This window comes from Lithobates pipiens, unplaced genomic scaffold (assembly GCF_037356315.1).
Source record: "Lithobates pipiens isolate NorthernLeopardFrog02 unplaced genomic scaffold, aLitPip1_a1.2 Scaffold_18, whole genome shotgun sequence".
NCBI lineage: Eukaryota > Metazoa > Chordata > Amphibia > Anura > Ranidae > Lithobates > Lithobates pipiens.
Genome location: NW_027507758.1, coordinates 594,872,820 through 595,016,998, shown reverse-complemented (window position 1 = coordinate 595,016,998; position 144,179 = coordinate 594,872,820). Strand labels below are relative to the sequence as shown.

Below are 144,179 nucleotides of genomic sequence, written 5' to 3'. Positions count from 1 at the left end.
CCCAAAGACCAGAGCACTTTTTGCGATTAGGCACTGCGTCGCTTTAACTGACAATTGCGCGGTCGTGCAACGTGGCTCCCAAACAGAATTGATGTCCTTTTTTTCCCACCAATAGAGCGTTCTTTTGGTGGTATTTGATCCCCTCTGCGTTTTTTATTTTTTGCGTTATAAACACAAAAACAGCGACAAATTTGAAAATAAAGCAATTTTTTTTACTTTTTGCTATAATAAATATCCCCCAAAAATAATTAAAAAAACGATTTTTTTCCTCAGTTCAGGCCAATATGTATTCTTCTACATATTTTTGGTTAAAAAAAAACGCAATAAGCGTATATTGATTGGTTTGCGCAAAAGTTATATCATCTACAAAATAGTGGATAGTGTTAAGGCTTTTTTATTATTTTTATTTTTTTTACTAGTAATGGCGGCAATCTGCGATTTTTATTGGGACTACGCCATTATGGCGGACACGTCAGACAATTTTGTCACCTTTTTGGGACCATTGTCATTTTTACAGCGATCAGTGCTATAAAATTGCATTGGATTATTGTAAAAATGTCACTGGCAGTGAAGGGGATAATCACTAGGGGGCAGTTAAGGGGTTAAGTATGTCCTATTGTGTGTTCTAACTGAAGGGGGTGGGGACTGTGCAAGGGAAATGACAGATCGCTGTTCATACTCTGTATGAACAGACGATCTGTCTGTTCTTCCCTCAGAGAACCGGAAACTGATCTGATCCCGCTTCTCCGTGTGCTCACGAGTGATCTCGGGAGCCTGGCGGTCGAAGAACGTGGAGAAGCTAATATAAACAAGCTTCTCCCTGTTCTGCCTAGTGACAGTGTCACTGATCTCTGCTCCCTGTGATTGGAAGCGGTGATCAGTGACGTGTCACGCGTAGCCACGCCGCCCCCCCACAGTTAGAAACACTCCCCAGGACACAACCGCTAGTGGTTAACCCCTTCACTGCCAGTGTCATTTACACAGGAATCAGTGCATTTGTATAGCATTGACTGCTGTATAAATGGCAATGGTCCCAAAAATGTGTCAAAAATATCCGCCATAATGTCGCAGTCACGATAAAAATCGCTGATCGCCACCATTACTAGTACAAACAAAATTATTAATAAAAATGCCATAAAACCATCCCCTATTTTGTAAACACTATAACTTTTGAGCAAACCAATCAATAAACGCTTATTGCGATTTTTCTTTTACGAAAAAATATGTAGAAGAATACGTATCGGCCTAAACTGAGGAAAAAAATTTTTTTTATATATTTTTGGGGGATATTTATTATAGCAAATTGTAAAAATTAATGTGTTTTTTTTTTTTGACAAAATTGTCACTTTTTTTTTTATAGCGCAAAAAAATTAAAACTGCAGAGGTGATCAAATACCACCAAAAGAAAGCTCTATTTGTGGGAAAAAATATTACATTAATTTTGTTTGGGAGCCACGTCACACGACAATTTTCAATTAAAGTGACACACTGCTGAATCGCAAAAAGTGCTCTGGTCAGGAAGGGGGTAAATTCTTCCGAGGCTGAAGTGGTTAAACGATGCTTGATTAGTACTAAGGAGCCCAAAGTTTGCCAAGAACATATCCCCCGCACCATTACACCACCAGCATACAAAGGAGAACAAGGAAGCGGACCAAATGATATGCGTAAAAGAGTAGGACATTTGTCTCATAATAATTTATATTTGATAAAAAAAAGTAATATACGACACATATAATTAAATATCTGCATAGGGTAAAATATTAAATGAAAAACTTTATTTCATATATAAGTACATAATTCATAAATAATCAAAAAAATGGATAGCACATGATACATATAGAAAAGCCCAAAGTTTGTTAGCACGTGATTGGAATATAATCAATTACATAATGCATGAACAGAATCCACAATGATGTGGAAAGATACAGTATACGATTTGAACACGACATCTGTTTCGTCACTTAATGTCACTCATCAGGAGAAAGCCTGTACACCAGCAGGATAGCTCTGTAATGATATCATATGTATTTCTAGTTGGTCTAATATAGTCACAAGTGTGAAAAATATAAAAATTAATAGGAGTAAAGCGCCCTATATAATACTTACAGGGTATCCATGTGCAATTGATACAGTAATGAGGGTCATGAGTATCCCCACATGGAGGAACATCTTTTCTGGGAGCCGAGACGGTGTGTTAGGCAACAGACAGACAGCCCAACAGGTAACCCTCCAAAGGACGGTCATGCATCAGGCTGTGATATATGAGTAGTGATGTAAGTAACTCAGTTAAAATAAACAGAGTTACTTAACGCAGTTACTTTAGAGGGTAACGAGTAATCTAACTGATTACTCTTCCCCTCATGGTAACGCCGTTCCCATTACTTAGGTGGCGTTACCGCAATTAAATCCTGTCTAGACCGCCCCATCCCATCCCGCCTATCCAGAGAGAGAGAATGTAGAGAGGCGGTGCAGACACTGAAAAATAAAGTCAGCTCGGCAGTCTGGCGGACAATCCGCCCCTCTGTGTGCCAGTCCGCCGGACTTTTGAAATTAACAGACTTGCCCACACACAGAATAAAGTCCATTTGTTTTGAACTTGACTCCAAATAGACGGGACTAGCGAAGGAAGTGAATGTCGCTGCCTCCATCGGCAAGATTGACACCTCGCGAGCCCCATCGCCTGGTATGGATTTAAAGGGGAACCCCTACGACGAAAAAACGGCATGGGAGTCCCCCAAAGTCCATAGCAGGCCCTTATCTGAGCACACAGCCCAGCCGGTCAGGAAAGGGGGTGGGGACAAGCGAGCGCCCCCCCTCCTCCTGAATCGTACCAGGCCGCGTGTCCTCAACATGGGGGGTGCTTTGGGGGTCCCCATGTTGATGAGGATAAGGGCCTCTTCCCGACAACCCTGCCCGTTGGTTGTCGGGGTCTATGGGCGGGGGGCTTATCAGAATGTGGGCTTCTTCTTCTTCTTTCTTCTTCTTCTTCTTCCACGACGCTCTCTCCGGCCGTAATGGCAGGGACACGTTGTGTGGAGACTTATATGGCATAAGGGGTGGGGTCATCCGGGGATGCTGGGACTGTGACATCATAAGGGGCAGGGTCACCACGTGACAACACCTGATGGCCCCGCCCCTTATGCCTATATAAGTCGCCACACAATGCGTCCCTGCCATTACGGCCAGAAAAAGCATTGTGTCAACATCGGAAGGAATAAGAAAAAGAAGAAGGCGGCGGTGGCAGCAACAGCTACAAGACCGGGCCAACGCTAGTAAAAGAGCTGTAAGAAGATAGTGGAGGCCCGGCAGAAGAAGCGAAGAGCGGGACAAGACCCCCGAAGTCGGAAGAAGACCCCGGGATGGTGGCAGCGATGAAAGGGAAAGCCGGGCTCCTCCACTAGTAAAAGAGCTAGCGGTAAAAGAGCAAAAGATAGCGGAGGAGTGCGGCGAGAAGACCTCCAAAGTCGGAAGAAGACCCCTAGAGCTGTCTAATAGTACTTTAACAACCTGTGTTGTGTTTTTTTATTAACACTTTTTTCCCCAGGTGAATGGGTAGGGGTACATCCTACCCCATACTCATTCACATAGGGTAGGGGGCCAGAATCTGGGGGCCCCCTTATGAAAGGGGCCTCTGGGATTCTGTTAAGCCCGCCGCCCACAGACCCCGACAGCCAACAGCCAGGGTTGTAGGGAAGAGGCCCTTGTCCTCATCAACATGGGGACAAGGTGCTTTGGGGTGGGGGGCCGCAGGGCCACCCTTCCGCAAAGCACCCCCCCATGTTGAGGGCACGTGGCCTGGTACGGTTTGGGGGGGGGGGTGCTTGCTTGTCCCCAACCCCTGTTATGACCGGCCGGGCTTACTTTTTGGGAGAAGTAATTTGTAACTTAACTAATTACTTTTTTAAAGTAAGATGACCAACACTGTATATAAGTGAGTGTGTGATCGCAAAAAAACAAATTGGGGCTGTAAAAAGTAAATAAAAATGTAAAAAGTGTGTGATATGTGTATTAAATAACTGTGTGTGAGATCCTTAGTAGGGAAAAAGGGAAAATGGTGCATGAAAGTGTATAAAATAGACCAAATCACATAAAAAGAAAAGGTGAAAAGCCACATGAACATTATTCAATACCCCAAAAGAGTGAAGGAAGACAAGGAGGTGTGCAGTCTGGGTGATAGAGAGGAAATCATAGAGATAGTTTCCTGGTGATATTGCACAGAGACAGGCTCTGAGACATGATGTGCATGTGTGAGGAGAAAGGCCAGAGTGGGGGTATAAGTAGCACCCTTGGGCTCCATCCATATATAATCATGGATAAGAAACCAGCACCCATTGTTGCCTGGAAAAGTAAAGAGTATAGTGGATACAAAGTGAAAGAAAACATACCACAAATGGGTAAGAGAATAGAAGGTAAAAAAATTGGCAGCCTGGACCATTGATAAAAGACATGATGGATCCATGCTTTCATGTTGTTTACGCCAAATTCTGACCCCACCATCTGAATGTCACAGCTGAAATCGAGACCCATCAGACCAGGTAACGTTTTTCCAATCTTCTATTGTCCAATTTTGGTGAGCTGTGCAAATTGTAGCCTCAGTTTCCAGTTCGTAGCTGACAGGAGTGTCACCTGGTGTGGTCTTCTGCTGCTGCTGTAACCCATCTGCTTCAAGGTACGATGTGTTGTGCATTCAAAGATGGTATTCTGCCTACCTTGGTTGTAACGTGTGGTTATTTGAGTTACTGTTGCCTTTCTATTATCTCAAACCAGTCTGCTCATTCTTCTCTGGCATCAACAAGGAGTTATAAACCACACAACTTACACTCACTTGATATTTTCTCTTTTTCAGACCATTCTCTGTAATCCCCAGAGATGGTTGTGAAAATCCCAGCATATCAGCAGTTTTTGAAATACACAGACTAGCCCATCTGACACCAAGAACCATGCCATGTTCAAAATCACTTAAATCCCCTTTCTTCCCCATTCTGATGCTTGGTTTGAACTTCAGTAAGCCGTCTTCACCATATCTAGATGTCTAAATGCATTGAGTTGCTGCCATGTGATTAGCAATTTGTGTTTCTAAGCCTAAGCATTTGAACAGGTGTACCTAATAAAGTGATCGGTGAGTTTATATAAGTCAATGTACTATGGACTGACAGTTGTTTAACTAGTTGCCACCTGCCCAATATCAAATGACGGCTGGGCGGTGAGGCTCTCATTCTGGGAAGCCATCATATGACGGCATCCCAGAATGCCCACTCTTTCACTCCCGCGCGGATGCGCAGCTCAGCGATCACGGTCATGGCGTGTTGCTAGGACATGGCGCGACCCCGATCTCTGTAAAGAGCCACATCCGCGACTCTTTAACCATGTGATCGGATGTGTCCAATCACAGCCAGTCAGATGTAAACACGGAAATACCGGTAATTGGCGCTCCTCGCCTCACACTGAGAGAGCGGCATCTCCTCACATGTTGGCTCCCTCTCTCCTGTCGAACTGCTCTTAACAGATTTTATGAAGGAAGACTGCCTTGACTTCCATGACCTGGAGAATTCACGACCTGGTCTGTAACTACGGGCCTCCCTGGCTCGCTCTTGGTATTGTTTCTTAGGAAAAGACCTTCTCTGGCTTTGTAAACGTCTATCCTGAGGAAGGAACCCAGACTTCCCGCCAGTGTCCCGGGTTATTGCATTATCCAATTTATTGCCGAAGAGGGAAGACCCCTCAAAAGGAATTTCGGCACCACACCTGATTCAAAGCAGGATCAGCTAGCCAGGGATGGAGCCAAAGAGCCCGTTTGGCAGTGACAGCTGAGAGCATGACCCGAGACACCAAGCGGATGATATCAATCGAGGCCTCCCCCAGAAAAGCCGATGCAAGCCGCAACTCCTTGATAGGAGATCTCCTTGCGACTGAGAGTATCATCCACACTGTCCGTCCAGACTTCCATGGCCTTGGACATTGCCGCCAAAGCCAACACTGGCTTATAGGCCATACCAGCTGTAAGGTAACTCTCTAAGTCGGAATCAATCCGCCTATCTAAGGTGTCCTTGAACGAAACTGTATCTTCCAAGGGAAGTGTCACGTGCTTTACTAGTCTCATCACAGCTGCGTCCACCAGCAGATTCGACTCCAAATATTTGACCTCATCTTCCTTAAAGGGATATAGCTTTAGAACTTTTGAAAGCATTGCATTCTTCTTCTCAACCTTGCTCCACTCATCTGTAATGACCTCACCAAGCTCATAAAGGAATGGAAAGTTGAGACGTTCCTTTTTTAGTTGTTTGAAATACTTCCTTTGTTTGGAAGGAGCAACCACAGCATCTTCCCAGTTCAAGGCCTCTCTGATAGCCTTCACCAAGGGAGAGAGTAAGGCAAAATCAAGCCCTACACAGGGATTATCTTCTTCAGATTCACTGTCTGACGCAGCAGCTGAAGGATGGCTTGGTAGAGAAGACTCCCAGGTCTCTTGAATTTGCTTCTCCCTTACTTGCGACTGTGGCGACTCTGACTGAGGGACATGGGCTTGCCTGGACCCGACCCCTTTAAGGGATTCTTTAACAACCCTTTAGACCAGGGATCTTAGTTGCTGGTCCTTATCCCCTCTTTCACTAGAGGCTTTGGAAAAGCAGAGCTCACATAGGGATTTCCCAGTAGGTACTTGCAACCTGCACCCCCAGCAGGTACTAATAGTTGAGCGGCTGGAATGAGCCTTGGAGGAGTGAGACTGGTCCTCGCTATGGTGCCCAGATCTTGAGGGTGAGCCGTGATGTTTGTATTTAGAAGAGGAATGCCGGTGATATGATTTTGAAGAGTCGCGTCCACTGTGAGAGCTGCGTCGTGGTTCTGACCTGGATGGGCTGGTGTAAGAAAGAAATACAGGGAACATTCAGATAAGGAAAGATAACAGGCTGATCAAGACAGCCCCCCCCCCCCCCGAGACAGTACCTATTGTGAGAGGGCTGGCCACATGCAAGCGGTGGGGAGTACATGTCTCTAGAGGCTTCCATCAGTGCTGCAAAGACATATAAATGAGGACAGGAGCAGCCAGGAATTAAAAATAAACAATTTTTATGAATTTCAAAAGATAATTAATTAAAGGGTACATGCTCCTCAGCATCATCTCATAAAGAAACTATTAAACGTGTTTTTTTCAGCTTGGTTCTTGAGATAAAACATTCATGTATCTTTCCAGCATTCAACATGTACCCCTATACCTACTTTTGCCAAGACACACAAGAGAGAAGCCATCATGACGGACAAATAGACATGACTGATGCCATGAAAGTGCTGGCTGGTAACACATGCTTCTTGCCAAAAGTTCCACAGGAGCTGGAGATCTCCTGGTTTGCAAATCTCATTTTTTTCTTCACTTTTCTTAATGTTTATTGAGTTCAAGTGGTGGGTTACAATAATTGTTCATAAATATCATACAACAGTATGTATGGGGCACATATTCTTTGAATATTCCATTCCATTTATAATAACATTTAGGGATTGTTTCGCTAAAACTGGAGACTGCAAAATCTGGTGCAGATTCCATGAAGCTAATCAGCTACTAACTTCAGCTTGTTCAGTTAAGTTTTGACAAAAAAAAATGGAAGTTGATTGGTTTCTATTCAGAGCTATGCCAGATTTTGCCCTCTCCTATTGTATCAACCCCTTATGTGTACACACGACCGTTTTTTCCATCAGAATAAACTTTCTGACAAAGTTTCGCTGAAACAGACTTGCCTACACACAATCACACCAAAGTCCGTTTAGAACGTGATGACGTACGACGGGACTAGAAAAGGGAAGTTCAATAGCTAATAGCCAATAGCTGCTTCGTTTTTCAAACCATCAGAATAGCATACAGATGATACAGGTTTTCAAGATAGGAATTGATTCTGTCGGAAAGATTTAAAACATGTTCTATTTCAAGGTCCATCAGAATTTTTGAAAAAAAAAAGTGAAGCCCACACACGATCGGAATATCCGATGAAATGATTCCGTCTGACTTTTTCAGCTGGAAAGTCCGACCGTGTGTAAACGGCATTAGTGTTTCCAGATTCCCTTGGAACAATTTGGTTTGAAGGACAAAAATGTTAAATAAGAATAATTATGGGGGCATATGCAGCATGAGTAAGAAGTGTTGGGGGGTAGGAAGAAGCCATGGATATTTGGCAAGGGAAGACAGGAGAAAGGAGAAATTAGAATGGCATGGACCATAAAAACATTAGTGGTCTATTAAAGTGGAAGTAAACCTGTCGATTTAAACAGTTTAAAAAAACGGCACGCCGGGAATGCTAGCTGTACATTGGCTGTGCTCTCAACCAAACTGTCAAACCACCCAATGGCTGGTGTCATAACGGATCACATGTGCAGCACCGTGGCAGCTGAAGATTAAACAGAGGTAAAGATGGCAGCTTCCGTGGATGAAAACGATAGGGGATTTTACTTCCACTTTAACCTGTACAACCTGTAAGAGTCACTTTAAAATAAAAAAATAATTCCTCTACCAGTATCCATTTATTTTTTTAACTGATTTATATATTTATTTTTTATTGATTTAAATATTTTGTATACAGTTCACGGTATAATTTTAGAAGTATTGTTATTTGTGGATTTATGGCATATTATTTTTGCTTGCCGTGTGAAAGATCTTCTATAGTACAGTATGGTGTTTGGTGGAGTGAACAATGTGCCAGATGCCATAGGGGGGAAAAAAGAATAACCAATATGTTTCAGGGGCTTAACTGATCCCCCTTCATCAAGGGCTTGTGCTGGTGAAGGATGAAAGAAAGATGGACTGAGAACATGTATGCTTAGGTAGATTTCTACATCACTCTACCAAACTTAGTACTGGCGATCTGGTGGCCACCTTTTCAAACTCATCAGAACATAGAAAAGAGCCTCTTAACTAAAATACCTGCCAAAGTCCTGATCCAGCACACCATTAAGATATCTTATTTTATAATACAGTATTGGTCAACTCTTACAACCATTCCTTCTGTCTAGACATTTCTCTCAAATATTTCGGGACAGGGCAATATTTAGCATAGAGAAGGGAAAGGATAAGGTCAACTTCTGTTCTAAGGTATGGTAAGAATTAGGCCGCGTACACACGGGCGGATTGTCTGGCCAACTAAGTTCGTCAGACAATCCGACAGACAGTCCGTCCTACTTTTGAATGAACTGACTTGACCACACACGATGAACAGACAGTCCGCTGAAAGCTTGCGCGATGACGTGTACAGCACGTACGACGGGACTAGAAATACGACGTCCAATACACTGCAATGCAACCTTCGGCTGTGTAAATCCTTTCTGAGCATGCGCCATACTTAGTCCGTCCAACTAGCCTACTCACGAGCGGACTGTCCGCTGAAACCAAGTTTGGACGGACTGTATTACGGAAATTCCGAAAGACTTAGTCCGCCAGACTGTCCGCTGAAAAAGTCCGCTGAAGCCCACACACGAGCGGATTGTCCGCTGAAACACGTTTCAGCGGACTAAGTTGGACGGACAATCCTCACGTGTGTACGCGGCCTTAGAATCATGTAACCAGCTTGGTGTTAGATGAAATTTAACATTTAGCATAGATAATAGTATTTAGCATAAAGAAAGGAAAGGACAAGGTCAACTTCTGTTCTTAGGTAAGGTATTAGAATCATGTAACCAGCTTGGTGTTAGATGGAATTTATTCACTGTTTTCTTATCTTAAGCATTTATTTAGCAGATATATCTTTTCTACCACTGTTGGGCAAGAAGACGTTTTTCCATCTGATTTTATGAAATACTTTACAATCAAGGAACTAAACAAAGAATAAAAAATAAACAAAAAAAATAAGAGTGAAATAAAAAAAAAATCTACACTGATGCCAATGAGAACGTTCTCTCTTTTGTAGCCCAGATGGCTAACACATTGGGGTTGATTTGCTAATACTGGAGATATGAAAAATCTGGTGCAGCTGTGTATGGTAGCTAATCAACTTTTTAACTTCACCTTGTTCAAATAAGCTTTGACAAAAAAAAAAAAAAAGGAAGTTGATTGGTTTTGTATGTACAGATACACTAAACTTGGCACTTTCCAGTTTTAGTAAATCAATCCCAATGCTGCCATTTTTAATACATGTTCATATTACATGTTGGTTACAAACAACCCACCCAACTATATAATTTCCATAAACTTAAGATCTAAAAAATGTTAAAAATGATACTGCTGATTGTGTACAGTACATCTCAAGAATGTGCTGTTTATTCATTGAACAGTCATTCAACAGTCATGCTTAACTGGTTCCCGACCGGCGTACGCCGATGTACATCGGCAGAATGGCACGGCTGCGCAAATAGGCATACCTTTGAATTTGCCTCCGTGCCATCGCGCGCACGCCAGCCGGGAGCTCTGTGAGTAGTATCGTGGGTCCCGCGGACTCGATGCAGGGATACCCAGCAATCGTCTCGTGGGGGGAAGAGCCTAGTGTCACTGTCACTGATCATAGCTCCCTGTGATCGAAAGCTATGATCAGTGATGTGTCACAGCTAGCCCCCCCCCCCCCCTACAGTTAGAACACATCCCTTGGACACACTTAACCCCTACAGCACCACCTAGTGTTAACCCCTTCACTGCCAGTCACATTTACACAGTAATCAATGCAATTTTAATCGCACTGATCGCTGTATAAATGTGAATGGTCCCAAAATCGTGCCAAAATTGTCTGACGTGTCCACCATAATGTTGCAGTCACAATAAAAATTGCTGATCGCCGCCATTACTAGTAAAAAAAAATATATATATTAATAAAAATGCCATAAAACTATCCCCTATTTTGTAGATGCAAACCAATCAATAAAAGCTTATTGTGATTTTTTTTACCAAAAATATGTAGAAGAATACATATCAGCCTAAACTAAGGAAAAAAATGTTTTTTTTATATATTTTTGTGGGATATTTATTATAACAAAAAACAGAAAATATTGCTTTTTTTAAAAAATTGGCGCTCTTTTTTAGTTAATAGCGCAAAAAAATAAAAACCGCAGAGATGATCAAATACCCTCAAAAGAAAGCTCTATTTGTGGGGGAAAAAAGATGTCAATTTTGTTTGGGAGCCACGTTGCACAATCGCGCAATTGTCAGTTAAAATGACGCAGTGCCAAATCGCAAAAAGTGCACTGGTCTTTGGCCAGCAAAATGGTCTGAGGCTTAAGTGGTTAAAGAGTTCCCTTCACTTGTCAGCAGGAGGGGAAGTCAGGATAATCCTCTAGATGGAGCCCCAGATAGCAGAGAAAAAAAATCAATCAGTTCCATAATGGACAATCTTGAAGAACTGGTTTCTTAGTTTTGTTGCCACATAAATTAACAAAACAAAATGCAGAGCTGGAAAAATGTTAATTAACGAAAACAACCATAAAGGAGCCAACAATAGTGTATATCCTTCAGTTATAATTGTTATAAAATACAAAGCCCAGATCATGAAAGAGACACCTGTAAAGTTTATTGTCCTATAGTAGGAATCTCTACTGTTTGTTACATGTCCACAATTGTTCAGTCTACTCACATGGAAGCCAAAGGTAATTATGAGAAGAGTCGAAGCTAAAAAGACAATTACAAGAGGGAAAATATTCCACAGTAAATTAACCACTTCAGCCCCGGACCAATTAACAGCCTAAGGACCAGAGGTCTTTTTACAATTTCGCACTGCACTGTTTTAACTGGTAATTGCGCGGTCATGCAATGTTGTACCCAAACTAAATTTGCATCCTTTTCTTCCCACAAATAGAGCTTTCTTTTGATGGTATTTGATTGCCTCTGCGATTTTAATTTTTTGCGATATAAATGGAAAAAGACCGAAAATTTTGAGAAAAAATGATATTTTCTAGTTTTTGTTATAAGAAAAATCGAATAAACTCAATTTTAGTCAGTACATTTTCTGGAATTTACACAGCTTTTAATTTACAACTGCCTATCTCATTTCTTGAGGTACTAAAATGGCAGGGCAGTACAAACCCCCCCAAATGACCCCATTTTGGAAAGTAGACACCCCAAGGAAGTTGTGGAGATGCATGTTGAGCCCACAGAATTTTTTTTTTTGTCCCAAGTGATTGAATAATGACACAAAAAAAAAAAGAAAAAGTTTACAAAAAGTTGTCACTAAATGATATATTGCTCACACATGCCATAGTTATATGTGGAATTGCACCCCAAAATATATTCTGGTGCTTCTCCTGAGTACGGGGATACCACATATGTGGGACTTTTTGGGAGTCTAGCCGCGTGCGGGACCCTGAAAACCAAGCACCGCCTTCAGGATTTCTAACGGTGCAAATTTTTGATTTCACTCCTCACTACCTATCACAGTTTCGAAAGCCATAAAATGCCAAAATAACACAAAACCCCCCCAAATGACCCCATTTTGGAAAGTAGACACCCCAAGCTATTTACTGAGAGGCATGTTGATCAGATCAGATATTATAGCGGTACTGGCACTAACCTAGCGCTGCCTGGGGCGACGCAGACCCTGACCCTAAAACCTAATTGATATCACCCGCTGGTTGATCAGGGGGTTAAACCTTTATTGGGTAATAAATGGTGGGTGCCCTGATGCTATAAAAAGCAAACTAACCAGAGTCACCCGTAACACTTATACGGTGATCACTGGTGAAAGGGTTAACTAGGGGCAATCAGGGGGTTCAAATTTTTATTAGGTAGTATATGGGGGTCCCTGGCGCTATATAAAAACCTGACGGGGAACCTAAATAACTAACTGGCTAACCAGCGTCACCAGTGACACTTATACTGTGATCGCTGGTGAAAGGGTTAACTAGGGGCAATCAGGGGGTTAAAACCATTATTGGGTAGTATATCGGGGTACCTAGCGCTATAAAAACCTGGCGGTGAACCTAAAAAAAGCTAGCTACCTAGCGACACTAGCGACACTAATGCAGCGATCAGAAAAATGATCGCTTAGTGACACTGGCAAAAGGGGGTGAAAGGGTTAACTCTAGGGGCAATCAGGGGGTTAAACCTTTATTGGGGGGTGGTAGGGGGCTACCCTGGACCTAACACTAACTGCCCTGACAGTTTTTACTTTTACAACTGACACTGAATGCAGTGATCAGTAAATAAATGATCATTGCAATCAGTGACACTGTGACTGGGGGGGGGAGAGGGGGGGTTGTGTGCCTGTGTGTGCCTACATGTCAGTGTAGTGTTGGTGCACACTTACTTTCTGTCTTCTCCTCGTAGTCCGGTCAAAAATACCGCCCTGAGGAGAATGACATCACTTCCTCCCTTCCTGTGTATACAATACACAGTGGGAGGAAGCTTCTCATTCGCCAGGAGCGATCGAGAGGGGGTGGCCAGAAACCAACGGCCATCCCCTCATCCCGGATCACTCCTGCAGCGAAACGGACCGCCGTATCGGACCCCCCACCCGCTGGAAGGCAGGCACGTACATGTACGTGCTTGTGCCTGCCGGTGCCATTGTAATGAATTACAATGGCAATATGGCGGTCCTTAAGTGGTTAAAATGTGGCATTCTCTTAATTTTTAGTCTATAGTCTGAAATGTAACTTTGTGTGGAATTCCTAATGCCACGTACACATGATCGGAATTCCGGCCAGAAAAAGACCGATGAGAGCTTTTCATCGGAAAATGCGACCGTGTGTATGATCCATCAGAATTTAGCTGTCCGAATTTCCGCTAGCCAAAAATTGATAGCATGTTCTCAATTTTCCAGACGGAAAAACTTTATATCGGTAATTCCGATCGTGTGTATGCAATTCCGACACGCCAAAAATCACGCATTCTCAGATTCAACTACAAGACAGAAGCTATTGGCTACTGGCTATTGAACTTCCTTTTTCTAGTCACGTCATACGTGTTGTACGTCACTCTGTTATAAATGATCGGAATTTTATGTGACCGTGTGTAGGCAAGACAGCTTGAGCCGAATTCCGTCGGAATTCCGTCGGGAAAACCATCAGAGCTTTTCCCAACGAGAATTCCGATCGTGTGTACGTGGCATTAGAAACCTAACAGGAGGATCCATAAAATACATGGATGCATATCCTACAGACAAAAGTGCAGAGGCAATGATCAGGTAGAGTTTCCTCAATACGATTGCCTTCATACGTAAGAAGAACACATTGTGAAAGGTGGCGATCTTGACATAGAAGAAGATGGAAAGCAGGGTCGATAACAAAATGGTAGAAAAGGCTGAGGAGTGCAGAAGCAATGAAAGCAATTTAGAAAAAGGAGTAAGGGACTATGGAAATTGAAATATTGAAGTAAAAAAAATACAGCAGGCAAGAAATATGAAAGAAAACATTTGATATCTCAAGAGAGGTGATAATTGTGTCCGCACCTGTTATTGCTCTTCCCTCCAGCCAGTCAATGATATTAACAAACACAATAATGGGTTCCATCACCAGACTCGCCATTACTGATATTCCAAAACAAGCAAATGGAAACCAATTTTGTATTAAAATGTAATTTGCCATTTTTGCAATCATAGATAGTTAACTAGATAGAGCTGCCTGCATCTGCATAAAAAAATAATAGAAATGTTCTTTATTTATTGATGAAAAATTCCTAGTTTAGGTTCATAATGCGCATGGTAATGCAAATACATTGAATGTGTAGTTCCTCATACAAATAATGAATGTGAGAGTGCATCTGACACTTGTCAACTAATACTAGGTGGTAAGCTAATACTAGGTGGTAAAAATAGAGCTTAACCACTTAAGGACCACCGCATGCCAATGTACGTAATCACAATGACATGTACGTGCTTGCCTTCCAGCGGGTGGGGGGTCCGATCGGACCCCCTCCCGCTGGATGCAGCGGTCCGTTTCGCCGCAGGAGCAATCCGGGATGAGAGGATGACCATTGGTTTCTGGCCATCCCCTCTCGATCGCTCCTGGCGAATGAGAAGCTTCCCCCGCTGTGTATAGTAAACACAGGCAGGGAGGAAGTGATGTCATTCTCCTCAGGGCGGTCTTTTTGACCGGACTGCGAGGAGGAGAGAGAAAGTAAGTGTGCACCAACACTACACTGACATGTAGGCACACATAGGCACACAAACCCCCCCAATCACCCCCCCCCCCCTCGATCACCCCCCTTCCCAGTCACAGTGTCACTGATTGCAGTGATCATTTATTTTCTGATCACTGCATTCAGTGTCAGTTGTAAAAGTAAAAACTGTCAGGGCAGTTAGTGTTAGGTCCAGGGTAGCCCCCTACCACCCCTCAATAAAGGTTTAACCCCCTGATTGCCCCTAGAGTTAACCCTTTCACCCCCTTTTGCCAGTGTCACTAAGCGATCGTTTTTCTGATCGCTGCATTAGTGTCACTGGTGCCGCTAAGTAGCTAGTTATTTTTTTAGGTTCACTGCCAGGTTTTTATAGTGCTAGGTACCCCCATATACTACCCAATAATGGTTTTAACTCCCTGATTGCCCCTAGTTAACCCTTTCACCAGTGATCACCGTATAAGTGCCACTGGTGACGCTGGTTAGCCAGTTAGTTATTTAGGTTCCTCGTCAGGTTTTTATATAGCGCCAGGGACCCCCATATACTACCTAATAAAGATTTGAACCCCCTGATTGCCCCTAGTTAACCCTTTCACCAGTGATCACCGTATAAGTGTTACGGGTTACTCTGGTTAGTTTGCTTTTTATAGCATCAGGGCACCCACCATTTATTACCCAATAAAGGTTTAACCCCCTGATCACCCGGCGGGTGATATCAATTAGGTTTTAGGGTCAGGGTCTGCGTCGCCCCAGGCAGCGCTAGGTTAGTGCCAGTACCACTAACACCCACACGCAAAGCATAAACCTCCCGTAGTGGTATAGAATCTGAACAGATCAATATCTGATCTGATCAGATCTATACTAGTGTCCCCAGCAGTTTAGGGTTCCAAACAAACGCATTGTTAGCAGGATCAGCCCAGATACCTGCTAGCACCTGCGTTTTGCCCCTCCGCCCAGCCCACCCAAGTGCAGTATCGATCGATCACTGTCACTTACAAAACACTAAACACATAACTGCAGCGTTCGCAGAGTCAGACCTGATCCCTGCAATCGCTAACAGCTTTTTTTTTGTAGCGTTTAAATCCTGAAGGCGGTGCTTGGTTTTCGGGGTCCCGTACTTGGCTAGGCTCCCAAAAAGTCCCCCACATGTGGTATCCCCGTACTCAGGAGAAGCAGCATAATTTATTTTGGGGTGTAATTTGACTTATGTCCATAGCATGTGTGAGCAATATATCATTTAGTGACAACTTTGTGCAAAAAAAAAAAATTGTAATATTCCTGCAACTTGTGGCAAAATATAAAATATTTCATGGACTCAACATGCCCCTCAGCAAATAGCTTGGGGTGTCTACTTTCCAAAATGGGGTCATTTGGGGGGGTTTTGTGCTATTTTGGCATTTTATGGCCTTCGAAACTGTGATAGGTAGTGAGGAGTGAAATCAAAAATTTGCACCCTTAGAAATCCTGAAGGCAGTGATTGGTTTTTGGGGTGCCGTACGCGGCTAGACTACCAAAAAGTCCCACATATGTGGTATCCCCGTACTCAGGAGAAGCAGCAGAATATATTTTGGGGTGCAATTCCACATATAACTATGGCATGTGTGAGCAATATATCATTTAGTGACAATATTTTGTAAACTTTTTTTTTTTTTGTTTCATTATTCAATCACTTGGGACAAAAAAAAATATTCAATGGGCTCAACATGCCCCTCAGCAATTTCCTTGGGGTGTCTACTTTCCAAAATGGGGTCATTTGGGGGGGGGGGCTTTGTACTGCCCTGCCATTTTAGCACCTCAAGAAATGAGATAGGCAGTAATAAATTAAAAGCTGTGTAAATTCCAGAAAATGTACTCTAGTTTGTAGACGCTATAACTTTTTGTGCAAACCAATAAATATACGCTTATTGACATTTTTTTTACTAAAGACATGTGGCTGAATACATTTTAAATGTATGACTAAAATTGAGTTTATTCGATTTTTCTTATAACAAAAAGTAGAAAATATATTTTTTTCTCGAAATTTTCGGTCTTTTTCCATTTATATCTCAAAAAGTAAAAATCGCAGAGGCAATTAAATACCACCAAAAGAAAGCTCTATTTGTGGGAAGAAAAGCACGCAAATTTCGTTTGGATACAACATTGCATGCTCGCGCAATTACCAGTTAAAACAGTACAGTGCGAAATTGTAAAAAGACCTCTGGACCTTAGGCTAAAAATTGGTCCGGGGCAGAAGTGGTTAAAGGGAAATTGCAACATATTCTAGAATGTGTGTATGTGTGTGTGTTTTACATATATATATATATATCTATCTTCTTTTTTTTATTATTATTATTTTGGATAATGATCTTTCAAGGAGATTATATTATATATTTGTATGTTTATGACATGAGATGTCATCACAGTTTATCACTTTTTTTTTTATTATTATTTTTTATTATTTTCAATAAATGGTATGGTATACAACATTAAGGACCACCTGCTACAATACGGCAAGCCATCCCAAAAATTCCAGCAAAAAACGAATACATAAAAAGAAGAAGTTGGTTACATTGAAAGTGTACAATGCCTGTGAAACTTGCCAACTGAACCCACACTGTCCCCTCACAAGAGACACAAACCCTCCCCGTACACAACTAACCAAAATATAAGCATCCATATGAAGAAACAACCCACACTCTCCAAGAGGATGTTAGCTAGGATGCCTACTATTATTTCTGCAGAAGACCATTTGCCTGCCCCTTCATAGTCCATGGGGTGCATATTGGGTACACTCATGTAACAGAGAGGATAGCATTGAAGAATGCTAAAACTAGTCTGTTACAGTGAAAGGTGAAGCCATCCATTCTCCCCCAGATCTTATCATACTTAAGTATACTTAAGTAGTGCCCCCTTACTTGAATAATTTTATAAAAGGGTAGGGCCTTGTTCACCGAGGCATTCCAGGACTCTACAGATGGAGGGGTAGAACTCTTCCAAGACAGAACTATGTGTTACTATATTTAACCTAGATACTGGGGGGTCCACGACTGGAGGAGCTGACCATTTTTTAAGAAGGCTCTCCTCAAGGGGTAACGCACCGCCATACTTTTTGGCCTGAAAAGGTCCGTTGCAGTCTTCCCCATTCCTTGTATATGAACTTATTTAAATAAGTCAGATACGGAAACACCTTAGGTGTATGGGCTGGCTTAGGGGACCCAAAAGGGACCACTACTTCAGCAGAGGGACCTGCTGTATCCTGAATTTTCAGGGTATCACACACAGCTGTGATAAGTGCTCCAACTAGTGCTTTGTCTTGTGCGGACCTGGACAGGGACTCATCCTCACTGTCTGATCAGTCCTGGTCTGCGTCATCTGGAGCAACAGAGCAGGGTCCGCCATCGTCAGCTGGGCCCGAGTCTGCGTCAGAGCTCTCCCCGGAGGACAGGGGGCAGGGGCCACTTTTTACCACCTTTGCGCCCGCACATCGCCTCCACCCTGGCAACGATCATTTCAAGGACCGCCGACAAAGTGTCCAAAGGCACTGCACTGTTTGCAGACGAGCCGGTTGCAATTGCAGGGAGTTCTGAGGAAGAAACACCAGTTTCTGAAGCCATGCTGACTCACCCTGTCTGCCACCCTTGGGGACTTAGGACAGGTACACAGTCCCACCCTCCTAGCTGCTGCAGACTGAGGGGCCCCCACCCCAGGACTCACCACCCTGATCGAGTTCTGCGCCATTCAGCTACAAGTGCCTGTGTCCTGTGTCAGCTCCCAGGTGTCCTGAGTGAGAAACCGCACTGTTCTGAGCAGCAGAGACCAGCGCTGAGCATAAAAACCACGCTGGGCTCCAACAAAATGGCCGGCGGGCCACACTGTATAAAGGACACAATCACAGAGAAATGGCCGCCAAGCTACAGTAAAATGACCTCTGACCATGCTTTCCACTTAGGCACACCAAAAAATGGCCGACAAACAACTGTACAAAGTGAAGAGACAGTGAAAATGGCAGCAGAACAGCGCTATGGCGATCAGCACATGCAGACCTCCAGACACCCAGCGGGGAGACCACAGACACCCAGGGACACAGACACCCAGCGCAGCCCCCCATCCAAGGTGAGAGCCCCCCAGGGGACCCCTGGCTACAGGTACACACACAGGTCAGCCGCCCATCATGCAGCATCCCCCATGGGGAGGGGGAGGGAAGATAGGGACAGGGAGAGAAGAGAGGGAAGAGAGGGACCCCCCAAATCGACCTCCCAGGGAATGCCCAGCTGCTCCATCCCACCGAGGCAGGGAGTGCTGTACTTACCATCCGGAGGAGCTGGGGAACATTCCATCACAGAGCCACTCTCCAAGCAGTACGGGGTGGCTGCTGACCATGGCACACTGTGACACAGACATCAGTAGCCCAGTCATATGTGTGCCCTGAAGTGCTGCGCTTACCGGCCGCCCCTGGAGCCTGAGGGGCATGTCGTGGCCGACCCAGCGCGTAGCTATGGTCTGCACACGCACAATGGCCAGGCTGGGGAGATTACAAGGATAAGGATATCCAGCCTGTCACCCAGCCGGCTGTTGATCGTAGATCACAGGATCCAAAAATCTTGCGCAAAAGGCAAACTTCCGCAAAAAATCCGAGGACCGATGAGGCCGCAGGGTTCCTAGGTCCATTTCCTTCACTAGGCAGAAAAAACTGAGCTGCAGAAAGCAGGCTGAGGGGATGTTACTGGAGGGACCACCCCCTGGGCAGAACTGTAAAGTTCTGTTTTTTCACATGTATAACGTGTTTTGCCTAGTCCTCTCCTGAAGGTGGCATAACAACCCTATGGTCAAGATTAATGGGGCTGTGTCAGTCAGTGAACGAAAGAGAAAACACTATCTGCATGAAGTTTGCATGTACTTCCTGTGCTTCCACAGGCTTCCTAGCACAAGCTGGTAGGTTCATCAGCTCCTGTAATCAGGCTCAGGACAAGGGGGTGGGCAGGAGGGATGGGAGCTCTGGACACTATGGTATCATGTGAGGTGGGGGAAGATATGGGGGGGTAAGAATTTTTCTAGGAGGGGAAATGGGTGGGAGTGTTGCTAGGAGTAATGATTTGGGGGGGGGGGGGGTCCGCTAGAAGGGATGATATGATAGAGGGGAGAAGGGGATTTGTGCTAGGTGGATAATTCTTTTTTTGGGGGGGATTTGTGCTAGTGGGGGGATATTTATGCTAGGAGGGGACATTTGGAGTGGGGGGTTGTGCTAGTAGAGTGGATTGGGGGGATATTTATGCTAGGAGTAATTTGGAGTGGGGGGGTTGTGCTAGTAGAGAGGATTGGGGTGATATTTATGCTAGGAGAGGAGATTTGGAGTGGGGGGGGGGGGGATTTGTGATAGTAGAGGGGATTGGGGGGATATTTATGTGAGGAGGGGAGATTTGGAGTGGAGGTGGGATTTTTGCTAGTAGAGGGGATTTGGGGGGGTATTTATGCTAGGAGAGGGGAGTTGGAGTAGAAAGGGAATTTAAGCTAGTAGAGGGGATAGGGGGGGTATTTATGCTAGGAGGGGAGATTTGGAGTGGAGGGGGGATTTGTGCTAGTAGAGGGGATTGGGGGGGTATTTATGCTAGGGGGGCAGAGGATTTGTGCTAGTAGAGGGGATTGGGGGTATTTATGCTATGAGGGGGATGAATTGGTGCTATTAGAGGGGATTGGGGGGATATTTATGCTATGAGGGGGGATGCATTTGTGCTAGTAGAGGGGATTGGGGGGATATTTATGCTAGGAGGGAAGATTTGGAGTGGAGAGGTGTACTCAGAGGATTTGTACTAGGAGTAGTGCTTTTTTTTGTGGGGGGGGCATTTTGTGCCAAGATGATTTTGGGGATGGAGGGGGCACAGACTTGTGCTGGGAGGAGGGAAATCAGGAAGGGGGTGAATTTGTACTGGTAGGAGGGGGAATGTATGCTTAGGCGGTAGGCATGTGGATTAGTGCCCCATTTTTTATTTTTTTGGGGGGGGAATTGGAGTTTTGCTGACACATAATGCTCATAAATTATTTTATTTATTTATTTATTGTTGGGGTGGGCACAGTTTGGCAAATTTACCATGGGCTCTAGGTGACCTTGTCCCGGCACTGCCTGTAGTAAGTTGGCCCTAGAATGTGAGGTAGGGACCTTAGACTGTAAACTCCTTGAGGACAAACACTGATGTAAACGTACAATGTATGTAAAATGTCGACGCTATATAAGAACCTGTAATTAATTCAATTAATAAACTGCTAGTAAAGTGAAGAAACAATCACGGCTATATTGAGCACTTTACTATTTAGTCACTAGGTGGCAGTATTGTAACAGAGTAAGTGTAAGGCTGAGTATAGACAATTTTTGAACGTTGTATCTTTATTGTACATTTGCAGGAAAAATGTTTTGTTTTTGTTTTTTCAGAAAGAAAAAAAAAAAAGAAAAAGCCTTTCTGACAGAAAAAGAGGAAATGTATAAAACGTATGAGATATATGCACATACTGGGACCATTACACATAACCTTGAGTATATGTTTTGGAAGATTCTGCCCTTCGGTATAGGCTGGGCTCCTGCCTCCCTTGGGGTGCTCCAATGATGGAGCAACGGTTGAGAATCAAAGAACAGGGGGGGGGGGGGTAGGTGCCACTGCCCGTCACCTGAAAAGTGAACCCTGAAAAGGTGAGTTACACTTCTCAAGTAAAAGTGCAAGTGGTAAATGAATTTGTCCAGGGAGTGTTATGTAGCGGTGATAGAAATATTAGACCCTCATATGTACATGATGTGTTGTCACCCTAATAAAACTTTAAATAAACTTTAAAACGTGCAAAAATATTGTGATGTGGCGCACTTATCTAGAAAATTGAAGAAAACAGCGGAACGGCCGCACTCCGAATAACACCTTTTATTTGTGGCAAAACAGTGTAGAAAATCCAAAGTCTGTTACAACGTGGTGATGGAAAGTACAGACAGGCTGACGCGTTTCACATCACTATAGCTGCTTAATCACTGAAATACGCATATACAGTATATATCCACAGCACACAAAATGAAAAAAAAGAAAAAAGTTGAATCTGTAAAAATGAAAGATTTGCACTACAAAAAGTGTTCCATAGGAAACCATATTAAATGGACTGTGTCTGCAAAACGCAAAAAGCACTAAAACTGCACAGGTGTGAATCAGGCCTAAGGGATCTATTTAGGCAAATATGTAAATAAGTCCAGTCCTTAGTGTGTAAAGCCATATTCCCAAGTGACTTGTGCATACACAATCCTGAATGCTGTGCAGGAAGTGAAGTGACATTTGTGCTCCCCTTCAGCTCCACACCCACCAGATCCCCTACAGGAGTAAAGCGCATGTAGTCAGGTATAGTTTGCGGTATCCAGAATGGTCACCTCCTCCGTGGTGCACCAAACCGTGGGGTATCCTCGTGTAAATAGAAGAAACGGGCCCTCACAGCTCCCTAACTACAAGTCCCAGCACGCACCTCCCTAACTACAAGTCCCAGCATGCACCCCTTTACCTACAAGTCCCAGCATGCACCCCTTTACCTACAAGTCCCAGCACGCACCCCTCTACCTACAAGTCCCAGCACGCACCCCTCTACCTACAAGTCCCAGCACGCACCTCCCTAACTACAAGTACCAGCACCCGCCTCTCTAACTACAAGTCCCAGCACGCACTTCTATAACTACAAGTCCCAGCACGCACCTCTATAACCAGTGGCAGAATTATAGGAGTCACCAAGATCTCCATGGTGACCGGGCCCCTTGCTGCAGGGGGCCCGAGGGCCCCCTGTACTCTTGGATAGGAGGGAAGGCTGAGAGGAGCTCACGATCATCAGCCGAACTGAAATCGGCAGTGCGGGAGCTCCTCAAATTAGGCTTAGTGAAAGCACTGTGTGCTCTTTGTCTCCCCCTAGAGTACAGTACCCGACAGGAAGAGCCAAGGTAAATGTCTGCTGTTTTTTTTAATAAGACTAGTTACTGTATTTGTGTTTGTATGTGTGTGTGTGTGTGAGCATGCTTGTATGAGTGAACATGCTTGTATGTGTGTGTGTGTGTGTGTGTGTGAGCATGCTTGTATGTACATGTGTGTGAGCATGCTTGTATGTGCATGTGTGTGAGCATGCTTGTATGTGCATGTGTGTGAGCATGCTTGTATGTGCATGTGTGTGAGCATGCTTGTATGTGTGTGTGTGTGTGTGTGTGTGTGTGTGTGTGAACATGCTTCTATTTGTGTGTGTGTGTGAGCATGCTTGTATGTGCATGTGTGTGAGCATGCTTGTATGTGCATGTGTGTGAGCATGCTTGTATGTGTGTGTGTGTGTGTGTGCGAACATGCTTCTGTGTGTGTGTGTGTGTGTGTGTGTGTGTGCATGCTTGTATGTGCATGTGTGTGAGCATGCTTGTGTGTGCGTGTGTGAGCATGCTTGTGTGTGTGTGAGCATGCTTGTATGTGTGTGTGTGTGAGCATGCTTGTATGTGTGTGTGTGTGAGCATGCTTGTATGTGCGTGTGTGAGCATGCTTGTGTGTGCGTGTGTGTGTGAGCATGCTTGTGTGTGCGTGAGCATGCTTGTATGTGTGTGTGTGCGAGCATGTGTGTGTGTGCGCGTGTGTGAGCATGCTTGTATGTGCGTGTGAGCATGCTTGTATGTGTGCGAGTGTGTGTGTGTGTGAGCATGCTTGTATGTGTGTGAGCATGCTTGTATGTGTGTGTGAGAGCGTGTGTGTTCATATATGTATGTGTATGTATGCATGTGTGTGTGCATGTGTTTATCAGTGGCGGTGCATCCAAAAGGGTGCACAGGTTCCGCCCCCTCTGAAAGCAGTGTGTGCTCTTTGTCTCCCCCTAGAGTGCAGTACCCGGCAGGAAGAGCCAAGGTAAATGTCTGCTGTTTTTTTTAATAAGACTAGTTACTGTATTTGTATGTGTGTGTGTGAGCATGCTTGTATGAGTGAACATGCTTGTATGTATGTGTGTGTGTGTGTGTGTGTGTGTGAGCATGCTTGTATGTGCATGTGTGTGAGCATGCTTGTATGTGTGTGTGAGCATGCTTGTATGTGTGTGCGTGTGTGAACATGCTTCTATGTGTGTGTGTGTGTGTGTGTGTGTGTGTGTGTGTGTGTGTGTGTGTGTGTGTGTGTGTGTGTGTGTGTGTGTGTGTGTGTGTGTGTGTGAGCATGCTTGTATGTGCATGTGTGTGAGCATGCTTGTATGTGCATGTGTGTGAGCATGCTTGTATGTGTGTGTGTGTGTGTGTGTGTGTGTGTGAACATGCTTCTATGTGTGTGTGCCTGTGTGAGCATGCTTGTATGTGCATGTGTGTGATCATGCTTGTGTGTGCGTGTGTGAGCATGCTTGTGTGTGTGAGCATGCTTGTGTGTGCGTGTGTGTGAGCATGCTTGTATGTGTGTGTGTGTGTGTGTGTGAGCATGCTTGTATGTGCGTGTGTGTGAGCGTGCTTGTGTGTGCGTGTGTGTGTGAGCATGCTTGTGTGTGCATGAGCATGCTTGTATGTGCATGTGTGTGTGAGCATGCATATATGTGTGTGCGAGTGTGTGTGCGTGTATGAGCATGCTTGTATGTGCGTGTAAGCATGCTTGTATGTGTACGAGCATGCTTGTATGTGCGTGCGTGCGTGTGTGTGTGTGAGCATGCTTGTATGTGCGTGCGTGTGTGTGAGCATGCTTGTATGTGTGTGTGTGTGAGAGCGTGTGTGTTCATATATGTATGTATGCATGTGTGTGTGCATGTGTTTATCAGTGGCGGTGCATCCAAAAGGGTGCACGGGTTCTACTCCCTCTATGACCAATGGATAGATTAATGCATAGCATAGCATGAATCTATCCATGGCCACCGCTGCCACCCCCATATTTAGGTGTCTGGTCCCTTTTGGGGTGCCGGGTTCCTGATTTACAGCGGCGGGGGGTGTTTTTGCAGCACCTGATTAGAGCCATGGGCTCTAATAGGCTTCAAAATAGGTGAACTGCGAGCGCCATGCTTGACGCTCACAGTCTACCCAGGTGTGTTAGAAAAGTGAATTAATATTCACTTTTCTAACACTGAACCGCCTCTCCACCAATCAGGTGTGCGGGTCTTTTACCTATCACCCGACTGGCTGAAACGATAGACACAGCTATTGGACGCCCATCAGGAGGAGAGGACGGGAGATGAGGATGGCAGTAGCTGCATGGAGGACCCCGCTCATGGCCGTTACCCGCTGCCCCACCAAGACAGGGTAAGTGGCGGGCAGACAGTGAGCGGGCGGTGGGGATTCACAGTGGCAGCATTTGATGGGCACACAAACAGCATTTGATGGGCACAGTGGCGGCATTTGATGGGCACAGCGGTGGCATTTGATGGGCACAGCGGCAGAGCTTGATGGGCACAGTAGTGGCATTAGATGGTACAGTGGTGGCGTTTGATGGGCACAGTGGCTGTAATTGATGTTTTTTAAATCGGTTCCTTTATATGCGGCCACCCACTTGGGACTGGGCCCTGGTGTTCCACCATCAGGCTCGGAGAAAAGAGCCCTGTCTGGAGGTCGGGGGAGGCCACCATGGTTTCCTGCATCGGGGCCCTGAAGGTTCTAGTTACGCCACTGTCTATAACTACAAGTCCCAGCCTGCACCTCTCTAACTACAAGTCCTGCATGCACCTCTCTAACTACAAGTCCCAGCACGCACCACTCTAACTACAAGTCCCAGTACGCACCTCTCTAACTACAAGTCCCAGCATGCACTTCTATAACTACAAGTCCCAGCACGCACCTCTATAACTACAAGTCCCAGCATGCACTTCTATAACTACAAGTCCCAGCACGCACCGCTCTAACTACAAGTCCCAGCATGCACTTCTATAACTACAAGTCCCAGCATGCACTTCTATAACTACAAGTCCCAGCACGCACCGCTCTAACTACAAGTCCCAGCACGCACCTCTCTAACTACAAGTCCCAGCATGCACCTCTATAACTACAAGTCCCAGCACGCACCTCTATAACTACAAGTCCCAGCACTCACCTCTATAACTACAAGTCCCAGCACGCACCGCTCTAACTACAAGTCCCAGCACGCACCTCTCTAACTACAAGTCCCAGCACGCACCTCTCTAACTACAAGTCCTGCATGCACATCTCTAACTACAAGTCCCAGCATGCACCTCTCTAACTACAAGTCCTGCATGCACCCCTCTACCTACAAGTCCTGCATGCACCTCTCTAACTACAAGTCCCAGCATGCACTTCTATAACTACAAGTCCCAGCACGCACCTCTCTAACTACAAGTCCCAGCACGCACCTCTCTAACTACAAGTCCTGCATGCACATCTCTAACTACAAGTCCCAGCATGCACCTCTCTAACTACAAGTCCTGCATGCACCCCTCTACCTACAAGTCCTGCATGCACCTCTCTAACTACAAGTCCCAGCATGCACTTCTATAACTACAAGTCCCAGCACGCACCTCTCTAACTACAAGTCCCAGCACGCACCTCTCTAACTACAAGTCCCAGCACGCACCGCTCTAACTACAAGTCCCAGCATGCACCTCTCTAACTACAAGTCCCAGCATGCACCTCTCTAACTACAAGTCCTGCATGCACCCCTCTACCTACAAGTCCTGCATGCACCTCTCTAACTACAAGTCCTGCATGCACCTCTCTAACTACAAGTCCCAGCATGCACTTCTCTAACTACAAGTTCTGCATGCACCCCTCTACCTACAAGTCCTGCATGCACCTCTCTAACTACAAGTCCTGCATGCACCTCTCTAACTACAAGTCCCAGCATGCACTTCTCTAACTACAAGTCCTGCATGCACCCCTCTAACTACAAGTCCCAGCATGCACTTCTCTAACTACAAGTCCCAGCATGCACCCCTCTACCTACAAGTCCTGCATGCACCCCTCTACCTACAAGTCCTGCATGCACCTCTCTACCTACAAGTCCTGCATGCACCTCTCTACCTACAAGTCCTGCATGCACCTCTCTAACTACAAGTCCTGCATGCACCCCTCTACCTACAAGTCCTGCATGCACCTCTCTAACTACAAGTCCTGCATGCACCCCTCTACCTACAAGTCCTGCATGCACCTCTCTAACTACAAGTCCTGCATGCACCCCTCTACCTACAAGTCCTGCATGCACCCCTCTACCTACAAGTCCTGCATGCACCTCTCTACCTACAAGTCCTGCATGCACCTCTCTAACTACAAGTCCTGCATGCACCCCTCTACCTACAAGTCCTGCATGCACCTCTCTAACTACAAGTTCTGCATGCACATCTCTAACTACAAGTCCCAGCATGCACCTCTCTAACTACAAGTCCCAGCATGCACTTCTCTAACTACAAGTCCTACATGCACCTCTCTAACTACAAGTCCCAGCATGCACATCTCTAACTACAAGTCCCAGCATGCACCTCTCTAACTACAAGTCCTACATGCACCTCTCTAACTACAAGTCCCAGCATGCACATCTCTAACTACAAGTCCTGCATGCACCCCTCTACCTACAAGTCCTGCATGCACCCCTCTACCTACAAGTCCTGCATGCACCTCTCTAACTACAAGTCCTGCATGCACCTCTCTAACTACAAGTCCTGCATGCACCCCTCTACCTACAAGTCCTAGCATGCACCTCCCTAACTATAAGTCCTGCATGCACCTCTCTAACTACAAGTCCCAGCATGCACCTCTCTAACTACAAGTCCTGCATGCACCCCTCTACCTACAAGTCCCAGTACGAGTACATAGCCCAGTATGGAGTCCTGTATTATAACTACAAGTCCCAGCATGCACTGTATAGCTCCACAATGAGGACTGTAAACCCCCCATCGTGACCCTACAGCGGACTACATATCCCATCATGCTCTTCGAGCACAGACGCCGAAAGTCCCGCCCCCTCAACGCGTGGTATAAGTTGCGGGTGCAGGCAATGCGCAGGCGCAGAGATCAGGTCGGTACTCGGCGCATGCGTAGTTTTGTCGGCCGGCTTTAAGAGCATGCGCAGTGCGTAAGGAGAGAATCTTTTGTTACATAGATGAATCCAGCGGGTGAGTGTGCCAGGATGTCTATGGTGATGTGATGGAGGAGGATGGAGAGGGGCGGCGTGTGTTTTGTGTGTGTGAGGGGACATCGTACAGAGATCCGACTGTGTACTGTGTGTGAGCGGGGGGAGGGGAGGAGGAAACCGGGAGATGGGGAGGTGATACCTGTCTGATATATACAGGAGGCGGCGTGTCCCCGGGATCCGCTCCGCGTGGGAGGGGCACTTCACCACTGGGGGAGGGGAGTCATGTGCCATGTCCCTGGACTCCACATGGGAGGGACCCTTTCCAGCTAGGGTAAGGAAGCCCAGGCTCCTGCAGAGGGGCGCCACGTCCCCCGGTCTGTTCTCTACAGGGGTGTGGGGAAGCCATGTCCCCGAACTCCTACAGGGGTGGGGGGGGGGCGCCACGTCCCCCGGTCTGTTCTCTACAGGGGAGAGGGTGCCACGTCCCCCGGTCTGTTCTCTACAGGGGAGAGGGTGCCACGTCCCCCGGTCTGTTCTCTACAGGGGTGTGGGGAAGCTATGTCCCCGAACTCCTACAGGGGTGGGGGGGGGGCGCCACGTCCCCCGGTCTGTTCTCTACAGAGAGGGGCCACATCCCTGGATTGGGAGGAAGCAGGGTGATAAGGAGGGACACGCGCGGCACGTGCCTGGGCTGTCCTCCTAAAGAGGAGTGCCACGTCCCTGGACTCCCCGGATTGGGAGGAAGCAGGGAGGTGCGTGCCAGATCCCCAGGCTGTTCTCTACGGGGCGACGTCCCTGGGCTGCTCTCTATAGAGGGGTGCCACATCCCTGGACTCCCCGGATTGGGAGGAAGCAGGCTGATGGGGAGGTGATTCTTGCCTACTGCTGCTGTTTATAGGGGTGCAATGTCCCTGGGCTCTGCTCTGCTGAGGAAGGACACTTCCAGGCTGGGGGAGGAGTCATGGCCCCTTCAGAGGGGTGTCGCTTCCCCAGACTCTTCATTACGGAGGGGTGTCATGTCCCCGGGCGTACGTGAATGTCATCCAGTCTGTCTGTGCGACTGCCCACAGTATTCGTACTGTGGTCTGTCAGCAGGTTGTTAAAATTGGCTTTGTACATGGGGACACAGTCCTACTTAGACGGGACCTTTCCTAAATTGTTATCACAAGATTGGAAGCTCATAATTGTCTATCATGTCTTGGTATGTTGTATCATTAAGTGTAGCCTTCACTGGAGATGCCATCATTTGGAGAGGTGTCCCCATACTTTTGGCCATTGAGTTTATATTATATGTTTACTCATCAGAATTGTGTAGACACTTTTTAGAATTCAAGGACCTCACTGGCTGATTTTCCTAACCTTTACCTTTTTGTTCACAGGACTTCCTAAGGACTTCTAGGAGTTGGTATCAACTGGAGGGCAACGTCTTCTCTTGGTGAGACGGGAGCTGTTGATTGTTTCCGGAGTTTGTTGGCAGGGATCTCTGGCATGGTATTCAGTCCTGATGAGTTGTGTGACCTGCGGCAGCCTGTGAGCCTCCTTACTGCCTCGACAATGGAGTGGAGATAGTAAGACGACGTCTACCATCTTGTAAAACATCTCCAGGGGATACCATGGAGGCCTTTGGGCCGGTCATGCTGTACTTGCTCCAAGTCCAGGAGAACGAAAAGAATGACAAACCCCAACCAAAGCCGAAGAAGAACCTTAGGCCGCTACCTGTAGAAAAACCTCGGCCTAAGCCAAAACGGCCCCCGGCACCCAAGCCTCAGGTGCTTGGAATCAGGCGGCCAAGGATTTTCAGGGAGCGCACAGGGATGGAAGGACTGACGGATGAGGAGGTCTTTGAAAGGTTTAGACTCACAAAAAGCACCATTATAGACTTGTACGAGTTAATAAGGTCCGACATTGACCCGCTGACTCAGAGGAGCCACGCCATTCCTGGGATCGTGAAACTGTTGAACTGTCTACACTTCTTCTCTTCCGGATCATTTCAAACCAAAGCATCGGCCATCGGTGGTGTCTCACAGTCCACCTTCTCTCGGTTCCTGGTGCCGGTTATCCAGGCCTTGAAGAAACACGTGCACACCTTCATCAGCTTTCCCAAAGACAAGGCCGGGTGGCAGAAACTGAAAAGCGACTTCTATGAAGTGGCCGGCGTCCCGCATGTTATGGGAGTTCTGGATTGTATGCCCATTGCGGTATCGGCACCGCACGAGAGAGAGGAAATCTATAGGAATAAAGAGGGTTACCATTCAGTCAACGTGCAGATGATTGTTGACAGCAACTGCAAAATTCTCAGCCTATTCTCTGCCTTTCCTGGGAGTTCCCAGAATTCTTCCATCCTGAGACAGTCCTCGGTGTACGAGGGGTTCGAGAGCGGTCGGCTGAGCGGTGGCTGGCTGTTGGGTAAGTCATCACTGGTCATTTTTTTATTTTGACCAAACCTCACTTTTATACCAACAGTATTTGTGGAGTCCACCCTATCCAGAGGTGGTCCCCTAAAAATTAGCAGTTGCCAGGCTGTCTCTGGCCTCAATGTTTGCCAATTTACCTGAAGCAAGCAGGTGTCAAGTGAAGCCCTAGCAGATTCAAGGCTCCTAATCTGCATTTATGTTCTCAGTCTGTTAATGAGAATATATTGAGGACAAATTCTGTATACCATAGAAATGATCAGGCAGCTTTACAACCTCCCTTATCACTTCTACATATGAAAGCAGAGCCTGAAGATGGCAGCCATGAGCTTGTTTTAGAATCAAGTGCTGTGGCCAAATGGATGAGCTGCCCTCCCCAAATGGATTCCCGATAATGTACCATAACTCATAATTGTATAATCGAACTGTGAGGTGGGAGGGGCAGTGACACAAATTACAAGGGAAATCTCACCATTGTGGGAGGGGCAGATAGAAAGTGCTGCAGGAAACCGTCATTGTGGGAGGGGCAGAGACACTATTGCAGGAAATATTGCCATTGTGGGAGGGGCAGAGACAAACTACTACAGGAACATCTCACCACTGATTAGTATAGCCTCCAATATGTCTTGTGTTTCCAGGTGGTCCTGTGTACGCATGCCGCCCATGGCTGTTGACGCCTGTCCCAGAACCCAGCACCCCAGCCGAGACGGCCTACAACGAGGCCAACGACAGGACTCGAGATATCATAGACGAAACCTTTAAGATACTGAAAAGCCGGTTCAAATGTTTGGACAAGTCGGGGGGCGGCCTGCAGTACGACCCCACCAAAGTGTCCGACATCATCGTGGCCTGCTGCATCCTACACAACATCTCCATCCTTCACAACATTCCACTCAAGACAGAGGAGCCCTCCAACCGCAAGAGGAAGCCAATGCCAGAGCTCCAACCGCCTCCGAAAGGAAACGCTCAGGATGTCCGCGCCAGGGTGATCGAACAATACTTCTCCTGTAAGTGGTATTCCTGGTTAAAGGGGAGTTGTAGTCTTTTTTGAAAGTCCTTGTATAAGCTCCCTTGAGGCCATGGTCTGATTTTAGGAGTGGGTTGCTGGGATTAAGCTTCTCACATTGCGTATTAGAAGCTGCAGCAAGTTGGATAGAGCACTCCTCGTTTCCTGGCTGGAGGACATCCTTGGCCTGCCCCTTTTTTATTCATTGGCTTTCGGTTCATTCCACCATGGATGCTCAATATCACATGTGGCCATTAGAGTATGGTCAGCCTGCCTAAGAACACCCATTCCTCTAGACTGGCAGCTGGTTATCGAGGCATTTTGATATTTGTAGAATTCCTCCCATGAGCCAGCCCACATCTTGAATCAAGACTGAGGGCTCCTCAGGAATACTGAGGCAGGGGCTGTGATGTTTTCAGGAAGTGCCTCCCACCCACCAGCTATGATCTGCCTACATTGCTGGAGACACTGTGATGTCACTGGGGTTTAAACCCTTACAAACCACTTTGACCTACAGGTAAACCTAGATTAAGGCTTACCTGTGGGTCCAAGAAATGTCTCCTAAACCTACACGGTTTAGGAGATATTTACCGAAAGACAGTGCCGCCATAAACAGCGATTATGCAGCACGTGGCGGCTCCCGTGCACATGCGCGAATGACAGCGGCGAGACCCACCGAGAAGATGGATGCACCGGACTACAGGGTACAGCGGTGACTTCGCTGGCTCCTATGTCAGGTAAGTGACACATAATGGACTACTATGGATGCATAGTAGTCCATTATGCTTTACCTTTGCAGGGAATGAAAGAGGAAGTAAACTCATCAGGGTTTACTTCCTCTTTAACCAATTCAGATTTTACCCCCTTCATGACCGGGGCATTTTTTTGATATTCAGCACTGCACTAAATGAACTGGTAAATGCGCGGTCATACAAAGCTGTACCCAAATTACATGTATATTATTTTTTCCTCACACAAATAGAGCTTTCTTTTAGTGGAATTTGATCACCACTGGGTTTTTAATTTTTTGCAATTGTGAAAAAAATGTGAAATTGGCTATATATAAATTTCTACTTTATTTTATCCAATAAAATCAAATATATCATCATACATTTGTTAACCGCTTAAGGATTGCCTCCTGCACATATTTACGTCGGCAGAATGGCACGGCTGGGCACAAGCACGTACCTGTACATTGCTTTTTAAGTGCTCAGCCGTGGGTCTGGAGCGTGCCGCCGACTGTGGCCGCGGGACCAGCGGACCCGATCGCCGCTGGTGTCCCGCGATCGGGTCACAGAGCTGAAGAATAAGGAGAAGTCTGTGTAAACAAACCTCTCCCCGTGCTTCCTACTGAGCCTGTCACTGATAGTCTGTTCCCTGATAAAGGGAAAGACGCTCAGTGACATCAGACACCAAGCCACGCCCCCCTACAGTTAAAAAACAAAACAAACAAGAAACTCCGCTGCCAGTGTCATCAGGAATCAGTGCATTTAAATAGCACTGATTGCTGTATAAATGACAGTGGTCCCAAAAGTGTCTGCTGTGTCTGCCATAATGTCGCAGTCACAATAATCACAAGAAATTTTTTTAATAAAAATGCTATAACTTTTGCGCAAACCAATCAATCGCCAATTGCTTTATATTTGGTTAAAAAAAAAAAAAAAAAAATGTAGAATACGTATCGACCTAACCTGAGGAGAACATTTTTTTTTTTTATATATATATTTTTTTTGGGGGGGGGGGGGGGGGATATTTATAGCAAAAAGTAAAAAATATTGTATTTTTTTTTTTTTTTCAAAATTGTTGTTTATAGCGAAAAAAATAAAAACTGCAGGGGTGATCAAATACCACCAAAAGAGAGCTCTATTGGTGGGGGGAGAAAAAAAGGATGCCAATTTGTTTGGGAGCCACGTCACATGATCGCGCAATCCTCAGTTAACTTTAGGCCGATACATATTTTTGGTAAAAAAAAAAAAAAAAAATCGCAATTGGCAATTATTGATTGGTTTGTGTAAAAGTTATAGCATTTTTATAAAAAAAAATAAAAAATACTACTAATGGCAGCAATCAGCGATATATTATTTTTTTTTTTTTTTTTCTCCCCCTATAAAAGGGAAGAGGCGATCGGGGAGAGGATTGTTTACACAGACCTCTCCTCGTTCCTCAGCTCTGTGACCCAAACGTGGGACACCAGCGGCAATCGGGTCCGCTGGTCCCGCCGCCACGGTCACGGAGCTCAGGACCGCGTTGGGAGCGCGGTGGCGCGCTCCCAACCCACGGCTGGGCACTTTAAAGAGCCATGTACAGGTACGTGATTGTGCCCAGCCATGCCATTCTGCCAACATATATGTGCAGGAGGTGGTCCTTAAGTGGTTAATCGGAGACCAGATGAGGCATTAAAGGTCTAATAGACCCCTAGTGTCTCCAGGAAGAGGATCTGTCACATGGTTGGGGGGGGGGGGGGGGGGTGATTGTCATTGTCAGCCTACTTGCAGGGAAGGTAAGTAGGGAAGAAATGTGAAGAGAGCAATAATATAAATGTAAAATATATTGACCATTTAATAATGAATAATATATTGACTACTGGAGATCATTATCTATGAGATGGGGTTTTTTTTCGTTTTTTTTTTTTTTTTGTGGGGGGGGGGGGGGGGGGCGGTCGACATTCATTTTTCATTCTTCCAGTTAGCGCTCCGTGTGAAGTTATCCACGTGATGATTTCCACTCTTTTTATAGTGACAATTATCTCTAACAATTTTTATTTTTTTTTTCTCCCCAGAAACTCTCCTGAATTTGAAGACGGTCTGCTTGAAATTTTATTTTGAAGATTTTCTGTGGATAATATTTGAGTTCATGCGAGGATGGAGGACACGGGAGGTAACTGTTTCATGACTTTATCAAGGATGTGTTTGATGAGAATTGGCGGGGTGACTTGTCACAGGCTAAATGAGAGAAATCCTATGGATTTCCCCAATCCATGCTAAACAGTACAGATGGACACATTTCTCCTGCCTGCTCTTGTCCTCAGACAGCCAGCAACCATGGATGTCAGAATACCCAAACGCCAGCTGCATCTGGTTGGATGCAGTCATTGTTCAGCTGGCACCATTTTATTTTATTTTTTTTATTTATTTATTTTTCTCAGATAGAAAGATGTCGGGGTAGTGTGGTGCTGACAGAGGTATGTATATCTAGAGACTTCTGCGCTCTATGGGAAATAGAAGCAAGCAACAAATCGCAGAAAAAAAGCAGCAATCACTATATGAGTTGGCTCTCACTAGTGTGGATTTAAAACAAGGTAAAAATGTGATGCGCTAATTTGTAATCGTGCATATAAAACAATAGTAAATGGATAAGCTGAACCTTCAAAATAGGTAAAAAATGGTGGGGTGCAAATATAAAATGAAAAAAAATATAAACAATATTTTTAAAAGTGCAAACGTGCATTAATGCATAAAGTGGTCCAGTGCATAATATTTATAAAGTATATGAAAAATAGTTCAAACAGTGACTAAGTGCATATAATATGCTACAAACACCAAAATGCATACATCATGCTACAAAACATCAAAATGAGGGTATGATGTGCAGGTGATTAATTAAGTGGAAAAAATGTTTATAACAAAAAGTGACAGACAATGATATAAGTACAGAGCCAAATCTACGTGGTTGCAGTGAAGCACATTAGACTGTCCCATGCATAATCAGATAGTGTGACTAAATAAACCCACTCAATTAAAGTGCGACGTGCTGAGCCAGCGATCCTTCTGTGATGGTCCGTGCAAGTGATGCTAATATAGTGCAATTACCTCAGCGCTGTGAGGTAAACAGCGGAATTAGTACAGGGCAACCAGGTAACCAGGGACGATCACGGGGATGGCTATGCAGCAGCTTCTTAGAGACTCCTCCGACTTCCTCGTGTGTATTAAAAGGTATACTCAAAGGGATAGATCAGACAGGACTGCCATAGTGTAGTATTTAAACATATAATATTTATTTAAAAAGGATAAATACTACTCACAAACGAAATTTGAAAATGCACAACAACACAGCATCAGACCGGATATGAACGTCACTTCCGGGTTCCGTTCCTACGCGTTACGTCGTGTAGACTTCAACTGGGATGATCCCAGTTGAAGTCTACACGACGTAACGCGTAGGAAGCATCAGTAGGTAGCATCACTTGCACGGACCATCACAGAAGGATCGCTGGCTCAGCACGTCGCACTTTAATTGAGTGTGTTTATTTAGTCACACTATCTGATTATGCATGGGACAGTCTAATGTGCTTCACTGCAACCACGTAGATTTGGCTCTGTACTTATATCATTGTCTGTCACTTTTTGTTATAAACATTTTTTCCACTTAATTAATCACCTGCACATCATACCCTCATTTTGATGTTTTGTAGCATGATATATGCATTTTGGTGTTTGTAGCATATTATATGCACTTAGTCACTGTTTGAACTATTTTTCATATACTTTATAAATATTATGCACTGGACCACTTTATGCATTAATGCACGTTTGCACTTTTAAAAATATTGTTTATTTTTTTCATTTTATATTTGCACCCCACCATTTTTTACCTATTTTGAAGGTTCAGCTTATCCATTCACTATTGTTTTATATGCACGATTACAAATTAGCGCATCACATTTTTACCTTGTGCTGACAGAGGTGCTTCCTCTGTCCACTTTAAACACGGACGTTACTGGAAAATGGATCACCTGTTTATTTTTTTTATTATTTTTATTTTTTTCAGTCTTTATGGCTTTGCAAACTGAACTTCACTGCTTTAGGGAATTAACCTCATAGAGCAGTGGTCTCTAAAATGCCAGTAACGGGGCACGCTTCCTCCCACTGACACCAGTGACGGCACCATGCCTGAGGCACTACAATAACATACCATGCGTTTTGGTGCCCTGATTTGTCAAAATAGTCATGTGGTTTATTTTCTGTCTGCTGTGGTGTGTTGGCAGGCCACTCCTAATGAATGGGCTGCCTTAAAGCAAAGTTCCATATTCACATACTGTAGCTTCTGACCTTTTAACATGGGAACACCTACCTGTCCTGGAATCCAGCAATATCGTCATCCCAGCCAATGTTTATGTCGGGCGCTGCCGCCACCATTGTTGTCGGGGAGACTGCAGTGAAGCCTTGCGTCTTCACGGCTGGGCTCCTACTGCGCATGTGCTGCGCTCTCTAACTGCCCAAGGAGCAGGAGCTGTGGCTAGGTCCAATGGAAGTAGGGACAGGGTACCTTTCAAAAACCAGATTCCCCCCTGAGAGGTGCCAAATGTAGCACTGAAGGGGGAGGAATCAGATAAGCGGAAGTTCCACTTTTGGGTGCAGTGTATGGTAATGCGTCACACTTAAAGGGGTTGTATGGGTTTGTTAATTAAAAAAAAAAAAAAAAAAAAATGTATACTCCTCTCCACTGTGCAGTTCGTTTTGTCTCGGCTCCTCCCTGCAATAGCTAACCTCCCTCTGAGAAGCTCTATCCCGAGGGGGTTAGCTTGCGGGCGCGCTCCCTGTGTCCATAGACACGGCGTGTATGACCCAGTCTCACCCCCCGGCGGGCTGCGTCATTAAATGTGATTGACAGCAGCACAAGCCAATGGCTGCACTGCTATCAATCTCTCCTATCTATCCAATCAACGCCCAGACTCCGTTGAGAAGGGGACACGCACAGCAGGTGAACGGGTTCAGTTAAGTAAACGGGGGGGTCGTCATTGCCAGGTGTTTTTTTTCACCTTAATGCATAGGATGCATTAAGGTGGTGTAAAAAAAAAAAAAATAAAAAAAAAAACTTTTACAATCCCTTTAAGTGTGCCTAGACCTCCAAAGTTCTATTGGTAACAATCAATCCGGCTGACTTGCAGCTTCAGCGTACAGCTTGTATTGTATTATATACTGACGACGTCTCCTTTGTGTCTTTGTTGTCCAGGTGTCAGTGCCCGGACAGAGTGCTGCACCACCTTGTTGTCTTAATTCTGTGGACCGTCCATCCTGAAACGTTTGAAAAGGACTCAACCCCTTTACTGTTGGAGATGGACCAGTATTGCCACATCAGTTCGGCATTGGATGATCCCCTGACTGCTAACCTATTCAGAAAATGGAGCGATCCTTTGACAACACTACATTATTATAAATGAACTGATCCAAGGACACCTCTGCGGTGCGGATGGTAGACCGGCTTTGGGGAATCCCCTGCAGTGTTATGTAAACTGATGATCCAGTTACATATGTAAGTTCCTCATGGACTGATCCATGAAGGCCCCTGTGGACCAGTTCTGGGGTTATTTGCTAAATGGGTTTTATTTTTTTTTATTTTTTTTTTTTTGGTCCTGAAGTTTGCTGATCCTGAGAGATTCCTTTCAGGACATTCCTACATTACTGGGAAGGGGCTAATCCAGGAACACGCCTGGAATTCTGGAAATGGACTGACCCCTGTCCTCGGAGTGATATCTATGCAGAGTCCTAGATTTATCACGAGAGGGATACATGTCACCTCTAGACTTGCCTTCAGTACAATAAACTCTGGTACCATCACTCCTGTACCCTCCCGTACATGGACTAATCCGCTTGAGGCTCCCTCATCAATCCTGGACTGTACCAAGGCTATTGGAGGGGCTGGTGACATGAACTCGATAAAACGTTAGCACTTATTATTTTGATATCTGCCTTTATATAGAGAAGAGCTGACTAGATGTGTGTAGACACTTGAGTGTGAGTGAGCGACTAAAGTACAGAGAGCTGGCCCAGTCTCGGAGGGCAGGTCACCGATTGGCCTTGGGTTTGTGTATACGGACATCGTCTTCCCGTGTTTGAGGCGCATTCTAAATGCATGGCACGTTAATCATAGGTTAGCAGATTCCCGTTGAGCTCAGTGGTGCAGCAACAAATGGTAATCGCCATGGAGCAACTGCCCATCCCGGCAGCACATGCCAAGTTCATGCTGTTTTATTGTGGTGTATGGGCTTTATTTTTTTTTCTAAATCTCGGTAAGCTTTATTGACACTAAGCAAGCAAGGTCACTCCCTTATTTTTCGCTGCCCAATGTGACACCGCTACAAATGGTTTTTCATCTGGGCTTAAACGTCGGAGTGACTAAGCCCATGGGCAACAAGGTTGGCAGATTCCCATTTAGCTTAATGGTACAGTAATCAATTGTGACCTCACAGTAAGCAAGCTTTATTGACACTAGGCAAGTGAGCAAAAGAGCAAGCAAGGTCACCTAGGCTTATTCTGGCCTGCCGATCGTGAGGCTACCACAGGTGCTTGGCCTTCTGGGATCCACCCTCCCTGCAGTACATGCTATGATAAAAAAAAAAATTATAATTTTTTTTTTTTTTTTTTTTTTATATCGCAGTAAGCTTTGACAACAGGGAAGGGAGCAAAAGAACAAGAAGGGTCACTCAGACTTATTTGTATGGGCTTGGACTTGGAGGTGACTAAGCCCATGTTGGCAAAATGCGTCAAGGCAAAGTCCCTTCAGATGGGGCAGAATATGTCAAACTTTGCTTTCTCTTTTGCTGGCTTGCCTGGTGTCAAAGCTTTTTGGGGTTTAGAAAAAAAGGTGTACGGCCTGTATTTTGCATGTCTGGTGCCCTGTGAGAAACCATTTTACTTCCAGCTTTGTGTTGCTTTTCTCTGGACGCAGCACATCCTATTGAGACGCATGAGCATTTTACAGCAGAGCCCATGAACACAAGCCTATAAAAAAATAAATACATTTATTTATTTTTTTTCCCCTGAATGGTTTGGACCAGAGGTTTCAAACTGGCGACCATCCATCCAGCTGTTGTGGAACTACAGGTCCCGTCATGCTTGTAACTTTCAGTCTTGCAATGCCCCATGGAACTTGCAGTTTTGCAACAGCTGGAGGACCGCCAGTTTGAGCCCCCCCCCCCCCCCCGCTTTAGACGGTTACTGATAATACATGCAGCGTCATGCAATCGATCAGAGATGCAATAATAATGAAAGAATTCTCTACTCAAAAACGAGCGATTGGTGCTTCTAATAAATGATCCATCTGGTTGAATTTCGATCAGATTTTACCACCAGGAGGGATTGTTCCATTTATTGTTTACTTGTCAACTTCATCATTTGGCGCAGGCGACTTCTGTAAGGCGCTTTTTTTTTTTTCTTTCCCCTCTTTAATAAAATTGAACCATCATATTTGTATGCGTAGATCCACCCAGAAGTAACCGTTCTGTTTTTGGTGGATGCTGCAGATGTGGATTGTGCACCTATGTACCATTTTCAACAGACGCCCTTTCTGAGAGCAGACCCCATAAGATGGCAACTGTTATGTGTATTAGCCAGAAAAAGATATTCTCCCCTCCTTATTCTTGAGCTGCGGTTCTAGAGCGTTCTAAAAGCACAATGTTTTTTTTACCTTAATGCATTCTTTGCATCAAGGTACAACACCTTCTGCGTGTAGCCCCCTTTATACTTACTTGATCTCGATCCAGCAATTTGCACACGAGCCGTGGCTCTCTCTCCTCACTGGCTCATTAGCTCCTCCTGCTGTCAATCACAGCCAGTGAGGAAGGGGGTGGGTCTGAGCTCTGCCTTATGGGCTCGGGAGTGAGTATGTATGAGTGCCCCCATAGCATAGTGCCTTGCTATGGTGGGGAGGGGCCCAGAAGCGCCAGCGGGGGGGACTTAAGAAGAGGAGGATTGAGGCTGCTCTGTGCAAAACCATTACACGGAGCAGGTAAGTTATAAAATGTTTGTAAAGGTTTAAAGGGGTTGTAGACACTTGCCATTTTTCACCTTAATGCATTTAGATGAAAAAACTCATCCTGTGCTGCAGCAGAGCCCCCCACCCCTTTACGTACCTGAGTCCCAAAATTCCCATGACTGGAATGAGCATAACCGTTCCGCTCGATGTGTCGTGTCTTGATTGGATAGATTAATAGCAGCGCAGCCATTGGCTCCCACTGCTGTCAATCAAATCCAGTGACGCAAGCGACGGGGTCGACGCGGAGTCCTGTTGTCTGTGCATCTACGGACACAGCAGCAGGACACAGGTGTCATTAGAGCGCTTTAAGCTGCAAAAGCAGAGGATGAGGGGTGTTAATATGCAGCGGATGCGATGCCTTGCGTCTCATTGGTGGGAAAAATGATCCCTTCTAATCACATTCCAGTGAATGGGGAGGCGGTTGTGGGGGGGGTCTTGTGGCAGTCATTGGGTTCAAACAGATGGTGAGAAGGCGCCACGTTGCCTCCTCACTGCCTTTTTTATTTTACTTGGCCCCTGAAATGCGATGTTTGAATCCCATTTCAGAGGAGCGGTAATTCAGACGCAAGTCTAAATTTAGGCTTATTGGGGGAGTTGCTGTCATTGGTGCTTTACACCTTCCCACCAGCTGTACACATATGTGGTAACACGCTTTTGGCCTTTAAAGTGATTCTGCAGTCTTAACGTTTTTTTCCCCCTTAATGCATTAAGGTAAAAAACAAACTTCTGCTGCAAAGGATCCTTCCCACTCAACCCCGCCTTATACCAACCTGAGCCCGATTCTGATCCAGTACTGTGCACGAGAGCAGAAGCTCTCCCCTCCTCTATTGGCTCCCGCTCCTGTCAATCAAATCCTATGATGAGGGGGCGGTGCCAACCCTCCCTATCTGTGTCATAAGACGCAGACTGGATGGCTGGGAAGCAAGTCTGCATGAGTGCCCCCATAGAAAGCAGCTTGCTAAGGGGGCACTGTGGGTAGGAGGAGCCAAGAGTGGCGATGGGGGGGGGGGGGCAAGAAGAGGAGGATCGGGGCTGCTCTGTGCAAAACCACTACACAGAGCAGGTAAGTACCATGTGTTAATTTTCATTTTAAATGAAAGCTTTATTATCACTTTAACAACAAAATACCACATGTGTGTACAGCTGGCGTCCCTGTTTTGTGCTAGGTGCACATGTGTTTGGAAACCAACATCCCCCCCCCCCCCCAGCACTGTGACAAACTGCTACCAATTACTATTTTACAATCAACAACTGATAGCAGCATAGGCTCTCAATCACATGACCACTGTGGTGACAGCCAGTCACATTGATCACATGTTCAAGAGCCCACCTATGGGCATTTTGGGTCCCCTTACTTCTCTGGCTAATAAAGGTGATAGCATCTTGGGGTGTCTGCTCCCCATTTCATCCACGATCTGAAGTGGAAGGGATGGAGGGAAGTGAGCAGACAGGAACGTGGTACAGGGATCTCCCCTCCAGGAGACTCAACGAGATCCGTCCACCAAAAACTGCAGGCGGAAGATGTAGACGACTCCTAACCGCAAGTAAAACACACAAAGGAAGCTCAGACCGGCGCAGTGGGAGACGCATCCCATTGGCCGTTGTGGCCACGGACAAGTAGAAGAATTGATTTTCTTTATCCTCAGCAGAGTTTTCTTTCTGTTCTATTACTGAAGCATCTGCAAATGTTTCTGAACTGCCCTGTGTGTGTGAGCGTGTGTGGGTGAGCGCGCTGTGGGGACATTAGACATGACTGGTTTATGTTCTCTGTAAATGAATGCAGAATATCCCAGCATTATATGAATAAAAGTAGACATTTGTACGCAATAACATTATTTTGTTGTGGTGTCCTTTTTATTTCAGACAGTACTGTACATCTCCAAATCTTACGATCTAAGGTTCCTAGCTCACATACTAGGGCCAATGTAGACCGGAGTCAATTAACCATACAGATAATGTCCTGATTGGGGTTCCAACCAAAGACCCTATTGCAGCCAGAACTAATAAAAGGTGTGGGGTTTTAAGGCCTATTCTGGCACTCCTCTCCCACATGTAAAAATCATTATATATATATATATATGAGAGAGAATTTTGATGACGAACCTTGGCACCCCAGATGTTTTTGAACTATATTTCCCATGATGCTCAACTACACGGCAGAGTGAGCATCATGGGAATTGTAGTTTCAAAACATCTGTATACGGTAGACGTCCCCTCCCGCTGCTCATAAGAATGATCAAGCGGCGGAACAGCCGCTATGATCGTTCTTATGGTCGCCGGCTAAAAATGCCGATATCTGAATGTCTGTACCCTCAGGCATCGTTCAGATATACCCCCAGAAAATTCAAGGATGTACCTTGGGCGCCAAGTGGTTAATATTATGTAGTCCTTTATCTGGCCACAGGATGGAGCTTTTGGCTTCTTGTCACAAGCTGTAGTCCTTTATTTGGCCACAGGGTGGAGCTCTTCGCTTCTTTCTTCTTACAAGCTGTAATCCTTTTATCTGGTCACAAAGTGGAGCTCTCTGCTCCTTTTCAGTTTCTTCTAACCACAGCATTGTAAAATGTGTCTGCAGAGATAAGTGTTTGAAGTTGAATGAGCAATCAGGGCCACAGTTCATCCTGCATCTAAAGCCTAATGTGATGTTTGAATCGCAAAGACCTGGTTGGAAGGAACCCTTTATTTTTTTGCTGGCTTGTCTTACTGGATAACCCACAGTGCTCTGTGGGTCCTGTGCCCTCTATTAAAGTAAGTGGATCTTCTCTCCTCTCCACCCCTCCGCTGCCAGAATAGTGTCATTTTTATTAAATTTTTTTTTTAAACGCAAAGAAAAAAAGGTCACCCCTGCCGCCTTGTCCTCCCTTTGCCTTCTGGGATGTGCAGATCACAGATCCCAGGAGGCATAGCGCTTTATTCAGAAAGGAGGAGGGTGTGCCGCCTGAACCAGGTACAATTTGTCAGCGTGGGACTAAAAATCTCAGCAGGACAACGCTGGATCGCCCACCTACTTAAAGATCCACTTTAATTAGTTTGTAATTGCATTAGTCTAGTGTAAATCAATGTAAAGCTGTCCGTATGTTGATCAGCCAGCGGGTTGATTGAAAAAAAAAAAAAAGGGAACGGGGATCCTCCCCACATGCTATTGTGTTCTGACGACGGGACTCCTCCCCTGTTAGAATACATTGATTAGCAAGAGTTCCGTTCAAGAGGTTTCAGTCATTCAATTGACTCCTCTCAACATGAATGGCCATAGATGGATTGAAAATCCTGCGGAAACGGCCCGAATTTTCCATCCATCTATGGCCAGCTTTAGTTTACATATTCAGTACTGGAAGAGAAAATCATTGTAGTAGCCACTACTACTACAGTGATCATGGCTGTCTTCCGGGTCTCGTGGACTAGATGGGCAGGCGGAAACCGGCATCACAATTTCCACTTAGTCCAATCAGAGAATGCCTTGTATTTATTGTTAATAATGCAAGTCGTTCTCTGAATGATGCAGAGACACAAGAGGGCGCATTTAAGTGCAGCAAATACGTTATTTTATTAATAAAAGGAAAATAAACCGCTCACATGTAGTCAGATAAAGCGGTGCATATCATCTAATCGCAAAGCCGTCATCCATGGAACCCAGGCATTGCAGGGGCAATTCCGAGCAGGAGAAAGCGGAACCGCAACCATCAGATGACACACAGGCATAGGAGCCAATCTGACAGCGTGGGAACCTTTCTGATGACTTCAGATGCTGGGGGCGTGCCTACGCATTTTGAAGCAGTAGTGCCTCTTTCTCAAGCCTGCCTTCCTACAACCAACACATTTCTCCAGGTTGCATCTGCCATGCCTGGGTTCCATGGATGACGGCTTTGTGATTACATGGTATACATGGTTTATCTGACTACATGTGAGAGGCTAATTTTCTTTTTATTAATAAAATAACATATTTGCTGCACTTAGATGTGCCCTCTCTTGTAGTATTAAGACCCCATACACACTATTAGACTTTCTGCAGATTGACCAAAACCATATAATATGAGGTCAAACCATAAGAGTTTCAATTTGTATGCAATCAGGCAGGCCCTTGCACTACATGGTTTTGGTAAATCTGAAGACAAAAATCTGCAGAAAATCTAATAGTGTGTATGGGGCTATCTGCTGAGGATCTGCACTGACGTTGAAGCCAGCTGTTTTATTTGCACTATCCCCCCCCTGTGGTGGACAAATTAACTGTACAGCTAGGTTGTTACCACTCTTGAGGTCACTGGCTTGGTTGGGGGTTGTGCTATAAACAAATGTATTTATTAGCTCTCTGAATAATGACTGTGCAGGGGAACAGGAAGACAATGAGGGACCAGCCAGGTATAGAATATATATACTTACTGTCAGGGCTGGGCTCAGCCCTTCCTTCTCTGAGCTGGCTGCTCAGTTGTCATCTAATTGCTAGCTCCTATCTCTCCACAGTTACTAAGCTGTTGATGATATCCTGCTCGTCAGTCCTGCCTACTTAAGCCGCCCAGCCCAGATGATCTCTCCCTTCGCCTTGGTCAACATCATAGAGACTGTCTCCTGCATTCCTGTTGAAAGACTTGCCTGGCTGACATTCCGTCTGGCTCCAGATCCTGCTTGCTGTTTTACTGCACTCATCTCTGGCTCCCTGACGTTTGGCTTGTCTGACTATCCATTCCGGTTACTGAACTCTGGCTTTTGTTTTGACTACGTTTTGTTCTATTTACTTTTATTATTAAACAAGTGTGATTTAACTGTACTTTCTGTCTCGGTCTGATTTCATGGTTTCTGAAACTTACCAGGAATTCAGCTTTTTAAGCAGAGTAAAATTCCTAATGCTGCAAGCCTTAATAAACAGATGGGAAGGTATATTATATTTTATTGTTTAACCCTTTCATGCCTAAGCCTATTTCTGACATTTATTGCTTACAAGTTAAAATCCATATTTTTTGCTAGAATATTACTTTGAACCCCCAAACACATTATATATATATATATATATATATATATATAATTTATTTTTTATTTATTTTTTGCAGAAAATCTAGAGAATAAAATGGTGATCGTTGCTAAATTTTATGTCGCACTGTTTGCGCAGTGGCCTTTCAAACACACTTTCATGAATTAAAAAAAAAAAAAAACTATCGGTTAAGTCAGCCCAATTTTTTTTTGTATAATGTGAAAGGTGATGTTATGCCACGTAAATAGATACATAACATGTCATGCTTTGAAATTAACATGGATTGTTTGAAGATTTGCATTATTTCGTTTACAGAACATGCCCACAACTGCGAAGATGTTGTTTGTTTTTTTTAATTTATTGTGAAGCAAACAACAAATAGGACAAAATACCAGAAAAAGTCAATGTACATAACTATTCACCCCCCTAAAGTCAATACTTTGTAGAGCCACCCTTTGCAGCTATCACAGCTCCAAGTCGCTTTGGATAAGTCTCTATGAGCTTGCCACATCTTACCACTGGGATATTTGCCCAATTCCTCCTTGCAAAACTGCTCCAGCTCCTTCAAGTTGGATGGTTTGCACTTGTGAACAGCAATCTTTAACTCTGACCACAGATTTTCTATTGGATTGAGGTCTGGGCCTTGACTAGGCCATTCCAACACATTTACATGTTGCCCCTTAAACCACTCAAGTGTTGCTTTAGCAGTGTGTTTAGGGCCATTGTCCTGCTGGAAGGCGAACCTCCGTCCTAGTCTCAAATCACACACAGAGTGGTACAGGTTTTGATCAAGAATATCCCTGTATTTAGCACCATTCATCTTTCCCTCAACTCTGACCAGTTTCCCAGTCCTGACTGCTGAAAAACATCCAGTGACCACATGGTGGTGGCAGCATCATACTGTGGGGATTTTTTTCAGCAGTCAGGACTGGGAAACTGGTCAGAGTTGAGGGAAAGATGAATGGTGCTAAATACAGGGATATTCTTGATCAAAACCTGTACCACTCTGTGTGTGATGGTGTTCTTTGGATGATGTGATGTTTTGGGTTTGCAACAGACATAGCGTTTTCTTTGATGACCAAAAAGTTACATTTTAGCCTCATCAGACCAGAGCACCTTCCTTCACACATTTTAGGAGTGTCCCACGTGCCTTTTCACAAACTCAAAACGTGCCATTTTGTTTTTCGCTGAAAGTAATGGCTTTCTTCTGGCTACTCTGCCATAAAGCCCAACTCTATGGAGCGTACAGCTTATTGTCGTCCTATGTACAGCTCCTCCAGTCTCTGCTGTGGAACTCTGCAGCTCCTCCAGGGTTACCTTAGGTCTCTGTGCTGCCTCTCTGATTAATGCCCACCTTGCCCGGTCCGTGAGTTTTGGTGTGCGGCCGTCTCTTGGCAGGTTTGCTGTTGGGCCATGTTTTTTCCATTTGGTTATGATAGATTTGATGGTGCTCCTAGGGATCATCAAAGATTTGGATATTTTTATACAACCTAACCCTGACTTGTACTTCTCAACAACATTGTCCCTTACTTGTTTGGAGGGTTCTTTGGTCTTCATGGCAGTGTTTGGTTAGTGGTGCCTCTTGCTTCGGTGTTGCAGCCTCTGGGGCCTTTCAAAAAGGTTTGTATATGTAATGACAGATAATGTGACATTTAGATTGCACACAGGTGGACATCATTCCCTTCCCCCCTTTTTTCCTTCCCCCCCCTCTCTTTTTCTCCCCTTCTCTATTTTTCTTCCGCCCTGTGTTCACGTTATCACTGAGTCGTTTTTTTGGCCACCCGGTCACACCTGTGTGTGTGTACTGGTAACTAATTATTCATGACATCATTTTTTATACTAGCTATACATTTTTTAATCAGAGCCTGTTTAATACAATCCCCCCGATGAGTTAATGATTAAATTAACACATAATTCTGCAGTAGACACCAGGACGGCTGAGATGAACTATAAGTGCCTGGCAAGGTGGTATGCAACTCCGGAAAAACTAAGTAAATACCAACCTAATAAATCCCCAGATTGCTGGAGAGTAGGGATGAGCCGAACAACCCCCGGTTCGGTTCGCACCAGAACTTTCGAACGGACCCCAAATTCGTACGAACGTTAGAACCCCATTGAAGTCTATGGGACTCGAACGGTCGAAAATTAAAAGTGCTAATTTTAATGGCTAATATGCAAGATACTATCCTAAAAAGGGTTTGGGGACCTGGCTCCTGCCCCAGGGGATATGGGTCAATGCCTAAAATGTTTTTAAAAATGGCTGTTTTGGCGGGAGCACTGATTTTAATGACGATTAAAGTGAAAAAAAAACAGAAAATTGTACCATACTTACCGTAATTTTCTTTTCCTGGTGCCTATCCATGGCAGCATACCTGTGACAAGCTCCGCCTTGGCTCCTCCCTCAGGACTAGTGAATATTATAAAAGAAAAGGTTAGTACAACCCCCGCATTCTCGTTAATATAGAATACCGAGGGTGGGAATGTATGCTGCCATGGATAGGCACCAGGAAAAGAAAATTACGGTAAGTATGGTACAATTTTCTGTTTTCCTGGTGCTTCCATGGCAGCATACCTGTGACAAATAACTAGCTGAGACGGGTGGGGTAATGCTTAGAGGTTTATTTTAAAGAAATTATTATTTAGAAGAGGCGAAGGCCGAAGTGACTGCCTGTCTGCCAAACTCCACTGAGGAGAGAGCTCCTGGGTCCACCCTGTAATGTTTCAGGAATGTGTGTTGGGACGACCAGGTCGCTGCCCGACAAATAGTTTCGATCGACACATTCGCTCTTGCCGCCCAAGAGGCAGAAACCGCTCTGGTGGAGTGCGCCCTGACCGCCGAAGGGGTCTTTAGTCCCTTTGTCCTGTACACCTTGTGGATGAGTTTGACGATCCATGAGGCGATCGTTCTAGCTGATGCCTCCTTTCCTTTGTTTTTTCCCCAGGGAATTATGAACAGTCTGATGGAGGCCCGGGAATGAAGCTGTGGCTTGCAGATAGCATTTCAGAGTGGAGGCGATGTCTAATTCATGAAGAGCGACAGAGTCCTGTTCAGAAAATGTTGGGAGTGCCCAAGGTTCTGACATGCTCAAGGATGGAGCGACCTTGGGAATGAACCCTCGTACTGTTCTGAGTTCCACTCTATCTGGGTAAAATATAATGTGATCATGATCTGCTCCCAAAGCTTGGAGCTCTGAAACCCGTCTGCCAGAGGTTATGGCTATCAGAAAGGCTAATTTTAAGGTTAGATTCCAGAGCGATACTGAGTTCGAAGGGGCAAAGGGTGGATTGGCTAAGGACTCCAGGATGACCGTAAGGTCCCAAGTGGGAAAAGATTGGTTGGTGGTCGGATCTTCCTGACGGCCTTAAAGAACTGGATTAACAATGGATCCTCCGCCCATCTTTTACTGGTTGCTGCTGAGATCGCTGATACCTGTACCTTCAATGTACCTAACGCAAGACCTAGGTCCAGGCCTGCCTGCAAGAACTCAAGAATTTGAGATGATGAAGGGGAACCTGGATCACAGTTTCTGTCAAGCATAAAGGCCCTGAACTTGTTCCATACTTTATCGTATATGTTGTTCGTGGATGGTTTTCTCGCTTTGAGCAGGGTTGCGATCACTTTGTCGGAGCACCCCAGGGATTGGAACCTTTTCCTTTCAGTTGCAAAATGTGAAGGTCCAGCCTGCGGGGATCTGAGTGGGTGTGACATCCTTGCGACAGGAGGAGGGGTACTATTGGAACCTTGACTGGAGGACTGGTGCTCAGATCCATTGCTGTAGGGAACCAAGGCCTTCTTGGTCAGTATGGTAGAATCGCTATCACCGTCGATGTCTCCCTTACGAGTCTTGACAGGAACCTCGGTATGAGGGGCCGCGGAGGAAAAGCGTAGGCCCGATCGCATGCCCAAGGGGCTGAGAGGGCATCTGTTGCCTCCGCCTGGGGGTGCGGAAACCTTGAGATAAACCTTGGAAGTTTGGTGTTGGATGCTGTCGCAAAGAGGTCTAGCTCGAGGGGCCCCCACTGGATCACTATCCAGTTGAAGATTTCCGGGTGTAAGGACCACTCGTTGGTATCTGCGAACCTGCGGGAAAGGCCGTCTGCCCTTGAGTTGAGATGGCCGGGCAGATAGACTGCCCTCAGGTCCTTCAGATTCCTTTCCGCACAGAGGAATATGAGCTCCACCTCGTTCAGGAGGGATCTGCTGCGTGTTCCCCCTTGTCGGTGCACATAGGATACCGCGGCCCTGTTGTCCATCCTGAGGAGAACTGGTTTGCCCGAAATCTCGAACTCCAGGGCTAGCAGTGCAAGATAGGCCGCTCTGAGCTCCAGGACATTCGACACCATGCCGGCTGCATTGAAGGACCATCTTCCTTGTACTGAGGTCTGTTTGGAATGTGCTCCCCAACCAGCTGCGCTGGCATCGGTAGTAATTATGATCCAGTCGACATGCCCTAGCGGGCGAGACTTTAGAAGCGTCTGTCTCTTCATCCACCAATGTAGACTCCTGAGCATCCGGGTCGTCAGGTGTATGGGTTGGGATAGATATCGTCTGTCCCACAGTCTTAAGAACTCCAGCTGAAAATGTCTCAAATGCCAGTGGGCCCAGGGGACCATAGGGATGCATGATGACATCCGACCTATCAGGCTCAAACAATTTGAGGCTGTCAGGTAGGATCTCGAGCTCACCTTCTTCATTTGTTGGATAATGGAAGATACCTTCTGCGGTGGGAGAGACACCGTTCCGTTCATTGTATTGAACCGGGCTCCCAGATAGACCATCTCTTGAGTCGGAGAGAGGAGACTTTTCTCGTGGTTTATCTTCCATCCAAAATCCACTAGTGTTGTCAACAGGATATTCCTGTGTTCCACTAACTGGGTTGGGTCCCTCGCCAGGAGTAGAAGGTCGTCCAGATAGTGATACACCCGAAGCCCCAATTCTCTCAGAGGTGCTATGATGGCAATCAGGGTCTTTGTAAAGACTCTTGGTGACGTGCAGAGGCCAAATGGAAGGCTCTGAAATTGGAGATGTACTTGCCCCACCGCGAATCTCAGGTATTTCTGGAACGTAGGGAGTATGGGTAAGTGTAAGTAAGCATCTTGCAGGTCTATTGACAACATCCAATCCCCTAGTTGGACTACGCGAATAATCGTCTGTAGAGACTCCATCTTGAATTTTTCCAGAAAGATATAGCGATTTAGCCTTTTTAGGTCTATCACGGGTCTCCACCCTACGTTTCTCTTGGGGACTAGAAACAGGGTGGAATAGAAACCTAAAAATCTCTCGGATGGAGGCACTGGAACTACTGCTCGTTGCTCCTGTAGGGAAAGAAGAAATTGCTTTAGAGCTTCCGCTTTTTGAGGAGATCTTGATACCCTTGTCGGGGAAAAAACGTCCTTGGGAGGTTTGTCTAGGAAAGACCAGAAATGACCGTGTTTGACTGTTGCAACTACCCAAGGATCCCTGCATTTGTGTTCCCAAATCTTTGAGAACTGTTTCAACCTGGCCCCCACAAGGATCACTTGGGCTGGCCTGGCGTCAAAAGGATTTTGATGGATCCTGTGGGGTGGGTACTGGCCTCTGCCTCCTGGACTTGAGAAACGTAGACTGTGTACTTTTCCAGTTGTGCCTGAAGCCTTTCCCTTGTCTGGATTATCGGTAGTCCCTATTTTTGGAGTATTGAAACCTTGGTGCGGATGATCTGAAACGTCTGGATCGCCTGTCTTGGGGAAGTAGGCCTGACTTTCCGCCAGTGACCCGAGAGATGGCCTTGTCAAGTTTTTCCCCGAACAAGGCTTTACCGTCAAAAGGTATCTTGCACCAATTTTGCTTCGAGGCAACGTCCGCTGCCCATGGTTTTAGCCACAGTGCCCTTTTGGCCATTATTGTGTGAAGCATTGCCCTTGCGGAGCAACGAATCGAGTCGATGGCGGCCTCCCCAATGAAGTCAGCTGAGAGCTTCTGCTCTTCCAATGCCTTGATTATATCTTCTTTAGGGATGTCCTGTTGGATTGCCGACTCTATATTATCCGTCCAGACGCGTAATGCGTTGGACACTGATGTCAGGGCTATTGCAGGTTTACAGGCATTTCCTGCCATCTGATAGGCCTTCTTAATGTCGAGGTCCATCCTCCTGTCCAGAGGGTCCTTGAAGGAAGTTGAATCTTCTAGGGGCAAAGTGACATTCTTGGCCAGCCTTACCACTGCGGCATCTACCACCGGAGGGCCCTCCAGCAATGTGGAATCTGCCTCAGAGAGAGGGTATAATTTTCCCAGTCGATTGGTGGAAAGTCTTTTGTCTGTCCTCCCCCATTCTTCCTCGATCACTTCCCTGATTTCCTCCATAAGAGGGAAGAAGGAGATCTGGCGCTTAAGGAAGGGGAAGTATGATTTGGACTTCCTGACCTCCATGTTGGAATCCTCCCAACCGATTGCTTGTTTAACGGCCTGCACATAAGGCTGGACCATGGCGAAGGCAAAGCCAGAGGCATCTGTGTCATCTGAAGAATCCTCTGAAATGGCCATTTCGTCCTGATGCTTAGAGGAGGAGGGAGGGAGCGGGTGACCACTTCCACTCGTGGATGGCCCGGGAATGGAGGCCTCAGCCATCTGTTCCTGAGGAGGGGATGCCGGTTGTTGCATCGGCATTGTGGCGACCAATTCCGCAAGGGAGTCTTTTACTGCCTTTTTAAGGAGATCTGCCACTTGTAGGCCCTCAGACTCTCTGTCCGCTGCATAGTCTCTAAGGCAATCTCGACAAATCAGTTTATCCGGAAGCGGAGTGCCTCCGCAGGCCTGACATCTAGTAGGTCTAGGTCTCGGGGAGCGCGAATGGCGGCGCCTCTTGGCTGAAGCTTTCCTGCCACTTCTGTAATGCCCATGTCTGGGCGACCTGTCCCTGCTGTGACAGGAATCATCATCATCATCTTCGTATCGCCTTGAGGTCTTCTTAGACGTCTTCTGGCGTACAGGACTGAAATACAAAAAGTACCGTCCTTAGTGCACTCTTTTTTTTTTTTTTTAAACTTACCTGGGCGTAGGTCCTTACCTTGGGAGTAGAGTAGGATCTTGAGCGGGCGGCGAAAGGCTCATGTTAGGCGGCTTAGCAGAGGTAACGGCTAGGAAAGAGTCAGAGGAGAGGCGTCAACCGGTCGTGCACAGATTCATGAAAAAAAAAGGGAATTTGCCTACATAAGTAACGACTTTCCCCCCCTTGTTACTGTGTGCTGTGTTTTTTTCCTTTTTTTTTTTTTTTAGAGGCTCCGATTAATTTTTTTAAAAATAATTTAATAAATTAATACATTTTCAATAAATAAATTATTCCTTCATATCTTTTAGAGCTATATATATAAATATATATATATATTCACATGCTCATATGTATAAGAAAAACAAATGCATTAAGCCTTACCTTTAACAGGGGTGGGTATAGCCTGGAACTCTAGAGTGTAATTCTCTTGTTAACCACAGGCATTTCACTTGTGCTGCTGGGGAAATAAATAGGAGGAGGAGGAGTGATGGCACGCTTGAGCTCCTCCCCTGACGCTCTGAGGGCAAAGAGAACCATTCGCCCTCAGTAAAAATGGCCGCTGAATCCTCCGACGCTACCGCGCATGCGCCGAACGACGAGACTGGCCGTCGAAACATACAACCCGCCGGCGCATGCGCAGACGACGGCGGGAACGCTGACCTACAATAAAACAACACAGACTCGCCGCGCGCGGCCCCTAGTGAGTCTGAGGATGACAAATGCAAGGGGGAAGGGAGGGGGGCCTCCGAAATCTATGGGAGCCAGGGGAACCAGAGCGCAAGAGAGAGAGGGAGAGAGAAAAGACAGGTGAGACTGGAGAGGAAAAACAAGTCTCAGGAACAGAGCAAAGCTGCCACCTCTGCTGCCATAGACTGGAGCCTGAACGCCCATACTGCAGGTAAAGCTCTTACTTAAGAGACAAACTGCTTGTCCCAAAAGATCCTACAGAAGGGACTTCCAACCTTATAAGCGCATTTAGCTGCCCAAGAGAAGGTACTGCGTCCGGGAGAGGCTTGAACCCAGACGGACGCTGCCGAATGCAGAAGGTAAGGACGCCGACCAGGATTCACTGCCATGAGGTATGAGGAAAAAAAGGAGAATGCGGGGGTTGTACTAACCTTTTCTTTTATAATATTCACTAGTCCTGAGGGAGGAGCCAAGGCGGAGCTTGTCACAGGTATGCTGCCATGGAGGCACCAGGAAAGTGAATTATTCCTTTAAATATCATGCCTGGGGGGTGTCTGTAGTATGCCTGTGAAGTGCCACGTGTTTCCCGTGTTTAGAACAGTCCCTGCACAAAATGACATTTAACGGAAATAACGTCATTTAAAACTGCTTGCGGTTTTAATGTTATATCTGGTTCCTGCAATATGGTTGAAAATCATTGAGAAAAATGGCATGGGTAGCCCTCCCTGCCCATTACCAGCCCCTTTGGGTCTTGTACGGATATTAAGGGGAACCCCGTACCCATATTAAAAAAAGGAAATATGTGTGGCCCCCAGGCCCTATATACTCAGAACAGCAGTATACAGGCAGTGCAAACAAGACAGGGACTGTGTAGGTTTGTTGTGTTAAGTAGAATCTGTTTGTAATTTTGAACTGGTACATTTTTAAAGTGTAGCTCCAGTCCAAAAATCTATTTTTAAGCTTTTTGGAAAACATGGGGAAGGGTTATCACCCCTGTATAATTTGTTTTGCCGTCCGTCTTTTTTCATCTCACTTCCTGTTATCTCCTTCCGTTTGCAAGTAGGAGACGTTTGTAAGTTGGATGTTTGAAAGTAGGAGCCTGCCCTATATGCTCTGAAGAAATGGCGGTGTTGGTGTTGCCACAACATTGTAAGCCCTCAAGCCCTGGAGCGCCCTGCTGTGAACGATTATATCAAGAATTGTAATTACATGGCATTGTTGAACAGTGGTAGAAAAATTGGGCCTTTGGTGGTTGTGGTGCTGGTGCTGGTGCCACAACACTATAAGTCCTCACAGTTACTCTGGGTGGGCACAGGAACGGGCCCTGCTGTGAAATATTATATCAAGAATTGTAATTACATGCCCCTGTTAAACAGGGGCTGAAAAATTGGGCCTTAGGTGCTGGTGCCACGACACTGCAACCTCTCCCATATACTCTAGTTGTAGTGCAGGAATGAGCCCTGCTACAAAGCATTGCATCAAAAATTGTAATTAAACGCCCCTGTTAAACAGGGGCTGAAAAATTGGGCTGGTGGCACTGGTGCTGGTATAGGTGGATATAATGGTGTATAGTGCGGTCAGGGCACGCAGACAACACGCACAATCTCCTACAACTGACTGCAAGCTCTATTTAAAAAGAGCAAGATAGTTAGCTATATAGGTGGATATAGCGGTGTATACTGGGTTCAGGGCACGCACAATCTCCTTCAACTGACTGTAAGCTCTATTTTAAACGAGCAAGATAGCTAGCTATATAGATGGATATAGCGGTGTATACTGGGTTCAGAGCACGCAGACAGCACGCACAATCTCCTACAACTGACTGCAAGCTCTATTAAAAAAGAGAAATATAGCTAGCTATATAGGTGGATATAGCGGTGTATATTGCGGTCAGGGCACGCAGACAACAACCACTACAGAAGAGCAAGAACGCAAAATCGGCCTATAACGATTGGTGTATACTGTGTTGAAGGTACACAGAACACCCACTAACTCCTACAGACGCCAACACACTACACAAGGCCGCTGCGCTGGCGGCCTTATATAGTGTGGGGCGTGTACTACACAGCCTGAGCTATGATTGGCCACAGGCATCCTGCCTGTGGCCAATCATGGCTCTCCTCACTGCCGGCGCTGTGATTGGCCAAACATGCGGGGATCAAAGTGCATGCTTAACCAATCATGAGCCAGCAATGCACTGCGATGGCGCAGTGCATTGTGGGCCGTGAGCACCACACGAATTTGGCGCGAACGGCCCATAACAGACTAACAGCCGATGTTCGAGTCAAGCGTATGTTCGACTTGAACACAAAGCTCATCCTTACTGGAGAGGTCAAAAAATTGGCCTAGTGCACATGGCACAGCCAATACCTGATATTCTGTTCTTCTGGAATGGTCCAATAGAATTATTACACCAATTTTTAAATTTTTTCAACTCTGAGAACAAATTAAATTTAAAATTCACTATGACGTATAGTACCTCTAGCATTTATTTTTTGGACTTGACCATTGTCAAAGATTATGAGGGTCACTTGCAAAGTACACTATTTCATAAACCTACCGCTGGCAATACTATCCTATCTGCGGACAGCTTCCACCCCAAGCCTCTATTACAATCTATTCCCTATGCACAATACTTACATGCACAACGAAATTGCTCTACTGATGAATTTTTTAACCAAGAAGCTATTTTACTCAGAGAGAGACTTTCTGCCCGTGGTTACTCTAATAAAACTTTAAAAATGGCGTATAAAAAAGTGAAAAATCACCATGATCTTCTTTTTCAAAAACGCACCACATCACGTCCTCCCCCTCGCATTATTCTTTCTTATTGTCAACAGCATCAGCAGATTAAAAACATAGCATCCAGATATTGGCACATCCTAACCGCAGATAATAGTCTCACAACCCTTTGTTCCAGCCCAGCCATTATTCACATATAGGTGGGTCCCCTCTATACGGTACAAACTTGTTCGTAGGGAATACTCCCATACTCCTTCTACAACTACTAAATTACAAGGTACCTATCCCTGTGGCAATTGTAGATATTGTAAATATATCAACACTACTAATAATGTTGTGTTACCTAACCAACAGCTTTTTCAATCCTCATCATTACGTCAATTGTTGCACAGAGGGGGTAATTTATCTTCTATTTTGTGAATGTGGCTGTTTCTATGTGGGCAAGACTAAATTACCATTTTGGAAACGCATTTACTGCCATATTACTACTATTAATACTAAAGACCCTGACCTTCCGATTGGTCGACATTGTATTATGGTCCATCCGGATCATACACCACATGTAAGTTTTTTGGCTCTAGACCACATTCCTCCCAATATTCGGGGAGGTGACTATAACAAACTCCTATTACAAAGTGAACTGAGGTGGATTTTCCACCTCAATGCCACCTCACCCCCCCGGCCTCAACGAAGCCTTCAATTTTAGACCCTTTTTGGAGGGCTTGCATTCTGGGGTCTGTGAGCTTGACCTCTAATATCTTAATTTATCCTATTTTATTTTTCTCATTTTCTTTTATGTTAATTTTCTATTGGCACTACAACAATGCTATACATCTTTGTGGTATGTGATCATCTGCTGATGCTGTTGACATGTATTTTCGATACTTTGATATACTAATTTATATATTCTTTGGGTATTCGGTATTATAAATCAGGCCAATTCTCCTTTTACATCATGCCCATATTGCCTATGTTAATTACTTACTTTATTTTGATATTTTTTCTTACATGTTTATTGTATCATTACTGCTATACATGTGTATGTTTTTCATATATGATATTGTTTCAACCTCCATGATGATGTCTGTATGCAATGCTGCTCCCAACCAACACCATTACCAAATTCCACCAGGGAGTGTTTGTTACATACAAGACTGTTGTAAACTATATGTTGATCCCTGCAGCTAGTCCTGTGCTCTCCCACCTGCCAACATTATTGCCATATTCTACTATGGGGCGCACATATAATTATCAATTACTGTACGTACTTATATTACTTCTTATACAACATACGTTTATACTTTCCCCTTTACATGGTTCATCATCGCTGCTTTGGTACCCGGCGTGCAGGAGACTTGCACGCTCCCATACCATTTGGGATGCGTGCAGTCCTCTAGCCCAGCTGGCGGGGTTGTTTAACTTCGCCATGGCGCACTTGCGCTCCAGCTTGGAGCGCTGCGGCCAGGGCTACCCGCACGCCGGTGAGATCATGGCGTGCCGTCCCATCAGAGATCTCACTGCAGACGGTTAGTAAGTTGCCATTGGCGCTTCCACCGGCCACACCAGCTTCAGCTGTGGAGGCCACTTAGTGCCGCCTACTCACAGCTGATCATTATCATGATATAAAGCATGCACAGACGGCATTCAGTACGCTGCCTGGTGCATGCTGCTCTGGATCCACACATCTTGAATGACTTGGTGAGATATTACCGCACTTTAATTATACTTACCTATGTTTTTATTGATACATACCTCAATATACTCATTACTCTTATATACTCTCTTTGTTGTTCAGATACATACCAACGCTGTTTCACGTTATGCTGGTGTTACACTGGGTTAGGCTATCAGTATAGCTTCCCAGTTGAGACCTTGTTACCACAGCAGCCTCGGACATTATTGGCTTAATACCTGCATTCCCTTGAGCGCAAATTGGTTCACCTGACATCAGGCACAGCTCTATATATTGTGACATTTGTGAACATCACTAGATTTGCACCCCCTGCTGGTTCTTATTGGTATCCGCGCTTGGCTGGTATGTATTATACATCTTATGCACTATCATTTATGGCCCAAAAAGCAAGCTTTCTGCATGTATTGATTTAGATCATGTTGTACTGATTCAATTACATTTATACTTTTAGACTATGTATATACAAGATAAAATATATGCCTAGGAAAAGGGACGGTCGGTCCGAAACATGTCGGCATTCTTCTCCAAATATACTCGCAAGTTTATAAATAAAATAAGTCGCAAGTTTATTGTCTATACCATTAATATTTGGTCCAGCAGCAACATATGTAATATATTTTTGATGAATAAATCTATTGTATCATACTTCTTTACGGACTGGTACATTCAAACATCCCTAGGGGTATCGGCTGTGCCATGTGCACTAGGCCAATTTTTTGAGCATTTTTTTTTCTGGGATGCAATTTACCAGCCCAGTGTCGATCGCCAGCCTGCGCGAATTATATCGAGATTGCTGGAGAGGTTGTAAGGTGGTAGGAACAATGGCACACTTATGGTGGGAATGTCCCATAATTAAACAATATTGGACTACAGTCCTAACATTGACAGGAGAAATCACCGGAAGGGTAGTATTAGAAGACCCTTGGACATGCCTGTTCCATGGAACAGACGGTCCGATGAAACAATATAGAGAATCTCTGGTACCTATTCTATTAAATGTAGCAAAAAGCCTTATACCAAAAAAATGTCAGGAACAAGAAAGTCCAAGAATGCAAGATTGGTTGTTCGGTATTGGCGACACCTATATCCTGGAGAGATTAGATCTAAGTAGGGAAGAGGTAGAGAGCAGAGATGGCCTTGCGGTTCGCCCGGCGGTCAGTTCGCGACGAACTTTGCTCGTTCGCGATTCGCCGGACTTATGGCGCTGTTCGCGGCGGCCATATTCATTTACATTGTGAAGAACTTTGACCCATGACACATTCATCATGGGGTAGAGGACAGCCAATTGAGACATTTCAGCACATGGACATACCCCCTACCTTATAAATAGACCTGATCTGGCGACCATTTTAAATTCTATTTTTTGTCAGTGTAGGGAAAGGACGCTGTGTGGAGCAGGGACAGTCAGTCTAATCACTAGCTATTACTATTAGGTCCACAAAGGTCCTTTTAAGGACTGGTTTAGGGGTACAGTATATGGGGTTGGAATACACTTATAATATACTTTCTTTCAAATATAGAAAGCATATTATAGTGCACTGACTGCATGCAGTGCTGCTGACCGATTCTGCAGCTTTCGTTAGGGAAGGACAGTTTGGAGTTTGGAGCAGGGACAGTCTGCAATTCACTAGCTACTAGCTAGCTACTACTATTAGGTCCACAAAGGTCAGTCTAATCACTAGCTATTACTATTAGGTCCACAAAGGTCCTTTTAAGGACTGGTATAGGTGTACAGTATATAGGGTTGGAATACACGTATAATATACTTTCTTTCAAATATAGAAAGCGCATTATAGTGCACTGCATGCAGTGCTACTGATCGATTCTGCAGCTGTCGTTTCTCAGTGTAGGGAGGGACAGTTTGGTGTTTGGAGCAGGGACAGTCTGCAATTCACTAGCTACTAGCTAGCTACTATTAGGTCCACAAAGTTCCTTTTAAGGACTGGTATAGGTGTACTATTTGGTGTGCAGTATATAGGGGTGTAATACACGTATAAAATACTTGCACATATAGAAAGCATAGTATAGTGCATTTCTACTGTGCAGCATTCTGACTGCAGAGCGGTTCTGCAGCGATACTACAAAGAGGGACAAACGCAATTAGAAAAAAGTATTATAACTGGTGTGATAGACCAGTGGCCCTCCAAAACGACAGATTGAAGCGGGGGGGTTATATACTTTCTTCCACATATACTGCACTTCGCTAGAGACTTTTGTCACAGGGTCATTTAAAAAATGGCAGAGGAAGAGGCAGGCCCTTCCGTAGGGGTGGTAGGGGTAGGGCAGGAGCACCAGGCTTGAGCCAAAGTGGCAAATTGCAGAAGGTGCGTTCGATTACGTCAAAGGATGCACCAGACTTGGTTGAGTGGCTCACTCAGCCTTACTCTTCTGCACCCTCCTCATCCTCTCAATCTGCACCCTCTTCACTCTCTGACAAAGACACTACCACCAACACCTCCACTTGAGTCACAGGAATTATTTTCTGATCCATCACAAGACATTGCTGATGCGCAGCCATTAGGACCAGGAAGAGGAGGTAGCAACAACCGCCACTCAGCGGTCTGACGACAGTACCCAGATCAGCCCAAGGAGGAGGTTGGTCCCCGCTGTTGCTGCCTACTCAGAGATCTCTAATTATAGCGGTGGGGAAGGTGACGTCAATGATGACGTGTCTAGTGATGTCACGTGGGTGCCCACAAGAGAGGAAGAGGAGGGGAGTTCAGAGGGAGATATGGACCAGCAGATAGGGAGGAGAAGCAGGTGGAACTTACATTGCACAGGAGGGACAAACCAGACTGCTAATGTATCAGGAGCGAGGCATCAACCATGTACGGTCACATCTGGCGCTCCCAGGATGCCGGCACATGGCTCCGCAGTGTGGGGCTTTTTTTAACGTGTCCGCTGCTGACAATAGTGTTGCCATCTGCAGCCTTTGCAGTCAACGCATGAAGTCGCGGTAAGCCCAACACTCACCTAGGGACGACCGCCTTAAGAAGCCACATGAGCAGCCATCACCGACCCCAGTGGGAGCAACAGAACCCACAAAGCCACACTCCAGGCTCTCGCCGTCCAGCCTCATCTTCTACTTCTCCTTCTCCTCTCTCCTCACAATTTTCCTCCACTACACCTTCCATCAGGCCATCCTCACGTATTTCTGGAAAAGGGCAGGCTTCCATGGGCCAAATGTTCGAGCGTAAAAAAATGATGCCGCCGGATAACCCTCTTGCCCAACGGTTGACCGCTGACTTGTCAGAACTGTTAGCCCGCCAACTACTGCCATATAAACTGGTGGACTCAGAGGCCTTTCGAAAAAATTTGTGGCCATTGGAACACCACAATGGAAAGTCCCAATAAGGAAGTATTTCTCACAGAAGGGCATCCCAGAGCTATATGGCCATGTTCAGCGGCAAGTGAATGTATCTCTGGCACACAGTGTCGGTGCCAAGATACATCTAACCACAGACACGTGGTCTAGCAAACACAGGCAGGGAAGGTATATAACTTTTACTGCCCACTGGGTGAACCTTCTGACGGCCGTCAAGCATGTAACCCATGGCACCCGTGTAGATTTGGTTTTACCTCCACGGATTGCATGCAGGCCTGCCTCTTCTTCTCCTCCTCCTACTCCATCCTCCCTCTCCTCCTCAGCTGACTCCTCCTATTCCACTGCTAGCGTCTCTTCCACTGCACCACCCAAGCTCCCCAGAACCTATTCGACATGCCAGGTGAGACGTTGCCATGCTGTGCTGCGTCTGTTGTGCCTGGAAGCCAAAAGCCACACTGGCTCTGCACTCCTTTCAGCTTTGCGTTCACAGGCAGATCAGTGGCTAACACTGCACAATTTGACAGTTGGTAAAGTTGTGTGTGACAACGGTGCCAATCTGCTTAGCACATTGAAACAGGGCAAAATTACACACGTGCCATGCATGGCACACGTCTTAAACTTGGTCGCGCAGCGATTCGTTGTCAAATACCCTGGGGTCCAGGACATCTTTCGGCAGGCAAGGAAAATCTCAGCCCATTTCAGAAGATCTTACACGGCCATGGCTCGCCTTGCTGACATTCAGCGGCGACACAATCTGCCGGTCAGACGTCTTATTTGCGATTGCCCGACGTGATGGAACTCAACCTTCTATATGCTTGATAGACTGCTCCAGCAGAAACGTGCAGTTAACGACTACCTGTACGAACTCTGCGGCATAACAGGTTCTGGGGAGCTTGTTTTTTTTTCACTGCACCAGTGGTTGCTCATGCGCGACGCATGCAGATTTCTGCGGCCATTTGAGGGGATCACCAAACTGGTCAGTCGCAGCCATGGCGCCATCAGTGACATCTTACCTTATGCCTTCTTTATGGAGCGTGCATTGCGTCGTGTCATTGATCAAGCCGAGGAGGAGCAGGAAGAAGAGGAAGTCGCAATGCTGGATGAATTCCCGGGGGGGCTACTCTATCTGAGACAAGTCAACAACACGAGTCTGAAGAGGATTCAGAGGAGGATGGTGCCGGGGCAGATGAGGAGGAGCAAGAAGAGCATGCTTTAAACCTTTCTGGGATCCCTGTTGTTGTGCGTGGATGGGGAGAGAAGAACGAGGAGGACGACATTATCCTGGATGATGAGCAGGAGCCAGGCCACCACACCGCTTCCAGTTTAGTGCAAATGGGGGCCTTCATTCTCCAGTGTTTTAACAGGGACTCCCGTATAAAAAGCATAAAGGCCAAGGACCAGTACTGGGTAGCAACGTACTTAGACCCCCGGTACAAACACAAAATGGCGGAAATGTTACCATCATCACAGAGGGCTGTCAGAATGGAGTACTTCCAGGCCTTGCTTAGAGAAATGCTGCATTCTGCTTTTGCGTGGCCCTGGCAGAGGAATTCCCACTCCCAGAGAATGAGTTGCGGGTACCAATCCAACAGCGCCTGCAAGAAGAGGGTGGTTTGAAGATGTGTTGGTGACTTCTGATATGATATCCTTCTTTCAGCCCACCCATCGACAGGTGTCATCCGGATCCAGCATCAGGGAATGCCTAGACCGACTACATCGGGTTAACGGCTGATGTGGACGCTCTGAGAAGTAATGAACCCCTGGACTACTGGGTGGGCAGGCTTGACCTCTGGCCAGAGCTTGCACAATTTGCAATGGAACTGTTGGCTTGCCCCTCATCCAGTGTCCTGTCCGAAAGGACGTTCAGCACAGCAGGGGGGATTGTGACCGATAAGCGCACTCGCCTAGCTCACAAGAGTGTTGACTACCTCACATTTATAAAAATGAATGAGGCATGGATCTTGGAGGAATTCAACACATGTGACCAGTAGACCATGTATATGCATAACTCTATAAACAATTTATATAATCTAGCACACGGACCTTTTTTCTACCTTTGGCTCACTTGTACAAAAAAAGCACACCGTACTATATGCCCATACCCTCCTGTTTGAAGAGGTTGAACGGTGTCATATTTTTGGGTCCCGCAGCAAGTTGCTGGTATCAGTGCTGGTGTCAGTGCTCTCTATCATGGTGCTGGTGTGGTATCAGTGCTCTATATCTCTGTGCTGGTGTCAGTGCTCTCTATCACGGTGCTGGTGTGGTGTTAGTGCTCTCTATCTCTGTGCTGGTGTCAGTGCTCTCTATCTCGGTGCTGGTGTCAGTGCTCTCTATCTCGGTGCTGGTGTCAGTGCTCTCTATCACGGTGCTGGTGTGGTATCAGAGCTCTCTATCACGGTGCTGGTGTCGGTGCTCTCTAGCTCGGTGCTGGTGTAAGTGCTCTCTATCAAGGTGCTGGTGTGGTGTCAGTACTCTCTATCTCGGTGCTGGTGTCAGTGCTCTCTATCACGGTGCTGGTGTGGTGTCAGTGCTTTCTATCTCGGTGCTGGTGTCAGTGCTCTCTATCATGGGGCTGGTGTGGTGTCAGTGCTCTCTATCATGGTGCTGGTGTCAGTGCTCTCTATCACGGTGCTGGTGGGGGAGAAACAATTAGGGAATATACTGTACTGTTTTTGAATTTTGAAAATTAAATAAATAAAGAATAAAAAAATAAAAATACAATCCCCTGTGTCCGCCGCCGGGGGAATTGATGGGTCCTCTGGTCTGCGAGTTCTGCCTGTGGGGGTGAACTGATCTTCTTAATTCAATTCCTTCTTGTATTGTAAACCTTTTTGAGATACAGTGCCTTGCGAAAGTATTCAGCCCCCTTGAACTTTTCAACATTTTGCCACATTTCAGGCTTCAAACATAAAGATATAAAATTTTAATTTTTTGTGAAGAATCACCAACAAGTGGGACACAATTGTGAAGTGGAACAAAATCTATTGGATAATTTAAACTTTTTTAGCAAATAAAAAACTGAAAAGTGGTGCGTGCAAAATTATTCGGCCCCTTTACTTTCAGTGCAGCAAACTCACTCCAGAAGTTCAGCGAGGATCTCTGAATGATCCAATGTTGTCCTAAATGACTGATGGTGATAAATAGAATCCACCTGTGTGTAATCAAGTCTCTGTATAAATGCACCTGCTCTGTGATAGTCTCAGGGTTCTGTTGAAAGCGCAGAGAGCATCATGAAGACCAAGGAACACACCAGGCAGGTCCGTAATACTGCTGTGGAGAAGTTTAAAGCCAGATTTGGATACAAAAAGATTTCCCAAGCTTTAAACATCCCAAGGAGCACTGTGCAAGCGATCATTTTGAAATGGAAGGAGTATCAGACCACTGCAAATCTACCAAGACCTGGCCGTCCCTCTAAACTTTCAGCTCAGACAAGGAGAAGACTGATCAGAGATGCAGCCAAGAGGCCCATGATCACTTTGGATGAACTGCAGAGAACTACAGCTGAGGTGGGAGAGTCTGTCTATAGGACAACAATCAGTCGTACACTGCACAAATCTGGCCTTTATGGAAGAGTGGCAAGAAGAAAGCCATTTCTCAAAGATATCCATAAAAAGTCTCGTCTAAAGTTTGCCACGAGCCACCTGGGAGACACACCAAACATGTGGAAGAAGGTGCTCTGGTCAGATGAAACCAAAATCAAACTTTTTGCCCACAATGGAAAACGAAATGTTTGGTGTAAAAGCAACACAGCTCATCACCCTCAACACACCATCCCCACTGTCAAACATGGTGGTGGCAGCATCATGGTTTGGGCCTGCTTTTCTTCAGCAGGGACAGCGAAGATGGTTAAAATTGTGGGGAAGATGGATGCAGCCAAATACAGGACCATTCTGGATGAAAACCTGTTGGAGTCTGCAAAAGACCTGAAACTGGGATGGGGATTTATCTTCCAACAAGACAATGATCCCAAACATACAGCAAAATCTACAAAGGAATGGTTCACAAATAAACGTATCCAGGTGTTAGAATGGCCAAGTCAAAGTCCATACCTGAATCCAATCGAGAATCTGTGGAAAGAGCTGAAAACTGCTGTTCACAAACACTCTCCATCCAACCTCACTGAGCTCGAGCTGTTTTGGAAGGAAGAATGGGCAAGAATTTCAGTCTCTCCATGTGCAAAACTGATAGACATACCCCAAGCGACTTGCAGCTCTAATCGCAGCAAAAGGTGTCTCTACAAAGTATTAACGCAAGGGGGTCGAATAATTTTGCACGCCCCACTATTCATATTTTTATTAGTTAAAAAAGTTTCAAAAATCCAATAGATTTCGTTCCACTTCACAATTGTGTCCCACTTGTTGGTGATTCTTCACAAAAAATAAAAATGTTATATCTTTATGTTTGAAGCTTGAAATGTGGCAAAAGGTTGAAAAGTTCAAGGGGGCCGAATACTTTCACAAGGCACTGTATATATTTATTGCTTGCTGTGTTCATGTTTCATCTAAATGTATTTTCAACGTTATAGATTAACTCCTGATGAAGCGGTTTTCTGCAAAACTAGTAGAGGGAATTGTTGTATACTCCTTTCCAATTGAAACTCTATGAGGGAACCCAGCAGTAGTTTGCTAATTGTGGTGTATACTACTATTTTTTTAATGCATTGATGTTTGTGTAGATGTTTGTGTCTTTATTAAACTTTATATATTTTTGATTATTTATTGTTCATTTATTGACTACCAAGATAGTCCATACAAACAATCTCTTTGGTGTGGATGCACGGGGGCCAGCATAAGCAACTGCTCTGGCATTTACATACCAGTCAATTTTTCTAAATTATGAAATTGGATGAGGGTACTTCTATCGAATGTAATTTTCTGTGAACTTGAGGCGACACTCACATTCTGTCAAAGTTGAAGCTAAAATATCTGAAAATATGCAAACAATACAGATAGCTGGCAGCCTTGGACTACAAATTTCCTTCCCACCAAGTTTCAATATGGACCTACTTTTAGGTTAGAACAACTGTTACCTGTGGTCTTACCCTCACCTCTGATCCCCTCATTCTTCCACCCTTCCATTCTCCTTCTCCATTCCACCTTTCCACCTTCTTGTCCTAATGATGACATATTTTGCTCAAGCCGTGTACATTACATAATTCTCTTGCATAATATAATTTCCTGTTATTGACGTTCTTCTGGTGCAGCAATCTGTAAACCAATATGTGTAATATCTTTGATGTTAACGATGAGCACAACTTGTACTCACATGAACCATTTTAACCCTTTAAAGTGGTTGTAAACCCTTACAAACCACTTTGACCTACAGGTAAGCCTAGATTAAGGCTTACCTGTAGGTCCAAGAAATATCTCCTAAACCTATATGGTTTAGGAGATATTTGCCCAAAAACGGGCACCGCTGTCTACGGCGCATGCGCCGTAGACAGCGGCGCGCAGGCGCACTGAGCGCGGCATTCTCAGCGACGGAGCTGCCGCGCGTGTCGGCTCCCGTGCGCATGCGCGGGAGTGACGTCATCGCGGCTTCGCCGAATGACAGCGGCGGAGCTGCGAGACCCCACCAACAAGATGGATGCGGCGGACTACAGGGGACAGTGGTGACTTCGCTGGCTCCTGTGTCAGGTAAGTGACACATAATGGGCTACTATGCGATGCATAGTAGTCCATTATGCTTTGCCTTTGCAGGGAATGAAAGAGGAAGTAAACTCATCAGGGTTTACTTCCTCTTTAAATGCATTTACCTGATTAAATAAAAAAGTTTTGGCTGAATTTGGGCTTTCATGTTGGCTAGGATGGCCTGAAATAGAGATCCTTGGTTAGATTTTTCCATAATTTCCTCTTGTTACTGGAAAATGACATGAGGGTGAATCTCTCCAATAAAATCTCAGTAAAGCAAGATGGAGGATCCACCTTTTCCCCACTTTATCCTATTGTAGGTTATTCTAACTCTATTCTACCCATTCTACCCACTCCTCCTGTTTTATAGCCTAACCTAGGATGTTAACCTCTTGCAACAAAGAGTATGGGCTCTAATAACCATGCGCAGCACATATGCGTCCATGGATGGCCCAGGTTTCTGTGCGTAGGCCCCTTTCTCATTTTTCAGGTGCCACAGTGCTAAAAATAACGCCTGTATAGTGCCTGAAAAAATCCGGCTCCTTTCACTCCAGTGTGAATGCCGGAGGGCTTTCACACTGGAGCGGTGCGCTAGCAAGACAGTGAAAAAAGTCCTAGCCGCATGTTTGAAATCAATGGGGCAGCACGGCTATACCGCTGGCAAAGTGCCACTGCAGCAGCACTTTGCGGGCGGTTTTAACCCTTTTTCGGCCTGTCCCGAATCCCGCCGCTAAAACGACGGTAAAGCCGCTCCCGCAAGGGGCCTTAGAGTGCACTCACTGCAAGCTGTCAAAGACAGCTCCTGGTTAGTGAACGCCCGAACATCCGACGGTACGTTTCGCGAACGCGGACCGTGAACGAGGCCGACCGTTCGCGAAACCGAACGTTCGCCGCGGGCCCCATTGACTTCAATGGGAGGCGAACGTTTCAAACCTTTAGGTCGAATTTGCAGCCACTAGGTAATTATTAGCAGGGAAAACATAGTCCCACCACCTGGCCAATGACATAATACATGTATGAGGTGAATTTGGGATCGACAACTACAAGCATTCTTTTTTTATTTGGAAAATTGTTGTGACAATTCAGGACTGTGGAGCGCATGAAGGCAATGGAGGAGAGGGAAGGTCAGGGACCAGGGTAGGCAAAGAAGAGGGTGCAGGAGATGATCACCAGCAGCGTCACATACAGCAATGACACATGCACCGTGATAGAGGCATCTGACAACAGCACCGTGATAGAGGGCACTGACATCAGCAGCGTGACATAAAGCATTAACACCAGCACCGTGACATACAGCACTGACAGCAACACCGTGATATACAGCACTGACATCAGAAGCGTGACATTAAGCACTGACATCAGCACCGTGATATACAGCACTGACAGCAGCACCGTGATAGAGGGCACTGACATCAGAAGCGTGACATACAGCACTGACATCAGCACCGTGATATACAGCACTGACAGCAGCACCGTGATAGAGAGTACTGACATCAGAAGCGTGACATTAAGCACTGACATCAGCACAGTGATATACAGCACTGACATCAGAAGCGTGACATAAAGCATTAACACCAGCACCGTGACATACAGCATTGACAGCAACACTGTGATATACAGCACTGACATCAGAAGCGTGACATTAAGCACTGACATCAGCACCGTGATATACAGCACTGACAGCAGCACCGTGATAGAGGGCACTGACATCAGAAGCGTGACATACAGCACTGACATCAGCACCGTGATATACAGCACTGACAGCAGCACCGTGATAGAGAGTACTGACATCAGAAGCGTGACATTAAGCACTGACATCAGCACAGTGATATACAGCACTGACATCAGAAGCGTGACATAAAGCATTAACACCAGCACCGTGACATACAGCATTGACAGCAACACCGTGATATACAGCACTGACATCAGAAGCGTGACATTAAGCACTGACATCAGCACAGTGATATACAGCACTGACAGCAGCACCGTGACATTAAGCACTCACACCAGCACCGTGATATACAGCACTGACAGCAACACTGTGATATACAGCACTGACATCAGAAGCGTGACATTAAGCACTGACATCAGCACCGTGATATACAGCACTGACAGCAGCACCGTGATAGAGGGCACTGACATCAGAAGCGTGACATACAGCACTGACATCAGCACCGTGATATACAGCACTGACATCAGCACCGTGATATACAGCACTGACAGCAGCACCGTGATAGAGAGTACTGACATCAGAAGCGTGACATTAAGCACTGACATCAGCACAGTGATATACAGCACTGACATCAGAAGTGTGACATAAAGCATTAACACCAGCACCGTGACATACAGCATTGACAGCAACACCGTGATATACAGCACTGACATCAGAAGCGTGACATTAAGCACTGACATCAGCACAGTGATATACAGCACTGACAGCAGCACCGTGGCATTAAGCACTCACACCAGCACCGTGATATACAGCACTGACAGCAACACTGTGATATACAGCACTGACATCAGAAGCGTGACATTAAGCACTGACATCAGCACCGTGATATACAGCACTGACAGCAGCACCGTGATAGAGGGCACTGACATCAGAAGCGTGACATACAGCACTGACATCAGCACCGTGATATACAGCACTGACATCAGCACCGTGATATACAGCACTGACATCAGCACAGTGATATACAGCACTGACAGCAGCACCGTGATAGAGAGTACTGACATCAGAAGCGTGACATTAAGCACTGACATCAGCACAGTGATATACAGCACTGACATCAGAAGCGTGACATAAAGCATTAACACCAGCACCGTGACATACAGCATTGACAGCAACACCGTGATATACAGCACTGACATCAGAAGCGTGACATTAAGCACTGGCATCAGCACCGTGATATACAGCACTGACAGCAGCACCGTGATAGAGGGCACTGACATCAGAAGCGTGACATACAGCACTGACATCAGCACAGTGATATACAGCACTGACCATGACAGCAGCACGGTGACATTAAGCACTCACACCTTTCCGAAAGCCACAGAGAATGGCTGAATGTGGCTGAAAATAGCAGAGAACGGCCGAATATACCCGAGAACGGACGAAAATACCTGAAAGCCGCCGAGAGCGGCAGAGAAAGTTAGGAACGGCGGGGGATCGGCGTATAACACCCCCCCCCCCCCCCCCCGATTTCCCCCTGATTTTAGGGGGGAAAAAGTGTGTGTTATACGCCGATAAATACAGTACATAAATTATCCCATATTCTGAAAGCATTCTCTGTCAGTGGATTTGTGCTTTTTGCTAGGTCTTGGTATGACTGTGGGATCCATAACATCTTACCTAACTCTACTTTACTTAGTGCAAACTCTATCTCAACTAGTGATGGACGAACTTCCGACGGGACGTTTCGCGAACGCGGACCGCGAACGCGGCCGATCGTTCGCGAAACTGAACGTTCGCGGCGGGCCCCATTGACTTCAATGGAAGGCGAACTTAGGTCAAATTTGCAGCCACAAAATAATTATTAGCTGGGCAAACATAGTCCCACCACATGGCCAATGACATAACACATGTATGAGGTGAATTTGGGATCGATAACTACAAGCATTCTTTTTTTATATGGGAAATTGTTCTGACAATTCTGGACTGTGCAGCGCATGAAAGCAATGGAGGAGAGGGAAGGTCAGGGACCAGGGTAGGCAAAGAAGAGGGTGCAGGAGATGATCACCAGCAGCGTGACATACAGCAATGACACCTGCACCGTGATAGAGGCATCTGACAACAGCACCGTGATAGAGGGCACTGACATCAGCAGCGTGACATAAAGCATTAACAGCAGCACCGTGACATACAGCATTGACAGCAACACCGTGATAGAGAGCACTGACATCAGCAGCGTGACATAAATCACTCACACCAGCACCGTGATATACAGCACTGACAGCAGCACCGTGATAGAGAGCACTGACATCAGAAGCGTGACATACAGCACTGACATCATCACCGTGATATACAGCACTGACAGCAGCACCGTGATAGAGAGAACTGACATCAGAAGCGTGACATACAGCACTCACACCCGCACCGTGATATACAGCACTGACAGCAGCACCGTGATAGAGAGCACTGACATCAGCAGCGTGACATTAAGCACTCACACCAGCACCGTGATATACAGCACTGACAGCAGCACCGTAAGCAGCCCCAGGAGTAAGTCAGCACAGCACAGGGATGGTGTGATCCCCTCATAATAAGAACCCCCAGGAGGAAGTCAGCACAGCACAGGGATGGTGTGATCCCTTCATAGTAAGCAGGCCCAGGAGAAACTCAGCACAGCACAGGGATGGTGTGATCCCCTCATAAGAAGAACCCCCAGGAGGAAGTCAGCACAGCACAGAGATGGTGTGATCCCCTCATAGTAAGCAGGCCCAGGAGAAACTCAGCACAGCACAGGGATGGTGTGATCCCCTCATAAGAAGAACCCCCAGGAGGAAGTCAGCACAGCACAGGGATGGTGTGATCCCCTTATAGTAAGCAGGCCCAGGAGAAACTCAGCACAGCACAGGGATGGTGTGATCCCCTCATAAGAAGAACCCCCAGGAGGAAGTCAGCACAGCACAGGGATGGTGTGATCCCCTCATAGTAAGCAGGCCCAGGAAAAACTCAGCACAGCACAGGGATGGTGTGATCCCCTCATAAGAAGAACCCCCAGGAGGAAGTCAGCACAGCACAGGGATGGTGTGATCCCCTCATAGTAAGCAGGCCCAGGAGAAACTCAGCACAGCACAGGGATGGTGTGATCCCCTCATAATAAGAACCCCCAGGAGGAAGTCAGCACAGCACTCTGCGACGGCAGTAACATTTCCGCCATTTTGTGTTTGTACCGGGGGTCTAAGTACGTTGCCAGCCAGTACTGGTCCTTGACCCTTATGCTTTTTATACGGGGGTCCCTATTAAAACACTGGAGCATGAAGGCCCCCATTTGCACTAAAGTGGAAGCGGTGTGGTGGCCTGGCTCCTGCTCATCATCCAGGATAATTTCGTCCTCTTCATTCTCCTACCAATGAAGGACTGCTGCAGTATAGGGCTTCGGTCAGCAGTAGTGCACCTCAACCCTATGTATTGTGGACCGATAACAGTCCTTATAGAATAGCAGACTGTACCTCACTCAACCCTATGTACTGTAGCACCCTAGACCAAGTTACCAGTCCTTATAAGAACTTTTGTGGACCAAGCAGGTTGTGTGTTAGTGATTAGCAGACTGTACGTCAGTCCCTATACCAATGAAGGACTGCTGCAGTATAGGGCAGCAGTCAGCAGTAGTGCACCTCAACCCTATCTATTGTGGACCGATAGCGGTCCTTACAGAACAGCAGACTGTACCGCACTCAACCCTATGTACTGTAGCACCCTAGACCAAGTTACCAGTCCTTATAAGAACTTTTGTGGACCAAGCAGGTTGTGTGTTAGTGATTAGCAGACTGTACGTCAGTCCCTATACCAATGAAGGACTGCTGCAGTATAGGGCAGCAGTCAGCAGTAGTGCACCTCAACCCTATCTATTGTGGACCGATAGCGGTCCTTACAGAACAGCAGACTGTACCGCACTCAACCCTATGTACTGTAGCACCCTAGACCAAGTTACCAGTCCTTATAAGAACTTTTGTGGACCAAGCAGGTTGTGTGTTAGTGATTAGCAGACTGTACGTCAGTCCCTATACCAATGAAGGACTGCTGCAGTATAGGGCAGCAGTCAGCAGTAGTGCACCTCAACCCTATCTATTGTGGACCGATAGCGGTCCTTACAGAACAGCAGACTGTACCGCACTCAACCCTATGTACTGTAGCACCCTAGACCAAGTTACCAGTCCTTATAGGAACTTTTGTGGACCAAGCAGGTTGTGTGTTAGTGATTAGCAGACTGTACGTCAGTCCCTATACCAGTGAAGGACTGCTGCAGTATAGGGCAGCAGTCAGCAGTAGTGCACCTCAACCCTATCTATTGTGGACCGATAGCGGTCCTTACAGAACAGCAGACTGTACCGCACTCAACCCTATGTATTGTAGCACCCTAGACCAAGTTACCAGTCCTTATAGGAACTTTTGTGGACCAAGCAGGTTGTGTGTTAGTGATTAGCAGACTGTACGTCAGTCCCTATACTGCTGAAGGACTGCTGCAGTATAGGGCAGCGGTCAGCAGTGGTGCACCTCAACCCTATCTATTGTGGACCGATAGCGGTCCTTACAGAACAGCAGACTGTACCGCACTCAACCCTATGTACTGTAGCACCCTAGACCAAGTTACCAGTCCTTATAGGAACTTTTGTGGACCAAGCAGGTTGTGTGTTAGTGATTAGCAGACTGTACGTCAGTCCCTATACTGCTGAAGGACTGCTGCAGTATAGGGCAGCGGTCAGCAGTGGTGCACCTCAACCCTATCTATTGTGGACCGATAGCGGTCCTTACAGAACAGCAGACTGTACCGCACTCAACCCTATGTACTGTAGCACCCTAGACCAAGTTACCAGTCCTTATAGGAACTTTTGTGGACCAAGCAGGTTGTGTGTTAGTGATTAGCAGACTGTACGTCAGTCCCTATACCAATGAAGGACTGCTGCAGTATAGGGCAGCGGTCAGCAGTGGTGCACCTCAACCCTATCTATTGTGGACCGATAGCGGTCCTTACAGAACAGCAGACTGTACCGCACTCAACCCTATGTACTGTAGCACCCTAGACCAAGTTACCAGTCCTTATAGGAACTTTTGTGGACCAAGCAGGTTGTGTGTTAGTGATTAGCAGACTGTACGTCAGTCCCTATACTGCTGAAGGACTGCTGCAGTATAGGGCAGCGGTCAGCAGTGGTGCACCTCAACCCTATCTATTGTGGACCGATAGCGGTCCTTACAGAACAGCAGACTGTACTGCACTCAACCCTATGTACTGTAGCACCCTACACAGACCAAGTTACCAGTCCTGATAAAGAGCTTTGTGGAACAAGTGAGTTGTGAATGATTAGCAGACTGCAGCAGAAGGGCAGCAGTCAAGTATAATATTCTTTCTATATTTGGAAGAAAGAATATTATACGTGTACAAGCCTATTACCGTACCACTGATACCAGTCCTGAAAAGAACCTTTGTGGAACTAATAGTAACAGCAAGTCTTTAAACTGACCCTCACTGCCTGACAACACTGCTTCCTTCCTGTCCCTATACAAAGTGGCAAAAAAGAGTACACTGGAACGATTAGTGGTTACTGGAACAGCTCTTTTGTGGACCTGATAGTAACAGCTAATGATGATGATGATGATGATGATGAAAGACTAATCTGGCTGTCCCTGTAGCACACACCGTCCTTTCCCTTTCTCTAAACTGACAAAAGACACTCAGGCTGCTGCAAGAATCAGTAGCACAGCAAACCTATATACACCTAACACCTATACCAGTCCTGAAAAGAACTTTTGTGTACCAAATAGCTAGCGTTTTATCTTTCCCACTCCACACAGCAACCTTTCCCTATAGTGACAGAAGAAAGAATGTAAAATGGCCGCCGGATCGGGTGTATTTATAAGTTAGGGGGAATGTCCAAGTGTCCATGTGCTGTCATGTCTCAATTGGCTGTCCTGTACCCCATGATAGACGTGTCATCATAGGTCAAAGTTCTTTTACACATTAAACACGTAAGTCCGCCGGGGTGAACGACCGGAAAAGGCGAGCGAACGAGCGGACCGCGAACGACCGAAATTCACCGCGAAACGACCGCCGAGCGAACCGTTCGCCCATCACTACTCCTGGTCCCTAGAAATTATTGGAAGCTAGCAGGAATGGCTCCTGATCATGTGAGCACTGTTTCAGCCAGTCACTGATCAAGCAGTCCTACCCGCCCCCCCAAGCATAAAGACCCAGTTAAAGGGATGCCAGGGCTGGGCAAGAAGGAATTAACCACTTAAGGACTAGCCTCATTTTGAGATTTTGGTGTTTACAAGTTTAAAACAGGTTTTTTTTTTAACAGAAAATGACTTACTTAAAATTACTTAGAACCCCCCAAACATTATATATTGATTTTGTCTAACACCCTAGAGAATAAAATGGCAGTCATTGCACTTTTTTTCACACCATTTTATGGGCAGCGGTCTTACAAGCGCACTTTTTTGGGGGAAAAAAAATACACTTTTTTTAATAAAAAAAAAAAAGACAACAGTAAAGTACCCCAATTTTGTTTTTTTATATTGTGAAAGATAATGTTATGCCAAGTAAATTGATACCCAACATGTCACGCTTCAAAATTGCGCCCGCTTGTGGATTGGCGTCAAACTTTTACCCTTAAAAATATCCATAGGCTACATTTAAAGAATTCTACAGGTTGCATGTTTTGAGTTACAGAGGAGGTCCAGGGCTAGAATTATTGCTCTCGCGCTAACGATTGCGGCGATACCTCACATGACATGTGTGGTTTGACCACCATTTTCATGCGGGCGCTACTCACGTATGCTTTCACTTCTGCGCACGAGCTTGCCGGGAGGGGGGTGCTTTAAAAAAGTTTTTTTTAATTTTTCTTATTCATTTTACTTGATTTTATACATTTTTTCACTGTTTAAAAAATAAATAAAAAATTGGGTCACTTTTATTATCTTTTTATTTGGGTCAAAAAGTCCTCAGATATCATATTTGGACTTAAATGCAATAAAAAGGAAAAAAAATGTTGTCAATGACTTTGAAAAAATGGCCCTTTAAGACATATGGGCGGAAGTGACGTTATGACGTTGCTTCTGCCCTGCTATGGTATGGAGATGGGTGGGAGCCATATTCCATTCACGCCTCTCCATACCCGGCCACTGACAAGTTCCGATCGCCTCTGCTGCTGTCGTTGGCTCCGGTAAGCTGCAGAGGGTGCGGGAGGGGGGCACCTCATCTCCCCCCGATAACGGTGATCTTGTGGTGAATTTGCAGCAGAGACCACAATTATCGTAAACACAACTGGCTCCTGAAGAGATGGATACCTCGGTTGTGGCAGCAGCTGCTGCCATTACCGAGATATCCATCTTTAAAGTGCCAACGTATATGTACAGGAGGCGGTCAGCAAGTGGTTAAAAAAAAAACTGGGACCCCCACAAAGCCACAAGAGGGGCACATTCTCTCTTAGGTCTAAGATGCTCCAAGTTTGTCTCCGTTAAAGTTGACTTTCTATAATTACATACTACAGTGTGTAGTAACAGGTGACCGCTGAGGTGCAAAAGATTGAATTTCTCATCTCCACCCATTGCTCTAAATGCTGAATAAACCTTTTGTTTTATTAGCTATGCAAGAAAATTGAAACACTTAAAGTGTAACTCCAGCCTCGCAGTAGTGCAGTGGTCTCCAAACTGTGACCCAGGGCATTTGCTTGCCATTATCCGGCCCTTAAGGCACTGTCCCACTAATATGAGACATTATTCTGCCAACTGACATAAGCAATGAGCACCATTTCCCTCATTGGCACCAACAATGGGCCTCCCAATGATGGTGCACTATTCTTCTACCCTATACCAAATGTGGCAATGTTTGCTTCCACTAATGCAAGTGTAGTGCTCATATTTTTGCCTACTAACATAATGCAATGTAAGTCTATGTGCACTGTTATAGCTTAGTATTTGGCATCTAGTGGCCAATACAAAAAATGGACTCTTAGTATTTTCTTTTCTATAACACTAGAAATATAATAGGAAGTGACTGTTGTTTACATTTTTGCTATGACCTACCTACCCAGAATGCCAGGTGACCTGGCTGGGTAGGCTATAAAAGGACATGCATGGCCATTTTCCTTCTCTTCTGGACGCATTGGCCTGCCTGTAAGGACCTGTGAGGAGGTCTCCAGAGAGTGTGGCCTACAGACACTGTGGTGTGGAACAACTAAAGACTCTGTCTGTTACCTGATCACTGGAAGGACTTTGTGACCGGATCAGGAAGGATCCAGAGGCACCGGTCAGAGCCATCAGAGGGACCCGGTTCATCTGGCAGAGCGGAGCGGTGCGACAGAGCCGGCCAGCTATAAGCAAGACTGAGTTGTTACATTCTTCAGATCCAGTTTGGTGAGAGGGCTGCTGCCCACAGTTTTTCTGACACACTTTTATATACCTGGACATGTAGTCCCACAGAGGAGAGCCTAATAAAAGACTGAGTTTAAGCAGGCCTCAAGCCTACATTTTACTGTACTTTGACACCGTGTTACCCAAAGTCAATTACACCAGAGGCAATTACAGGTGTACCACACCACAGGATTTGTTCTAATATTCATCTCGCGTTAACCCTTGTTGTTCCACTGTTGATTCACTGTTGGATTACAATTGTTACAACACAAATAGCTAGCAGAAGAAAGAAGACTATAGACTGCATCTCTTAGTGCAAGGCCTTGCATCCTATTAAAGTAGGGTGAGCTTCCTAGTGATTGTGTTGTACTGTATTTATCACTTTGCATTTTTGTATTCACCAGAGTGTGCTGAAGTGGGAAGGTGCCCAGAGTAAGGTGTAGCCACTCTGAGCACTAGTCCCAATTGGAGACACATTCTCAGGGATTATCTAAGATAACTGTACAGGTACAAGCTTTTGTGTATATCTACTATGCTGTTACATTATGTTTATGTGACAGTGCAAATGCTGCATTTATTATTTTACATTAACCCCAGTAAAACTACGTTCTTGGTTAAGTACAAATTGGTGTGTAGTGTTGTTCCTTTTTCCAGCAGGTGGAACCTTGGATACCCAGGTAATAACAAAAGTATACTATTGTTATATTGCATACTGTGGGGTTATTCTTCATTATTAGCTTTACACCAACATTGCACCACAGCTGTGTCAAGAGGACTGAGCCAAGTCAATGGGGGTTTAATAGCAGAGTACAGGCCCAAACAAATTCAGCAGCTCCTTCGGGTGTCAGTGCTACACAAGGAAAATGTCCACTTCTGCTGGCCACCGTCCGCCCCCCTAAACTCTGAAGGACTATAAACTGGCCCTTCGTTTAGAAAGTTTGCTCTAGTGCACAATGAAAAACTATGCTGCTCTGATTTTCAGCATTTTGCCTCCAGGTGTTCATTTTGCAGCAGGCACACTTTCTGTCTGTAGATGCCCAGTCTCCCACAAGACTCACCGATTGTCTTGGACATGCCCCCTGGGCTTCACCCTTGTGCACATTAAATCCTACGATGCAGGCATAGTATACAAAATCATAATGCTGTTTTCTTGAATGAATTCCTGTGCATGAGGCCTTAAGCAACTTGCACCACTCTACTATGGCAGCATTCGCAATAGCGCTGTATCCAGTTTGAGGAGAACCCCAGCCCTGGAGGCAAAGGATCTGCGTCCAGAAGACACACTTGCATGCAACCACCCACAAACACACACAACAGGGGTAGTGCCAGACATGGATTTGTACATGTTACAATTATGGCTAAGGGGCTGTTGGCCTCAGCTGTTTGCACACAACTTGTGTATCGGACCTCTTCGGGAAAACCCTCACCAAGTACTTAAAGGACCTGCTTCGACAGGTCCCTAAGGAGCAGGTTCCACTTGGCTTTGGATTAAATAGACCATGGTATGCCTTGCCTCTGGGGGTGCTCAGGCATTGAGACTTCCACTTCGGGGGCTGGTCCTATTCTGTGCCCCTTGTGCCGTTTTTATTGTGTGCTGTGATTTAATGGTTTGTTCACAGGTGATTAACTAAGCACCGCACTATGGACCTCCATAGAAAAAGTAAAAATTGTGCATGGGACCGAAATTTTTCTGCTGGCAAGGATTGCCGCCAGGAAGCCAGTCATCCATTTTCAAGGCCTTATTCTTTGTTGTGGTCGGTAAGAATTACTATTCTCTCTACAACATGATTTAATTCGTTTCCAGGTAAGGTAGGTATTCAATACACAGGATGACTAAAAAATTTGACAAGGGACCTACTGACTTGAAATGGGACACCTGAGAGTATAATCAGAGCAATATTCAATAATCCATTGAGTTCCTTAATATATATATAGTATTTGCACTTACTGATACCACATCAGCTTACACTACTATGCTCCTCAACTTTGCAAAAATGCATAATTTTGCACACACTAACACCACAGCAATATATACTTTTGTAGTCTCCAACATTGCACCAACATGCACTTTCACATTTAACTGCTAATTAGGGGGGTTGTAAAAGTACATAAAAAAAATAAATAACAAACACGTCTATATTTACCTACTCTGTGCAATGGAATCTCACAGAGCGTGTGTAAACCTCATCTTCTGGGTCCCCTGCCGGCATTCCTGGCCCCTCCTCTCTGGCTAGTGCCCCCATGGGAAGCTGCTTCCCATGGGGGCACTCGTGCGTGTTTGCTCCCGAGTCCTTCTGCTGCGTCCATTGACACAGACAGCGGAACTCGGCCCCACTTCCTCATCACTGGCTTTGATTGACAGCACTGAGAGCCAATGGCTCCCAGTGCCTCAGTAGAGTCAGGGAGACCAGGAAGTGAGGTAAGAAAAGATCTGCAGATGTTCACAAAAATGTAAAAAAAAAAATCCAAATTCAATCAATATTTGGTGTGACCACCCTTTGCCTTCAAACCAGCATCAATTCTTCTTGGTACACTTGCACACAGTTTTTGAAGGAACGCAGCAGATAGGTTGTTCCAAACATTTTGGAGAACTAATCTTCTATGGATGTCGGTGTAACGGAACCCCCACACTCTGCTTGAGTGCTTCCATCAGTACACTGCTTCCTACAATCTGGCTCCTCAGATATCAAAAATTACAGCCATATATTGTAACCATGATTTTTATCATTTTTTTTTTTTTACTAGTAATGGCAGCAATCAGCGGTTTTTATCTGCGAAATTATGGCGGACACATTGGATATTTTTGACACATTTTTGGGACCATTGTCATTTATACAGCAATCAGTGCTATACAAATGCACCGATTCCTGTGTAAATGACACTGGCAGTGAAGAGGTTAACCACTAGGGGGCAGTGTAGGGGTTAAGTGTGCCCTGGGGAGTGTTTCTAACTGTGGGGGCGGGCGTGGCTGTGCGTGACACATCACTGATCTCTGCTCCAATCACAGGGAGCAGAGATCAGTGACAACGTCACTAGGCAGAATGGGGAGATGCTTGTTTACGTTAGCATCTCCCCGTTCTTCTTGTCCGTGAAACGATCGCGGGTGTCCCCGCAGACATTGAATCTGCGGGACCCGCGACCCAATTCACGGAGCTTGCCGTGCGCGTGCCCGCAGGCTGCCTCTTAAAGGGCAACGTACAGGTACGTTAGTCTGCCTGTACAAGCCCTTCTGCCGACGTATATAGGCGTAAGGCGGTGGGCAAGCGGTTAATGACTGTTTCAACCTACATTTGATGACCATTAGCACCTGCTTGGCATAATTGATTAATCATATACCTGACTCTAATCTTACAAAATAATAGACTTTATGCAAGTGTAAGAACTGATGCTGCTTTGAAACCAAAGCGTGGTCACGGCAAATATTGATTTTTCTCCTGCTTGTTCACTTTGCATTTTGTAAATTGACAAACATAAACAATTAAAATATATATTTTCAAAAGCATTACTTTACAGCATTTCTTCACACCTGCCTAAAATGTTTGCAAAGTTCTGTATATACTGTATATATACATATAAGCATTTATAATAAAGATCTGTTTTAATTGCCATCTAAATTATAGAAAAAAATTTGCCCCCATGGGGAGGGTACCTGAACTGCCTTTACTTGGCTTGTATACTGCAGTGAAAGGGTTAACCCCCCCTGGTACATTGCCATCTTCACCGCCCTTGTGTTCCCAGACATTGCACGGTGTTCTGCAATCCTGGGATGGTGTCACTGTGATGGTGGGGGAGGGTGTCAGGTACAGGATGTTTTCACGCTGCTGTGCCGGTGTTACACTTGATAATCAGAAGAGATGACGACCAGATCCAGAGACATCATGGCTTCAGTTGGTCTCTCCATCCTCCTGGCTCTCATCCTCTGCACAGTGTGTACTGGAACACCATACCCGTCTTCAGGTCAGTGGCATTGACAGTAGCAGTGTATAGTTTATATCCTATCTTGAGTAAGTTATGACTTTGACATTAAGGCTTCATGCGTGGACTTCATGCATAACATCTCAGGTGCTTTTCTGCGGCCAAAGAGCCCCAGCATATTTCCCTGACTGCAAAAGTGTTACATTTTGGGAAATACATCATATGTGCATACATGAGTAAATACCAATGCAAAAGCGATTGACATTTATACAAGTATGGCCAAGTACAGCCATTCACTTGTATTACTGGCCACAATACCTGCGCCTCCCCAGGCATGGGAGTTTGCCCAGGTTTTTAGGCTTGAGGACACAGGAGCTATTAAAGCAGGGATCCACCCTAAAGTGGAACTTCCGCTGATCGGAACCATCCCCCCCTCCGGTGTCACAATTGGCACCTTTCAGGAGGGAGGGGGGTGCAGATACCTGTCAAAGACAGGTATTTACACCCACTTCCGGGCATAGACTCCCACGGGAGTCTATGCCATTTCCTGTCCTGCCGCGCTGTCTGCTGGGACACAGGAGAAAGGCAAGCTGTGGGCTATCAGAGGTTTCCCCCACTCTCCCCTCCTTTCTCCTGTCAGGGAGAAGAGACGGCGGCTCTCGCCAGGTTCTCCACCCAGCTTCCTGCCTGCTCCGTTCCTTCCTTAATGGCCATAACTGAGGGCCAATCAAAGGAGACTAGGAGAAGAGAGCACCATGGGACAGGTAGTCCCAAAGATTGGTGGCCCCATTTTCCACAGGGAGGAGGCTACAGCTCGATCAAGAGAGAGATTGAGAGACTGCAGCCTGGAAAAAAGCTGAGTGAGAGAGTGCTACAGGAAAAAGAATGAGGAGTGTGCTGGGCGGAAGCCAGAGAGGGAGCCATGCTGCCCAGCGCCACCAGAGAGCGAAAGACTGAGCCTCTACCAGGGTACAGACATGCTCAACTACTGACCAGAGTCTCCCCCGGGTAACCCAGAGTGACCAATTGTCCAGCCAGAGGAATCACTGCTGTAGTTTCGCTGGGTCTGGTAAGAGGGCCTGTTGACCATTATCCATTACTTATCCTAGGGACTGTACTACGTCTGAAAACTCTGACCATGATAATGTGATAATTACATTGTCGAAAAGGGGCGGTGCATGGGTGACCCTAAAATGATGCCCCCCCTGAAAAAAGTTCTGCGGATGCCCATGTGCCCAGAGTGTCAGTATTCTGTGCCATCACCCCATTTTCGCAGTCCGCAGGTACCTTTACTGGTAATTGAAGTGCCTTTTGAAAGAATTGGCATGGATATGGTGGGACAGGTAGTAAAGTCTGCCTGGGGCTATCAGCACATACTGTTAATACTGGACTATGCCACATGGTATCCTGAAGCCATAACTCAGCTAAGACTATTGCCAAAGAGCTTGTCCAGGTATTTAGTCATGCGGGTACTCCAAAAGAGATATTAATGGATCAAGGCACACCATTTATGTCCAGAGTCACTAAAGAATTGTGAAAGTTGTTCAAAATCTCCCATCTACCACCGCCAAACTGATGGTCTTGTGCAGAGATTTAACACGACATTCAAAAGCATGTAAAAGTGTGGTGAACAAAGATGGGAGAAATTGGGATTTTTTGCTGCCGTACCTCATGTTTGCTATACGAGAGGTACCTCAGGCAGGGCCGTTTTTAAGGCAGGGCAAAAGGGGCAGCTGCCCTGGGCCCTGTCATTGTTGTGGGGCCCAAAGCAGCTGCCTCATACTTGTCAACTATGCCAGTTTACATTCCCTTGTCCCTTGAAGTTTTAATCCCTTGTTGTGTCCTGATATCTCAGTGTGAAGTTCTGCTACTAATGCTGCCCAGCTCTGCCCTATTGTTGTGTACAGATGACTCACCTGCGGACCGTGTTTACATGTAAATAACCTGCATTCATATGTAAATAGCAGCATCATTAATGTGTAAATAGCTGCATCCGGCGACATAGATCTGAAAATAAAGGCGGCATTCGTATGTATACCATGCCCCCTGCAGTGAGGAGATGATGTGCTGTAATCTCTAGCAACCAACCAATGAGCAGTATTACTGTATAGTAATCTCTAGCAACCAATCAACAAGCAGAAATCATGTGCTAGAAACTAATCAGCGTGCCGTATTGTGTGCTGTAACCACTAGCAACCAGTCAGTCAGCGGTAATGATATACTGTAACCTCTGGCAACCAATCACGATCGCTGCCTGATCTGATACAGTAAACTGACCTTAAAGCTAGCTGCTATTTATTGCATGTCTCCGAGCCGATGGAGAACGAAAATGTATGGGGGAGGGGGCCTAAGAAAACGTTTGCCCAGGGTCTAATCAATATTAAAGACGGCCCTGACCTCAGGCATCTACAGGTAATTCCCCTTTTAAACTACTGTATGGTGGACATCCCAGGGGAATGCTAGATGTCGCAAAAGAAACATGGAAGGGAGAGATGCCTTATAGAAGCGTCATCGAGCATATCTCACTCATGCAAGATAGGATTTCCGCTGTCATGCCATTTGTAGGGGAACATATGGAGAAAGCCCAAGAGGCCCAGAGAAGGGTTTATAATAAGGGTGCCAAGACTAGACCCTTCAACCCTGGTGATAGAGTCCCCACAGTTGAGAGTAAATTCCTAGAAAAATGGCAAGGTCCCTTTGAAATTATGGAAAGAGTAGGGGAAGTAAACTACAAATTTTACCAGCCAGGGAAAAGGAATCCAGAGCAAATATATCACGTTAATCTCTTGAAACCTTGAAAGCACAGAGAGACTTTACTGGCAGTGCCAACTCCTCAAAAGGACATGATCCTTGTGACAACTGAAGTACCCATAACTGAAACCTTGTCAGTGGCCCAACAGAAGGACGTTAAAGAGTTTGTGAGTAAGAATAGAGACTTTATCTCTCACCTACCTGGATAGACCAGTGTTAGTTAGCCCTTGTACACATGATTGGACATTCCGACAACAAAATCCGTCGGATTTTGTCCGAAAATTGTGTTGCGTACACATGGTCGGAAAAAGTTGTCGGAAAATCTGATCGTTCGTAACGTGATGACGTTATTTTGTTATGACGGGACTACGTTCAGGCTAGTAGCCAATAGCTTTGGTCTATTAATTTGATCTGAGCATGCGTGCCACTTTGTCCGATCGGAATTCTCTACAAACGATCGGACAAAGTCCGACCAGATCATGTTGTCGGAAAGTTTTATAGCCCAGCTCTAAAACTTTGTCCCAAGGGCTTATACAGCATGACATAATTACAGGACCGGGTGTCCATGTAAATGTTAAGCCCTATAGAATACCAAAGGCTAGGTCGAGAGGCAGTTACATAGTTAGTCAGGTTGAAAAAAAAAAAGTCCACCTAGTTCAACCAAAAAAAGAACAAAAAAAACATACAATCCCATACACAATCCTTCACCACAGTTGATCCAGAGGAAGGCAAAAAACCCCAGCAAAGCATGCTCCAATTTGCTACAGGAGGGGACAAAATTCCTTCCTGATCCCCGGAGAGGCAATCGTATTTTCCCTGGATCAACTTTACCTATTAATGTTAGTACCCAGTTATATTATGTACATTTAGGAAATAATCCAGCCCTTTTTTTAAAGCAATCTACTGAGCGGGCCAGAACCACCTCTGGAGGTAGTCTATTCCACATTTTCACAGCTCTTACTGTGAAGAAACCTTTCTGTTTTTTCGGTTGCAAATGAAATAAAGAACATGTTAGAGTTGGATGTGATAGAGGAGTCCCACAGTGACTGGTTAAGTCCCACGGTGATAGTCCCAAAGCCAGATGGCACTATAAGGTTTTCAGGGCTAGGCTCAGCCCTCCATTGTCAGTGCTCAGGTTACTCAGCTGTCAGTTAAGTGCCAGTACTTGTCGTTCCACAGTGGCTCACCTGGTGATAATTTTCTGCTCGTCAGCCAGCCCCTTCTGGCTTTTTAAACTGCCGGATTCATTCCTTTGGTGCCTTCGCCTTTGGTCAAACATATCCTGAAACTCTCTGCTGTGTTCCTGTTGAAGACTTGCCTGGCTGACATCCCTTCTGGTTCCTGATCCTGTCTGCTGCCTCTGACTACGCTGATCTCTGGCTTCCTGATTTACTGGCTTGTTCTGACTACCCACTTTGGCTACAGAACCCTGGCTATGTTTTGATTACAGTTACTATTTGTACAATTTTTTACCATTATATTGAAAGGGGTGATTTTTACTGCATTTTCTGTCTCCATCTGATTCATGGTTCCTGACAAAGGTTTTGTAATGATTTCAGGAACAGCATGTCCAAATTTGATGCGTGCCCAATGCCTTGGGTTGACAAGCTTGTTGACAGATTGGGAAGTGCCCGGTACATAACTACTTTGGATCTGACTAAAGGTTATTGGCAATTACCCCTAACAGAATCAAAATCGAAGATGGCCTTTTCTTTTCTAGCCCTAAGGGGTCCTGAAAATGTTTAGTTAGTGCCTGCATGGCAAGGATTTATTTTCTGTTTTGTTTATTTGATTTTTATGCAACCTTTTAAAAATAAAACTGGCTATAAGTAAGATATTAAGAAAACCTGTCATTTGGACTACCCTTTTCCCCAGGGAAGGTGATCCCTATTTAGCTATCCCCCCCCCACAGTATACATACACATGGAAGAGATTTTCCTAAAATTGAACTGTTAAAGAACTCTACCAGGGACAGAAACTGGGGCACCCCTTAAGAAAAAATGGCTGCCAATTCTCCCTTAAGGAATAACCGATGCTGCGAATGTGGTATGCAAATGAGCTCATATTCTCCCCATTGAAATCCCTTACCTTTAAATGAGAACATACACCTGCCTTACCTTCAACTTGAAGGTAGAGCAGGGGTCTCCAAACTTTTCTATATGAGGACCACATTGTATATTTTACAAATATTCACAGGCCAAAACAAAATCAGTTTTTATAAATCAACAAATCCAATCTAAATAAATTACATGTTTTACTTGGAGTTTTTTTTATCTTTGTAATCAGTATAATAGGATTTGAAGAACAGAGAAAAAACTTTATTAAAAAAAATAAATCCTAATAAACTTCCCCACTTACATCAGATTCCCCATCAAAGCCTCCTTATATCAGAATCCCCATCAAAGTCCCCCTTGAATGAGTGTCCCCCTTACATGAGAGCCTCATTCAAATTCCCCACACAATAGAGTCCCAACATCCAAGTCTCCATCAAAGTCCCCCTTACATCAACATCCCTCTTACATGACAGTCCCCATATTCACAGGCTGAAAATCAGTTTTAGCAATCATCTAAAAGAATAAGCAAGTTTTACTTAGAGTTTTTTTGTTTTTTGTTTTACTTTGAGTTTTTTATTTATTTATTTTTGCAATCAGCATTATGGGATTTGAACAACAGAAAAAAAATCAGTAACAAAAAGAAATTACAAAAAAACTTCCCATCAAAGCCTCCTTATATTGGAAGCCCCATGAAAGTCCCCTTTACATGAGAGTCCCCATTAGAGTTCCAATCAAATTCCCTATATATTAGGGCCCTTCTTTAATCAAAGCCCCCCTTACATCAACATCCTCCTTACAAATGAGTCCCCATATGAGTCCGTCATATCAGAGTTCCCATCAAAATCCCCCTTCCATCAAATTCCTCCTTATATGAGAATTCCCACCAGAGTCCTCCTTTACATCATGGTCCAAATCTGAACACCCCTTACATCAGGGTCCCCATAAGGCGCCCCCCCCCCCCTTATATCAGAGTCCCCATAAGTGCCTCCCTTACATCAGATATAATCTTGCAGTGGTCCAGATTTGGCCTGCAGGCCATAGTTTAGAGATAACTGGTCTGGAGTCAGTTCAAGATATTCCACAGATCACGTTAACCCCATGTACCAGATGGACAAGGACTGCAAACACACAGAGAGATACTCCAAACAACCAACACACAAGGAAATAATCCTTCACCTTTAATATCTTAAAAGTTTGAGCACAATAGACACAAACTATGCTACTAGAACACTACTAGAGAAAAAAAAACTAAATCCAAGTACTTACCAATAGTTAAACAATGCCTTTACCGTGATGGAAAGAGGACCTATGCCTCCACCGTGATGGAAAGAGGACCTATGCCTCCTCCGTGATGGAAAGAGGACCTATACCTACACCGTGATGGAAAGAGGACCTATACCTCCTCCGTGATGGAAAGAGGACCTATACCTACACCGTGATGGAAAGAGGACCTATGCCTCCACCATGATGGAAAGAGGACCTATGCCTCCAGCGTGATGGAAAGAAGACCTATGCCTCCACCGTGATGGAAAGAGGACCTATGCCTCCACCGTGATGGAAAGAGGACCTATACCGACACCGTGATGGAAAGAGGACCTATACCTCCTCCGTGATGGAAAGAGGACCTATACCTACACCGTGATGGAAAGAGGACCTATGCCTCCACCATGATGGAAAGAGGACCTATGCCTCCAGCGTGATGGAAAGAAGACCTATGCCTCCACCGTGATGGAAAGAGGACCTATGCCTCCACCGTGATAGAAAGAGGACCTATACCGACACCGTGATGGAAAGAGGACCTATGCCTCCACCGTGATGGAAAGAGGACCCATGCATCTACCGTAATGGAACAAGGACCTATGCCTCCACCGTAATGGAAAGAGGACCTTTGCCTCCACCGTGATGGAAAGAGGACCTTTGCCTCCACCGTGATGGAAAGAGGACCTATGCCTCCACCATGGTGGAAAGAGGACATGTGCCTCCACCGTGATGGAAAGAGGACCTATGCCTCCACCGTGATGGAAAGAGGACCTATGCCTCCACCGTGATGGAAAGAGGACCTATACCTACACCGTTATGGAAAGAGGACCTATGCCTCCACCGTGATGGAAAGAGGACCTATGCCTCCACCGTAATGGAAAGAGGACCTATGCCTCCACCGTAATGGAAGGAGGACATAGGCCTCCACCATGATGGAAAGAGGACCTATGCCTCCACCGTGATGGAAAGAGGACCTATGCCTCCACCGTAATGGAAAGAGGACCTATGCCTCCACCGTAATGGAAGGAGGACATAGGCCTCCACCGTGATGGAAAGAGGACCTATGCCTCCACCGTGATGGAAAGAGGACCTATTCCTCCACCGTGATGGAAAGAGGACCTATACCTACACCGTTATGGAAAGAGGACCTATGCCTCCACCGTGATGGAAAGAGGGCCTATGCCTCCACCGTAATGGAAAGAGGACCTATGCCTTCACCGTAATGGAAGGAGGACATAGGCCTCCACCGTGATGGAAAGAGGACCTATGCCTCCACCTTGATGGAAAGAGGATCTATGCCTCCACCTTGTAGGAAAGAGGACCTATGCCTCCACCATGATGGAAAGAGGACCTATATGCTTGTCAAGACCTCAGTAAAGGAATACAGAATGGCATCATTAGCCATTTTTCCAGCACAGTAGGTTTCTTTACATAAATCATTTACTTTTCCTATACCACAATAAATGTGTTATCTCAAGCAATATGGAGTAGCATAAATCCCTACACAATAGAGAATCCTCTAGGTAGGCTATAGCCTACAAAAAAATACAAAAAGTCTCATTCATGTGGTTACCCATAACATCATCCAATCACAGAATATCATTAGTAAATAAATAAATGGTGTCAACACAGGGTGGTACTGTGGTGGACAACTAGAAAGTGTGTTTCCCATATTCACAGGCTGAAAATCAGTTTTATAAATCAACAAATTCAATCTAAATGAATAAACAAGTTTTACTTGGAGTTTTTTTTTTTTGTTTTACTTGGAGTTTTTTTTTTTTTTTTTTTTTGCAATCAGCATTATGGGATTTGAACAACAGAAAAAAAAATCAGTAACAAAAAGAAATTCCAAAAAAACTTCCTCACTTACATCAGAGTCCCATCAAAGCCTCCTTATATTGGAATCCAAGATACAGTTTTTAAATTATTATTTCATTTATTAATGGAAAAAAACTGTTTAAACCTGCCTGACCCTATGTGAAAAAGTAATTGCCCCTCCCATGCTGAATCATGAATTAACTGTGATTAACCACAATTTTTTTCAAAGCTGAGATAAATTTCACTTGCCACACCCAGGCAAGTTGAATCAAGAAATCACGTAAATAGAAGCTGTCTGACAAATGATGCACGCTAACAGGTCACAAAAAGCCACACATCATGCCACAATCTAAAAAAAAAAATCAAAAACAGATTAGAAACAAAGTAATATACATGTATCCGTCTAGTGAATGACGGGGAGAGCCATTATCCACAAATGGAGATAACTTGGAACAGTGGTGAACCTTCCCAGGAGTGGCCGGCCCACAAAAATTACTCCAAGAGCATGACGACAACTCATCCAGGAGGTCATAAAAGAACCCAGAACAACATCTAAAGAACTTCAGACCTCACTTGCCTCAGGTAAGAGCAGTGTTCATGATTCAACAATAAGAAAGAGACTGGGCAAAAATGGCATCCATGCGAGAGTTCCAAGGCCAAAGCCACTGCTGACCAAAAAGAACACAAAGACTCTTCTCACATTTACCAAGAAACATCTTAATTATCCCAAGACTTTTAGGCAAATATTCTGTGGACTGATGAGACCAAAATTTAACTTTGTGGAAGGTGTGCGTCCCGTTACATCTGGCATAAAACGAATACAGCATTTCATAACAAGAACATCATGCCAACAGTCAGATATGGTGGTAGAGTGATGGTCTAGTGTTGCTTTGCAGCTTTAGGACCTGAACGACATACCATAATTGATGGAACCATGAATTCTGAGCTCTACCAGAAAATCCTAAAGGAGAATGTCCGGCCATCAGTTTGTGACCTCAAGCTCAAGTGCACTTGGATTATGCAGCAGGACAATGATCCAAAACACAACAGCAAGTCCACCTCCAATCAAACAAAGCAAAATTTAGGTTTTGGCATGGCCTAGTCAAAACCTGGACTTGAGATGCTGTATCATGACCTTTCACAGGCCATTCATGCTGGAAAACCCTCCAATGTGACTGAATTAAAACAATTCTGCAAAGAAGAGTGGGCCAAAATTGCTCCACAGCAATGTGAAAGACTCATCGCCAGTTATTAACGTTTGATTGCAGTTGTTGCCGCCAAGGGTGGCACAACCAGTTATTAGGGTTAGGGGGCAATTATTTTTTCACATAAAGCCAGACAGGTTTGGACAGCTTGTTTGTCTTAATAAATGAAACCATCATTTAAAAACTGCACTTACTCGGCTATCTTTGTGTAATAATAAAATATTTTGATGATCTGAATCATTTAAGTTTGACAAATATGCAAAAAAATAAAAAATCTGAAAGGGGGTAAATACTTTTTCACAGCATTGTATATAAATATATTTGGTAAAAACAGGTATGAAAAACATACACCAAGAGGTTATGAGTGGAAAACGTGTTACTGACTAACTAAAGATGAGTTGTGCCGCGTACACACGAGCGAATTGTCCAGCGTACTTAGTCCGGCAAACAATCCGGCGGATAGTCCGGCGGACTTTCTACCGAACGGACTTGGCCACACACGGACACACAGAAAGTCCGGCGTTTGCTAGCTCGATGACGTACAGCACGTACGACGGGACTAGGAAAAGGAAGTTCAATGGCCAGTAGCCAATAGCTTCCTTTTCGTACTTGCTTCTGATCATGCGTCATTCTTAGTCCGCCGGGCTAACATACTGACGAACGTATTGTGCGCTGAAACCCAAGTCCGGCGGAAAGATTGGACTGCAAAAATACTTTCTAAGTCCGCCGGACTTTATGCTGGAAAAGTCAGCTGAAGCCCACACACGATCGAATTGTCCGGTGAAATGCGTTTCGGCGGACTAAGTACGCCGGACAATTTGCTCATGTGTACGCGGCATTAGTCTTCTATTCAGTTAAAAACAAAGCAATGTAAAGCCATATCATCCTTGACATTGGTGAATACCCCAATAATAATAGCACAGCAGATGACCAAGCAAGTACTATCCTGGCGGAAATAGTCTTGGGGGCCAACAACACCAACTCGGGGTGTATCCGATCGGCTCAGAGGTTGCTCATTATTTGCTCGACTAGTTTTGCGCTATTACATGCTTCTTTGGGAGCTAATCACATCTATGTGGATCAGATATACAAAGGATCATTTTTTACAACTGTTGATTCATATTGTCTGAAGTTACCTTCTTTTTTCTGTATGCTTCTGAATTGTTTTATCTTTTGACTCAAGATTATACTTGTGACTAGTGATGGACGAACTTCCGACGGGACGTTTCGCGAACGCGGGCCGCGAACGAGGCCGACCGTTCGCGAAACCGAACGTTCTCGGTGGGCCCCATTGACTTCAATGGGAGGCGAACTTCGCAAACCTTTAGGTCAAATTTGCAGCCACAAGATAATTATTAGCTGGGCAAACATAGTCCCACCACATGGCCAATGACATAATACATGTATGAGGTGAATTTGGGATCGATAACTACAAGCATTCTTTTTTTATATGGGAAATTGTTCTGACAATTCAGGACTGTGGAGCGCATGAAGGCAATGGAGGAGAGGGAAGGTCAGGGACCAGGGTAGGCAAAGAAGAGGGTGCAGGAGATGATCACCAGCAGCGTGACATACAGCAATGACACATGCACCGTGATAGAGGCATCTGACAACAGCACCGTGATAGAGGGCACTGACATCAGCAGCGTGACATAAAGCACTGACATCAGCACCGTGATATACAGCACTGACAGCAGCACCGTGATAGAGGGCACTGACATCAGAAGCGTGACATACAGCACTGACATCAGCACCGTGATATACAGCACTGACAGCAGCACCGTGATAGAGAGCACTGACATCAGCAGTGTGACATACAGCACTGACATCAGCACCGTGATATACAGCACTGACAGCAGCACCGTGATAGAGAGCACTGACATCAGAAGCGTGACATACAGCACTGACATCAGCACAGTGATATACAGCACTGACAGCAGCACCGTGATAGAGAGTACTGACATCAGAAGCGTGACATTAAGCACTGACATCAGCACCGTGATATACAGCACTGACAGCAGCACCGTGACATTAAGCACTCACACCAGCACCGTGATATACAGCACTGACAGCAGCACCGTAAGCAGCCCCAGGAGGAAGTCAGCACAGCACAGGGATGGTGTGATCCCCTCATAATAAGCAGGCCCAGGAGAAACTCAGCACAGCACAGGGATGGTATGATCCCCTCATAATAAGAACCCCCAGGAGGAAGTCAGCACAGCACAGGGATGGTGTGATCCCCTCATAATAAACAGGCCCAGGAGAAACTCAGCACAGCACAGGGATGGTGTGATCCCCTCATAATAAGAACCCCCAGGAGGAAGTCAGCACAGGGATGGTGTGATCCCCTCATAATAAGCAGGCCCAGGAGAAACTCAGCACAGCACAGGGATGGTGTGATCCCCTCATAATAAGAACCCCCAGGAGGAAGTCAGCACAGCACAGGGATGGTGTGATCCCCTCATAATAAGAACCCCCAGGAGGAAGTCAGCACAGCACAGGGATGGTGTGATCCCCTCATAATAAGAACCCCCAGGAGGAAGTCAGCACAGGGATGGTGTGATCCCCTCATAATAAGCAGGCCCAGGAGAAACTCAGCACAGCACAGGGATGGTGTGATCCCCTCATAATAAGAACCCCCAGGAGTAAGTCAGCACAGCACAGGGATGGTGTGATCCCCTCATAATAAGAACCCCCAGGAGGAAGTCAGCACAGCACAGGGATGGTGTGATCCCCTCATAATAAGCAGGCCCAGGAGAAATTCAGCACAGCACAGGGATGGTGTGATCCCCTCATAATAAGAACCCCCAGGAGGAAGTCAGCACAGCACAGGTATGGTGTGATCCCCTCATAATAAGCAGGCCCAGGAGAAACTCAGCACAGCACAGGGATGGTGTGATCCCCTCATAATAAGAACCCCCAGGAGGAAGTCAGCACAGCACAGGGATGGTGTGATCCCCTCATAATAAGAACCCCAAGGAGGAAGTCAGCACAGCACAGGGATGGTGTGATCCCCTCATAATAAGAACCCCCAGGAGGAAGTCAGCACAGCACAGGGATATCATAAGCAGCCCCAGTATAAATATGACACTGCTCAACCTCTTCAAAGAGGAGGGTAGGGGCATATAGTACGGTGTGCTTTTTTGGGACAAGGAAGTGAGCCAAATGAAGAAAGAAGGTAGTGCACCTCAACCCTATGTATTGTGGACCGATAACAGTCCTTATAGAATAGCAGACTGTACCTCACTCAACCCTATGTACTGTAGCACCCTAGACCAAGTTACCAGTCCTTATAAGAACTTTTGTGGACCAAGCAGGTTGTGTGTTAGTGATTAGCAGACTGTACGTCAGTCCCTATACCAATGAAGAACTGCTGCAGTATAGGGCAGCAGTCAGCAGTAGTGCACCTCAACCCTATGTATTGTGGACCGATAACAGTCCTTATAGAATAGCAGACTGTACCTCACTCAACCCTATGTACTGTAGCACCCTAGACCAAGTTACCAGTCCTTATAAGAACTTTTGTGGACCAAGCAGGTTGTGTGTTAGTGATTAGCAGACTGTACGTCAGTCCCTATACCAATGAAGGACTGCTGCAGTATAGGGCAGCGGTCAGCAGTGGTGCACCTCAACCCTATCTATTGTGGACCGATAGCGGTCCTTACAGAACAGCAGACTGTACCGCACTCAACCCTATGTACTGTAGCACCCTAGACCAAGTTACCAGTCCTTATAAGAACTTTTGTGGACCAAGCAGGTTGTGTGTTAGTGATTAGCAGACTGTACTTCAGTCCCTATACCAATGAAGGACTGCTGCAGTATAGGGCAGCGGTCAGCAGTGGTGCACCTCAACCCTATCTATTGTGGACCGATAGCGGTCCTTACAGAACAGCAGACTGTACCGCACTCAACCCTATGTACTGTAGCACCCTAGACCAAGTTACCAGTCCTTATAAGAACTTTTGTGGACCAAGCAGGTTGTGTGTTAGTGATTAGCAGACTGTACGTCAGTCCCTATACCAATGAAGGACTGCTGCAGTATAGGGCAGCGGTCAGCAGTGGTGCACCTCAACCCTATCTATTGTGGACCGATAGCGGTCCTTATAGAATAGCAGACTGTACCGCACTCAACCCTATGTACTGTAGCACCCTAGACCAAGTTACCAGTCCTTATAAGAACTTTTGTGGACCAAGCAGGTTGTGTGTTAGTGATTAGCAGACTGTACTTCAGTCCCTATACCAATGAAGGACTGCTGCAGTATAGGGCAGCGGTCAGCAATGGTGCACCTCAACCCTATCTATTGTGGACCGATAGCGGTCCTTACAGAACAGCAGACTGTACCTCACTCAACCCTATGTACTGTAGCACCCTATACAGACCAAGTTACCAGTCCTGATAAAGAGCTTTGTGGAACAAGTGAGTTGTGAATGATTAGCAGACTGCAGCAGAAGGGCAGCAGTCAAGTATAATTTTCTTTCTATATTTGGAAGAAAGAATATTATACGTGTACAAGCCTATTACCATACCACTGATACCAGTCCTGAAAAGAACCTTTGTGGAACTAATAGTAACAGCAACTCTTTAAACTGACCCTCACTGCCTGACACACTGCTTCCTTCCTGTCCTTATACAAAGTGGCAAAAAAGAGGAGACTGGAACGATTAGTGGTTACTGGAATAGCTCTTTTGTGGACCTGATAGTAACAGCTAATAATGATGATGATGATGATGATGATGATGACTAAACTGACTCTCCCTGCAGCACACACCGTCCTGTCCCTTTCTCTAAACTGACAAAAGACACTCAGGCTGCTGCAACAATCAGTAGCACAGCAAACCTATATACACCTAACACCTATACCAGTCCTGAAAATAACTTTTGTGTACCAAATAGCTAGCGATTTATCTCTCCCTACTCCACACAGCAACCTTTCCCTATAGTGACAGAAGAAAGAATGTAAAATGGCCGCCGGATCGGGTGTATTTATAAGTTAGGGGGAATGTCCAAGTGTCCATGTGCTGTCATGTCTCAATTGGCTGTCCTGTACCCCATGATGGATGTGTCATCATAGGTCAAAGTTCTTTTACACATTAAACACGTAAGTCCGCCGGGGCGAACGACGCCAATAGTCGAGCGAACGAGCGGACCGCAAACGGCCGAAAATTCGCCGCGAAACGCCTGCCGGGCGAACCGTTCGGCCATCACTACTTGTGACATTTACTCTCTTTTTGTGCCTTGTCACACAAATGTATATTTTATATAATTTAATAAAAACATTTGTAAACAAAAGATGTACAAAGGATCAAAGATCTTATAGCTTCATAAATATGATGTAACAATATAGTGCAGGAATCTCCAAACTACGGCCCTCCAACTGTTCCAGAACTACACTTCCCATGAGGCATTGTAAAACGCTGACATTCACAGACATGACTAGGCATGATGGGAATCATGATAGGTCCTAAACAACTGGAGGGCCATACAGTAGTTTGGATACCCCTGATTATAGTGCATCAAAAAATAGATGGATACAAGGGAAACATTATAACCTTGAATGTTACTTACAACGGTAAAAAGATTTTTCCAATTATATGCATGGCTGGGCGAGTACAGGGGCATGGAGGATCACACATGTCCAGAGGCGTCTTTAGACTTTGTGAGGCCATTAGGCATAACTTAGACAGGAGGCCCCACTCACACCCCTAATGGAAAAAATTATTCAAGAAATAAAAATTAACTGCATACATTGCATATATTAAGAGCCTTAAAGTGCTGGTTTCAGTGTCCTCTATCTCATCACAGGTGTCAGTACGCTCCCTCTCTCTCTCAGTACTGGCGTCTTGGTGCTGGAGTCAGTGTCCTCTTTTTCAGTGGGATTCAGTGTTCTGTCTCTATCAGTGCTGTACCTAGGTGAGAAGGGGTCCCTGTCCCCAGGGGAGAGTGGGGGCCCTGTCCCCAGGGGAGAGTGGGGGCCCTGTCCCCAGGTGAGAAAGGTCCCTGTCCTCAGGGGAAAAGATGTCCCTGTCCCTAGGTGAGAAGGGTTTCCCTGCCCCCAGGGGAGAAGGGGTCCCTGTCCCCAGGGGAGAAGGGTGTTCCTGTCCCCAGGATGTCCCTGTCCCCAGGATGTCCCTGTCCCCAGATGAGAAGGGTGTTCCTGTCCCCAGGATGTCCCTGTCCCCAGGATGTCCCTGTCCCCAGATGAGATCGGGGTCTCTGTCCCTAGGTGAGATGGGGTCCCTGTCCCTAGGTGAGAAGGGTGACCCTGTACCCAGGTAAGATAGGGGTCCCTGTCCCTATGTGAGAAGGGTCCCTGTCCCCAGGGGAAAAGAGGTCCCTGTCCCTAGGTGAGAAGGGTGTCCCTGTTCCCAGGGGAGAAGGGGTCTGCTGTCCCCAGGGGAGAAGGGTATCCCTATCCCCAGGGGATATTGAGGTCTCTGTTCCTAGGTGAGAAGGGTGTCCCTGTCCCCAGGTAAAATGGGACTCTCTGTCCTTAGCTGAGATGGGGTCCCTGTCCCTAGGTAAGAGCGGGTCCCTGTCCCCAGGTGAGTTGGGGGTCCCTGTCCCCGGGTGAGATGGGGACCCTGTCCCCAGGTGAGATGGGGTCCCTGTCCCTAGGTAAGAAGTAGTCCCTGTCCGCAGGGGAGAAGGGTGTCCTTGTCCCCAGGTGAGATCAGGGTCCCTGTCCCTAGGTGAGAAGGGTCCCTGTCCCCAGATAAGATGGGGTCCCTGTCCCTAGCTGAGATGGGGGTCCCTGTCCCCAGGTGAGATGGGGGTCCCTGTCACCAGGTGAGATGGGGGTCCCTGTTACCAGGTGAGATGGGGGTCCCTGTCCACAGGTGAGATGGGGTACCTGTCCCCAGGTGAGATGGGGTCCCTGTCCTCAGGTGAGATGGGTTCCATGTCCACAGGTGAGATGGGGGTGGTCCCTAGGTGAGAAGGGGTCCCTGTACCCAGGTGAGATGGGGTCCCTGTCCCTAGGTAAGATGGGGGTCCCTGTCCTCAGGTGAGATGGGCTCCATGTCCCCAGGGTAGAAAGGGCCCCTGTCCCTATGTGAGATGGGGTCCCTAGGTGAGAAGGGGTCCCTGTCCCCAGGTGAGATGGGCTCCATGTCCCCAGGTGAGATGGAGGTGGTCCCTAGGTGAGAAGGGTCCCTGTCCCCAGATAAGATGGGGTCCCTGTCCCTAGCTGAGATGGGGGTCCCTGTCCCCAGGTGAGATGGGGGTCCCTGTTACCAGGTGAGATGGGGGTCCCTGTCCACAGGTGAGATGGGGTTCCTGTCCCCAGGTGAGATGGGGTCCCTGTCCTCAGGTGAGATGGGTTCCATGTCCACAGGTGAGATGGGGGTGGTCCCTAGGTGAGAAGGGGTCCCTGTACACAGGTGAGATGGGGTCCCTGTCCCTAGGTAAGATGGGGGTCCCTGTCCTCAGGTGAGATGGGCTCCATGTCCCCAGGGGTGAAAGGGCCCCTGTCCCTATGTGAGATGGGGTCCCTAGGTGAGAAAGGGTCCCTGTCCCCAGGTGAGATGGGCTCCATGTCCCCAGGTGAGATGGAGGTGGTCCCTAGGTGAGAAGGGTCCCTGTCCCCAGATAAGATGGGGTCCCTGTCCCTAGCTGAGATGGGGGTCCCTGTCCCCAGGTGAGAGGGGGGTCCCTGTCACCAGGTGAGATGGGGGTCCCTGTTACCAGGTGAGATGGGGGTCCCTGTCCACAGGTGAGATGGGGTTCCTGTCCCCAGGTGAGATGGGGTCCCTGTCCTCAGGTGAGATGGGTTCCATGTCCACAGGTGAGATGGAGGTGGTCCCTAGGTGAGAAGGGGTCCCTGTACCCAGGTGAGATGGGGTCCCTGTCCCTAGGTAAGATGGGGGTCCCTGTCCTCAGGTGAGATGGGCTCCATGTCCCCAGGGTAGAAAGGGCCCCTGTCCCTATGTGAGATGGGGTCCCTAGGTGAGAAGGGGTCCCTGTCCCCAGGTGAGATGGGCTCCATGTCCCCAGGTGAGATGGAGGTGGTCCCTAGGTGAGAAGGGTCCCTGTCCCCAGATAAGATGGGGTCCCTGTCCCTAGCTGAGATGGGGGTCCCTGTCCCCAGGTGAGATGGGGGTCCCTGTCACCAGGTGAGATGGGGGTCCCTGTTACCAGGTGAGATGGGGGTCCCTGTCCACAGGTGAGATGGGGTTCCTGTCCCCAGGTGAGATGGGGTCCCTGTCCTCAGGTGAGATGGGTTCCATGTCCACAGGTGAGATGGGGGTGGTCCCTAGGTGAGAAGGGGTCCCTGTACCCAGGTGAGATGGGGTCCCTGTCCCTAGGTAAGATGGGGGTCCCTGTCCTCAGGTGAGATGGGCTCCATGTCCCCAGGGGTGAAAGGGCCCCTGTCCCTATGTGAGATGGGGTCCCTAGGTGAGAAAGGGTCCCTGTCCCCAGGTGAGATGGGCTCCATGTCCCCAGGTGAGATGGAGGTGGTCCCTAGGTGAGAAGGGTCCCTGTCCCCAGATAAGATGGGGTCCCTGTCCCTAGCTGAGATGGGGGTCCCTGTCACCAGGTGAGATGGGGGTCCCTGTTACCAGGTGAGATGGGGGTCCCTGTCCACAGGTGAGATGGGGTTCCTGTCCCCAGGTGAGATGGGGTCCCTGTCCTCAGGTGAGATGGGTTCCATGTCCACAGGTGAGATGGAGGTGGTCCCTAGGTGAGAAGGGGTCCCTGTCCCCAGGTGAGATGGGGGGTCCCTGTCCCCAGGTGAGATGGGGGTCCCTGTCCCTAGGTGAGATGGGGGTCCCTGTCCCCAGGTGAGATGGGGGGATGGAGTGAGGTATGGGATTGTGTGTGGGGGATATGGATTCTCACTCACCATGAGCAGGTCTGCAGGGCACTCTTCCATGGCTGACTGGACTTCCTCCAGCAACACACACAGGGCGATTAACATATCTCCGAGGCAAGGAAGATTTGTGTATGATGGGGGGGGGGGTTGGCAGACAAGCCTGTAGTGCCCTCCGACTCTCATACGGCTGCACCTGTGTGCTTAAACTTTGCACTTAAACTTACTTTAAACCATCTCAAGCTCTTTAATTAGGTGATTGCCCACGTGAGTGGGAGGCCTTAGTCAACCGCCTAATTTGCCTAATTAGAGAGCCGCCTCTGCACATGTCATACAAGGCAGATATGGGGGTGTCTCATAGGCGGCAATTGCCAGAACCTAATGGTAAATGGGAAAAACCATAAACATAATGCACCTGGAAGGTGCAAAACTAGATGGAACACATAGATCACATAGATCATATAGCTTGAATTAAACCTACCTTCCGCTACTTACGCTTCAAGCATATATTATTATTATACAGGATTTATATAACGCCAAAGGTTTGCGCAGTGCTTAACAAAATGAAGGCAGACATTACAGTTACATTACAATTTGGTACAAGAGGAATCATACATATATAAACATGTATAAGATGTATAGGGTATAATCCTCTCCTAGGTATTTCAGTTCTAGCGTCCAGAGAAATATTCATCAAGTAGGTGGGTCTAGAAGTAAAAAGTATGGATATAATGTATATATAAATCACTGAAGAAATGGTAAACATACAAGACCCAGTTGATAATGTTAATAACCTAATGAAGTCCCTTGCACACTCACCTGGCTATAGTCATGAAACAGATATACACTGTATATATTTAGGGTAGGCTTCTGTATTTGAACATGTGAAAATTGTAAGTAGCCTAGTTGAAGCAGGTCTACAGTGTTATCTCACCATAGATATCTGTGGGTAGTATATAAATACAATGCAATTAATATCTGTTATGCCGCGTACACACGACCGGACTTTTCGACAGACTAGGTTCGACGGTCTTCCCGACGGACTCTCAGCGGAGTTCCGACAGACTTTCTGAATGAACGGACTTGGCCGGACACAATCACACCAAAGTCCGACGGATTCAAACGTGATGACGTACGACCGGACTAGAATAAGGAAGTTCATAGCCAGTAGCCAATAGCTGCCTTAGCGTCGGTTTTCATTCTTCGGACTAGCATACACACGAACTGATTTTTTTGACCAGACTCAAGTCTGTCGGAAAGATTTGAAACATGTTTTAAATCTAAAGTCCATCTGATTTTTAGACAGCAAAGGTCCAATGAAGCCCACACACGTTCAAATTGTCCAGCTGATTTGTTCCGTCGGATCTAGTCGAAAAGTCCGGTGGTGTGTACGCGACATTAGTGTTGGTTATATGGTCATTGACAGTAAGTCCCAGAAGGGAGTAGGGTTATGAAAGGGCTTACCAGCGATTGCTGTCATTAACCTGCTAAGGAACCTCCATGGTTTCACCTGTAGGATAGGTGCTGCCTGATCCCCCCCATGTAGTCCTCATATATATGCACCCCGATCAGTGAATCACATCACGCCACCAGGGGCGGGGTGTGTTGTTAGCCGACCCGGATATGATATCCGCGCATGCACCGACCCACCCACACATGCACACATCGTCCCACGGCCAAAGATCAGCCAGGGCCAAAGTGCAGGACAGGATGGAACATCCAGGATGGACTGGATGCGGCTGGGGGCAGGAGCACCCTCCAGTTGAACCACCAAATGCCACATATGAATACCCTCATCGAGTGCCAGGGAACCTGGAACTAAAGGCCATCACAAATGGCGCCTACAGCCCCATATCTGCCCATAGAGCAATCACAGAATATCTCCAAAAGGCATTCATGATAGCATGTTCAGGGAACCCACGTTGCATATAGAGCAGTCAGCCCATATCCTGGTAAAGCTGATGTCCAGGAAAGCTGCCAAGTACATAGATGAGATACATGGAGTGCAGCCACTTCACCTGCCAAATAATTTGTAGATTTAATCTGTGACTCCTGAGATTTACACAAATCTGGCAGCCCAGTTACTTGACTTTTCTCCAAAAAGTTAACCCTTTTTAAGTTAAAGTAAAAGGTTCACATGATAGCCAGCAGATCCTCTGTGTCCTAAACTTATATTGCCTTCTAGACTATGCCACTCACCAACCACAATAAAATATGAATATAAGTCCCTCTGCACTCCCACTGGTACAATACTGGTACAATATCCTGTGTATGTTGGGTACAGTGTTAACGGGGCTCTCTGTCCTTTATCCTCAGTCAGACCTGCAAATAGTCCAGATATGAAAGTCAAATGAAGGGGGGCTGTGTTCTGATGTAAAGGCAGGGCTCTGATGTGATGGGGGAGACCTCCAAAGTGATTAGGGGCCTCTCTTGAAGGGGGGGGGGCTCTGATGTGATTGAAGGCCTCTGATGTGAAGGGTAAACTCTGATATAAATGTTGAGCTCTGATTTGATGGGGGGACCACTGATGTGATTGGAGACCTCTTATGTGAAGGGGGAGCTCTGATGTGGAGGAGGGCTCTGATGTGATAGGGGGCCCTGATGTGATGGGGAACCTCTTTTGTGAAGGGGGGTTGTGATCGGATGGGAGTCTTTTATATGAGGAGGGTTCTGATGTGATGGGGAACCTCTGATGCGAAGGGGGACTTTGATGTGATGGGGAACCTCTGATGCGAAGGGGGGCCTTTGATGTGATGGGGAACCTCTTATGTGAAGCGGGGCTGTGATCTGATAGGAGTCTGTGATATGGAGGAGGGAACTCTGATGTAAAGGAGGGCTCTGATGTGAAGGGGGACTGCTGATGTGATTGGGGGAGGGGTCCGATGTGAAGGGGGGCTTTGATGTGATGGGGAACTTCTGATGTGAAGGCGGGACTCTGACATGATGGGGGACCTCTGATGTGAAGGGTGGCTCTGATGTGATGGGGAGCTCTGATGTGATAGGGGGCCTCTGGTGTCATCGGAGGCCTCTGATGTAAATGTAGCACCCCCTCAGAAACCACTTGGCAGATTGGGTTCTCTGTATTTTTGCCTCGACTTGGTGAACAGCCTTGGCCCCTCTAACACACCAGTTTAACCACTTAAGGGACTGAGGCTCTTTCTGAGATTGGTTGTTTACAAGTTAAAAACAATTTTTTTTGCTAGAAAATTACTTAGAAAAAAATGTAGAATGTTTGGTGGGTTCTAACACCCTAGAGAATAAAATGGCAGTCGTTGCAATACTTTCTGTCGCACCGTATTTGCGCAGCGGTCTTACAAGCGTACTTTTTTGCAAAAAATACACTTTTTTTTAATAAAAAAATAAGACAACAGTAAAGTTAGCCCAAGTTTTTTTATATTGTGAAATATAATGTTATGCCGAGTAAATTGATACCCAACATGTCACGCTTCAAAATTGCGCCCGCTCGTGGAATTGCGTCAAACTTTTACCCTTAATCTCCATAGGTGACGTTTAAAAAATTCTACAGGTTGCATGTTTTTAGTTACAGAGGAGGTCTAGGGCTAAAATTATTGCTCTCACTCTATTAATCGCGGCGATACCTGACATGTGTGGGTTGACCACCGTTTTCATATGCGGGCGGTACTCTCGTATGTATTCACTTCTGCACGTGAGCTCTGCGGGACGGGGAGCGTTTAAAAAAAATATTTTTCTTATTTATTTTATCTTTTATTTTTAATTTTTACACTGTTTTAAAAAAAAAAAAGCGTCACTTTTATTCCTATTAAATCCCTTGTAATAGAAATAAAGCATGACAGGACCTCTTAAATATGAGATCTGGGGTCAAAAAGACCTCAGATCTCATATTTACACTAAAATGTAATAAAAAATATAAAAAAAAAAAAATGGCCCTTTAAGAACTATGGGCGGAAGTGACGTTTTGACGTTGCTTCCGCCCTGCAGTGTCATGGAGACAGGTGGGGGCCATCTTCTCCTTACTTGTCTCCATGCACAGCATATGAAAGGATCCGATCGCCTCCACCGCTGCCGGTAAGCGGCGGAGGGCAGCGGATCGTGGCGGGGGGGGGGGGGTCTCTCCTGCCACCGATAAAAGTGATCTTGTGGCAAATCCGCTGCAGAGACCACTTTTATCCTATAGCCAGCCAAACACGGGGATCCCGGGGTTATTGGAGCTTGTTGCTACCATAACAACGATATCCATCCTCAAAGTGAAGACGTATATAGTTCTGCAAAGATAAAAGACCAGGTGCGCCAGACTCAGTGTAGTATTATGGTATCTATTTAATAAAATTAAATGCAAGTATCAAGCCAGAAGAATTAGCTGAAGTCGTTAAAGAACTGCCTTTCGCATAAGTCCCCGGGACTGGATGGTTTACCCTATCTTTATTATAAAACCTTTCTCCCAATTTTAAGCCCATATTTATTAGACCTTTTTTCTTCCCTGCAGAAGGGTATTATCCCTCACCCTAAATTTTTACATGCTCTTATTACAGTTCTCCCGAAACCTGGCAAACCCCCATCACTACCAGATAGCTACAGGCCCATAGCCCTACTCAACTCAGATTATAAAATCTTTACAAAAATCTTAGCTAATAGACTTTCCCCTATAATACCTAACCTCATTCATAGGGATCAGGTAGGCTTTGTCTCAGGTAGACGGGCAGGCGACAACACCACACCAGACGCACCATTGATCTGATAGATTTACTTGACAAAACATCCCGCTCTGCCCTTATCTTGAGCTTTGATGCGCAGAAAGCATTCGATAGATTTGGCTGGCCATGCATGTTTGCCACACTTACGCGCTTTGGATTCTTAGGTTCCTTTATGTCAGCTCTCCAGGCCTTATACTCCCACCCCACCTCCCAAGTACAACTGGCATCTTTTGTATCCCCGCCCTTTACACATAGTAATGGCACCAGACAAGGGTGCCCCCTCTCCCCCTCATTGTTTATATTATGCCTTGAACCCCTAGCTGCGGCCATCCGTGGGCACCTGGATATAAGTGGAGTCTCTCTGAGACAGAAAGAGTACAAATTGTCTCTTTTCGCAGACGATATACTGCTCACTTTAACGAAACCACATATTTCGCTCCCCGACCTCCACGCTTTATTAGATATATTCAGTAAACTCTCGTGTTATAAAGTTAATACGGCCAAGACGGAAGCTCTCCATATCCACATTGCCCCCACTCCTCTTACCACCCTACAAAACAACTTCCCCTACCATTGGTGCTCTGTGTCCCTTAAATATCTAGGCATACACTTAAGGGCATTTTATCACACCTTGTACCAAGCTAACTTCCTCTCCTTAATTTTGGAAACACATGGCTTATTCCGTAAATGGGCAGATTGGCCTCTGTCTCTTCTGGGCAGGATAAATGTCCTCAAGATGGCTATACTTCCAAAATTCTTATATCTTTTTGAAACCTTGCCAATTGCGCTCCCAATGTCACAACTTTGAAATATCCAACGGGCCTTCACTAAATTTATTTGGGGTAACAAAGCGCACAGGATTGCTAGCACGGTGGTGTTCGCTCCCTGCTCCCAAGGAGGGTTGGGAGCACCCAATAATATTAAATACTACTATGCTACCCATCTCACAGTGACCGTCTCATGGTCATCGCGCTTTGCAACAAGTAGATAGTCGGAATTGGAAATGAGCGTTACTAGCCCTGTACATCCTTGTTCAATGCTCTGGACCGATCTGACCTCTTCCATATCTCAGCTCAGACATATATGCCTAAGACCAATGCTATTTACTCTTTCCATTTGGAAAAAAATGTAACAAGAGGTTCTCCCTCTCTTCTCCATGCCCACGTCTCTTAAACATTATTTTTAACCCGGACCTGCCAGACAGCCTTTCCTATGTTAACATGAATCCATGGTCTCAGGCGGGCATTTTTCCGTTCCGCCACATAGTGCACCCTGTAACCTGCAAGCTACTCTCCTTTCAAGAATTCCAAAACAAATTTGACATACCCAGGGTGCCCACCTCCCTCCCCCTTTCCCCCCTTCTAATTCTACTCTCTATATTCTTTCATCCCCCGACCTCTCCTTTCCTCTCCCCTTTCCTCCTATCCAACTAAACAATGATCCCTCCCTGAGGACACTCAACCGACCTTTAGCCACGTAGAGTTGCAATTGAGAAGCTGTCTACATTCCCACACTATCATTAGAGCCAGGAGCAACTCCTTTTTCGGAACCCAAGTTAGACCTGACGATGTTGGTCTCGCGGGTGGAGCACCCATATTTAGCACTACTTGACACGACTTGATTGCATCTCTTGTAATATATCATTATATTGGTTATATGTTTGTTTCTAGGCTATGATTAGCTTTGTGTAGCACTGTCCTATCAACCACGACCAATGTAACCTTGTTTTTGCGACACATATGCCGTGTTACGAAGGAGTCGTGACAGCACCGTTTGTACTTGATTTATGCCTGTCGCACATGTTTGTATAATGTGAATTGGTTAATAAAATCATTTATGGAAAAAAAAAAATCTTATCTTCAATTTAAGCATTACTTCCATTCCGTATCACCTGACATGGTCTTAGAAAAACCCAATGCCTTTGAAGCTTTATGCGCCCAAGGCCCATATCAGTCTGGTCTCATATCCTCTATATACAAGATCCTCCATGACTCAACTCTACCCACGTTAGACTCTCATGTATACATGCGGAGATGGGCCAAGGCACTTCCATCCCCTATATCCCTCCCTCAATGGCAAGAGATCTAAACTTCCATATCTAAGGTTTCCAGATGTTTGGAGCAGAGAGAGACAGCTTATAAGGTCCTCATGTTTTGGTACGGGACCCCTGAGGTTATACATAAATATGACCCCTCTGTATCCCGGAAATGCTGGAGATGTATGCGGGATGTGGGAACACACTACAATATCTTTTTGGAATGCCCGTTAATTTTGCCATTCTGGTCCTCGGTCCAGTCAGTGCTTCAATTGGTGTTGGAGATGGACAAAAGACCCGGCACATTACTTGTTAGGCCTCCCAGTCCCGGGAATATCTAAACATGCCAAGAAATTGATGTCATATATTCTCTTAGCTGCCAAGAGAGTAATACCTACCCATTGGTTATCTTCCGACCCTCCCACACAATCCTAACTGATCTTAACTATAGCGCAGATGCGCAGAATGAAACATATAACGGCGGAGATTCAGGACTCCCTGCCTCAATTCTCGAAGATATGGGATCCTTGGGACAAATCCTCTTTTAATCCTAAATCACTATCCTAAAATGCTATCAAATGTCCCTTAGGCAACTTACCCCTTCATACTCAAATGATTAGCCTACCTGCTATTATTATATATTCTATTAATATACAATTGCTGTATCAAGATCCATGGTGTACCCTTTCTCCCTTATTTTTCTTTCTACTTTCCTCCTCATATTATATCATTCACTAAACAATGCTTTTTTTTCTTTGAATAAGATGGCAGGGATGCTCCTCTGTATCGTGTTTGTTTTTTCTCTGCTTTGTTAAGAAAAATTTTAAATAAATATACATTTACAAAAAAATAAAAATAAAATAATTAAATGCAAGCCAAATGGCTACTCACAAGAAGGGAGTAAATACAGGCTATAATGCATGGTCCAAGAGGCAAAGTCATTCAGCGGTCCAAGGTACTGTCCATATGGTTTAAAGATGGCAGGGTCCAGATGGTGTGGACAATAAGGCGCTTGGGAATGGAGTAGCGATGTAGCGGTGTAGCCTCTGATGTAGTCCGGAAGGCCGGAAAGGTACAGTATAAAAGAGTACTATGCAGCAAACGGAAACCGGAACCGGAAGTGCGTTCCAGCCTGGACCGCAAACAGCGAGGACCGGAACTGATGCGATAAGAGCAGCCAATAGGATGACGCGTTTCACAGCATCCACTGTTTCTTCAGATCCCACTCCTAAGGTTGCAGCCGCCAGTGTAGAGTGGAACCCATGTTGGAACTATCAGATAGACTTTTCCATTACTATCATCCCTTTTAGCTATTTATTTTATGATTACTAGAGTTGGTCTTTGCGCCGTCATCCCCTTTTTTCCTACATGTATATAGTTCTGCGGAGGTCGGCAAGTGGTTAAACAATTGAATACTGCATTGTATTTGGGAGCACAAATATAGGGACACTGCACACAACTAAAGGTCAGTGTCAAATGCAAATATCAGACTGGTTAGTGGTAAATGAACCCAATATATTGTCACAAGTAAATAGCAGTATGTACATAAAAGAGTAAATAAAGGATTAGGTCAATCACAGTTCTCTAGACAATGGGGTTGATTTACTAAAGGCAACACTACGCAGTTGCACTCTACAAGAGCAGTTGCTCTGCAGCTTGTTAAATGAGCAGAAGCTCTGCGGACTTCCATCATCCAATCAAGTGCAAGCAAAAATGCATTTTTTTTCCTTGCGTGTGATTGGGTATTCTTTGTAAAGTGAAGCTTTACCTCATTTACTAAGCTCTGGAGAAACTGCACTTGCAGAGAGCAACTGCTTCGCCTTTAGTAAATCAACCCCTATATGTTCACAAGGCTATGGGTGTCTATGCAGCTAAATTAAAGTAAACATGGTAATCCACAAATCAGCAACAGGCAATGGCACTAGAAAAATGAATGAATATTAGATTCCATGCCTAAGACCTAGAATGTGGCTGCTGCCTGACCCTTATTCCCCACCAGAGGTGGAAAATATAGAAAATATACATAAAGAGAGGTATGGGTGGCACTGCCCCAGTATTAGTGTCAGGGCCGTCTTTAAGGCAGGGCAAAAGGGGCAGCTGCCCTGGGCCCTGTCATTGTTGTGGGGCCCACAGCGATTGCTTCATACTTGCCAACTATCCCAGTTTAAATTCCATTGTCGCTTGAAGTTTTAGTCCTGTGCTGTGTCCCGATATCTCAGTGTGAAGTGCTGATACTAATGCTGCCCAGCACTGCCCTATTGTTGTGTGCAGATGACTCACCTGCAGACCCTGTTTTTACATGTAAATAACCGGCATTCATATGTAAATAGCGGCGGCATTACTAAGTAAATAGCTGTGGCCGGCAGCATTGATATGTAAATAAAGGTGGCATTCATATGTATATCATGCTCCCCTGCAGTGAGGAGATGATGTGCTTTAACCTCTAGCAACCAATCAGTGAGAAGTAATACTGTACGGTAATCTCTAGCAACCAATTAACAAGCAGAAATAATTTGCTGTAACCTCTAGCAACTAATCAGTGAGCCGTAATGTGTGCTGTAACCTCTAGCGACCAGTCATTAAGCGGTAATGATATGCTGTAACCGCTGGCAACCAATTGCAATTCCTGCCTGATCTGACACAGTAAACTGATTTTAAGTCTAGCTGCTATTTATTGTATGTCTCAGAGCAGGTGGAGAGTGAAATTGTATGGGGGGGGGGGAGGGGAGGGGGGGCAAGAAATTTTTTGTCCAGGGTCCAATCAATATTAAGACGGCCCTGGTTAGTGTATGCAAATAGTGTATAAAAAATGTGCTAGGGTTATGCATTACACCTTTAACTAATGTCCTAAGTAAGAAAAAATGATATTGCAGTTGATGAATCAGAGCCTACTGCGTCAGAATGGCACAGCTGGGCAAAACGACGTTATGTAACGTCGCTTCGCCCTGTGGCCACGGAGCCGATGCGAGTGCCCGGCGGTCGCAATCACTGCCGGGCTCCCACGATTGCTCGTGGCACAAAAAGAACTGGAAACGGTGTGTGAACACACCGTTTCTGGTTCTCTGAGGGGAGAAGAGACAGATCGTCTGTTCATAGAGAGTATGAACAACGATCTGTCATCTCCCCTACACAGTCCCTTCCCCCCTTCAGTTAGAACACACACTAGGGAACACAATTAACCTCTTGATCGCCCCTAGTGTTAACCCCTTCCCTGCCAGTGACATTTTTACAGTAATCAATGCATTTTTATAGCACTGATCGCTGTATAAATACCAATGGTCCCAAAAATGTGTCAAAATTGTCCGACTAGTCTGCCATAATATCACAGTCCTGATAAAAATCGCAGATCGTCGCCATTACTAGTTAAAAAAAAAAAAACATAATAAAAATGCGTATTTGTAGACGCTATAACTTTTGCACCAATCAATATACGCTTATTGCGATTTTTTTTACCAAAAATATGTAGAAGAATACATATCGGCCTCAACTGAGGAAAACATTTTTTTTTTTATATATTTTTGGGGATATTTATTATAGCAAAAATTAAAAAAATATTGTGTTTTTTTCAAAATTGTCACTCTTTTTTGTTTATAGCGCAAAAAATAAAAACCGGCAGAGGTGATCAAATACCATCAAAAGAAAGCTTTATTTGTGGGGAAAAAAAGACATCAATTTTATTTCGCTACAATGTAGCACGACCGCACAATTGTCAGTTAAAGCGACGCAGTGCCCAATCGCAAAAAGTGCTCTGGTCAGGAAGGGGGTAAATCCTTCCAGGGCTGAAGTGGTTAATTGTCATAGCAGAGTTCCCTTCTCCAACTACATATCCCATGGTTCACTGCTCCCAACATTAAAGTATCTTGAGCTCCTCCTTCTGCTTGTAAGCTCCACCTGGTGGATGGAGGTGAGGTAGTGTTAACCCATTCATGCTGAAATCCAATGCAGACACAATAAGCACTGCAGCAATGTATACTAAATCACTCTCTGTCTCTGTTTTTTTACTAACAATAATCATGACATTTACTGACAAAGCCATATTATTTTACTGACATTTAAAAAAAAAGTACATAAAATGGTTGTTTTAAGTGCAAATATCAATATGTAAGTGATAAACCTGTATCTAGTGCTTTTAGCAATATGTTTAAAATGGTTGTAAAGGCTGAAGGTTTTTTTTATCTTAATGCATTCTGTGTGCAGCATCCCCCCTAATACTTACCTGAGCTTCCTCTAGCTCCAGCGATGTTGTAGGAATGTCTCGGCCATCTGGGACTCCCCTCCTCATTGGCCGAGACAGCAGCGTATTGCCATCAATTGAAGTCAGTCAGCCAATGAGAATAGAAAGGGCCAGGCCGCAGTTCCGTGTCTGAATGGACACAGGGAGTTGTATTTTGGCTTGGCGGCCCCCATAACAAGCTGCTGGCTGTGGGGGCAGTCAACAGGAGGGAGGGGCCGGGAACAGCAAAGAGGGACCCGAGAAGAGGAGGTTTGGGGCTGCTCCGTGCAAAACCACTACATGGAGCAGGTAAGTATAACATGATGGTTATTTTTAATTATAAAAAAAAAATAGACTTTACTATCACTTTAGGTTATAAGGAAAGTCCAAATCCCTATTTCTCCTTTTAAATGAAGGTAAAGTTAATATAGCCCAGCAGTTTTGTCACTGTCGTCCAGCTGGAGAGATTTCCCTTCAATTTCAGTCCCATAGACTAGTCGTCCCCAACCTTTTTTGCAGCGGGGACCGGCATTATGGATTAAAATTGTGCCAAGGGTGATGGGGGACCTCTGATGTGATTGAGCCCTCTGATGTGATGGGTGACCTCTAATGTGATTGGGCCCTCTGATGTGAAGGAGGACCTCTGATGTGATGGGGCCCTCTGATGTGATGGGGGTACCTCTGGTCTGATGGGGACATCTAATGTGATGGGGGGACCTCTGATGTGATTGGTGGCTCTTAAGAGGGAGCTTTGATGGGGGGTCTCTGGTGTGATGGAGGTCCTCTGATGTGATGGGGGGGCTTTGATTGGATGGGGGGACCTCTGATGTGATAGGGGACTTCTGATGTGATTGGGGGCCTCTGATTGGATGGGGGGACCTCTGATTGGATGGGGGGACCTCAGATGTGATAGGGAGCCTCTGATGTGATGGGGACTGCTAAAGTAATGTTGGGAACCTCTGATGTGATTGGGGGCCTCTAAAGGGGGAGCTGTGATGGGGGGTGTCTCTGGTGTGATGGGGACCTCTGATGTGATGGGGGGACCACTAATGTAACAGGGCCTCTGATGTGATGGGGCCTCTGATGTGATGGGGGATCTCTGGTGTAATAGGGGCTTCTGATGTGATGGGGGGGCATTGATTGGGTGAGGGACCTCTGATTGAATGGGGGGCTCAGATGTGATGGGGAGCCTATGATGTGATGGGGACCTCTAAGGGGATGGGGGGACCTCTGATGTGATTGGGGGATTCTCTCCACTGTCTCCAGTCCAGTCCAGTGCATATTGGCAAGCCTGGCTTTCGGCACTCCCGCTTACTTGCTCTTGACTCCTTCACTGTCTCCAGGCTCCTCCTCTGCCTCCACTGACAGTGCTCCTGTGGACTTTGTAGAATGACACCGCTGAGAATATGCGCTGGCCTGCCCAATCTGAGCCCGGCTGAGTGCAGCCAAGCCCTGCTGACTTCAAAACTTCCCATGCCAGGTTGAAGCCACAGTCTGTGAATCACGCCTAATTTATGAACTGTCTCTAAATTTACAGACAGTTGGCAACTCTGGTCTCTGGCCAAGCACCTAGCTACACGAAGGAGGGCTGTGATCTGTTCAGGAACCTCTGATGGGAATGGGGGACTCTGATATGATGGAGGACCTTTGGTGCTAAGGTGGGGCTCGAATGTGATGGGGGTGCCTCTGATGAGATTGGCCTCTAAAGGGGGAGCTATGATGGGGGGTCTCTGATGCGATGTTGGCATCTGACAATATGGGGGACATCTGATGTGAAGGAGGGATTCTGATGTATAGGTGGTGCTCTGATGTGATGTGGGGGGAACCTCTGATGTGATGAGGGCCTCTGATGTGATGGGGGACCTCTGGTGTGATGGTGGCCTCTGGTGTGATGGGGGATCTCTGATGTGATTGGGCCCTCTGATGTGATGGGGTACCTCTGATGTGATGGGGGACCTCTGATGTGATGGGGTACCTCTGGTGTGATGGGGGACAGCTAATGTGATGGGGGACCTCTGATGTGATGGGGGTACCTCTGGTGTGATGGGGACATCTAATGTGATAGGGGGACCTCTGATGTGATTGGGGGCTCTAAAGGGGAGCTGTGATGGGGGGTCTCTGGTGTGATGGAGGACCTCTGATGTGATGGGGGGCTCTGATTGGATGGGGGGACCTCTGATGTGATAGAGGACTTCTGATGTGATGGGGGCCTCTGATTGGATGGGGGCCTCTGATTGTATGGGGAGACCTCTGATTGGATGGGGGACTTCAGATATGATGGGGAGCCTCTGATGTGATGGTGGCCTCTAAAGTAATGGGGGAACCTCTGATGTGATTGGGGGTCTCTAAAGGAGGAGCTGTGATGGGGGTGTCTCTGGTGTGATGGGGGCCTCTGATGTGATTGGGGGCTCTAAAGGGGAGCTGTGATGGGGGACCTCTGGTGTGATAGGGGACTTCTGATGTGATGGGGGGGCCTCTGATTGGATGGGGGACCTCTGATTGGATGAGGGGACCTCTGATTGGATGGGGGGGCTCAGATGTGATGGTGAGCCTCTGATGTGATGGGACCTCTAAGGTGATGGGGGGACCTCTGATGTGATTGGGGGCCTCTAAAGGGGGAGCTGTGATGGGGGGGTTCTCTGGTGTAATGGGGACCTCTGATGTGATGGGGGGACCTCTGATGTGATGGGGGACCTCTGATGTGATGGGGGACCTCTGATGTGATGGGGGGGACCTCTGGTGTGATAGGGGACTTCTGATGTGATGGGGGGTCTCTGATTGAATGAGGGGCCTCTGATTAGATGAGGGTACCTCTGATTGGATGGGGGGGGGGCTCAAATGTGATGGGGAGCATCTGATGTGATGGGGACTTCTAAATTGATGGGGGGACCTCTGATGTGATTGGGGCATCTAAAGGGGGAGCTGTGATGGGGGTCTCTCTGGTGTGATGGGGGACCTCTGATGTTATGGGGGGACCTCTAATGTGATGGGGCCTCTGATGTGATGGGGGGACCACCTTTGTGATGGGGCCTCTAATATGATGGGGGGGCTCTGATGTGAAGGGGGCCTCTGATGTGATGGGGCCTCTGATGTGATGAGGGGCCTCTGATGTGATGAGGGGCCTCTGATGTGATGAGGGGCCTCTGATGGGATGGGGGGGGCCTCTGGTGCGATAGGGGACTTCTGATGTGATGGGGGGGCTCTGATTGGATGAGGGGACCTCTGATTGGATGGGGGGGCTCAGATGTGATAGGGAGCCTCTGATGTGATGGGGACCTCTGATGTGATTGGGGGCCTCTAAAGGGGGAGCTGTGATGGGGGGGTCTCTGGTGTGATGGGGACCTCAAATGTGATAGGGCCTCTGATGTGATGGGGGACCTCTGATGTGATGGGGGGACCTCTGGTGTGATAGGGGACTTCTGATATGATGGGGAGCCTCTGATTGAATGGGGGGCCTCTGATGTGATGGGGAGCTTCTGATATGATGGGGACCTCTAAAGAGATGGGGGGACCTCTGATGTGATTGGGGGCCTCTAAAGGGTGAGTTGCGATGGGGGTCTCTGATGTGATGAGGGACCTCTGATGTGATGGGGGGACCTCTAATGTGATGGGGCCTCTGATGTGATGTGGGGCCTCTGATGTGATGGGGGGCCTCTGATGTGATGGAGGACCTCTGGTGTGATAAGGGGACCTCTGGTGTGATAAGGGGACCTCTGGTGTGATGGGGGGGACCTCTGGTGTGATGGGGCTTCTGATATGATGGGGGGGGGCTCTGATGTGAAGGGGGGCCTCTGATGTGATGGGGGAACCTCTGATGTGACGGGGGAACCTCTGGTGTGAAGTGGGCCTCTGACATGATGGGGGACATCTGATGTGAAGGAGGATGTATAGGTGGTGCTCTGATGTGATGGGAGGGCTTCTGATATTATGGGGTGGGGGCACCTCTGATGTGATGGGGGGCCACTGATGTGAGGTTAATTCCATCAAGATGGTTTTGTGCCTTATCCCAGGCTTTCTTTAGATTTTTTTCATTTTAAATTGGGTTGCCTCTAGGTTTTGCAGACTTTTAAAGGGTCCCACAACTGATAAAAGTTTAAGCAATACTGATCTAAGTTGGTAACTATTTCTGGAATCTAATATCTTTCAGCACTGGCTCCTCCTCCAGATCTGATTCCTGTATGTCCAGCCTTCGATTCATCCATCTGTATCTATGCCAGGCCCGGTCCTGCCCAATGTCACAATGACAGCCAGTGTACCGACTCCAAGAAATGCTGCTGCATCAACTGTGGCCTGGTATGCGTGCCCCCGGAAAGAGGTAAAGCACTGTGAACCTTCTAATAACCTTACCATAGCGAGCCATCACTGACCACCCACTCTGTTCTTTCCCGCAGTCAGAGCCGGCCGATGTCCAGACATAAAAGCCAAATGCCGCCCGGAGCCCACCTATAACTGTACCAGTGACAGTGACTGTCCAGGGACAAAGAAGTGCTGCAAAATATGTGGGAGGACCTGCTGGGACCCGGCACCAGGTACCACCTATTGTGTAAATTGTTGCTCAACAGATATCGGGGGGGGGGGGGGGGGTTACTAAAACTGTCATGGTAGCCAATCAGCTTCTAACTTCAGCTTGTTCAATTAAGCTTTGGCAATATAACCTGAAAGCTGATTGGTTTCTATGAAGAGCTGCACCAGATTTTCCATACTCCGGTTTTAGTAAATAACCCCCCAAGACTATTAAAGGTCTGCCTCAATTACTTCTAGTATTTTAACAACACGTTTTTTCCATGTTTTTTTTTTTGAAGAGATTGTTGGTGTCAAAGTAATACCAGTGCTTGGGTTATCACGATTATGAACACAGCGTTAGGAGTAAAAATTGAGTTTATATTGGTTTTAGGATTATTTATTCATTTAATTAAAAGTATTAAAAAAAATTAAAATCCACTTTTAGTCAAGCATTTACAGTGGTTATTTTGAAGACACTTTTAAAGAAAAACATAAATAATACAGCCATCATATCTAATGCCGCGTACACATGATTGGAGTTTTCGTTCGGAAAAAGCTCTGTTGGTTTTCCCGATGGAATTCCGCTCAAGGTATCTTGCCTACACGCGGTCACACCATATTCCAATCGTTTAGAACGCAGTGCCGTACAACACGTACAACGTGACTAGAAAAAGGAAGTTTAATAGCCAGTAGCCAATAGCTTCTGTCTCGTAGTTGAATCTGAGCATGCGTGATTTTTTGCATGTCGGAATTGCATACACACGATCGGAATTTTTTCCGTCGGGAAAATTGAGAACATGCTATCAATTTTTGGCTGGCGGAAATTCGGACAGCTAAATTCCGATGGAGCATACACACGGTCGCATTTTCCGATGAAGCTCTCATCGTCTTTTTCTGGCCGGAATTCCGATCGTGTGTACGCGGCATAAGAATTGGTAAACTGCAATATAATAAATTATTGCTTTTGAGTTTATTACTGCTTTAGGCATTTACAGCACAGCCCGCAGACGAGAGCAAGGCGTAGGCGCAGGGCTGGCATGAGGACAGCGGACTGCAGCGATTGGCCGGGGGGCGGAGTCAGCGCCAGGACGTGTGCGCGCTCTACGCCCCGGCGTCAGTGGAAGGTGCAAGGTTCCCACCCTCCCTCCCTTACCTTGGACGGAGTGGTTATGGTAGAATCTACCGGGGGGGGGGGGAGGACAGGCTAACTTGTTCTTTTCTGTTTCAGGTTTGCGGTGTTGGATGTCGTAGCGGTTGGCGGGTGTTGGTCGATGCAGGTACAGGAAGATAGCCCCTCCCCACAGAGAAGTTGATGCGGGACCCATTGCAGATATGGGCTCGTTGATGATATGCCATATAGTGAAGGTTGATATGGCTGATGGTGAATGGGTGCACTGCGGTAAATAGTTCGGTGTCTTTGAGCCAGCATGTCGGCTTGAGGCCTAGTTAAAGGAATATTACCGCAGTGCTTGTTTGGATCGATATGCTAATGGGGTGGAGAGGGGGAGTTTTACTGCAGATGACCAACGCGTTCAGGGTTTGAAGTTAAATTATGTTTTGTTGATATTTTGTTATACGTTAAATTATTATATTTTGATTAATAAAGAGGCTGCTACGGCCACTAAATACTCCAAAGGAAGGTGTGGTCTCATTTAATGGGAAGGGGCAATTATGGAGTTGGGTGGTTGGTACAGCAGCTGAAGCACGTCAGTCATTCTGTAGTCAAGTGGATTTTTTTTTAAGCTGCTTTTATTCAAGCACCTACAGTGGACAATTAAAAAAAAAACGCTTTTATTCAAGTATTTACGGTAGACATTTTTTAATCTACTTTTATTCAAGCATTTCCAGTAGACGTTTTATTAGAGGAAAAACTATTATTTTATTCAAGCAAGTGGATATTAAAAAAAAAAAAAAGGTTTTTACATTGATTTTTTTTTCTAAAAAGTTGATTAACTAAAACTGGAGAGCGCAAAATCTGGTGCAGCTGTCCATGGTAGCCAATCAGCTTCTAACTTCAGCTTGTTCAATTAAGCTATGACAAAAAAAAAAAAAAACTGGAAGCTAATTGGTTTCTATGCAAGGCTGCACCAGATTTTGCACTCTCCAGTTTTAGTAAATGAAGCCCCATTATCTTTGCTTTACAACTAAATATAAAATGCATGATCAAGGATTCCCAGAGTGCCATGTTTAATTCTTCCTGTAGAGCCGGCGGGGGTTTGTCCCAGGAATGATGGTGGTAAATCCGGCTCTCTCCAATGTCATTCTGTAAACTGCAGCCGGGATTCAGACTGCAAGATGGGGGAGAAATGCTGTGCCTCCGGAGAAGGACAGTCATGCGTGAAGCCCTTTACAGGTAATAATAACCCCCAAACATGAAAGTTTACACCCAATTTACTAATCTAGAAGTGCATTATTTTTCATAATAAACTCTACTTTCATACAAAGGGCTGTTATCTTCACTTCTCATGACTGGCAATAATGTCTTTTATGGCAATTAAAGATGGACTCTAGGCAGATAGACGAGTACACAATTTATAGCAGCTCTGGCATCACCTGGGCATATTCTGAGTTTTTTTCTGTGCTTTCTGAAAACAAAAACCATGAAGGTGGTTTTGGTGGGACATAATAGAAGTCTATGGCAAAGTGCAGCATTAGTCTGAAAGCCAAGCTGATCGTTTATTATTACGGACCCCTGAACTCGTTTGTTTTTTTTGTTTTTTTATTAAAAGGCATTTATTATGACAAAAGGCATTTCCAATACAGATGTTCATATATACCAGTGATGGCGAACCTTGGCACCCTACATGTTTTAGAACTACATTTCCCATGATGCTCCACTACACTGCAGAGTGCATGAGCATCATGGGAAATGTAGTTCCAAAACATCTGGGGTGCCAAGGTTCGCCATCACTGATATATACAGTCTGTGCAAGAAACAGAAACAACTTTATATATACAGGGAGAATTCATTTTTACTTTATACTGTATCTTATATAAATTCACAGTATATCTTCCATATTGCCTTTTGCAGAAACTTCAAATAAGGAAAAAACAAAAAAAAACAAAAAGGAAAAACATTTCAACCTTATTAAACCAGTGTACATTTCTTCCAATATACGACTCTATAGCTATATAACTTCTACCGCAAAAGCAACGTGTCCACTGCGTCTCGCCATAATGTGTGTCCACCATTGCATGCCTCTTTAAACTGTAAGGACGCCTTCACTGGGCTATCAACATTGTAGTAGCCTGCTGAGGGCCAGTTGTGGAGGAGCTACTTCTGGGGCACCCAACCAACATTGCCATATTTTTTCGAACTTCTTAGGTGATTTTCTATGATAATAGTTATTCTTTTCACAATTAAGAATGTTAGGTGCTTTAGTCCATTGTTTGCTCACCGGAATTTGGGTAGACAACCAATACCTCGCTGTAAGTTTACCCCTGAACTCTGTTAATTAATACTGATCTCATGAACTCTCCCCCACTTATTACTGACCCCTGAACTCTCCCCCACTTACTACTGACCCCTGAACTCTGCCTCACTTACTACTGACCCCTGAACTCTCCCCCACTTATTACTGACCCCTGAACTCTCCCCCACTTACTACTGACCTCTGAACTCTGCCTCACTTACTACTGACCCCTGAACTCTGCCTCACTTACTACTGACCCCTGAACTCTCTCCCACTTACTACTGACCCCTGAACTCTGCCTCACTTACTACTGACCCCTGAACTCTCCCCCACTTATTACTGACCCCTGAACTCTCCCCCACTTACTACTGACCCCTGAACTCTGCCTCACTTACTACTGACCCCTGAACTCTGCTTCACTTACTACTGACCCCTGAACTCTGCCTCACTTACTACTGACCCCTGAACTCTGCCTCACTTACTACTGACCCCTGAACTCTGCCTCAGTTACTACTGACCCCCTGAACTCTCCCCCACTTACTACTGACCCCTGAACTCTGCCTCACTTACTACTAACCCCTGAACTCTCCCCCACTTGCTACTGACCCCTGAACTCTGCCTCACTTACTACTGACCCCCTGAACTCCCCCCCCACTTAGTACTGACCCCTAAACTTCCCTCCACCTATTACTGATCCCTGAACTTTCCCCCACTTATTACTGACCCCTGAACTCTGCCTCACCTACTACTGACCCTTGAACTCCGCCTCACTCAGTAGTGGCCCCTGAAATCCACCTTACATACTAATGACCCCTGAACTCCGCTTCACCTGCTACTGGCCCCTGAACTCTGCCTCACTTACTACTTACCTCTGAACTCTGGTTCACTTACGACTGACCCCTGAGTCACTTCTGAGCGTTGCATCACATACTATAGGGAAAATCCGATTGCCTCTCGGAGGATTAGAAAGGGAATTCTTCCTCTGCTGTAGCAAATTGGAGCATGCTTTGCTGGGGTTTTTCATCTTCCTCCGGATCAACTGTGGGTGAAAGATTGTGTATATGGGATTGTATATGTAGCACTAACCCCCGAAGGAGCTGCTGGTTTTATTCGGGCTTACCGTTACCTTTCCTGCTCGGCTCTTCATCTTAGGAGGGTTCCGTAGGAAAGTAGCCCAAATGATGATAGATCAGACACGTGGTCCTTTTTGAAGATTTGTTTAGGGATCCAGAGGACAAACAGCTCCACAGACTGGGTCCAGCAGTCACGGATAGGCCCCTCTCACTTGACCTAGCAGCCGATGAGATGCTCAACAAAGTCTCTGCCACAGACTTGTTAATTGAACTTAGAGATTTTTGAGAGTAGATATTCAACAAAGTCTCTGCCACAGACTTGACAATTGAACTTAGAGATTTTTGAGAGTTTTAGGAAGAACTACCATATAGTACCAGATTCTTTCAGCTGACCCGGCGATACTGTACAGCTATTGATCCTCAAACTGAGTTCCCAGGCTCCTCCAGAGACACCAGCCTTGCGCTCGGTCCTCCACTGGAAAAGTCCTCCCCTGGATCCTCCAGCTTTCTCGGCTTCTCCCCGCAGGCGAGACAGCACAGGACCACCCCTGGATCAGCAGGCCCCAAGACGTTCCTGGGCCTACACTCTCAGTTGCGAAGCCTTGGGCCAGCCGGCCCCGAGGCGCAGATCCATGCGACACAGGCCCCAGGCCAGGAGGGCCATGAGGTCAGGGCAGCGGACCTCAGGAAACGAACCCAAAAAAATGACGTCAGTACCTTAAATACCCTCTCCCAGAATGCACAGCAGGCAAACCACACCCACTGAACCATTTACGAGCAGGAGGTGCTTTCAATGCATCCAGCCTGCTGCTGTTCCACACCCACCGAAGGTGACAGCGACACCTACAGTCAAGAGGGAATCAGTGCAACCCAGCCTGCTGGAGAAGAAGGTATGCTGTGCTGTCTCAAAAGAAAGAGCCAGCAGATGTGAGTGTATGCTGATTGCTGTTTTACCCTGAAACAGCCAGCTGGACTGAGCTATACCTTGTCGCACTATTGGCTACTCCAGTGCCTGTCCAAGATTGCCAGTCTGTAACTGAGTCCCTGCTGTTTGGGCCTGCTGGAGAAGCCACCGAGATGAACCGCCCCAAGATACTCATCACCCAACAAACAGTTAAAGGTCAACAAAAAGGGGGTCCCCTCCAATACTTCGGCTGATCGCTACAGGATAGAGTGGTGAGAGGGTCTCAGACCCACAGTTAAGCTGATCCAGTAACAATATTATTAGTACTCAATTGAAGAGGTCTGCAGGGTTAAATAACTACACCCCTTTGTCCTAGAAGTTTGTTGCTGCTGCTGAACTAGGACCAATGTGGCCAATCTACCTGTTCATTCCATCTAATTAGCCGACAGGAGATTTCCATTAAGGATTATATCCAGTGGCGTAACTAGAACCTTCAGGGCCCCGATGCAAGAAACCATGAAGGGCCCCCCTGAACCCCAGCCAGGGCCCTTCCCTCCGAGTTCGGCGGTGGAACTCCAGGGCATGGTCACAGGTATGACCTTTGGGAGCCCTGTAGTTCCACCACTGGGTGGGGAGAACAGACATCGGACTGAGCGGCAATGCATGGAGCAGGAGAGGGGTACTCTGAGGACACAGGTCATGCGGGGAATGCACAACTAAAGAGCAGCCAGTGCGATAGTCGAGCATGGAGCTCTGCTAGTCACCCTCCGCTTCCAGCCACCCGTGTGCATGGTGCACTGGTACCCCTACCTGCCTATGCTGCTGCCGGCCATATGTAGAGGGGGCTGCATGGGCCCCCTGCATCACAGGGCCCGGTTGCGGTCGCAACTGCTGCACCCCCTATAGTTACGCCCCTGATTATATCTAGATAACTTCATCCTGAGGGCAGACTTGTAATTGACTTTTACATTCAAGGTTTTTATTTTAAGTCAAAGCCGCAATATCAGCAAGGTGACAGTACAGTGCCATCCAACATGACATAAGGCATTGGCATGCAGAGCAAAATAGTAAAACATCCAACATGTGACAATAACATATGAATCCTGATTTGGATACCGTACTTCAAAAAACTAGAAAGAGATGCATACAACGTGGTGGCAAAATAGCTTGCACTACCAGCAAATATATACAAAAAAAAAAAGGTATTATCTTGAAGATATTGTTGTGGATTAAAAAACTGAATAGGCACCATACATTTCACTGAAGTGAACTTGCAAACCATAATCACAGGTAAATGTCAAAGAAAGTAAAAGAGAAAAAAAGAAAGGAAAGTAAAAAAGATAAGCTCAAAGGTAAAGGGAGTATCCCAAAAACGAAAGGGGGTCTAGGCTAGAGTGGGAGATGGAGAAAGAGGAGAGGAAGGAGGAGAGGAGCCCAGGGACCTTATCGTGCCGGCAGTAAGAGATAAGGGTATATGTATTGTAGATGTATCTCCCAGGGTTCCCAAATCTGTTCAAAAAAGTTCTGCTGGTCACTAATAATACTAGAAACCATTTCATTGTAGCGGCGACACCTTGGACAAGGTGTCCACTAAGTACAAATTTATTTTTCTGGCTCAGAACAGTAAAAGGGTTCTGAGGGCTAATTGTGTAGGTTTAACTTTGGCATCAGTTTGACTGGGCTGTGTTAGGGTTCTGCCTGGCCATGTGTACAGTGGGTGCACATGACAGGCTTAGAACAAGGCCTGGTTGGAAGCTTTAGGAATTGGCGTTTCCCGGGAACCAATCAGTAGGTGCGTCTGGCCCCGCTGAGGAGTCTGGGGAAGGGTACTTAAGATGTTGAAGTCACGTGTTCAGGGTTCGTTCGTGAGGCCAGAGCAGCCTGTTCCTGTAGCTGGACCGGGGTAGCCCCGTGAGGGGTCCCGGTCACAGGAGCGTAGGCCGCCCCGCAACATGGTCAGTTTGACTAGCCCCATTAGACCCGCATGGTCTGGGGTTAGGAGCCATCTGTTCCCGAGTCTCTGAGCCGAATGGTCCACGACGCAGTAACCGAGGGAGGATTCAAGGCGCCCAGGTGTGCTCTCAGCTTGGAGGGTCACCGCAGCTCATGTAAGCGACCGGGGGAGGACTCTTCGGAGGAGGGCCAACAAGCTGGCATCCCAAGAAGTGCCTGATTGCTGGGTTGTCAAGGACACTACCGAATCCACGTTTTCCAGTACTGCCAAGGAGGCAGAGAACGTTCCAGGTATTGAGGAAAGGTTCCTGTTCACTTTTGGTTGCAAACTTATTCAAGGTTAGAGACTTTGCAAGTTCCGGTTTAAAGTGCTGACTGCCATAATCTCTGGCTGGAGATTTGTTCAGCTTTGAAGCGCCCAGCTGCGAGTGGCTACTCTCTAGGTTGCACTAGAGACTTTCTGATTATTAGCAGTTCAAGGTGCCTGAGTCTCTTCACCTTTGCTCTCTGTTCCCAAACGAGACTGTGTTTGTTGGATGTTACCCCTGCAAATAAAAACCTTTCTAAAGGACTTTTATGGTGTCAGAGTCCAAAGTTGTTGGGTACTAACCCTAGGAACCCCTAGACGTGGAAGAACAAGCCAAACGGAGGTAACCGGTAAGCCCAAAAGTCAAGGCCGCCCCATCGAGGGTTATGGCCGCCACATCTTGAATCGTAATCCACAAAATTTTATGTTTCAGTCATCTAAAGGACACTGAGGGTTTCTTCCTTGCTTCTGCTATATTGATCTAAGCCTCTAGCAGAACAAAGCAAACCAGATGTTTCAGTGGACAGGGCCATTCAGGCGGCAAGTCATTTAGCAAGCGCCAGACTGGGCCCTTGTTCAATAGACAACCCCTTCCGATTTCAGAGCATCGAAAACACCCTGTTCCATAAATTCCTAAATTTGGACATTCCCACCATATATGAAGCACAGAATAGAACCTCACAACTTGCATGTACCTGACTTTAAATTCCTAACCTTAGTCCTAAACCTTGTCCCCTTGGGACAGCTCCCAATTGACCTAGCCTGGTCTTTGTTTAGTACTTATTGAGGTTTTTGGTGGCATTTCATCTCATGAGGAGAGCTACAGTTTATGCCGTTGGGATCATAGTATACACTGGAGTTTAGAAACAGTGCAAGGGACTCTGGTTGTGTATCTATTATTGTGTTCCATGTTGGTTGACTAACTACCCAATACATTCTGCTATTTTCCATAGAGTTGTGAGTCCAATTCTTGTGTGCTCATTACAGCTTACAGAAAGATATATTGGTGATGTCAATGAGGTTGAGGCCTCACACGGCTGGAACAGAAGTAGAGGACCCAAATTAAATAGAGTTTCCTGCAGGGGTAGGGCTACATTCTTCCCACTGTCCACAAATGTAAGGGACATTCTTTCCACTGGCCTCTGGTGAACTGAGGGGTTCCCCAAGACCTGGAAATTATTTTTGGAGCTCCTCTATGGGGAAAAAAGGTTGAGAAAGGCCTATCCTGTGCATCAGGTTTAATCTATTCTGATTCTTTAATAGCTGCTAGTCCCACTGTACATTGGGATCCCACTGTACATTGGTATAAAAAAGAAATTGTGACATTTCAGCAAGGTATGTAATTTTATCGAAATGCATTGGTGTCAAGAGGAAGGGTTTTTTTCTGGTGGTTTTTAAGGGTGCAATGGGATTTGAGTGGCTCCTGTGAGTTATGGAAGTTTCATAGTTTCATAGTTAGTAAGGTTGAATAAAGACACCAGTCCATCCAGTTCAACCTGAGTGTGTGTCAACAATTGTCCCTATCCCTGTACATTGTACACTCCCATTGGTCCATACCCTCATGGAAGGTTTGTTTGGTTTTTTATCAAGCAAATGGTGACAATAAGGCTAAGTGAATCATTTCACTGTAAAGTTAAGTTTGGAAAAATCATCTGCTCATGTCAAATGGTTCTCTTTAGTATCCAAATATCTTTAATGGGCACAATTATCCAGAGTATACATTTACCTACCTGTTCTTCTGACACATTAGACTCAATTCCCAGGTAAAAACACCAGAATAAGGATACATATTTTCATAAAAGTGACAGGTATTTTTGTCCAGGCCAAAGAGATCTGAAAATAACAGCCACTTACCTGAGCTACAGATCTTTATCCTTGTGTAAAGCTTCCTGACTAGTGTCCTGTTTTCATTGGGTACAACGTTGCTGATTTTCTCTGTCCTCTCTCCACAGTCAGACCTGGAGAATGTCCATCGCCCCTTAAAATCCAGTGTGTTAGGGCTGACTATACCTGCAAAAGTGATGATGACTGCTCTGGAGAGCAGAAGTGTTGTAATATCTGTGGTAGGAACTGCTGGAACGCAGAACCAGGTATCACTATAACTTATGCTACTATTTAGGACCTTCAGCTTTGCTGTTTCTTTTGTCACTTCCTCATCTCTAGTCAGTCTGCTTATTTGCGCCATCATGTTTTTCACATTCTGTCCTCTCTCAGCAGTCAAAGCCGGACAATGCCCAGACATAAAGGCCAAGTGCCATCCAGAGCCCACCTATAACTGTTCCAGTGACAGCGACTGTACCGGGACAAAGAAGTGCTGCAACATATGTGGGAAGACCTGCTGGGAACCAGCACCAGGTACCACTATAACTTATGCTACTATTTAGGACCTTCAGCTTTGCTGTTTCTTTTGTCACCTCCTCGTCTGTAGCCTGCTTATTTTCGCCATCATGTTTTTAACATTGTGTCCTCTATCAGCAGTCAAAGCCGGCCAATGCCCAGACATAAAAGCCAAGTGCCATCCAGAGCCCACCTATAACTGTTCCAGTGACAGCGACTGTACCGGGACAAAGAAGTGCTGCAACATATGTGGGAGGACCTGCTGGGACCCGGCACCAGGTACCACCTATTGCATAAATTGTGGCTCAACAGATATCAAAGAGTATCAAATGCCTGTGTCAATTAATTATCCTAGTATTTTAGCACCAAATCTTTCCATTGACATTTGAAGGGATTGCTGGTGTCAAAGTAATATCCATGCTTTGGTTATGGCTGGTATAAAACCAGTTATGAATGAGTTAGAGGTTATAGGGAATCTATAATGGCTTGGGGGGTCAGTTTATTTAGTAAAATCATTTACAAGCCACTTTCATTCACGCTATTACTGTGGTAATTTCTTTTAACCACTTCAGCTCCAGAATTTTTTTTTACCCCCTTAATGACCAGGCCATTTTTTGCTATTCAGCACTGTGCTACTTTAACTGGTAATTGCGGGGTCATGCAACACTATATCCAAATATAATTTATATCATTTTATTTTATTTTACCTGCATTAAGGTAAAAAAAACTTCCATTTGCTGTTCCTTCAAACCCACCCACCAAAATACTACATTACCTGGCTTCTCTCTTGATCCTGCGCTGTGCCTCTCTGCATCCCCACTCTCTTCTCATCCTCTTCTCACAGGACACACAGGCATGCAGTGTGACGCATTTGCTTTTGCTGCTGTCAGTCAAATTTAGTGAGGAGGGATCAGGGGGTATGGCTGAGCCAAACTTTGTGTGTCTATGGGCCCGGCTTGCTGGAGGGGGGGCAAACTCAGAAGAGAAGGAGCGGAAAGCGCCAGTGGGAGACTCTGTAAGATGAGGTAAGAGGCCAATCTGTGCAATAATCTTGCAAATTTCAGGTAAGTCTAAACCTTTTATTTTAGGTAAAAACATATGATCCTTTAGTATCACTTTAATGATAACAAAAAAGCCATTAAAATACTGTAGATCTCCTGCAGCCAGCAACAATAGGCCCCCCCCAGCAACAAACGACACACCCCAACAACAATAGACCCCCCCAGTAGGGATGAGCTTGGTGTTCGAGTCGAACACCGGCTGTTCGCCCGCTCGGCGAAGCCAGAACTCTGCACTGCTCCATCGCAGTGCATTGCTGGCTCATGATTGGCCAAGTATGCACTGTGATCCCGCATGCTTGGCCAATTACAGCATCGGCAGCGAGGAGAGCCATAAATGGCCACAGGCAGGAAGCTTGTGGCCAATTATAGCTCAGGAGGTTTAGTACACGCCCCAAACTATATAAGGTCGCCAGCGTGGCGGCCTTGTGTAGTGTGTTTCGGCGTGCAAGAAAGAGCTGGATAGGGAGGGACAGTGTGTTCTTTTCTCAGGCATCTGCAGGAGTTAGTGGGTGTTGTGTGCCTCCAGCGCAGTATACACCTGCATCTACCCTTTATTGCTGGTGTTCTGTAATACATGCATCTGCAGGAGTTAGTGGGTGTTGTGTGCCTCCAGCACAATATACACCGGTATCTACCCTTTATTGCTGGTGTTCTTTAATACAAGCATCTGCAGGAGTTAGTGGGTGCTGTGTGCCTCCAGCATAGCACAGTATACACCTGTATCTACCCTTTATTGCTGGTGTTCTGTAATACAGGCATCTGCATGAGTTAGTGGGTGTTGTTTGCCTCCAGCACAGCACAGTATACACCTGTATCTACCCTTTATTGCTGGTGTTCTTTAATACAGGCATCTGCAGGAGTTAGTGGATGTTGTGTGCCTCCAGCACAATATACAACTGTATATACCCTTTATTTTTGGTGTTCTTTAATACAGGCATCTGTAGGAGTTAGTGGGTATTGTGTGCCTCCAGCACAATATACACCTGTATCTACCCTTTATTGCTGGTGTTCTTTAATACAGGCATCTACAGGAATTAGTAGGTGTTGTGTGTCTCCAGCACAGCACAGTATACACCTGTATCTACCCTTTATTGCTGGTGTTCTTTAATACAGGCATCTGCAGGAGTTAGTGGGTATTGTGTGCCTCCAGCACAATATACACTTGTATCTACCCTTTTTTGCTGGTGTTCTATAATAAAGGCATCTGCAGGAGTTAGTGCATGTTGTGTGCCTCCATCACAGCACAGTGTACACTTGTATCTACCCTTTATTATTGGTGTTCTCAATGTCATCAGTCACTCCTTCCCTAGACCCACCATGTCCTCCTGAGGAGTCCCCCAAACTGTTTGAACACAGTGTTGGGTACACGCTCCAGGAGGATGCCCAGCATTTTGAAGGCTCTGATGATGATACCCAGCTAGAGGAAGGTAGTAGCGTGAGCGCAGAGAGAAGAGATGCTCAAAAAGGACAGCAATCTGGCAGTCATGTTCCACCAGCTGCAGCATACTGCCAGGTTAGCTCCAGTGATGAAGAGGGAGGGGGTGATGAGTTCACTGACTGCACGTGGGTGCCTGATAGGAGAGAGGAGGAGGAGGGGGAGGCACATCTCCAACGAGGCAGGATGTCCTCCAGGGGCCAGCTTAGGGGCAGCACACCTGCTGAATACCACCGCAGAGCTCCGTCTGTGCAGGGCGCTGCCTCTGCACGTTACTCCAAAAGTTCTTTGGTGCAGGCTTTTTTGAGACCAGAGCATCAGATCGCACCGCTGCTATTTGCAACATATGTCTCAAGCGTATCTCGTGTGGCCAAAACATCAGCCGCTTGGGCACCACATGCTTGACCAGACATATGTTGACCTGCCATGCAGTTCGTTGGCAAGCGTACCTTAAAGACCCACACCAAAGAACAAAGCGGACCTCTCCTTGCTCCTCATCAGCTGGGATCTCCAACCCCACTAGATCTTCAATCCTCTCTGAAACCTGCACTGAGAGGAATGAAGGTGTAGAATTAGGTGTGTCACAGCAGATATTTTGTTAGCTCTGCAGGGGCAGGCCGAGAGGTGGTTGATGCCACGCCAGCTTAAGCCAGGAATGGTGGTTTGCGACAATGGCACCAGCCTCCTCTCTGCCCTCCAACAGGGACAACTGACCCATGTGCCCTGTGTGGCTCAAGTCCTTAACCTGGTGGTGCAGCGGTTCTTGGGCAGGTAGCCAGTCTTACAGGATGTCCTGAGGCAGGCCAAGAAAGTCTGTGTGCATTTCTGCCAATCATTTAATGCCAGTGCTCAGCTGGCTGAGCTCCAAAAGGAGTTGAACCTGCCCAAGAAACGCCTTATATGTGACATGCCCACCAGGTGGAACTCAACGTTGGCCATGCTGCAGTGGCTGCACACACAGCAGAGGGCCATCAATGAGTACCTGTGCGACTACGGCACCAGGACAGGGTCAGGGGAGCTCAGTTTTTTTCACCACGCCAGTGGGGCATGGTCAGGGATGCATGCACTGTTCTGTCACCATTTAAGGAGGCCACGAGGATGGTGAGCAGTGACAGTGCATGCATCAGTGACACTGTTCCTCTTGTGCACCTTTTGGAGCATACGCTGCATGGAATAATGGACAGGGCACTTGAGGCAGAACAGAGGCCCCCTTTATACAGACAGTGTTCCTGCTGTCCCACCCATAACACAGGAAGAGGAGGAGGAAGAGGAGGCTTGTGTCAGCATGGAGGTGGAGCCTGGCACTCAGCATCAGCAGCAGCAGTCTTTTAGGGATGATTTACAGTCACAAGAAACACGTGGACTTGTATGTTGCTGTAAGGAGGTGGCTGTGGATCATGTTGTCCTTAGTGACCCAAAGGACTCCGGACCGAATGCCTCAGCTAACCTACGCTGCATGGCCTCGCTGATCCTGCAAAGCCTGCGGAGGGATCGTCGTATTCTGCAGATGAAGGAGAGGGACCATTACTGGCTGGCTAATCTCCTTGATCCACGGTACAAGGGTAAGGTTGCCGACCTTATCTTGCTGTCGCAGAGGGAGCAGGGGATGAGACATCTCCGGGACACCTTGCAGAAAGGTCTATGCAATGCGTTCCCAGAGACTGGGAGGTTACAAACTCCTGGTCCTGGACAAGGTGTTGCTGAGGCTTCGGTCAGTCACAGAAGGAGCGGTGGAGGTGGCCGTCTGACCTATGTGTTCAGACAATTTTTTAGTCCGAAGCCCTAAGGTATGATCGGTTCCAGCAACCATCGCCAGCATCTGATTTACATGGTGCAGGAATACCTAGGGGCAAGGTCAGACTTGGACACCTTTCCCACCGAAAATCCTCTGCCTTACTGGGTCTTGAGGATGGATCACTGGCCAGAGCTTGCACAGCATGCAATTGAGCTACTGGCCTGTCCTGCATCCAGTATTCTTTCGGAGTGCTGCTGGTGGCTTTTTAACCGATCACAGGGTGCGCCTATCCACCGACTCGGTTGATCGACTGACCTTCATAAAGATGAATCAGTCTTGGATCACCACCAGCTACCAAGCACCTGAAGCTGATGTAACCGAATAATATTTTTTGAAATGTCACATCCCTTCAAAACTGCCTATGCTGATGCTGAGTGAATGTCCTGTTATGTTGACTGCCTATCCTCTTCCTCCTTAATGATCCCGCTGATATCTCGGAAGAACATTTTTGGTTCTGGGTGATGCCACCAGCCCAATTCTTCAGCCCCTGTTTAACAGGGGCATGTAATACAATTTTTGATGCAATGTTTTGCAGCAGGGCTCATTCCTGTACTCCAGCTAGAGTATATGGGAGAGGTTGCAGTGTTGTAGCACCAGCACCAGTGCCTAAGGCCAATTTTTTCAGCCCTTGTTTAACAGGGGCATGTAATTAAAATTTTTGACGCAATGCTTTGCAGCAGGGCTCATTCCTGTATTCCAAATAGAGTAAATGGGAGACGTTGCAGTGTTGTGGCACCAGCGCCTAAGGCCCAATTTTTCAGCCCCTGTTTAACAGGGGCATGTAATTACAATTCTTGATATAATATTTCACAGCAGGGCCCGTTCCTGCGCCCACCGAGAGTAACTGTGAGGACTTATAGTGTTGTGGCACCAGCACCACCACCACAACCACCAAAGGCCCAATTTTTCTACCACTGTTCAACAATGGCATGTAATTACATTTCTTGATATAATCGTTCACAGCAGGGCACTCCAGCACCCACCAAGAGTCACTTTGAGGGCTTACAGTGTTGTGGCAACACCAACACCTTAGGCCCCCATTTCTGCAGAGCATATAGGGCAGGTTCCTACTTTCAAACATCCAACTTACAAACGTCTCCTACTTGCAAATGGAAGGAGACAACAGGAAGTGAGATGAAAAAAGACAGACGGCAAAAAAAATTATACAGGGGTGATAACCCTTCCCATGTTTTCCAAAAAGCTTAAAAATAGATTTTTTGAATGGAGCTACACTTTAAAAATGTACCAGTTAAAAATTACAAACAGATTCTACTTAACACAACAAACCTACACAGTCCCTGTCTTGTTTGCACCGCCTGTATACTGCTATTCTGAGTATATAATGCCCGGGGGCCCCACGCCTTTCCTTTTTTTAATTTGGGTACGGGGTTCCCCTTAAAATCCATACAAGATGCAAAGGGGCTGGTAATGGGCAGGGGGGGCTACCCATGCCATTTTTCTCAATGATTTTCATCCATATTGCCGGAACCAGATATTACATTAAAACCGCAAGCAGTTTTAAATGACTTTTTTTCCATTAAATGTCATTTTGTGCAGGGACTGTTCTAAACATTAGATCCTCCTTAGTAACAATAGACCCCCCCATGCAACAAAAGATACAACCCAGCAATAGACCCCTCAGCTACAATAGATCCTTGTTAGGAACAATAGACCCCCCAGCAACAAAAGATACACCCAAACAACAATAGACATCTGAGCAAAAATATATCCCCCCCAGCAATAACATACCCCTCCACCAACAATAGGTCCTCTCAGGGAACAATAGATACACCCCAACAACAGTAGATCCACTCCAGAAAGAAACCCCCAGCATCAATAGACTCCCCCCCAACAATAGTAGATCTAGTGGTAGAAAAAAAGGGCTGTGAGGGAAGGCAGCACAGTGGTTTGTGGTTAGCACCATTTGTGGTCAGTCCTTGTTTTAACGCTTAAAGGCCAGGACAGTATCTGAATTGAATTTGCATGTTCTTTTTGTGGTTGCATGGTTTTCCCCTGGGTATCTGGTTTTCTCAGACTATCCAAAGAAAATACGTGCTGGTAAGTTAATTGGCTGCTGTCTCAATAGTTCCTAGTTTGTGTGTTTAAAGTGGCTATACACATGTTCATCCCAAGCCTGTGTAAATTGGAAGGGCTGAACAAAAATATGGCATCCTACCTTGAAGAAAGTTGACGAAAATGGCCCTTAAACATATCAGAACTGCTGGCTGAAAGGTGGATATGACTGAACGGGTATGATACACACTAAGAGGAATTCTCTGGATATCTTTGGCTGGAGTTCTGTTTTTTTACCCTTATATCTTAGTGGATTGCACATTTTGTATTGTATTAATGCAAGTCCAATTTGATCCAACATTGGGTTTTCAATTTGGGTTTTAGCACCTACCTCCATAATATTTCATCCTTAAACCCTGCACAATCTATTATATCAGCCTATTCTCAAACTTTTTACCCAAGAGGAACCCCTAAAATTTTCAGGTCTCGGGGGGAAGCCTTGCAAAAAACAGTTTGACGGTGATCAATGGCAAAATGTCCATTACATTTATGGTCAGTAAGAATGCAACCCTTAGGCTGCTTTCACACTGGGGCGGTATTCAGGCGTTACAGCACTAAAAATAGCGCCTGTGTAACGCCTGAAAAAAACCGGCCCCTTTAACTCCAGTGTGAAAGCCGGAGGGCTTTCACACTGGAGCGATGCGCTGGCAGGACGGTGAAAAAAGTCCTGCTAGCCGCATCTTTGCAGCGGTGAAGGAGCGGTGTATTCACCGCTCCTATACCGCTCCTACCCATTAAAATCAATGGGACACCGCGGCAATACCGCCGCAGGCGGGTTTAACCCCTTTTCGGCCGCTAGCGGGGGTTAAAACCACCCCGCTAGCGCCCGCACACCGCCGCTAAAACGACGGTAAAGCGCCGCTAAAAATAGCGGCGCTTTACCACCGACGCTGCTCCCGCCCCAGTGTGAAAGCAGCCTTACAGTGGTGGTCAGAATGACGAATGTATGTAAAATCTCATTAGTACATTTGATAAAGCCATCAGAGGCTTGACTAAAGTTGTTCAAAAGTACTCCAAAATGATGATTTTAATTTCATTAATTTATCATTAATTTATGGAATTAATGGAATTTCCTGAACGAAAACCACATTTACAGTTAGCATTTCAGTTTTGTGAAAAATTTCCACCTTGCTCCTTCAATTTTTTCTTTACTGTGGTCAAAAATTATCAGCAATTTGACCCCATTAACTATTAGAAAGTTGAATAAACATTTGGAAAGCAAATTTCACCTGTGTATGGCCAATAGGGATGAGCCAAACACCCCCCAGTTTGGTTCGCACCAGAACCTGCGAACGGACCGAAAATTTGTGCGAACTTTAGAACCCCATTAAAGTCTACGTGACTTGTGCTTTCGAAATCAAAAGTGCAAATTTTAAATCTTAATATGCATGTTATTGTCTTAAAAAGGTTTGGGGACTCAGATCCTGCGTCAGGGGACATGTATCAATGCAAAAAAAGTTTTAAAAACAGCAGTTTTTCGGGAGCAGTGATTTTAATGATGATTAAAGTGAAAAAAAAAGTGAAATATTCCTTTAAATATCGTACCTGTGGAGTGTCTATAGTATGCCTGTAAAGTGCCCCTTGTTTCCCATGCTTAGAACAGTCCCTGCACCAAATGACATTATTAAAGGAATAAAAGTCATTTAAAACTACTTGCAGCTTTAATGTAATGTCTGGTCCTGGCAATATGGATTAAAATCGGTGAAAGAAATGGCATGGGTACACCCCCCCCCCCCAGCCCATTACCAGGCCCTTTGGGTCTTGTATGGATATTAAGGGGAACCCTGCACCCAAATAAAAAAAAGGAAAGGCGTGGGGCCCCTAGGCCCTATATACTCTGAACAGCAGTATACAGGTGGTGCAAACAAGACAGGGACTGTAGGTTTGTTGTTAAGTAGAATCTGTTTGTAATTTTGAACTGGTACATTTTTAAAGTATAGCTCCAGTCAAAAAAATCTATTTTTAATAACAGCCACTTACCTGAGCTACAGATCTTTATCCTTGTGTAAAGCTTCATGACTATTGTCCTGTTTTCATTGGGTACAACGTTGCTGATTTTCTCTGTCCTCTCTCCACAGTAGTCAGACCTGGAAAATGTCCATCGCCCCTAAAAATCCAGTGTGTTAGGGCTGACTATACCTGCAAAAGTGATGATGACTGCTCTGGAGAGCAAAAGTGTTGTAATATCTGTGGTAGGAACTGCTGGAACCCAGAACCAGGTATCACTATAACTTATGCTACTATTTAGGACCTTCAGCTTTGCTGTTTCTTTTGTCACCTCCTCGTCTGTAGCCTGCTTATTTGCGCCATCATGTTTTTCCCATTCTATCCTCTCTCAGCAGTCAAAGCCGGCCAGTGCCCAGACATAAAAGCCAAGTGCCATCCAGAGCCCACCTATAACTGTTCCAGTGACAGCGACTGTACCGGGACAAAAAAGTGCTGCAACATATGTGGGAGGACCTGCTGGGACCCGGCACCAGGTACCACCTATTGCGTAAATTGTGGCTCAACAGATATCAAAGACTATCAAATGCCTGTGTCAATTAATTATCCTAGTATTTTAGCACCAAATCTTTCCAATGATATTTGAAGGGATTGCTGGTGTCAAAGTAATATCCATGCTTTGGTTATGGCTGGTATGAAACCAGTTATGAATGAGTTTAGAGGTTAAAGGGAATCTATAATGGCTTGGGGGGGTCAGTTTATTTAGTAAAATAATTTACAAGCCACATTCATTCACGCTATTACTGTGGTCATTTTTTTAACCACTTCAGCTCCAGAAGGTTTTTTTACCCCATTAATGACCAGGCCATTTTTTGCTACTCAGCACTGTGCTACTTTAACTTGTAATTGCGGGGTCATGCAACGCTGTATTCAAATATAATTGATATGATTTTATTTTACCTGCATTAAGGTAAAAGAAAAAATTCCATTTGCTGTTCCTTCAAACCCACCTACCAAAATATTACATTACCAGGCTTCTCTCTTGATCCTGCGCTGTGCCTCTCTGCATCCCCACTCTCTTGTCATCCTCTTCTCACAGGACACACAGGCAGCAGTGGGACCCATTGGCTTCTGCTGATGTCAGTCAAATTTAGTGAGGAGGGATCAGGGGGTGTGGCTGAGCCACACTTTGTGTGTCTTTGGGCTCGGCTTGCTGGGGGGGGGGGGGCAAACTCAGAAGAGAAGGAGCGGACAGTGCCGGTGGGAGACTCTGTAAGACAAGGTAAGAGGCCAATCTGTGCAATAATCTTGCAAAGAGCAGGTAAGTCTAAACCTTTTAGTTTAGGTAAAAAACATATGAGCCTTTAGTATCACTTTAATGATAACAAAAAAGTAATTAAAATACTGTAGATCTCCTGCAGCCAGCAACAATAGACAACCCCAGCATCAAGCGACACACCCCAACAACAATAGACCCCCCCAGCAACAAAAGATACACCCCAACAACAATAGACCCCCAGCAACAGCAGATCCTCCCCAGCAACAGCTGACCCCTTCACAACAATAGATCCTCCCCAGCAATAATAAACCCCTGCCAGAAACAACGGATCCCCCATCAGCCAGCAACAGTAGAATACCCTCCCTCCCCAACAACTAAAGATACAACAATAGACCCCCAGCAACAATAGATTCTCCCCAGCAATAATAGACCCCTGCCAGCAACAACAGATCCCCCATTAGTCAGCAACAATAGACCCTCACCTCAGCAACAAAGGATACACCACAACAACAATAGGTCCCCAGCAACAGTAGATTTTCCCCAGCAACAACAGACCCCTCCATCAACACAGTAATTAGTAGAAGATGATTCACAGCTCCATACATGTTCTTAAATATATCCAAATTTATTGATGCTCCATAAAAGGCAGGTAGGTACAGCCAGAGCTGCTGATAAGACTGTACAGCCGACCCTCCTGTACCGGGCCCAAGCCCCATCAGTTCACAAGGGAGGCCCAGGCACCTGCTGAGTAGGAGGGCCGCCTGTACTGCCTTACTGCAGACACAACAATCCTCTTCTTTCTATCTCGCCCTGCAATGCTGCCGGCTTCTCTCTCCAGCTGTACTGCAGGAGGATCAGTTCTAGCATCCCCATCCCCCTGTTTTCTGGGCCCCATATGCTCCCCTTTTCCTTGCAGCTTTGGCAGCTTCCCCCCTCTCCCCTCACACCAGCAGCTTCTGCAGACACACAAGGAGGTGTTTCAGAATGGAGAGCAGGGGAAGGGGCTTGACTAAAGTTGTTCAAAAGTACTCCAAAATGATGATTGCTTGTATCATTAATTTATGGAATTAATGGAATTTCCTTAACGAAAACCACATTTACAGTTAGGATTTCAGTTTTGTGCAAAATTTCCACCTTGCTCCTTCAATTTTTTCTTTACTGTGGTCAAAAATTATCAGCAATTTGACCCCATTAACTATTAGAAAGTTGAATAAACATTTGGAAAGCAAATTTCACCTGTGTATGGCCAATAGGGATGAGCCGAACACCCCCCGGTTTGGTTCGCACCAGAACCTGCGAACGGACCGAAAATTTGTGCGAACTTTAGAACCCCATTAAAGTCTACGTGACTTGTGCTTTCGAAATCAAAAGTGCAAATTTTAAATATTAATATGCATGTTATTGTCTTAAAAATGTTTGGGGACTCAGATCCTGTGTCAGGGGACATGTATCAATGCAAAAAAAGTTTTAAAAACAGCAGTTTTTTCGGGAGCAGTGATTTTAATGATGCTTAAAGTGAAAAAAAAGTGAAATATTCCTTTAAATATCGTACCTGTGGAGTGTCTATAGTATGCCTGTAAAGTGCCCCTTGTTTCTCATGCTTAGAACAGTGCCTGCACAAAATGACATTATTAAAGGAATAAAAGACATTTAAAACTACTTGCAGCTTTAATGTAATGTCTGGTCCCGGCAATATGGATTAAAATCGGTGAAAGAAATGGCATGGGTACACCCCCCAGCCCATTACCAGGCCCTTTGGGTCTTGTATGGATATTAAGGGGAACCCTGCACCCAAATTAAAAAAAGGAAAGGCGTGGGGCCCCTAGGCCCTATATACTCTGAACAGCAGTATACAGGTGGTGCAAACAAGACAGGGACTGTAGGTTTGTTGTTAAGTAGAATCTGTTTGTAATTTTGAACTGGTACATTTTTAAAGTATAGCTCCAGTCAAAAAATCTATTTTTAATAACAGACACTTACCTGAGCTACAGATCTTTATCCTTGTGTAAAGCTTCATGACTATTGTCCTGTTTTCGTTGGGTACAACATTGCTGACTTTCTCTGTCCTCTCTCCACAGTAGTCAGACCTGGAAAATGTCCATCGCCCCTTAAAATCCAGTGTGTTAGGGCTGACTATACCTGCAAAAGTGATGATGACTGCTCTGGAGAGCAAAAGTGTTGTAATATCTGTGGTAGGAACTGCTGGAACCCAGAACCAGGTATCACTATAACTTATGCTACTATTTAGGACCTTCAGCTTTGCTGTTTCTTTTGTCACCTCCTCGTCTGTAGCCTGCTTATTTGCGCCATCATGTTTTTCACATTCTATCCTCTCTCAGCAGTCAAAGCCGGCCAATGCCCAGACATAAAAGCCAAGTGCCATCCAGAGCCCACCTATAACTGTTCCAGTGACAGCGACTGTACCGGGACAAAGAAGTGCTGCAACATATGTGGGAGGACCTGCTGGGACCCGGCACCAGGTACCACCTATTGTGTAAATTGTGGCTCAACAGATATCAAAGACTATCAAATGCCTGTGTCAATTAATTATCCTAGTATTTTAGCACCAAATCTTTCCAAAGATATTTGAAGAGATTGCTGGTGTCAAAGTAATATCCATGCTTTGGTTATGGCTGGTATGAAACCAGTTATGAATGAGTTTAGAGGTTAAAGGGAATCTATAATGGCTTGGGGGGGTCAGTTTATTTAGTAAAATAATTTACAAGCCACTTTCATTCACGCTATTACTATGGTCATTTTTTTTAACCCAGAAGAGAAGGAGCAGACAGCGCCGGTGGGAGACTCTGTAAGACAAGGTAAGAGGCCAATCTGTGCAATAATCTTGCAAAGAGCAGGTAAGTCTAAACCTTTTATTTTAGGTAAAAACATATGAGCCTTTAGTATCACTTTAATGATAACAAGAAAGTAATTAAAATACTGTAGATCTCCTGCAGCCAGCAACAATAGACAGCCCCAGCATCAAGCGACACACCCCAACAACAATAGACCCCCCCAGCAACAAAAGATACACCCCAACAACAACAGACCCCCCCAGCAACAAAACATACACCCAACAACAATAGACCCCCCCAGCAACAAAACATAAACCCAACAACAATAGACCCCCCCCCCCAACAACAATCTATCCCCTTGGCAAACAACAGACCCTCTCAACAACAAAAGATATACTGCAACAACAATAGACCCCCAGCAACAGCAGATCCTCCCCAGCAACAGCTGACCCCTTCACAACAATAGATCCTCCCCAGCAATAATAAACCCCTGCCAGAAACAACGGATCCCCCATCAGCCAGCAACAGTAGAATACCCTCCCTCCCCAACAACTAAAGATACAACAATAGACCCCCAGCAACAATAGATTCTCCCCAGCAATAATAGACCCCTGCCAGCAACAACAGATCCCCCATTAGTCAGCAACAATAGACCCTCACCTCAGCAACAAAGGATACACCACAACAACAATAGGTCCCCAGCAACAGTAGATTTTCCCCAGCAACAACAGACCCCTCCATCAACACAGTAATTAGTAGAAGATGATTCACAGCTCCATACATGTTCTTAAATATATCCAAATTTATTGATGCTCCATAAAAGGCAGGTAGGTACAGCCAGAGCTGCTTATAAGACTGTACAGCCGACCCTCCTGTACCGGGCCCAAGCCCCATCAGTTCACAAGGGGGGCCCAGGCACCTGCTGAGTAGGAGGGCCGGCTGTACTGTCTTACTGTAGACACAACAATCCTCTTCTTTCTATCTCGCCCTGCAACGCTGCCGGCTTCTCTCTCCAGCTGTATTGCAGGAGGATCAGTTATAGCATCCCCATCCCCCTGTTTTCTGGGCCCCGTATGCTCCCCTTTTCCCTGCAGCTTTGGCAGCTTCCCCCCTCTCCCCTCACACCAGCAGCTGCTGCAGACACACAAGGAGGTGTTTGAGAATGGAGAGCAGGGGAAGGGGCTGGTAAATATCTCACATAATAATAATTTTACTGTATTTTTAGCAAAAATATAATTTGATATTATTGGGGGGGGGGGGTGTTGTCAGATAAGCAAAATGGGGCCCCTTTATTTCTAACAGCAGCCCTGGGTACAACACATGTTATGGCCTTGTTCGCAACCATCCTCCATTAACAATAGATTCTCCCCATGATAATAGACCCTTGCCAGCAACAGATCCCCCATTCCCCCATCAGCCAGCAACAATAGACTCCAGTAGATAAAGAAAAGAAAAAGCTGCGCTTATTAAAACAAATAATATTGAAAGTGGAATGGAAATTTCCATTTGGTGCACCTCTAGCAGACATGATACAGGAGATGGTGGTCAGAGACTGCAGACATGATACAAGAGATCAATGCAGCCTCACCAGTGTCCATCAAATGCAACTTCACCAGTGCCTGTCAGATGCAGCCTACCAGTCAGATGCAGCAGCCTGCCCGTGCCCATCAAATTCAGCAGCACGCCAGTGACCATGCCATGCAGCCCGCCGGTGTCCATCATGTACATTCCACCAGTGCCCATCATGTACAGCCTACCAGTGCCCATCATGTACAGCCTCCCAGTGTCTGGTAGTGCGATCCTATGCTGTGTGTCAGAGCTGGTTTTGAATCGCAGTGCAGCCGCTGTAACAATGCCCCGCCTCTTATGACACACAGCGCAATGATTCCTGGCAGTAGATCAGTGTGCTGTCTATCACAAGAGGAGGCAGGATATTGTTACAGTAGCTGCACGGTGATTCAGATCTCTGGCACACAGCATGAGATCACGCTGCCAGTCACTGGGGAGGCTGTATCTCATGACACTCATGAGAAGAACAGGAGGGAGGGGAGACTATGAGGGGCGCAGCAGGATGATGCATGTGCAGCACCCGACGAGACGTCCCCGCCCCTTTTTCCATTATCTGCACTTTTGTTCTTTTGGTCGCCCTGCCAAAAACACAATTTTCGGCCGATATTTTTCGGAGGCCAAAATTATGGTGCACCACTAGTATGTAGTCTTTTCACACTGTTTCTTTGCTGTACAGAATGAATGTTCATGTAGTTAATGCGGAGAGCCACCCAAAAGGGGCAGCTCCGCTTGTCTGCCTCCTACCTACTTGAAGTCTGTTTACCTGCGCTGTCTACATTGTAGGGGTCCCAGAGCATTACTTTGTCCAGGGACCCATGATGCTATTAACATGGCCCTGGTTGGAGGGTTATTTGGACTGCAGTGGTGTCTCTGCTGTAGGATGACCTGTTTTCACTAAATACAACTTCACCCAGAGCTGGTGTTCACTCAGACATGTCTAGGGGCCTTAGCCTTAATGACCCCATCCAACAGGGAGTAATAGGCAATAGGACAGCCAGTAATCCCTAGTCCCAGTATTGGGAATACTCCAGGCAGTGCTCCTGGCAAGTGACCAAACACTGTATCATGGCAGAACTGTAAAGTCCCTTCATTTTTCCCCAGGTTTCTGCTTGGTCTTCAGTACCATGTCATCACCTCCGTACGTGCCCTCTACAGTGTATTACAAAGACAAGGCCTATGACCTTGCATGATAAATTCATTAAACTTCCATACTCTGGCTTGTTTTGACAATCCATCAGTACTAACCTATCTTGTTGTGTCCTGCTTAACTTAATAAAGTTTTCTGATTCCCGAAAGACTGCTAGTCCCATGGTGCTTTTGGATGAGCAAGTCAAGAAAATAGGAGATGTCAAGAAAATAGGATTTTTTTTTTTTTTGGAGGATTTTAAGGGTGCAATACTTTTAATTGGCTCCTGGGAGTTCTGGAAAAAAAATTTATCAAGCAAATATTGACGTTAATGCAATCATTTCACTGTAAAGTCTTTTTGAAAAACCGTCTGTGTATACCAATGGTGTCCTTTATTGTTCGAATACTCTTAATATGTGCCATTAGCCAGAGTATAAAGCAGTCCCTCTATACTCCCCCTGACTAATTAGATTTAATTCACCAGGATAAGGATCCATATTTTCATAAAGGTGACAGTTATTTTTAACCAATCCAAAGAGGTTTGAAAATAACAGTCACATAGCTGAAATAAATATCCTTATCCTTGCATAAAGCTTCATGAATTGAGCCTATTGTTCTGTGTTCGTTGGGTACAACATTGCTGACTTTCTCTGTCCTCTCTCCACAGTCAGACCTGGAAAATGTCCATCGTCCCTCAAAATCTATTGTAAGAGGAATGATTATACCTGCAAAAGTGACGCCGATTGCTCTGGAGAGAACAAGTGTTGTGGTATCTGTGGCATGAATTGCTGGAAACCAGAACCAGGTATCACTATACACTTATGTTAGTGTGTCTTAAACCTGGTCAAATCCTAGCCTTGCTACACCATTATTAGGGACCTGCAGCTTTGCATTTTTTTAGTCACTTCTTCGTATGCGGCCTGCTTATTTGTGGGAAGGTGCAGCATGATGCGACGGGCAGAAAACACGTAAGTCCAAGTACGGTAACAAGAATATATTGTAACAGAAGTCCAGGAATACAAAACAGACCCGTGGGAAGGCAACCTGTCCGGGAATGCTCACATGATGTAACAGCAAAGTGGCAGTATAATTGGGGGACAAGAGGTGCCAATGGTACCTGTCCCAAAGAGCGTAATGCGGCCTGGCCATTCTGCACCCAAATGGGGGAGACTTCCAGAAATGATGGACTTTCCCTACTCCTCTGGAATCTTTTCTTTAAGCTAAGCTCTGTCACTGTGAAAGAAATGGGTGTAGGGGGCGCTATGATAAGTGGTAATCATTGACTGATTCCTAATCCATACTGATCAATAAAAATCATCACATAAAAAATATTAAAAAGACAAAAGAATGTGAATACATACAGTCCCAACTAAGTGACAAATTTAGCATAAAAAACACATCAGTGAAAAATTTCCATAAAAGTCCACAGAGAAAAGTTGTATGGAAGAAAACATCTATCTTCCAAATATAACGACGTCTTCCAACAAAAATTTGTGATCCTTCACCAAGCTTAGGAAAACATGGACACCCAAACGCAAATGGATAAAGCCCCGTACACACGACCGGACTTTTCAACATCCAAAGTCTGACGGAATGATTCCGGCAGACTATTCGATCGTGTGTGGGCTGCAACGGACTTTTGATTTGCAAAAGTCTGACAGACTTTAGAAATGGAACATGCTTCAAATTTTTCCGCCAGAACTCTGCCGGACCCAGTTCCTACCGAAAAATTTGCTCGTGTGTATGCTATTCCGACGGACTAAAACCGACGCTAGGGCAGCTATTGGCTACTGGCTATGAACTTCCTTATTCGAGTCCAGTCGTACGTCATCACGTTCGAATCCGTCGGAGTTTGGTGTGATTGTGTGTGGCCAAGTCCGCTCATTTGAAAAGTCCGTCAGAACTCCGTCAGAACTCCGTCGAAAGTCTGTCAGACTTAATCCCTCAAAGTCTGGTCGTGTGTACGCGGCATAAGTGATCTGCTTACCAGACCAGTTTGACTTCTTTCCTACGAAAGATAGTCAAACAGCGCTTTTGAAAGATAGTGCCTGCTCACATAAGGTGGAATGGAGATATATTCAATAACATTCAATGTAGTTATTGAGTAAAAAAACAAAACAATTGTTTGGGACTTTATATGAGACCAAGACCAATAGGTCTTGTATCTCCATCCCTATCTAATGAAAGCAACATGGAAGGGGAGGGACAATGGGCACAGGTGGGACTTTGTGTGAAGCATGCAGTCTAGGGGAAAACCAACTGATAATAGTATAATTGCTTAAATAGATACATTAAGGCCATGGTCGACAAAATAAGATCAATGAGTGATAGTGGTACTATAACCCCTGGATATGATTTTTGAATACACCTACTCATGTATAAAGTAGTAGGTTTTCCCCTAGACTGCATGCTTCACACAAAGTCCCACCTGTTCCCATTGTCCCTCCGCTTCCATGTTGCTTCCAGTTTTCTGTTATTGTCATGTCTGATTGTTCTGTCTCTTCATACAGAGCCTGCAAGGAACCATGATGATCAATGCGAACACCACTAGTTTGATTCTGTACACTGCAGCCGGGATATAGACTGAAAGAGGAACCAGAAATGTCTCAAGATCAGAGGTGTAAAGAAGTGCATGAAGTACACCTGAGCTGTGCCATGTAGAAAAGAAAGAGATGAGAAAGTTCATGGAAAAATCAATAGTCTATAATCACATTAAATATTATCTTTTAGGTACGCATGTTGAACCTAAGGATGTTTCAACCTGGCTGTTGAAAATAAACTTACCAAAGTTCAAAAACCCATTCTATAGGAACACAGCACTAGTGTACGTTGCATAGATCTGTATGTAACCTCCCTTAGTCCAAATTCTTACATATTCCATGAACAGATATAAGATACCACAATTTGGTATTGTAAAGAGCTTCAAATCTAAAATGCCAACAAAAATATAAATATAAAGTGCTTGCAATAATAAAGTGTCCACAGTAAATATAAAGTGCTTACAATAATAAAGTGTCCACAGTAAATATAAAGTGCTTACAATAATAGAGTGTTAACAGTAAATATAAAGTGCTTCCAATAATAAAGTGTCCACAGTAAATATAAAGTGCTTCCAATAATAAAGTGTCCACAGTAAATATAAAGTGCTTCCAATAATAGAGTGTTAACAGTAAATATACTGTAAAGTGCTTGCAATAATAAAGTGTTAACAGTAAATATAAAGTGCTTACAGTAATAAAGTGTCCACGGTCGATAAATCAATAAAGTGCTTTGTATTATTCTCAACTATTCTGCAACAAGTGTCACTCAACCAACTTGCCAAACCCAACATTCTAGAATACTCACCGGACATCCACAACCCCCTAAATTCAGCGGGTCACCCAAAGCTTTGTTCCCTTGGGAGAACCCATATCTAATGCAGCAGCTTCCTCTATATTCACCTCAATATATATAAAACATACCGCAAGAGAAAAAAACTTTATATAATGTAAAACCTTTTATTAGAAATGCACCATTAAAAACAATCAATATATACTAACATTATAAAGAGCATTATGCAATGCACCAGGGCTGTACTGCTGAAAAACTGTTTCAAACTGGCTCCACCATACATGGTGCAACCTTAACATTTACTCCAGACACTTCCAGGTATACATCACAGGGTGTCCTTGGCAGGATGACATCACTTCCTGTAGCTCTGTTGCTGTTGGTGTAGAACAGTGATTCTCAACTAGGATTCCGTGGAACCCTAGGGCTCCTCCAGAGGTTGCTAGGGGTTCCTTCAGCATTAGGCAATTTCTGTCTCTCAGATCAAGATTTACATTGTCTTGAAAAAGTATCCATACCCCTTTTGTCATATTACAACCGAAAACGTAAATGTATTTTATTGGGATTTTATGTGATAGACCAATACAAAGTGGCACATAATTGTGAAGTGGAAGGAAAATGACAAATGGTTTTCCAATTTTTTTACAAATAAACAAATAAGTATCTCAAAAGTGTGACGTGCATTTGTATACAGTCCCCTTTACTCTGATACCCCTAAATAAATTCTAGTGAAACCAATTGCCTTCAGAAGTCACCTAATTACTAAACAGAGTCCACCTGTGTCTCATTTAATCTCAGTATAAATACAGCTGTTCTGTGAAGCCCTCAGAGGTTTTTTAGATAACCTTAGTGAAAAAACAGCACCATGAAGGCCAAGAAACACACCAGACTGGTCAGTGATAAAGTTGAGGAACAGTTTAAAGCAGGCTTGGGTTATACCAAAATATCCAAAGCTTTGAACATCTCATGGAGCACTTTTGTACCATTAAAGTCCATTTCAGCCTCCCCCAAACCTCCTTTGCACTTTACTCGGACGAAGGTACCATTTTATACTGCATTATTTATGCTGGCACTCTTTCAAATATCTCAGGGAGCACTGTTCAATCCATCGTCTGAAAATTAAAAGAGTATGGAACAACTTCAATCATACCAAGACATGGCCATCCACCTAATATGACAGGCCACGCAAGTAGAGCATTAATCAAAGAAGCAGCCAAGAGGCCCATGGTAACTTTGAAGGAGCTGCAGAGATCCACAGCTCAGGTAGGAGAATCTGTCCACAGGACAACTATTAGTCATGCACTTCACAAATCTGACCTTCATGGAAGAGTGGCAAGAAGAAGGCAATTGTTGAAAGAAAGCCATAAGAAGTCCTGTTTGCAGTTTGTAGGAAGTCATGTGGAGGACACAGCAAACATGTGGAAGAAGGTGCTCTGGTCAGATGAGACCAAAATTTTACTTTTTGGCCTAAAAGCAAAATGCTATGTGTGACAGAAAACTACCACTGCACATCACCCAGAACACACCATCCTTACTGTGAAACATGACGGTGGCAGCATCATGTTGTGGGGGTGCTTTTCTTCAGCAGGGACAGAGAAGCTGGTCAGAATTGATGGGGCAATGGATGGAGCCAAATACAGTGCAATCTTAGAAGAAAACCTATTAGACTCTGGAAAAGATTTGAGACTGAAGCGGAGGTTCACCTTCCAGCAGGACAAGGAACCTAAACATACAGCCAGAGCTACAATGGTATGGTTAGATCAAAGCATATTCATGTGTTAGAATGGCCCAGTCAAAGAGCTAAATCCAATTGAGAATCTGTGCCAAGATTTGAACATTTCTGTTCACAGGCACTCTCCATCCAATCTGACAGAGCTTGAGGTATTTTACAAAGAAAAATGGGCAAAATATTTACTCTCCAGATGTGCAAAGCTGGTAGAGACATCCCCAAAAAGACTTGCAGTGAAAGGAGGTTCTACAAAGTATTGCCTCGGGGGGGGGGGGGCTGAATACAAATGCACACCACACTTTTCAGATATTTATTTGCAAAAAATGTAAACCATTTATCATTTTCTTTCCACTTTACAATAATGTGACACATTGTGTTGGTCTATCACATAAAATCCCAATAAAATACATTTACGTTATTGGTTGTCACATGACAGAATGGGGAAAATGTCAAGGGTTATGAATCATTTTTCAAGTGAAAACAAATGGAGCTGAGCTAAAAACTTG

At 45.7% G+C, this 144,179-nt stretch overlaps 1 protein-coding gene across 12 annotated transcripts; it reads left to right on the top strand.

The window, feature by feature from the left end:
- The first annotated feature begins 80,075 nt into the window (after positions 1-80,075).
- On the top strand, positions 80,076-141,902 carry LOC143989174 (uncharacterized). 12 transcript variants are annotated; one of them, XM_077489208.1, is made up of 14 exons: positions 80,076-80,276; positions 113,201-113,368; positions 113,445-113,582; positions 115,760-115,909; positions 123,159-123,296; positions 123,421-123,561; positions 123,682-123,822; positions 131,989-132,126; positions 132,247-132,387; positions 135,209-135,349; positions 135,470-135,610; positions 135,902-135,946; positions 139,285-139,422; positions 141,128-141,902. In XM_077489208.1, exons 1-14 carry the CDS (start codon positions 80,174-80,176, stop codon positions 141,166-141,168), a joined length of 1,764 nt encoding a protein of 587 aa, XP_077345334.1. In that variant the 5' UTR covers positions 80,076-80,173; the 3' UTR covers positions 141,169-141,902. The 12 variants fall into 12 exon arrangements, with proteins under 12 accessions (XP_077345334.1, XP_077345335.1, XP_077345333.1 ...); XM_077489209.1 differs by having other exon boundaries at positions 131,986-132,126; positions 135,473-135,610; XM_077489207.1 differs by having other exon boundaries at positions 80,077-80,276; positions 123,424-123,561; positions 131,986-132,126.
- The last annotated feature ends 2,277 nt before the right edge of the window (positions 141,903-144,179 follow it).

Bases quoted from the DNA above. Each gene is read 5' to 3' on its own strand.
- LOC143989174 (XM_077489203.1), top strand. From the start codon at position 80,174: ATGACGACCAGATCCAGAGACATCATGGCTTCAGTTGGTCTCTCCATC. The intron at 132,127-132,246 runs GTATCACTATAA...ATCCTCTCTCAG, and splicing joins CTGCTGGAACCCAGAACCAG to CAGTCAAAGCCGGCCAGTGC. The intron at 132,388-135,208 runs GTACCACCTATT...CTCTCTCCACAG, and splicing joins CTGCTGGGACCCGGCACCAG to TAGTCAGACCTGGAAAATGT.